We start from the raw sequence: 129,513 nt of genomic DNA, 5'->3' as shown, positions 1-129,513 counted from the left end.
TGTATGATATGTGGTCAAAGTTTGCCGATTCTGCTGACCGCGGAGAAACCCTTTTCGGCGTACTCGGCGTAGATGATTGGACCAGATACCAACTCCATGACCTGGAACGAGTTGTGTAATCCGTACTCGTACTTCTCCGGGGCACAATCGGCATAGATCCACGACCCGTTGGCCAAGTCCGAAACATTTCCGATGGCGTCATTCACCACAGTAATATCGGCCACAATTGCCGTTCCGACGGACGAAATCGACGTCAGGATGATGACCGAGATTGCGCCTGGGATCGCCTTCGAGGGGTTCTTCAGGTCACCGCTGGTGATATCACCGGCCAGAATGCCAATGGCCATCGAGAAAGAAGATGCTTCTTCTAGACATCTGAAACAAAAAAACATTAATTCTTTTAAAAAACTGTTTAAACTAAATTTAACTTACCATCTGTTACATTTTCGATAAAATTTTGCGACCACAAGTCTGGCAGCAGTTCTTCACCGAACGCCATCAATTTTCATACTAAAATAATCACGTAGAAATTTCGCCGAATGGCGCACTCGAGTGCCGTTGAAGTTACATTTCAAAATACATAAAAACTACATGGAAAACCCTAGTGGAAAAATACCATAAGGCTTTTCACGTAACATCAACGTGAAAACATTTTTTTGCCAGTACACTTTCACATTATTTTTACGTGTGTCACGTAAAACGAGCCTAGCGAGGGGAAAATCAGGATTACGTGATTTTTCAGGTAGCATCAACGTGTGGATTATTTTGAGTGTGCAACATTGTGGTGAACAGTTACGTGATTTTTAACGTAGCATCTACCCAGTCACGGCGTTCTCGCAGGATTCTTACAGAATTCTAGCAGAGCAAAACTATTCTTACTAGAACGCTGCCATCATCTTCCTAGATCTTTGCGAGAATTCTCAGAGAATTCTAGCTCAAATGCAATAACCGGTTCTAGCAGAATCCGGTGAAAGTAACCGGTTTTGTTAGAACCCTGCTAGAATGCTGCTAGAACTATTCTGACAGGCCATCCTGCTAGAATTCTGTAAGAATTTTGCCATAATGAGACGGCAAAATTTTCTGCTAGAATCCTGCTAGAATTTTGTCGGAATTTTATTGTGGAATAAATTTAAGCTATTTAAAATTTCATTTCGAACAAAATTTATTTCTTTGTTTATTACAAGTAACTTTCCACATTAATGCCGGTCACACTAACGGTCACATAACTTTTTAATACTCCATGGAGGCGGCTGTTCATTCTTCGGTAGCACACTTTGCTTTCTCTGCTGTCCGAGTAGCGAGTAGCGATGTCGTGACCAATGATGCCGAGGGAGAATCCGGACTCAGATCCGAGGTCTGGATGTCGCCAAGACTGCAGAGACATGCCTGCAAAAAGCGGAAAATGTGGTTAAGTTTCATCATGCCTAAATCTATTCGCAAAGTGTGCCGAAATTGTGGGAGTGATGTTACCTGCGATGGTGTGTCCGTGGAGATCGACCTTCTGGGATGGACATCCGGTGTTGCCACTTCTAAAGCAGCATAATATCAGTTTGATTTTTACTTTCAAACGGTATGGCAATTTGAAGAGTGCAGGGTTTTTTTATTCGCGAAAAACGTCCATCTTGTTCAAATGGGCAAAAATTAATCTTGTTGCAACATGATTTGAACCGGTAAAACACCAGCCAATCAGTGAGCAGTATTTTTCTACTAGAAAATTCTTGCAAAATTCTTACAGAATTCTGACAAGGCTGCTAGAATCATTCTAGCAGGATTCTTACAGAACCAATTCTGTAAGAAAATCTCGTATCTGGGTATATGTGTAAATTTTTTTGAGTGCAGCTTATACCCCGTTCGCACGGGCGAGTTATAACCGGTTATAAGACCAAAAGTGGTTATAACTCTTAAAACCGGCTATAACTCTGGTTTTGCCCATACAACGAGCTGTCAAATTAAAACTGGTTTTAAAAGTTATAACCAAGTTAAAACTGCTCGAAACGGGAACTCGAGTACTTGAAAACTCTTAGTAGCCTTTGGAAATACTTAAAAAAAAACATCTGTCATTGACTGGAAAAAAATAACTAATTTTTCTTCTTTCGTTTGTCGCTAAAATACGCCAGGGTATCGGAACGTCCCAGTTCCATGGAGCGGACAGACAGATCGCCGTAGCAAGGAACTTGGTATTGAAAGAATTTGGTTTGGAATCTTTTTTTTTGTTGAGATAATCAGTTTGGAAGCATTTTATTGATCCGATACGCCCTTGCAGATTCCACCTAGAATTCATCGCTATTGCCCGCGGATTCAGTGCCACCCAATGCCCAAAAACCTGAGCGGACATACACTTGGACGTTTGCAAGAAGTGTTCCAGAAGAAATCCGATTCCACACTACGCTCGGTGCTTGCTGTAGAACTGAACAGGGTTTCCAAGTAGATCTTCGTTTCGCCTATCAGAACGTCCGCAGCAACAATTTCCCCATCGATAATTTGCCAGCATTGAGTCTTGCGGGAAGGTGGCCTAGATCTCGAAGCCAAACCCCGGACTCAGCTGCTTGCTCACGCAGTTCTCCTTGTCTGAGATGCGGCATTACCGTTTAAATCCATCGGATGCAGATCGGTCACCAACGCGGTCCACTGACTCGAGGATTTGGCGCGTCCTGGCGGGAACGACTGGCTCACGTGCTTTAGCGGGGCATGCTACGGACTCGATGTTCTGCTGCTATTGCTAGGGACTCGCGGTGCTGATGCTGTTCCTCGGCGGATGGACGCCGACGCAGACTACGCTGCTGACCGATTTTCGCGATCACGTGTGCTGATTCTGGGCAGAATCTCGGGCCGCCTGGCACAAACGCTGGTGGTACTTTGTAGAGACACGTGGCACTCGAGCTTGTTATTTCCAGACGCCCGTGAGGTCCACTAGCTAGGAGATTTGATGCGTCTCCTACAAACGACTCACCTACTGACCACTGTCGGAGTGCTCGCCAGCGATGCTGGTTGGAAACGGTAGGGTCCAATGGCTCACGTGCGTTGGCGGGCACGCTACGGACTCGTGCATCGAGCTATAATTGCCGACCTCGTGTCGCGAGTCGATCGTCGGATGGGTTGGATGCTAACGAACGTCGATGGAGGTCCAGTGGCTCAAGATCGAAAACAAAGACCTCTACGGACGATACCACCTGGCAGTGAGGACGGCCAGCCGACCAGCGAGGCAGGTTTCTCGTCGATGATCCAGTCCTGTGGCTTGGAGGGGATGGTGTGGCGTCTTTGTCTTCCGCCAGTCAAAGAAACACAGCCTGAAGTGGCCCGTCTGAATCAAAGTACCAAACGGAGCGCTAGCATCACCTTTTTCGATCAGGTTCAAATAACGCCCAAATGTTCCACTTAAACGATCTCAAGACGGATCTTTGCCCATTTAAATCGGAGCAGGCGTTCTTCTACGGCTCGCAAACCTACAACGTGCGTGACCCGCTGGTTCTGCTGTTCCGGATGCGACCTTAGCTGGAGAACGTTTTTATTTGATTGTATGTTCTTTTGAAAATTCTATAATAAAAGATGATTAGGGGCTTTATAGGGGGGTGGTGTTTAGGGTGGCTCGAAAACTTCGCCTTGAGCCACACTTTGCAGGAGGGCGGTCGTCTCTGAACATTAGAGTATGTTGATCACGGCGGTGAGGTGCTGGTGAGGTGCATTATGTTCTTGCCAAGATCTCTCAAACGTCCATTCGCATCATAATCAAGGTTTCGCTCTAAAATTCTTCAACGCAGTGAGTCTTATTTTGGTTCGGCGCAGTGCTTCGATGGACACCCCGGTCGGGGCTAGAGAATATAGCGGTCTTCCGGTAATCTTAACAAATTAGAAAGGCAATTCTAATTAACTTTAAGCACATAGTTCGTTCCATTGGTTCTTGCCCATTTCCAGCAGGTAGGGTCGACGTAAAACATGTGTTCGTTGTTGTCTCACTCGCCCCACTTCTTCTACGAAGATGCTCTCAGGGATATACTGCGAAGGACTAGGAATCTGGCTCCAGCAGACCAATAATCTTGAGTAAAATCCATTATGGAACTAACACTTAAACTCCCATGCTCGCGAAAAAGTCGGAAGTCCAACTTTGACAAGCTGTATCTCGGCTCCTTAAACGGATTTTCAAAATTCAAAATGCAAAAGATGCGGACAGATGTCTAGATAATGTTCTTTTTTGAAAAGTCAAAAAAGATGCATTTACCTAAGTTATGTACGAATCAATGAAACAACTTTTTCAAAAAGTCGGAAGTCGATTTTATTCAGCTGTATCTTCGCTCCTTGAGGCCGGATTTTCAAAATTCAGAAAGCCAAAGATAGGGACAGATGTCCAGATGATGTTCCTTATATGAAAAGTCAAAATTAGAGCCATTTACTCTAAGTTATGGACGAACCAATAAAGAAACTTTTTTTCAACTCGTTTCATACGATTTGTCTTGACAGAAGATTGAAATATTATGTGATAATATTTATTAGATTCATATCACCGTGAAAGTGTAAACATATTCATGATACTCAAGACCAACCCTGGACCGATGTGGCCACTTTAAGACCGGTTCCAGGTTCCCGGTGAAACCCGGAGTACGGGAACATATGGTGTTTTTCGGGAAATATTTTTTTCCTGCCGGTTTGAGTATCCTAGAAAAAACATTTTCGAAATCAAACTCATTCATGATACTCAAGACCAATCTTGGAACGATCTGGCCACTTTGGGACCGGTTCCAGGTTCCCTGGTATAACACGGAGTACGGGAAGATAAGAGATTATTCGTGGAATATTTTTCCTGCCAGTATGAGTATCCTAGCATAATTTTCGAAATCAAACTTATTCATGATACTCAAGACCAACCCTGGACCGATGTGGCCACTTTGAGACCGGTTCCAGGTTCCCCGGTGAAATCCGGAGTATGGGAAGAATTGGTGTTGTTCGAGTAATATATTTTTCCTGCCAGTATGAGTATCCTAGTACGAAATGTTCGAAATCAAACTCATTCATGATACTCAAGACCAATCTTGGAACGATCTGGCCACTTTGGAACCGGTTCCAGGATCTCCGGAGAAATCCGGAGTAAGGAAAGAATTGATGTTGTTCGGAGATTTTTTTTTTTCCTGCAAGTATCCTAGTACAACATTTTCGAAATCAAACTCATCCATGATGCTCAAGACCACTCTTGGAACGATCTGGTCACTTTGGAACCGGTTCCAGGTTCCGGTCCCAAAGTGGCCAGATCGTTCGAAGAATGGTCGTCTTGAGTATCATGAATGAAATTTCTTTCAATCCTAGGATACTCATACTGTCAGAAAAAAAAAATAATTCCCCGAACAACACCATATGTTCGCCGGGTTTCGCCGGAGAACCTGGAACCGGTTCCAAAGTGGCCTGATCGTTCCAACCTTGGTCTTGAGTATCATGTATGAGTTTGATTTTGAAAATTCTGCACAAGGATACTCATACTGGCAGGAAAAAATATTCCCCGAATAATCTCTTATCTTCCCGTACTCCGGTTTTCACTGTGGAACCTGGAACCGGTCTCAAAGTGGCCGCATCGGTCCAGAATTGGTCTTGAGTATCATGAATAAGTTTGATTTCGAAAATTTTGTACTAGGATACTCATACTGGCAGGAAAAAAATATTCCACGAACAACACCAATTATTCCGTACTCCGGATTTCTCCGGAGAACCTGGAACCGGTTCCAAAGTGGCCAGATCGTTCCAAGAGTGGTCTTGAGCATCATGGATGAGTTTGATTTCGAAAATGTTGTACTAGAATACTCATACTTGCAGGAAAAAAAATTCCCCGAACAACACCAATTCTATCCGTACTCCGGATTTCTCCGGAGAACCTGGAACCGGTTCCAAAGTGGCCAGATCGTTCCAAGATTGGTCTTGAGTATCATGAATGATTTTGATTTCGAACATTTCGTACTATGATACTCATACTGGCAGGAAAAATATATTACTCGAACAACACCAATTCTTCCCATACTCCGGATTTCACCGGGGAACCTGGAACCAGTCTCAAAGAGGCCACATTGGTCCAGGGTTGGTCTTGAGTATCATGAATAAGTTTGATTTCGAAAATTCTGTACTAGGATACTCATACCGGCAGGAAAAAAATATTTCCCGAAAAACACCATATGTTCCCGTATTCCGGGTTTCACCGGGGAACCTGGAACCGGTCTCAAAGAGGCCACATTGGTCCAGGGTTGGTCTTGAGTATCATGAATAAGTTTTATTTCGAAAATTCTGTACTATGGTTCTCATACTGGCAGGAAAAAAATATTTCCCGAAAAACACCATATGTTCCCGTATTCCGGGTTTCACCGGGGAACCTGGAACCGGTCTCAAAGAGGCCACATTGGTCCAGGGTTGGTCTTGAGTATCATGAATAAGTTTTATTTCGAAAATTCTGTACTATGGTTCTCATACTGGCAGGAAAAAAATATTTCCCGAAAAACACCATATGTTCCCGTATTCCGGGTTTCACTGTGGAACCTGGAACCGGTCTCAAAGTGGCCGCATCGGTCTAGAATTGGTCTTGAGTATCATGAATAAGTTTTATTTCGAAAATTTTGTACTAGGATACTCATACTGGCAGGAAAAATATTCCACGAACAACACCAATTCTTTCCGTACTCCGGATTTCTCCGGAGAACCTGGAACCGGTTCCAAAGTGGCCAGATCGTTCCAAGAGTGGTCTTGAGCATCATGGATGAGTTTGATTTCGAAAGTGTTGTACTAGAATTCTCATACTTGCAGGAAAAAATTCCCCGAACAACACCAATTCTATCCGTACTCCGGATTTCTCCGGAGAACCTGGAACCGGTTCCAAAGTGGCCAGATCGTTCCAAGATTGGTCTTGAGTATCATGAATGATTTTGATTTCGAACATTTCGTACTAGGTTACTCATACTGGCAGGAAAAAATATTACTCGAACAACACCAATTCTTCCCATACTCCGGATTTCACCGGGAACCTGGAACCGGTCTCAAAGAGGCCACATCGGTCCAGGGATGGTCTTGAGTATCATGAATGAGTTTGATTTCAAAAATTCTGTACTAGGATACTCATACTGGCAGGAAAAAATATTCCCGAAAAACACCATATGTTCCCTTACTCCGGATTTCACCGGAGAACCTGGAACCGGTCTCAAAGAGGCCACATCGGTCCAGGGTTGATCTTGAGTATCATGAATAAGTTTGATTTCGAAAATTCTGTATTCGGATACTCATACTGGCAGGAAAAAAATATTCCCCGAACAACACCATATGTTCCCGTATTCCGGTTTCACCGGGGAACCTGGAATCGATCTCAAAGTGGCCACATCGGTCCAGGGTTGGTCTTGAGTATCATGAATAAGTTTGATTTCGAAAATTCTGTACTAGGATACTCATACCGACAGGAAAAAAATATTCCCCGAACAACACCATATGTTCCCGTACTCCGGTTTTCACTGTGGAACCTGGAACCGGTCTCAAAGTGGCCGCATCGGTCCAGAATTGGTCTTGAGTATCATGAATGAGTTTGATTTCGAAAATGTTGTACTAGAATACTCATACTTGCAGGAAAAAAAATTCCCCGAACAACACCAATTCTATCCGTACTCCGGATTTCTCCGGAGAACCTGGAACCGGTTCCAAAGTGGCCAGATCGTTCCAAGAGTGGTCTTGAGCATCATGGATGAGTTTGATTTCGAAAATGTTGTACTAGAATACTCATACTTGCAGGAAAAAAAATTCCCCGAACAACACCAATTCTATCCGTACTCCGGATTTCTCCGGAGAACCTGGAACCGGTTCCAAAGTGGCCAGATCGTTCCAAGATTGGTCTTGAGTATCATGAATGATTTTGATTTCGAACATTTCGTACTAGGATACTCATACTGGCAGGAAAAATATATTACTCGAACAACACCAATTCTTCCCATACTCCGAATTTCACCGGGAACCTGGAACCGGTCTCAAAGAGGCCACATCGGTCCAGGGATGGTCTTGAGTATCATGAATGAGTTTGATTTCAAAAATTCTGTACTAGGATACTCATACTGGCAGGAAAAAAATTCCCCGAAAAACACCATATGTTCCCGTATTCCGGGTTTCACCGGGAACCTGGAACCGGTCTCAAAGAGGCCACATTGGTCCAGGGTTGGTCTTGAGTATCATGAATAAGTTTTATTTCGAAAATTCTGTACTATGGTTCTCATACTGGCAGGAAAAAAATATTTCCCGAAAAACACCATATGTTCCCGTATTCCGGGTTTCACTGTGGAACCTGGAACCGGTCTCAAAGTGGCCGCATCGGTCTAGAATTGGTCTTGAGTATCATGAATAAGTTTTATTTCGAAAATTTTGTACTAGGATACTCATACTGGCAGGAAAAAAATATTCCACGAACAACACCAATTCTTTCCGTACTCCGGATTTCTCCGGAGAACCTGGAACCGGTTCCAAAGTGGCCAGATCGTTCCAAGAGTGGTCTTGAGCATCATGGATGAGTTTGATTTCGAAAGTGTTGTACTAGAATTCTCATACTTGCAGGAAAAAAAATTCCCCGAACAACACCAATTCTATCCGTACTCCGGATTTCTCCGGAGAACCTGGAACCGGTTCCAAAGTGGCCAGATCGTTCCAAGATTGGTCTTGAGTATCATGAATGATTTTGATTTCGAACATTTCGTACTAGGTTACTCATACTGGCAGGAAAAAAATATTACTCGAACAACACCAATTCTTCCCATACTCCGGATTTCACCGGGGAACCTGGAACCGGTCTCAAAGAGGCCACATCGGTCCAGGGATGGTCTTGAGTATCATGAATGAGTTTGATTTCAAAAATTCTGTACTAGGATACTCATACTGGCAGGAAAAAAAATATTCCCCGAAAAACACCATATGTTCCCTTACTCCGGATTTCACCGGAGAACCTGGAACCGGTCTCAAAGAGGCCACATCGGTCCAGGGTTGATCTTGAGTATCATGAATAAGTTTGATTTCGAAAATTCTGTATTCGGATACTCATACTGGCAGGAAAAAAATATTCCCCGAACAACACCATATGTTCCCGTATTCCGGGTTTCACCGGGAACCTGGAATCGATCTCAAAGTGGCCACATCGGTCCAGGGTTGGTCTTGAGTATCATGAATAAGTTTGATTTCGAAAATTCTGTACTAGGATACTCATACCGACAGGAAAAAAATATTCCCCGAACAACACCATATGTTCCCGTACTCCGGGTTTCACTGTGGAACCTGGAACCGGTCTCAAAGTGGCCGCATCGGTCCAGAATTGGTCTTGAGTATCATGAATAAGTTTGATTTCGAAAATTTTGTACTAGGATACTCATACTGGCAGGAAAAAAATATTCCACGAACAACACCAATTCTTCCGTACTCCGGATTTCTCCGGAGAACCTGGAACCGGTTCCAAAGTGGCCAGATCGTTCCAAGAGTGGTCTTGAGCATCATGGATGAGTTTGATTTCGAAAATGTTGTACTAGAATACTCATACTTGCAGGAAAAAAAATTCCCCGAACAACACCAATTCTATCCGTACTCCGGATTTCTCCGGAGAACCTGGAACCGGTTCCAAAGTGGCCAGATCGTTCCAAGATTGGTCTTGAGTATCATGAATGATTTTGATTTCGAACATTTCGTACTAGGATACTCATACTGGCAGGAAAAATATATTACTCGAACAACACCAATTCTTCCCATACTCCGAATTTCACCGGGGAACCTGGAACCGGTCTCAAAGAGGCCACATCGGTCCAGGGATAGTCTTGAGTATCATGAATGAGTTTGATTTCAAAAATTCTGTACTAGGATACTCATACTGGCAGGAAAAAAAATTCCCCGAAAAACACCATATGTTCCCGTATTCCGCGTTTCACCGGGGAACCTGGAATCGATCTCAAAGTGGCCACATCGGTCCAGGGTTGGTCTTGAGTATCATGAATAAGTTTGATTTCGAAAATTCTGTACTAGGATACTCATACCGACAGGAAAAAAATATTCCCCGAACAACACCATATGTTCCCGTACTCCGGATTTCACCGAGGAACCTGGAACCTGTCTCAAAGTGGCCACATCGGTCCAGGGTTGGTCTTGGGTATCATGAATAAGTTTTATTTCGAAAATTCTGTACTAGGATACTCATACCGACAGGAAAAAAATATTCCCCGAACAACACCATATGTTCCCGTACTCCGGATTTCACCGAGGAACCTGGAACCGGTCTCAAAGTGGCCACATCGGTCCAGGGTTGGTCTTGAGTATCATGAATATGTTTACACTTTCACGGTGATATGAATCTAATAAATATTATCACATAATATTTCAATCTTCTGTCAAGACAAATCGTATGAAACGAGTTGAAAAAAAAGTTTCTTTAATGGTTCGTCCATAACTTAGAGTAAATGGCTCTAATTTTGACTTTTCATATAAGGAACATCATCTGGACATCTGTCCCTATCTTTGGCTTTCTGAATTTTGAAAATCCGCCCTCAAGGAGCGAAGATACAGCTGATCAAAATCGACTTCCGACTTTTTTGAAAAAAAGTTATTTCATTGATTCGTACATAACTTAGGGTAAATGCATCTTTTTTTGACTTTTCAAAAAAGGAACATTATCTAGACATCTGTCCGCATCTTTTGCATTTTGAATTTTGAAAATCCGTCTAAGGGGAGCCGAGATACAGCTTGTCAAAGTTTGACTTCCGACTTTTTTCGCGAGCTTGGTAGTCCGCGGGATAATTTTCTTCGTGGGAGTTTAAGTGTTAAATAAATTTACCTCGTGTAAATGTATTTACATCTAATGTAAAAATGACCCATTCGTGCTATCCCACGAAAAAAATCGCACTTAGTTCAGTGCGCTCTGGATAAGCTGGTCAGCCCGGCTTTCGGAGATGCTTCCGGCGTTAGCAATCTGATCGTATTGTACGTATGGCAAATTTGCACCCCTTTCCCTTAGCTTTTTAGTATGAAGCGTACAATACCCCCATCCCCCCGGATCCCCCTTTTACTACTCTTAGACTTTATTTAACTTTTGCATGCGACCCGTATAAATTTGATCGGTTGGATTTTTCGAGTCACATCGTGATCAGGTGCTTTTCAACAACTTTCTTTAGCTCCATCGGGGTCCTGCTACAATTCAGTCCCAATTTGTATCTTCAGAAGCAAGACATTTTCCAAGTCCTCATCGTAATCCTTCCAGACGGATCATTATGCGGGCGTGTTAGTAGAACTTGACCTTTTCCAGCCTGAACACTTGAATCTTCATGCGAACTTCCAGAAAGTCATTGATTTTAAAGCAAAGCAAGTAATCAGCCTCGTTCTTCTCTTTGACCATATGCGGCTTACGGGCCACCTTCCGGATTTTGTTCAGCTTCAGACATTGTAACCTCAAGTTAGACCACAGCATCAAGGCGCGACCTTTCGAACGAACAAGGGGGCGTCAATTGGATCGTCGGTCCAGCTCCAACCGGCCGACAATCAAAAATAAATTCTGTGAATGAATTTAGTCAAAACAGATCGAACTTATAACAATTTAAAATACCTGCCATCCTGCCCAAATTCAGAAGCGAAAAAAGGCCAAAAACCCGGCCCGTGCCGGATAGAGTCCCAACAATGGTCAAGTCCCTGTTTGAAAAATGTCGCACGTCGTACGAGTTGTCGCACGGTTGTGATTTTACCGTTTTGATATCGATTGGTCGAAAGGACGACAAACGGACGACAAACACTCGACATGCTCGACATGGTTTTTTCAATCGATTTACCTTCAATTCGACGTCGATTATCGTCGACGCAAACAGTTTGACAGTTCTCTTCTGTTGATCTTGTTCGGACTTGATTGCAACCGAGTCGAACCAGTTGTTGTTGCTTTTAGGCTTTTGGAGGATTTTGGACAGTTAATAGGTAAGTTGTTTACTAGGTTCAATTACTTTTTCTGCCGGAAAGTTCCGGCCGGAGTGGGCGAGTGACCGAATCAAAGTGTCTTGTATTCCAGATTTCGGTCTTCGTGGCGGAGGAGGAGGAGGACGGGAAATCCCTGACTGAAAAGTCCGTCGGACGTCCGTCGTTTGTCGTCCGTGCAATTGTACGACGTCACACGACAATGTCGTGCGACATTCGCACGAATGTCATACGTTTTTGCACCAAAATGTCGTATTTGTCGTGCGATCGATCATCGAAATTGTTCGACATTGTCGTACGACATTCGACCGACGTCGCACGGTTTTGTTATTTAGGTTGTCGTGCCTTTGTCGTGTGCTTTTTTTCAGCTTTTTAGGTTATGTTGAAGTTAAAAAATAGATATTTGTTTATTTTTAATTTGTTTTATTTTTTATGTAATTTGCACTTTTCCCCGGAGTAAAAAATCAATTAATTCATTATACTTGTTGTGTCGCGGATCTTCACGTACATCTGTGAACCGGTGTCGTCTTCCGGTTGGTCTTTTAGTTCTCCTCGTTGCTCGGCAGGAATTCGTCAGTCATCATCTCGAGCGCCGTTGCGAGTCGCTTCTTCCGATGCAGGCGGGGCAGCAGCTGCTGCCGCAGATGCTGATCAAAGTTGGACTTGGAAACGGTCCTGGTGCTGCCCCACTGTTTTATGTCCGATGGACTGATGGCCACTGAAGTAACGGATAACGTGGGTTTGCGCACTTTGCAAGACTTTCGGCAGGATCAGATAGGAATATTTTCGAATGTCTGAAATAAGATAGGGTGATTCCGTTTAACCATTCATATTTAGAGGTTTTGCTTACAGGAAAATACAAGATTTTAAAATTACAAGGTAAAAAATACCCAATTTTATTTAAGATTAATCGAATAAAAGATTTTAGAAATAAAAATTTTTAAATCATAGAATTTTAGAATGCTGAAGATTTCAAATATTTTAATTTTATAAATTTAGAAATATGCAGTCATTTAAAAAAATAATTTGACGATTTTATAATTTAACAATTTCATAATTTATCAATTCAATAAATTAACAACTTGACAAATCAAGAATTAAATTAATCAAAAATTTCATAATTAACATTGTTACTAATATTTATTTATTTTATAATTTCTTAATTATACCAAGGGGCTGGAAACTCTAATATTACTTGGGAATACTGAGTATACTAACGTTATTCCAGTATACTTCTTAGTATACTAATCGAAAAGCAATAAACTTTTAGTATATTAAGATACTTTCAGTATATTGGAAAGTATACTGGCGATATGTAAAGGAAATAATAAGTATACTAACATATATTTTGGTAAACTGGTTAACATAATAATTATAGCTCTAAGAATTTCCAACCCCGTGAATTATACAATACAAAAATTTTATTATTTGAAAATTCAAGAATTTCATAATTTAGGAATTTCAAAGTAAACATTATTATAAATTTCAAGAATTTGATAATTTAAAATTTTTATAATTTTATGATTTTATAAATTTAAAATTTTATAATTATAAAATCATAAAATTATAAAATTCCACAATTTTAAAATTATTAAATTACAAAAATTTTAAAATTATTAAATTACAAAAATTATAAATTTTTAAATTACAAAAATTTTATATTTTAAAATTTTATAATTTTATGATTTTATAATTTTATAATTTTATAATTTTATAATTTTATAATTTTATAATTTTATAATTTTATAATTTTATAATTTTATAATTTTATAATTTTATAATTTTATAATTTTATAATTTTATAATTTTATAATTTTATAATTTTATAATTTTATAATTTTATAATTTTATAATTTTATAATTTTATAATTTTATAATTTTATAATTTTATAATTTTATAATTTTATAATTTTATAATTTTATAATTTTATAATTTTATAATTTTATAATTTAATAATTTTATAATTTTATAATTTTATAATTTTATAATTTTATAATTTTATAATTTTATAATTTTTAATTTTATAATTTTATAATTTTATAATTTTTAATTTTTTAATTTTATAATTTTATAATTTTATAATTTTATAATTTTATAATTTTATAATTTTATAATTTTATAATTTTATAATTTTATAATTTTATAATTTTATAATTTTATAATTTTATAATTTTATAATTTTATAATTTTATAATTTTATAATTTTATAATTTTATAATTTTATAATTTTATAATTTTATAATTTTATAATTTTATAATTTTATAATTTTATAATTTTATAATTTTATAATTTTATAATTTTATAATTTTATAATTTTATAATTTTATAATTTTATAATTTTATAATTTTATAATTTTATAATTTTATAATTTTATAATTTTATAATTTTATAATTTTATAATTTTATAATTTTATAATTTTATAATTTTATAATTTTATAATTTTATAATTTTATAATTTTATAATTTTATAATTTTATAATTTTATAATTTTATAATTTTATAATTTTATAATTTTATAATTTTATAATTTTATAATTTTATAATTTTATAATTTTATAATTTTATAATTTTATAATTTTATAATTTTATAATTTTATAATTTTATAATTTTATAATTTTATAATTTTATAATTTTATAATTTTATAATTTTATAATTTTATAATTTTATAATTTTATAATTTTATAATTTTATAATTTTATAATTTTATATTTTATAATTTTATAATTTTATAATTTTATAATTTTATAATTTTATAATTTTATAATTTTATAATTTTATAATTTTATAATTTTATAATTTTATAATTTTATAATTTTATAATTTTATAATTTTATAATTTTATAATTTTATAATTTTATAATTTTATAATTTTATAATTTTATAATTTTATAATTTTATAATTTTATAATTTTATAATTTTATAATTTTATAATTTTATAATTTTATAATTTTATAATTTTATAATTTTATAATTTTATAATTTTATAATTTTATAATTTTATAATTTTATAATTTTATAATTTTATAATTTTATAATTTTATAATTTTATAATTTTATAATTTTATAATTTTATAATTTTATAATTTTATAATTTTATAATTTTATAATTTTATAATTTTATAATTTTATAATTTTATAATTTTATAATTTTATAATTTTATAATTTTATAATTTTATAATTTTATAATTTTATAATTTTATAATTTAGTAATTAATAAATTTTATAATTCAGAAATTTTGAAAAAAAAAATTAAAAACAGTAGAAGTCTTAAAATTTTAAAAGTGTTAGAAATGTTATAATTTTATAATTTAGTAATTAATAAATTTTATAATTCAGAAATTTTGAAAAAAAAAATTAAAAACAGTAGAAGTCTTAAAATTTTAAAACGGGTTAGAAATGTGATTTTTTTTTTGGATTTTATATTTTTTTAAATCATAGATTTTTTAAAATTTTTATAAATTCTAGAAATTAAAAATTTTTTTTTTTAAAAACTTCAATTTGATTTATGTTCATTTTTCAGATATTTTTTTTAATTTTTGAATTTTGTTATTTTTGAATTATATTTTTTGTAGTTTTTTTTGGATTTTTTGAGCTTATGAATTTATAAATATTTTTTTTTAATTCTGAATGTCTGTTTTTTTATTATTTCAAAACTCACCATTGATAATAACTTCAGGCGAATCAGAGACGCCACCGGGAGCGTATTATTCCGTCCTCCTCCGCCTTTTCATTCACCCAGAACAGTGAACAACTCTCTGGGAATTGGAAGTTCCGTTTCCTTATTTATGTTCCCTTGACCAGAACTTGGTATTTAATCCTTTTTCTCTTTTGGGAATGCACCGCAACCTCCCGTGGAAAATAAAACATCCGCTTCCTCGACCGCAGATTGGTTCCTTCCCATCCCGTCTTCCGGCATGGCCGCCGGGTTATCTCTATTTCCCATCCTCCTTCGCCTCCACCACCACGATAACCGAAATCAGGAAACCTGGAACAAATGACACTATGATTCGGCCGCACGCCCACTCACGCTGAATCTTTCCAGCAGAAAAATAACACAACTCACCTATCAACCGGCCAAAATCCTTGCGAAGCTCAACAGCAATCATGTTCAAACAAGTCCAACTGAAGAGAACTGTCAAACTCTTGCGTCGACGAAAATCGTGACGTCAAATTGAAGGAAAATCGATAGAAAAAACAATGTCGGGCATGTCGAGTGTTTGTCGTACGTTTGTCGTCTTTTCGACCAATCGATATCGAAACGGTAAAATCAAAACCGTGCGACAACTCGTACGACGTGCGACATTTTTCAAACAGGGATATGGTTTACTCGGCGGGACATTCCGGAAGACGGGACGGGAAGGAACCAGTTTGCGATCGTGGAAGCGGTTGGTGTTTGGTGTTTTACCGTCCGCGGGATGTTGCGACGCATACCTAATGGAACTGGTGAGTCATGTTTTAGAAACGATGGAGGTGTGCTGGAAGTGCGATTGGACGATCGAAATTCAAAATAGGATGAATGGAACAAAACAAATTCTCAACTTTTCAATCCAATAATTCCAAACTGAAAAATAAAAATCAAAAATACTAAAAATTTTAAAAAACTTAAACGCTGAAATTGTAAAGTTGTAAAATTCTAGCATTTCAGAACTTAAAAATGTAAGAATTCGAAAATTTAAATATTGAATTTCTTGATATTGTGCAAATTGTTAGTATTCTTTTCTTAAATTCTAGAATTTATTAATTCTTCAAATTCTCAAAGTCTTCAAATATTTTTGAAAAAAATTGAAATTCAAAAATAAGATTTTTTTTTAATTGACAAAAACTTAAACACTAAAATTCCTTAATTCTTAAGTACTAAAATTCTTCAATTTATAAATACAAAAAATCTAACATTATAAAGTTCTTGAATTCCCAAAACGTTGGACGCACGAGTTGGAATTTTGAATTCTAATATTAAAAAAAAATATGAGTTCTAAAATTCAAAAATTGTAAATTCTGTAAATTCTAAAATTGAAATAACTTATATTTTTAAATTCTAAAATTTCAAAGATTATTATTTTTTAATTACGCATTTGAAAACTTAATATGTTTCTTAAAATTTTAAAAATAAAAAAAAACTAATTTTTTAGATCTTATTTTTTTTAAATTTTCAATAAAATACAAATTTTAAAAACTTTAACAAACTAAAATTTAAAAAAATATTACAAAATTGAAAAAAATACAAGTTTAAGTTTTGTTTTAAGTTTTAAAATTGTTTTTTTATATAGGGTATATGGCCCTATTTTGGACCTACTATGCAAAGCGTCAACATATTTCGCATAGTTCTCAGGAACGGTCTAACTAATTTGGCTCGTTTCAGGATTGTTTTGTGCCTTAATTTATGCTTAACAAAGTGTACTATTGAAAATTTAAAATAATTTAACCATTCCATTGTAATAAGCATTTCAAGTAAAACATTTTTGGATGCTTTTGGACTTATTGAATGTATTTTAGAGACATCGCTGAACCTATTTTGGACCCACACTCTGATTGGTTGAAATTTGGACAACTCGAATTGCGGCGTGCGGCGGCAACACGCACACTTACAAAAACTCGGTTTGATAAACCAAAGGGCCTATCCACGATTATAATTTGGAAAATATTTATTTCAGAAATTAAACAATTATGATGAAACAATGGATTTGAATTTGAAAACGTGTTTTAATCATATTGAATGGAAACTCACGCATCTTTAGAAGGTCTCTGTCCTATTTACAATTTGCATATTCTTACGACCTAATTGTTCAAGCATTAGAACATAAAAGACAACCCGTTATTACTCGCAATAAAAACACCTTATCTTAACATTAAATGAATGACACAGATACATAACAAGTTACAATGAAAAAAGGTTCTAAATTTTAAGCAGAGCTTATGTTCAAATATTATTAAACAATCAAGAAATTTTAAAGGAAGATTACAGCTTGTAACTTGGTGTGAAACTTTCTCATCTGTCATGTTAAACTTTACAGTTGCTTGACAAAAGATTAACTACATGTTGCACTTTAAAAACAATGTAATATTTCAAAAAATCTTTGTTTGAATACCAGGGTGCCTTTGATAGTCATAGTTTGTCTTGTTAAAAGCAGATTTGAGGTTTTCAAACATTATTTTTACTTCGAACTTACCATCACTTAGGTTGCTGATATATTTTTTAAGAAAATCATTTATGTCAATACTTAGTTAATTATTTTTATAAGCTTTTTAATATAATACATATAAATTTTAGGTAATATTGTTAAAAATTTAGAACTTTGCCTGAAATTCGTTGAAACTAGTTTTGTTTATTAAATTATGGATTTATATTACATGTATAACTGAATTTAAAGAATTAATCAAAAGTTTTCACATTTTATATGAAATTTGTTTTACTGGAAATGCCTTTAAATTATGAGATTTTTTAAATTATGTTTCAAAAACAAATAAAATTTAATAATATTTATATTACTTATTTTACCTTTTCCTGGTAGAAGATTGTCCGAAGAATCCGAAAATGCATTCCGTTTTACGATTCAAAAACAATGTTCATAAGGCTTTCTAGTCAGAAATTTACCAACACATTCAAAGTATGTTTACATGACAGCTGGACGTTTGTTTGCATCAGGTTTCCTATCTCTTTCTAGCAAAATTTTTTTGTCAGGCGACTTCTAGCTGGTTTTTTTGACTGACTGCCCGATATGTCAGCCAACATACTTCACAGGGCTGTGACAGCTACAGCTCGATCATTGTTTGCATCAGGACACTGTGACGAGGAGTTCGTCATTTTTGAGTTAAATTATATTTTTTTCACTGGGCCTAGAAAGCCTTATTGAAAAAATCATGACACGTTGAGAAGATGAAAATAATGCTATTTATCAACATTTTCTTAGTTATAGCACAGACAACAGACGTAGCGGCTAGAACAAAATATTTTGAAAATCGTGTGTAAAAACATGGCTGCCGCATCCTGCTAATCTACTAGCGCCATCTGTTAGCCTATTGCCACTCTCTAAAGCAGCCATGATGGTTTTCTGAGAAGGTGTGTTTGAAAATGCATCACCCAAAAATGTTTAAAAATATATTATTAAATTTTTCGAGAAAAGAAATAAAAAGGTAAAGATTGTGTTTTTATGCTATAGTAAATCTACTTTAATTATCAATTAACACGATTTACGAGCACATGGATTTTTTCATTTAATTATCAATATTAAAAATAGTCTAATCTGATGGTTTTTAACACAGCAACCAAGGCCGCGCTTGAGGCTGTCAAATTTTTGCTGGTTGTGTTTATAAACAAAACCAACAGAGGTGAGCGAAAATAAGGAGGAGACCCGGTGGAAATCGGGAGGATGGGCAAGCGTTTCTTGGAGGATAAAAGATCCGGAACCAGAAACGAAACAATCCGGAACTGTCGAAGAAGGAAAAACAGCAAGGTATAACACGGTAAAGTCTGGATGTCATCGGCGCCGTCAGCAAGAGCTATTATCACGGCCAACCCCGTAAACCTTTTGGCCCCAAACGACCGCATTCCGAAGATTATCTCCGGAACCGACAAACCAGCTACCACGATCATTTCAACGCTCACCTCCAAGGCATCAACATCTTCAACGCCCTCGAAACCCACCCCACCTTCAAGTGACGCCACTTCCGGCGAACCCTCGTCGCCATACCAAAGGCCTGAATCTTGAATGTTCTCCCCGGCGCGTCAGATTCCCCCACCGGATTTCTAGTGTAAGCGATCCTCAAACACCAGAACCAGAACAAACGATTACAAACGTTGAAAACCAACAAAATGAAAGTAGGCGGAAAGCGATATTTTGACAGCGGGCAATGTGTCAGGGCAAAGCGACTGCAGCGCCACAAACGGATTGCCACAACTAAAAAATCTGTAACAATGATTTACACAAGGAAGAATCGAGCCCAAACGTCTGTTGTCTGTGGTTATAGTTAACTGACTTTTTAAACTTTTCAAAATTTCATGAAAAGATCTTTATGAGGTACTTTGAGCACTTCTCTACCACGGTCAGTATGATTCCATACCATTCCGTACGTATTCAATTTTTACTCTTCATTTTGCGGAAAAATATCAAACCTATCAAAGTCACCCCGGCTATATGTCTCAAATCATAATAATGTTGACATCGCATTAACCTCTTATGCCTATTTTTTCGAAGATTTTATTTTTCTAGCTGGTTTAATTGTGTTTCTAACATGATTGACACGGTAAAACTTAAAAATGTAATTTATTATAAACCAACGCTGCCAATGGCGAAAAAAATACCTATATTTTTAAAAATTATATATCGATAAATATGCAAAAATCAGATAAAACTTACAAAAAATATATTTTCCATATGTATATTTCTCTGATTAGTTTGCAATACGTCTTAAAAGCCATCACGATCTCCGACATATATTTGATTTTTTTTCTGAACCAAACCAAATTTTGTTTGTTTTCCAGTAAAGAGCATTTAAGAGACGTGCAGATGATAATTCAAAGCATTTTTTATTTATAATTCGTAAATTGATCGAGAACAAATCGAAAAATTGATTTGTTTACAACTAGCGCTTAGGATCTTTTTAAACTAACTCAAGATTTTTTTAAATTTAATTCATACGACTTTTTCAAAACCACTCGTAAACGATGTTGACAGCTCCTGTCACGGTGACAGCTGACGATTTAATGAACTAGACCCTTTAGGTTTTTCAATCGTTTCCCCTTCAATTCCAACAGGGTAGCCAGTTTGCATTTTTTGAAGCAAAAATTAAAAATATATGCGGCTAAATTGGTGATAATGATGTTAAGACAAAAATAAATCAACATCAGTTTAAATTTTGGGATACTTTGCAATCGGTCCTAACAATCATCTAAATCTCTAGCATCAATTTGCATTTTAATCGTTTAAAAAACATATTTTCATTGTTTCTGTTAATCATTTGCTTTTTAAAGCTTAGATTTCATTCAAATAATTACAGTAAAGAAATTCAATTCAAAATATTAAGTTAAAAAAAATCAATCAATTTCAATGAAATATCGAAATAAATTGATAAACAAAACTGGCAACACCTTGTTATGCATGTGTTGGTGATAGCCTTGAACCGACGGCAAAGTAGCTCCAAAACTGATCCAACGCGGCTGATTTGAAAATATATTTTGAAATGAGTTTTTTTCGATAATAGAATAGTTATATCAATAGTTTAGTGACGGAAAACAAGAAAGAATTAAATAAGCAACAGTTACATTGCTCGGAAACCGGACGAAATTGCTTGGTGTCAGTGCAAAACAGAAAAAATCATCAAGGTGTCGCGAGCCAAATCTGATAAGCAACGAGGCCGGAATTTTGGACCTAATCGATGTGCTAGGAAAATGAAAGGAAGTTCGAATGGCGTTGGAAAAAGTGGCTGAAGAGGCGGAAATAATCAAAAATGTTAACATTTTTGGAAGGGTAAATACAAAACGATCCTGCCTACACTTTCTGTTGGTTGGATTCAGTGAATTCGTACTTTAAAAGCCTGAACTAACTCGATTAATAAAAAAGGTCCAAAATAGGTACTAGGTCCAAAATAGGGTCATATACCCTATTTTTATTTTTTAAAATTTTTAAATAGTAAAAAATCTTTTAACTTTTGAAAGTTTTCAAATTTTACAAAGTCAAAATTTTAAAAAATATCACGAAATGAAATAAATGATTTTAGTATTGAGGCACCTAAAATTCAAAATTTTATAATTCAGAAAATTTTCATTTTTAAAATTTCAATTTCGGAACTTAAAATTTTAAAATTTCAGAATTATAGAATTATAGAATTTTAGAATTTTAGAATTTTAGAATTTTAGAATTTTAAATTTTAGAATTTTAGAATTTTAGAATTTTAGATTTTAGAATTTTAGAATTTTAGAATTTTAGAATTTTAGAATTTTAGAATTTTAGAATTTTAAATTTTAAATTTTAGAATTTTAAATTTTAGAATTTTAAATTTTAAATTTTAGAATTTTAAATTTTAAATTTTAGAATTTTAAATTTTAGAATTTTAGATTTTAAATTTTAGAATTTTAGAATTTTAAATTTTAGAATTTTAAATTTTAGAATTTTAGAATTTTAAATTTTAGAATTTTAGAATTTTAAATTTTAGAATTTTAGAATTTTAGATTTTTAAATTTTAGATTTTAGAATTTTGAAATTTTTTATTTTAGATTTTAAATTTTAAATTTTAAATTTAGAATTTTAAATTTTAGAATTTTAGAATTTTAGAATTTTAGAATTTTAAATTTTAAATTTTAAATTTTAGATTTTAGAATTTTAAATTTTAGAATTTTAAATTTTAGAATTTTAAATTTTAAATTTTAAATTTTAGAATTTTAAATTTTAAATTTTAATTTTAGAATTTTAAATTTTAAATTTTAAATTTTAGAATTTTTAAATTTTAGAATTTTAGAATTTTAAATTTTAAATTTTAGAATTTTAAATTTTAGAATTTTAAATTTTAGAATTTTAGAATTTTAAATTTTAAATTTTAGAATTTTAAATTTTAAATTTTAGAATTTTAAATTTTAAATTTTAAATTTTAGAATTTTAGAATTTTAGAATTTTAGATTTTAGATTTTAGAATTTTAGAATTTTAAATTTTAGAATTTTAGAATTTTAAATTTTAAATTTTAGAATTTTAGAATTTTAGAATTTTAGAATTTTAGAATTTTAAATTTTAGAAATTTTAAATTTTAGAATTTTAGATTTTAGAATTTTAGAATTTTAAATTTTAAATTTTAAATTTTAAATTTTAGAATTTTAGAATTTTAGAATTTTAGAATTTTAAATTTTAGAATTTTAAATTTTAGAATTTTAGAATTTTAGAATTTTAGAATTTTAGAATTTTAAATTTTAGAATTTTAAATTTTAGAATTTTAAATTTTAAATTTTAAATTTTAAATTTTAGAATTTTAAATTTTAAATTTTAAATTTTAAATTTTAAATTTTAAATTTTAGAATTTTAGAATTTTAAATTTTAAATTTTAAATTTTAAATTTTAAATTTTAGAATTTTAAATTTTAGAATTTTAGAATTTTAGAATTTTAAATTTTAGAATTTTAAATTTTAGAATTTTAAATTTTAGAATTTTAGAATTTTAAATTTTAGAATTTTAAATTTTAAATTTTAAATTTTAAATTTTAGAATTTTAGAATTTTAGAATTTTAGAATTTTAAATTTTAGAATTTTAGAATTTTAAATTTTAGAATTTTAAATTTTAAATTTTAAATTTTAGAATTTTAAATTTTAAATTTTAGAATTTTAGAATTTTAAATTTTAGAATTTTAGAATTTTAGAATTTTAGAATTTTAAATTTTAAATTTTAGAATTTTAAATTTTAGAATTTTAGAATTTTAGAATTTTAGAATTTTAGAATTTTAGAAATTTTAAATTTTGAATTTTAAATTTTAAATTTTAAATTTTAGAATTTTAAATTTTAGAATTTTAAATTTTAAATTTTAGAATTTTAAATTTTAAATTTTAGAATTTTAGAATTTTAAATTTTAGAATTTTAAATTTTAAATTTTAAATTTTAGAATTTTAGAATTTTAGAATTTTAAATTTTAAATTTTAGAATTTTAAATTTTAGAATTTTAGAATTTTAGATTTTAAATTTTAGAATTTTAAATTTTAAATTTTAGAATTTTAAATTTTAAATTTTAAATTTTAAATTTTAGAATTTTAGAATTTTAGAATTTTAGAATTTTAGAATTTTAGAATTTTAGAATTTTAGAATTTTAGAATTTTAGAATTTTAGAATTTTAGAATTTTAAATTTTAGAATTTTAAATTTTAGAATTTTAGAATTTTAAATTTTAAATTTTAAATTTTAGAATTTTAGAATTTTAAATTTTAGAATTTTAAATTTTAAATTTTAGAATTTTAGAATTTTAGAATTTTAAATTTTAAATTTTAAATTTTAGAATTTTAAATTTTAGAATTTTAAATTTTAGAATTTTAAATTTTAAATTTTAGAATTTTAGAATTTTAGAATTTTAGAATTTTAGAATTTTAGAATTTTAGAATTTTAGAATTTTAGAATTTTAGAATTTTAGAATTTTAGAATTTTAGAATTTTAGAATTTGAGATTTTTTTAGCATTCTTAAATCAGGTACAATTTTCAAATAATAATATTCTCGGATTTCAAAACTAATTGCAATAATTTTAAATTTAAATCTATCATCTATCTAGGCATCTATTATTTATAATTCTTTTTTAAATGTTTAAATTTTGAAAGTTCATAAATTTAGTTTTTCTTTCATAGTTTAAAAAAACATATTTGAAATTTTATTGAATTGAAATTTTATAATTATTATTATTATTGAAATCTGAATTTAATTTATAAATTCTTGCCAATTGTTGATTGATGATATATTTTTTTCAGGCAACAAACATTTTCCAATCTGATTCTGCCGGAAACCGGAATGCGTTCCCGTGTGGTCACTCGTGGCTTCCGTAGAATCCACGGAAGCAGCCCCGTTTTTTTCGTACTCGTACTCCACAAAACCCACGTTTCCTCGTACTCCGGTAAACATCAATCCGTCGGAGATCCAAGATCGTCGCCAAGGCGTCGCATCCGGGTTTTGATCAGCTCGTCGAGGAACAAAAGTCCAACACGACCATGATGCTGCCACGGCCGCCTCAGAAGAACACCAACACCCAAGCCGGAAGCTGCGGTCAAGGCAAATCCAGAAGGAAGCCAAGTTGGGGAAGAATCGGCGATACGCAAGTGAAATTAAGTGTACAATAAATATTTTTGTGAAATTTTGACAGCTGGAATAAAAAATCAATAAAAACAAAACAACAGTTTTTTCAACTGCAACATAACCCAAAAATCCGAAATGACAGCACACGACAATAGCACGACATTCTAAATAACAAAACCGTGCGACGTCGGTCGAATGTCGTACGACAATGTCGTACAATTTCGATCATCGATCGCACGACAAATACGACATTTTGGTGCAAAAACGTATGACATTCGTGCGAAAGTCGCACGACATTGTCGAGCGACGTCGTACGATTGCACGGACGACAAACGACGGACGTCCGACGGACTTTTCAGTCAGGGGTTCTGCATCACCGTGAAAAATCGAAAATAAATGACAACACTAAATAAACACAGCCTGCTGTAATCTGTCAAAATAGTTAAAACCGTTAAAACCTCTCGGGTCCGTGCGAACGGTCTGGATATAACTAGGTTTTAACTTATAACCTTTTCGTTAAAACCGGCTATAACTCGCCCGTGCGAACGGGCTATTATTTTTGGGTAGAATATACCCTTTTCTGAGAGTTTTTGATTTTTGGTGTTTCTAGTTGGATTAGTCGCAATGCGAAATATTTGTGTTGATTTCTTTTAGTGGGCTGTCAAAAATACTTCTATTTGTGAGGAAACAAAGTTTGCGAGATAAGCAAAATAATAATTATTAATTTTTAAATACAAGTGACAGGTAAGCAGATAGAAGTTACCATTAAAAATGATTTGAGATTAGCCCATAGACATGTAAGAAACATAGATAGTTTACATGGAAGTGCAACAATCATGCCAACACTATCGTGGCGTTTTTTTTATTCAGTGATCTCACGATAAACTTGTCTTTCAAAAGAGTTGCTACTCTTTCGTCAGCGTTTTGTTTAGTGAGTGCCGCACACTCACACAGCTCACGAAAAAGTCTTGATAAAAAATGCTTCTATAGTAATAGTAATTTTATTTGGCAGCGATATCCTGTTAGTTAGACTTTTTATCAGGGCATGTGTGCAACATGGAGTTAAACTTTCTGTGCAGTTGCTGTGAAGGTTCCCAAGGCACTTCGATAAGTGCCGATAGGGTGGTCCAAATCTGGGCTTTTGGGGCTACCCCTGATATCAAAGATTGACCCATCACTAGTAGAGAGCCTGGAGCTTATTAGAGAACGGACATCTCAAACCAAAAGTACCACGACAACTGTCAAACGGAGGTACCAATCGAGCATAAGACAAAGGATTTTGCTCGATTTTTGACAGTTCTCTTGCTTCGATTGGTACTTTTGGTTTGAGATGTCCGTTCTCTAATAAGCTCCAGGCTCTAATCACTAGGTTAAATTCCAAATTTGAGCTCATTCTGACCACGGGAACCCTTCCCTCCAATCGCTTAAAGTTTGTATGGGAAAAATCGTTAAAATGTATGGAAAAAAGCAACTGTTTTACTTTTTTACCTGTGGAGGGCGCCATAGATATCCGATTCTTACTATTTCTCAAATGTAGAACCTTCATTCAATTTAGAACAACTTTCCCGAAGACACCGTATTTTTAGGTTTTTTTCCCGCGAAGTTATTAGCGCTCAAAACTGACCCTTTTGCGCGGCCAGCTGTAAGGGGCTACCTAACAACGATGTTTATTTTCTATTCGTACACGCACGTGCTCTCTCAGGTTCAAACTCTCTCACGAGCTTGCTCGGTTGTCTGCCTGCCTGTTTACTTACAAGCGGGCGCTGTTTCGTTTTTTTTCTGTTTGAGTATTAAGACACGGAATCCTGATTACAAGGACTATTGTATCGTGTTACCCATTTTTACTGTTATTAAGCATTTCCAGATCTATAACACAGTCCCTATTGAGAGGGAAAGTGCTGTTCCATCCAGATGCTGTAAACTCCATTCCTTGTGCCTTGTGCGCTATGTATCGCTAGAACCGCGGTGACAATTTTTCGTGTCATTTTTCAAGCTCTTCCCAGCAGCTATTATTTGCCGCGCGGGGTCTTGTAAAGACAATTGTCTTTTGCGGTGCTACTTTTGCGGTGTTCCCTTTGCTCTGATCTGGACAAAGCGACTGGACTGCAGTGCAATACCGATCGGCTGGGCATTATTTACATGCGAAGACACGAGGAAAGTATTTTGGGAAGAGGCGCAAAGGAATGTCCCAAGATTGATCACATGCTAGAAGAGCACGTGAAGCAACCGTTTTATACTCATACGGTTGCTGCTACCTCTGAACTTAAACCTAAGGCTGCCACCCTGAGAAGAACCCATGACTTTCCGCTTATGAGGCGAAACCCGTAACCATTCGGCCACAGGAGGTTGGCCGCTGTTTCGTTTGCTATTTAAAATTATGTGAAAACTTCAAAACAACTTGCACTGAAATATAATTTATATAATTCGATGAAAAGACAGCTTAGTCTCTTTTTAAAAAGATTACAGCAATTTACAATTTCTTCTGCAAATTTTCTTTCTATATTTACTTTTTGTGCTTTCTGAAAAAAGGAGGTAGCCCCAAAAAAGCCCAGATTTGGAATACCCTAGTGCACACCCTCTCACTTTTATTTTCTCGATAGTTTTTGATGATCAATTTTTATTATTATCAATACTTTTTTGCCTTTCTTGCAGGCCTAGGGTGCATGATACTGATGATACTCGTCGGTTGACACACCTAGGCGAGGAACATCCCGGAAGGAGCCCAACTACATCCGTAGTGCTGTTTGGACAAAACAGCATGGCTCTGGTTCCTTGCAAGTGTCCTATTTTCTTACCTCCACGTTGGCTTGGTTTAGTCATCATGATGACAAGGTGTAACCTAGTTGGTGGCCTGTGGAAACGACTCGTAAACCTTTGACCAGCGAGGGTCAGAGTCGAGACGGCTAGAAGAAAGGGGCGCGTCAATGTGGGAAAGGGAAGTAATTTGTGATTGTAGACGGTATTGTTTTGATTCGCAGTATGTTGAGTCAACTGCTGTGGATGTACCTGAACGTCGCAGAACGGGGTTTCTCTCCTTTCCATTTCCAGCTACCATCTATCTTCTGCTTATTTTGTTTCACTGATTTTCTAAAACGTACTTCTGTTTACTATCCTTCATTTGATTTCGATTTTACTTATTTGATTCTCTTATTTCTCAACGCTTTTCCACTCTATTTTACCAACTGATGCTGCTGTAACAGACTGTCTGCTTTCCCTTAATTTGGCAGCGATGTTAATTTTGTTTATCATGTGCCTTTTCTTTATTTATCTATTTGAATAATTTCTCATCTTCCCTGTAAATTGCCCTCAATACAATCTAAGCTTGTTTGTTACCTCTATTTATTAACTATTGTTAATTTCTTTATCTACTTCATAAATTACTATCTTTCTTTTACTATTGATTCTTTACATAGTATATTTCCTTCACTGTCCATTGTTTTGAAACTTCACCTTTTTCTTAAACAAGTGAGGTTTGAGCCCTTACTCAATTTATGGAATGATTAGAGGATTAACACAAATATTACTATTGTACTATTGAAAAACTTTTCTAAAATGCTTAGGACCAACATATTGAAACAGAACACCGCGACAAAAGAAATAGCAACAGATAAACACGACTCAACAACAGGAATATTTCAGGAGAAAACAATACACAGTAAATAACAATTAGTTTTGAATTCAAACTAAAAATATAACAGTTTTTGCTTTAATGAAAGTTGATAGGCACACTATAAATGATTAGGCGCTTATACTTACATCAAACCCTACGTAATGTACCACCCCGGCCGAGTTAAAATGCGTAACCGGAAAAGAAGGTGTGATTGTGTCACGTTCCCCAGAAAACCATTCCCCCGAAAACCATTCCCCAGAAAACCGTTCCCCAGAAAACCATTTCCCAGAATGTACCATTTCCCAGAAAACAATTCCCCAGAATGTACCATTTCCCAGAAAACCATTCCCCAGAAAAGTTTTTTTCTCGAAAAATATTAGGAATTGAAGCAAAGTAATTTCAAGTATTAGATTTTTTAGGAAATTCTTAGAAAATATAAAAATTGGACTTAATAATTTTATCCATGCCAAGAAATTTATTTTCTTTTTTGACAACAATTCTTGAGAAAATAACAAAAAATGTAAATTCGGCCTATGACTCGTTCTATTATTCTAAGAAATTTTCCCTTCTTTTTCAGTCATTATAACACATTTAGTTATAGAAATACCGAATAAATTGCAGTTTCTTTTTATTTTTTGTTTTTCCGGTAATGGTATTTTTATTTTGCAATGAAAACAAATGCTTTTTAAAATTAAAATTAAAGAAGATTAAAGATTAAAGAAGAAATTTAAATCAAAGAAGGGGAAACTCTCCTCCTCCCTTTTAAAGGTAAAATTCAACTTATGTCAGTCAGTAGAGTTTTCCCTTCTTTAAAGAAGGGAAAACTTTCTAGCCTTGTAATAACTGCTGACACAAGTTAACGTGGTGATTATTGCACCCGGGCGTAATATTTCAATCTTTATTTCTCGCATCACGATCGAGATTTCTCGATCTAAATATTACAATCGTAAATTGTCCCAAAAAATTTCAAAATTTGAAAAAAAAAAATCTAAAAATTTTAAATTTAAAAATCAAAATAAAAATGAAAAGAAATTATTAAAATTTTGAAATTTCAAAAAAAAATCTAAAATTTTGGAAATTTTGAAATTTTGGTAATTTTGGAAATTTGGAAAATTTTGGAAATTTTGGAAATAATAATAACCATGATAAATATTTCTGGGAACGGTACATTCTGGGGATTAGTTTTCTGGGGAATAGTACATTCTGGGGAATGGTTTTCTAGGGAACGGTTCATTCTGGGGAATGGATTTCTGGGGAATGGTATTCGGGGGAATGGTTTTCTGGGGAACGTGACACAATCGAAGGTGTGCATGCCTGGCACGAACACTCAAAGCGTGTTCTAGCGTGTTGCTCGTACTGACTCAGAGCAAGGGTGAGATGTAGGTGTAAGGGCAGTGCGTGTTCGTCGGGAACCTAGTGCATAAGATCGGTCAAGGCCCGTTCTTACACTGAAAATTGCGAATTGCGAATCAATACTTTTTGCCTTTCTTACAAAAGAAAGGTTTAAGGTTTGCTTTTGGAAAAACGCTTTTTTCAGAAATCTAAAAAAAATCGTGCACGGCGAGGATTCATCCCAGGAAAAAATCCTATTACTAAATTGAAGGTTTAGATGCGCTCTTTCGATTGAATTTTGGCCCGAAACCCGGAACTCAAAGTCTGATTTTTGAGAGCTCTTTTTCTGAAATATATGGCCGATGTCTGTATCCGCTCTTAAAAATTTGTGTCTTCCATCACTGGAAAACCGCTCGTAAAACCCACAATTTTTAAAAGCCAGATCTGTAGCCGTGGGATCGGAGACGAACATTTTATTTTTCGATTCACAATTTTCGACCAGTAAATGTGGTCAATGCCATTTTAGAGGTATTTTTGGACTATTTTACAGATAACACTATCAAATTTAAAGAATTCAGTTTCAAACAAAAAGCCATTCGAAAACATGCGCCATAAACTGTTTGGGCCCAAAATTTGAAGCTTTTCCAAAATGTATTTCCAGAGATATAGCGGTTTTAGTGTTTTTCGTCTTATTTTTACCCTATTTTTTCCTATTAAATTCTTGGATTTATACAAAATCATATACTGAACATCAAATTCAAAGACCCAGCCCATTCTCGATCGAAAGCATTTGGTATGAATTGTATTCGAGTAAATTTTGGTATTGATCAGACGGTTGGTTCAAAAGTTATAGCTGTATGATTTTTCTTTATATACAGAGTAAATTTCTCAAAAAAGGTAAGGGGTCATTCAGAATAATTCTCCCCAAGGATTTATTTGTGATTTCACTTAAATTTATCTTTCTAACTGAGTGTTCACGACTCGATCAAACTTCTCAGCAAATTTTACATCGATTGGATTCCGCACTTTTATTTGAGAGCGTTTGACTTTTTGCCTTTCTTACAAAGAAAGGTTTAAGGTTTGCTTTTGGAAAAACGCTTTTTTCAGAAATCTAAAAAATTCGTGCACGGCGAGGATTCGTCCCAGGAAAAAATCCTATTACTAAAATTGAAGGTTTAGATGCGCTCTTTCGATTGAATTTTGGCCCGAAACCTGGAACTCAAAGTCTGATTTTTGAGAGCTCTTTTCTGAAATACATGGCCGATGTCTGTATCCGCTCTTAAAAATTTGTGTCTTCCATCACTGGAAAACCGCTCGTAAAACCCACAATTTTTAAAAGCCAGATCTGTAGCCGTGGGATCGGAGACGAACATTTTATTTTTCGATTCACAATTTTCGACCAGTAAATGTGGTCAATGCCATTTTTAGAGGTATTTTTTGGACTATTTTACAGATAACACTATCAAATTTAAAGAATTCAGTTTCAAACAAAAAGCCATTCGAAAACATGCGCCATAAATTGTTTGGGCCCAAAATTTGAAGCTTTTCCAAAATGTATTTCCAGAGATATAGCGATTTTAGTGTTTTTCGTCTTATTTTTACCCTATTTTTTCCTATTAAATTTTTGGATTTATACAAAATCATATACTGAACATCAAATTCGAAGTCCCGGCTCGTTCTCGCTCGAAGTTCTCGTCAAGTCGTCAAGTCGTCAAGTCGTCAAGTCGTCAAGTCGTCAAGTCGTCAAGTCGTCAAGTCGTCAAGTCGTCAAGTCGTCAAGTCGTCAAGTCGTCAAGTCGTCAAGTCGTCAAGTCGTCAAGTCGTCAAGTCGTCAAGTCGTCAAGTCGTCAAGTCGAAGCTTCAACGCCAGCGCTTTTACGCTTGCGCGTTTTACGCTGCGCGTGAAAGTGTTCTTTCTGGCTTCTCCTAATTGATCGACAAAGTGCAATAGCGATACATATTTTATTAACTTAATCATAGACTAACATTATAGACTGAGTACCCTTTATTTTTTTTCTAATAATGTCAATCCAATATGTTTTTCTTATTTAAATTTAAATGTCTTGCGACAAATAATGTTCTTCTGAAATTAAAAAAAAGGCATTTGAGGTTTAGCCTTAAAAGATTCGAAGCTTTAGGTAAAATTCTTACTGGATGGTATCATTATGTTTTTGAAAAAATAATTACACCAATATATTTCTCGGAGTTTCATCATTTTGTAAGAAAGGCTCTATTTCACCTCTGGTGATATTAAATTGGGTTTTACACGACATTCAGTTTATCGCCTACATCGGCAGGTTCTCAACCTTTTCTAGGCTAGGTTTTTCGTTTCGTTTTCGTTTTGCTTAAGCTTATAGGAGTTTCTGTTAAATTCCAAATATTGGATTTTGTTTTTGTATAAGAAACTTTTAAAAATCTTGTTTTTTAAAGTGAAAAAATTGGGATTAAAATTTTTGATTTTCCATGCGTTCTACTCAACTAGTGGGGCAAGAGGAACAATGCATGAAACAACATGTTAATTTGCTAACAATTGAACTGCTATCTGTTGAGATGGCAACCACTGCCCCATTACCTTTGCGCGCTACTGAGCCAACAGAACTGTCAGCAGCTGTTCTCATTTACTTTATTTGCAATAAATCGTAGTCTTTAAACAACCGCTCTAAACGTAACACACGTGTTTCAATTATCCTCCTGTAAGCCATCCGAACCTCTTTTATTATCAAATAGAGACATGACCCAGACTTCGGTTGACGTCCCGGTAAGGAACATCCTGGAAGGAGCGCAACTAACTACATCCGTAGCTCTGTTAGATCATTCGAATTATCTTGATCAGAATAGTACAGCTCTGGTTCCTTGCAAGTGTTCTATTTTCTTAACTCCACGTTGGCTTGGTTTTCATGATGACCTAGCTGGTGGCCTGTGGAAACGGATCGTAAACCTTTGACCACCGCGGGTCAGAGTCGAGACGGCTGAAAGAAAGGGGCGCGACAATGTGGGAAACGGAAGTAATTTGTGATTGTAGACGGTATTGTTTTGATTCGCAGTATGTTGAGTCAACTGCTGTGGATGTACCTGAAACATCGCACAACGGGGTTTCTCTTCTCTTCATTCTCAGCTACCTCATATCTCCTATTTTTATTTTTCTCTAGTGATTCTCACTTCTTCATTGATTCTTTTACTTAATATCCATCATCTGATTTTGATTTTAATAACTATTGATTCTCTTATCTCTCAAAGCTTTTCCACTCTTTTTTACCAATTGATACGGTTTTAACAAATTTTTTTTCCCCTTAAAAATATAATTTTCCTTAATGTACTAATAATATCAAGTCTATTTATCATTTGCCTAATCTTTTTTTGATTTTATTGCGAATTTATTTCTTTGAATAATTCTTTATCTGTCATATAAATTATCATTACTATAATCTAAGCTTGTTTTTTTTATCTCTATTTATCAACTATTGTCTAATTTTACATCTAATACATCCAGCTTCTCATTTTTATTCTTTAAAATACGCTCATCATACTTCTACTATTAATTCTTGATTTATATAAAATGTATTCTCTTTTACTGTCTATTATTTTCAATCTTCACCCTTTTTTCAAACAAGTGAGGTTTGAGCCCTTACTCAATTTATGGTATGGTTAAAGGATTAACACAAATATTACTATTGTACTTTTGGTAAACTTTTAAAACATGCTTAGGACCAAAAATTATAACAAAACACCACGACACAAGAAATAGCAACATATCAACACGACTCAACACAAAGAAAGATTTCGGGAGAAAACAATACACAGTAAAACAACAATTAGTTTTTGAATTCAATCTAAAAATAAAACAGATTTTGCTTTAATGAAAGTGGATAGGCACACTATAAATGGTTAGGCGCTTATATTGCACACTTTGCACCAAATTCTCCACCCTTGCAAATAATATCTGCACACCAAATATTTGCACACTTGAAATCTACCCCTTCTCCCCCCCCCCCCCTTCCCCCCCTCTCGACTAGAGTGGTGCGTGTCTCGACTGAGCTTTGTTGCTTTCGACCACTTTAGAACCGTTTCAAACTAGGGTGTGTGTCTTGGATAGTTTTTTTCTGCTGCAGTTTGAGGTGTGCACTTTGTTGGAGAGCTTTCCACAAATTACACGATTGTCTAAAAATCTCTGAAATCCGCAATACTTACATCAAAACCTACGCTATGTACCACCCCGGCCGAGTTAAAATGCGTAACCGGAAAAGAAGGTGTGCATGCCTGGCATGAACACTCAAAGCGTGTTCTAGCGTGTTGCTCGTACTGACTCAGAGCAAGGGTGAGATGTAGGTGTAAGGGCAGTGCGTGTTCGTCGGGAACCTAGTGCATAAGATCGGTCAAGGCCCGTTCTTACACTGAAAATTGCGAATTGCGAATATTTTATAAGAAATTTGATCGTAATTACTTAGATGATAAATAGTAAATTTTCATAATACCACTATATTTTGTATGGCCTTTTTTGACAAAGAACTTTGTCCTAAGGGCTCTATTCTGGTGAGGTGTCAATCCAGAAAAACGAAAAATGTCGCGCGTTACGAAAATGTTGCATGCTTGGTACTGCGGAAGGGGTCAGCAACGAATGAAGTGTGGCAACAATGGCGCAACATTCTCGCGTGACAGTTCCAAGAAAGCAGGAGACGAGGCAAAATTTGCACCATGTTGCCACATTTCATGCGGACTATATAAGCTAACAGATAGCCTCTGAACAATTTTAGTTTTAACCGAAAAGCCATCAGAGACGGATCGACGGTGGTAATTTTATTGCTCACACACACATGCACACATTGAAAGACACAGGTTGTGCACCAACTTGGGAGGAATTCTGTTCTAACGAATATTGTTAGAACGGACACTCGAAAAAAAGAATGATTTCAGGCAATGGGGTTTGGACCAAACTGGTAGGATATTGGCCACACCCGGAGTGGCCATGGCCCTGAGGGAAGGTTCTACCGGGGGGACATTTATCGAACCATACGACTTGGGGCAATATGGGTATCAAAATTCATGGTTTTGATACTGGTGATAAAAATGGCCATTTTGACAGGATTGGCCACACCCGGAGTGGCCATGGCCCTGAGGGAAGGTTCTACTGGGGGTACATTTATCGAACCATACGACTTGGGGCAATATGGGTATCAAAATTCATGGTTTTTGATACTGGTGGTGAAAATGGCCATTTTGACAGGATTGGCCACACCCGTAGTGGCCATGGCCCTGAGGGAAGGTTCTACCGGGGGGACATTTATCGAACCATACGACTTGGGGCAATATGGGTATCAAAATTCATGGTTTTTGATACTGGTGATGAAAATGGCAATTTTGACAGGATTGGCCACACCCGGAGTGGCCATGGCCCTGAGGGAAGGTTCTACCGGGGGGACATTTATCGAACCATACGACTTGGGGCAATATGGGTATCAAAATTCATGGTTTTTGATACTGGTGATGAAAATGGCCACTTTGACAGGATTGGCCACACCCGTAGTGGCCATGGCCCTGAGGAAGGTTCTACTGGGGTACATTTATCGAACCATACGACTTGGGGCAATATGGGTATCAAAATTCATGGTTTTTGATACTGGTGATGAAAATGGCCACTTTGACAGGATTGGCCACACCCGTAGTGGCCATGGCCCTGAGGGAAGGTTCTACCGGGGGGACATTTATCGAACCATACGACTTGGGGCAATATGGGTATCAAAATTCATGGTTTTTGATACTGGTGATGAAAATGGCCACTTTGACAGGATTGGCCACACCCGGAGTGGCCATGGCCCTGAGGGAAGGTTCTACCGGGGGGACATTTATCGAACCATACGACTTGGGGCAATATGGGTATCAAAATTCATGGTTTTTGATACTGGTGGTGAAACTGGCCACTTTGACAGGATTGGCCACACCCGTAGTGGTCATGGCCCTGAGGGAAGGTTCTACCGGGGGGACATTTATCGAACCATACGACTTGGGGCAATATGGGTATCAAAATTCATGGTTTTTGATACTGGTGATGAAAATGGCCACTTTGACAGGATTGGCCACACCCGGAGTGGCCATGGCCCTGAGGGAAGGTTCTACCGGGGGGACATTTATCGAACCATACGACTTGGGGCAATATGGGTATCAAAATTCATGGTTTTTGATACTGGTGATGAAAATGGCCACTTTGACAGGATTGGCCACACCCGTAGTGGCCATGGCCCTGAGGGAAGGTTCTACCGGGGGGACATTTATCGAACCATACGACTTGGGGCAATATGGGTATCAAAATTCATGGTTTTTGATACTGGTGATGAAAATGGCCACTTTGACAGGATTGGCCACACCCGTAGTGGCCATGGCCCTGAGGGAAGGTTCTACCGGGGGGACATTTATCGAACCATACGACTTGGGGCAATATGGGTATCAAAATTCATGGTTTTTGATACTGGTGATGAAAATGGCCACTTTGACAGGATTGGCCACACCCGTAGTGGCCATGGCCCTGAGGGAAGGTTCTACCGGGGGGACATTTATCGAACCATACGACTTGGGGCAATATGGGTATCAAAATTCATGGTTTTTGATACTGGTGATGAAAATGGCCACTTTGACAGGATTGGCCACACCCGTAGTGGCCATGGCCCTGAGGGAAGGTTCTACCGGGGGGACATTTATCGAACCATACGACTTGGGGCAATATGGGTATCAAAATTCATGGTTTTTGATACTGGTGATGAAAATGGCCACTTTGACAGGATTGGCCACACCCGTAGTGGCCATGGCCCTGAGGGAAGGTTCTACTGGGGGTACATTTATCGAACCATACGACTTGGGGCAATATGGGTATCAAAATTCATGGTTTTTGATACTGGTGGTGAAAATGGCCATTTTGACAGGATTGGCCACACCCGTAGTGGCCATGGCCCTGAGGGAAGGTTCTACCGGGGGGACATTTATCGAACCATACGACTTGGGGCAATATGGGTATCAAAATTCATGGTTTTTGATAGTGGTGGTGAAAATGGCAACTTTGACAGGATTGGCCACACCCGTAGTGGCCATGGCCCTGAGGGAAGGTTCTACCGGGGGACATTCATCGAACCATACGACTTGGGGCAATATGGGTATCAAAATTCATGGTTTTTGATACTGGTGATGAAAATGGCCACTTTGACAGGATTGGCCACACCCGTAGTGGCCATGGCCCTGAGGGAAGGTTCTACTGGGGGTACATTTATCGAACCATACGACTTGGGGCAATATGGGTATCAAAATTCATGGTTTTTGATACTGGTGGTGAAAATGGCCATTTTGACAGGATTGGCCACACCCGTAGTGGCCATGGCCCTGAGGGAAGGTTCTACCGGGGGGACATTTATCGAACCATACGACTTGGGGCAATATGGGTATCAAAATTCATGGTTTTTGATACTGGTGGTGAAAATGGCCACTTTGACAGGATTGGCCACACCCGTAGTGGCCATGGCCCTGAGGGAAGGTTCTACCGGGGGGACATTTATCGAACCATACGACTTGGGGCAATATGGGTATCAAAATTCATGGTTTTTAATACTGGTGATGAAAATGGCCATTTTGACAGGATTGGCCACACCCGGAGTGGCCATTGCACAGTGTTCGGAATGGCAAAATTAAGTGGAATAAATTGATAACTCTTTTATTTGACGTCCTAGCCACATGGTGTCTTCGGAAGAGTTGTTGTACTTGATAAGGGCTATCTTTTGAAGTTATTGACATACACGGTTATGACCTTCCAGGGTGTCAACCATAATTAACTTTGTTGGATGACGTTGTAGGGCTTTGGTGTCTTGGGCAAAGTTGCAGAGGAGAAAAATTCATGAAGGTTGGTCGAAGGCGCCAAATTTGTAGCTCTTAATCTACTCGAGATATACGCCAGTTTTGCAAAAATGGTCCAAAAAGCACTTTTCTGAGATAACTTGAAATTTTAGCGTTTTAGCGGCCTACTAGGTTCTGAAGAGTTGTTTATGACATAAAATTATATATCTTTGCCGAGGACAGCAAAATGTTGTGTGCCTTTGTTGAGGAGTTATAACCATTTTTAAGTGATTTTGAGCCTAATTTCAAGTTGCAATGTTTTCAAAATGGCGCATTTTGGCGCAAAACCGAATAATGCACCTGGAAGTGTACTTTCAAATACATTTCCTGAAAATATCTCCGTGTCTATCGGTGTCGATTTAGAGATACAGTGGACTCTCTCGTTGTCGATCTTCTCGATATCAATATTACTCCAGCTGTCAATAAATTTTTCAGTCCCTTCAAATAGATTGCTTTGATTTTTGTTCTATAATTTCATAACTCCTGCTCTCGATGGTCCCTTCAATATCGACAACGAGAGAGTTCACTGTATCTCGATTTGAATTTGACGGTTTTTAATCAATTTATTTATAATTTTTAAGCGGAATCTGATTGAAACGTGGTAATAATCGGTAAATTGAAAGGGTAAATTGATCGATTTTAATATTGCTTATTGCGAGATAAAATCACGTTTCTCCTTCGCTGTGAGTGACAGGAGATTATTGCCGCCTTATTACCACAGTGTAAAAATCAGCAAGTTGAACTGAAATTCTGATTGATTTGGCTGTCAACTGGGTGTAGCGACCCTCAGTTAATCAGAATATAAATTTAGATTTTTAGTTCGACCAACAGGGAAGAATTTGTCAGAAGTACATTGGTCTTTACAATCAGACGAAGTGCAACATCTTCAGATGCACTCATTAACACATGTTGACACGAGTCAAGTGTCATATTTCTAGGAGCACGTAGGTTAAGATATAAATAAACACAGTAGGAGGATGGAAGGAAAAGCACAAAGCGAAAACAGAAGTGTCATGAACTCTGCCAGAATCCCTGCTGAGAATTTTCGAGCAGAAAGATTTCAAGATCAACGCGGTGTAGTCAAAACGCACGTGGCTGAGCTACTCCCGTAGAGATGAATATTGCGCATGCGTCTTGACTAAAAACGCTTCGGAGTATAAAAGCCTAAGTTAGATTTAGAATCAGGGTAGTTGAAATTAGGAGAGAGTTGAAATTGGTAGTTGGAATTAGGAGGTAGTTGAAATTAGGAGGGAGTTGAAATTAGGAGAGAGTTGCAGTTGGGAGTTGGAGTTGATTATTTCGGTGTAAGTGCTACGATGCACAGATTCAACCAAAATGCCACGGGGCATATCTTAGAAGCATAGTGAAAACGTTAAAATAAGATTAAGAAAAATCTTAGAATATATATTTTAGAGTGAAAATTGTGTCGTTCTGTGCTAAAGGAATAAAAATGAAAGAAATCCCACTGATATTAGAGACTAAGCTTACACATGGGTTTGTTTTGAATATTTTCCAAAAAGTCAGCTCAAAACTCAAGGCAACCTTTGACAACAGCCAAAAATTTGTGCTGCGGTTGTCTTGCGGCTGTCATGCGACCATTATCTTACGGTCGTATCATCGCGCGTGAACTCTAATTATTGACGCCCGCAGTAAAACATTGTTCATGCTTAAAATTATGATACACATTTTAAAATTATGAATAAATACATGTTTTTCCCAAAATTAATGTAAGTGAAAATTTTAAATAATTGTTCGTATTCAAAATTAAGTATTTCCTTTTATATTTGGTCACTCTGGAAAGGTTGTCGTATTTTTTCATAGACAATGTAATTTCCATAAAAATCGATCAATTTACCCTTCAATTTACCGATTTTCACTTTGTATTCATTATGTGTGTGTGTGTGTGTGTGTGTGTGTGTGTGTGTGTGTGTGTGTGTGTGTGTGTGTGCAACCAACCAAACGGGACCACGCGGTCGCTTCTTACAAATTGAGTTGTTTCCATGAATTTAGATTTTAAATCCTATACATGCAAATAACTCGCATAGCATTTGGCAGGTGTTAGCTCTGCCGAGTTTCGGTGACCCATTTCTACGCAGGCTAGCCGTGCGCGAGGTACTTCAGCTTGAATCGACAAGCCCCCCTAAAGAACGTTTGCATCAATCGGATTCAAACGTTATTTAGCACTTCCGAGTCCTTGTCAAATGGACAAAGACCCAGCTCGTATATAGTTTGTAGTAGTAGTATTCCTAATTCTACCAATCCAAAGGACGGGAGATCGAACCCCGGTTCGAGCGACTTTGATGTTTCGTTCATGTTTAGAGTTTCAAAATTCATATTTCCTGATCTTTCTCGTTTGGAGCAGATGGGAATCGAACCCAGGATCATTCGCTTACAAAGCGAACACCGTAACCAGTCAGTCACAGCCAGGGTAGGTAAACCATCACCATCGCACTATCATTGATGCATATTTCGGTGCGTTCCTCGTCTCTTAAAACTTCTCTTCTCTTTCGCAGCCGAGTGATGGTCGGCTTGCTGTCGCGAATATCGAAAGCCCATCACATCGACGAGAAATACTTCGCTGGCTCCGATGGAACTATCGTTCCAACCGGAGAGACACGCACACGAAATTGCTGTATACATACACTGGAGCTCACGCACACAAATGAACTCATTTCTACAGGGCTTACGGGCGAGAGAATTTCACGATTGCTCTTTCTCTTTTTGAGCGAGGGGACTGGCTGTGTGAGAGATTTTTCCGTCTTACGCATCGGTATGTTCGTTGCTCGCTATTTCATCGGCGTCGTTTTCGCTTCGCTCTCTTGATGCAGTTTTGGGAGAACGCCGAAAATTTGATGATTTGAGCGAGGACGATATCTAAAAGCCCTCGGCCATCGGCGAAATGAGAAAATACCATCCCTGGTCACAGCTGCTCCATATTTCCAATTGGAAGTTTCTCACCCGAAAAGCAGCATCATCCGTCAAACGCTATTTCGTCACGAATCCGGCAACTTCTCGAGCCGCCTGCATTTTTAGCCGCTCAGAAATCGAGCCGCCAATCTCAGCAAACGTTGCCTACTCCCGCCCCCTTCACTCACTTCTCAACTCCTTCAACATTTTCCTCAGCAATTTTCACAACTTTACAACAATAAAAACTTGGAAAATCCACCCAGTACACTACACTACCGAAAGAACTTCGCACGGAACTGTTCCGCCGGAAAGTTTAAAAATCGCGAACCGTAAAACGTCACGATAAAAAATTCGAAACGAGGAGAAACCAAAAAAAAACGCGGAGCGCAAATTCTTGTCAGACCCCCCCGCGACCAAGGATTGCTGCGATCCCACTTTCATTTTCACTTTGTATTCATTATGATTTCGAAAAACATTTATAAATAAATTGATTAAAAATCGGAAAATTCAAATTGAGATATCTGAAAATATACACCAATAAATACGGAGATATTTTCAGGAAATGTAGTGGAAAGTGTGTACTTTCAGGTGCATTATTCGGTTTTGCGCCAAAATGCGCCATTTTGAAAACATTGCAACTTGAAAATAGGCTCAAAATCACTTAAAAATGGTTATAACTCGCTTCGCTTCGCTTCGCTAGGAGACGGTGATTTTAGCGGATTGCAGACTGGATTTTCGCCATGTGATGTGATGATTGTCTAAGCCCAAGTTGCCTAGGAATCGATAATTGGGAATAGAACCAATTCCACCTGAACCAGATTCTCACCACCATGGCAGCCGTCCATTGCCGGCCGCTCCCATCTCCACCGCGCACCAGGGACAAGGATAGGGGATTTGGAAGACGGGACGTGTTGATGCTCCACTTTTTTCAGAGTATTAAGGGAAAATCTCCACGGTATCCTCAAGTAAGTTTCGCTTGGAGTTGGACGGTTTTTGGGAAGGTGAATGGTCTGAGGAGCCACCCTAGGCGAGTGGTAACGACCGTTGGCATTGTTGTTCGAATTCTTCGTGTGTTCTCATTTCTAATGGGAATGCTTTCAATTCTTCTCATCTCTTATTGGATGAATTCTAGCAGTCGCCCAGGCTATTTATAACGAGGTAATGTAGGTTCATTTCAAATGCGCCTGCATGCATGCAATGCAATGCATTCTTGTATGTTCTGATATTCAACTTGCATTCAACTTTATTCTCGTCCGTTTCTTGGATTCAACTATATCAGTCTAAGTCCTACTAAAGCTACTAATGCTCCACGGTAAAGTGGAAAGCATTTTGCTTGCCAATCCTAAGGACAGGGGATCGAACCCCGCCGTGAGCTGAAGTTTTTTCATTAATTCCAAATTCAATGAGTCCAGAACTTTCTCGTTGGGAGCAGATGGGTATCGAACCCAGAACCATTCGCTTATAAAGCGAACATCGTAACCATTCAGCCACGACCGCACTATGGGCCATCTCCATACAAACAGGCGGCCAAATTATTTTTGCTTTTAAATGTTTTTTGATACAAATTTAGGTAATTGTATGGTATTGAAATGATATACGTCGATTTTATGACTTTTCATGTTTTTCAATAGTTGATTGTTTATAATAAATAGTCTTTTCATACATTTGCAAGTGAAACAGAATTGCATATATATTATATTGCAAGTTTATATTATTAAATTATGGATAAGCTCCCACCCCACTTTGAGGACACAACCCCTCCCTCCTCTTTCTTTCACCCCGCCCCCCTCTCCTCCTCCCCACCAACAAATTTTTGTTAAGCGTAATAAATTCATTTTAAGTCAAATATTTATTATTTCCTGCTGTGTGTTTCTTTTGTGAGTCCCTGCCGTATAACTTGAGACCACCCCATCCCCTCCCACCCTTATGGGCATAAATTGCGAATATTTTAATTGTTAAATCAAATAACAGAAAAATTAATTTTATCCACAATATTAATTATGAAGTAAAACGATAAAATACAAACCATATTCTTAAAATTCATTTGATTATAGAGTTTGTGACAGCTACAGGATATGTTAAAGGTACTTTTTATGATGTTTTGTACTAACCAACATAGAACTTAAATGTGGATCAGTTTCATGGATTGATCGCAGAAATTCATCATGCTAAGTCAACATTTTGCTGAATACTTTTTCGGTATCAAACTGAGATTCTCCAGTTTCGCTTGAGAAACTTCGGTACGAATACCTTATTTTGACTAAGGTACTCAATTTTAAATGTAGGCAACAGAAAATTCCAATAAAGTCATTTCGAACTTCTTGAAACCAGGTATTGATTTTTGAAGCGACGATGCCCACGAAGTAGGTAGCAAAGCAAGTGAAATAAACGGGCGCATATGTAGATTGCAGCAAATTTTGATAAAACGTAAATGTTCAAAATGGCATATCTCCGAAAACGCAAAAAATCGCAGGCTGGAAATTTCAGCAATGTTAGATTATAATCCAATCTTTCAAGTGATCTTAGTTTCATGTTTAGCATCGGTTAGCAAAAAAAGTACTCGATTAACAAACACAAAAAATATGATTTGTCAAAAAAATGCTCCAATTATTCGATGAAAACTTCAGTTTTTGGTTTGGAAACAACATTTTATCTATTAATAGTTTCAAAGCTTATCTCATTACCTTTCCAACGATGTATATTTGTCCTAATAAAACATTTAAAATGGCTGAGCTATGTTAAAATTAAACAATCAGCCTTTTTTACGAAAAACGCTTGTTTTTTACTCCATTTTGAATTTCAGCTTGCGTATCTCCGTAATGAACAAACTTAGAGCTTTGAAAATTTGGATTTTTCTTAGTTAGAATGTTTACTTTCGAGAAAAAATACCAAAAAATATTTGGAGAAGGTCACTTTTTTGAAACTTGGCCACCCAATGTACCATAGTGGACCGCTCCCTCCACTTAAAAATGGTTATAACTCCTCAATAAAGGCTCACAACATTTTGCTGTCCTCGGCAAAGATATATAAATAATTTTATGTCATAAACAACTCTTCAGAACCTAGTAGGCCGCTAAAACGCTAAAATTTCAAGTTGTCTCAGAAAAGTGCTTTTTGGACCATTTTTGCAAAACTGGCGTATATCTCGAGTAGATTAAGAGCTACAAATTTGGCGCCTTCGACCAACCTTCATGAATTTTTCTCCTCTGCAACTTTGCCCAAGACACCAAAGCCCTACAACGTCATCCAACAAAGTTAATTATGGTTGACACCCTGGAAGGTCATAACCGTGTATACTTTCCGCCGGACCATGCCAATAAACAGTCGTATGAACTATTCTTTAAAACAGTAGAAATCATAACATCAAAAATGGAACCGGAAGTAAAACTTCACATTTATGGCGACTTTAATCAAAGCAAAGTCGAATTTATATCTGACCAAGAAAATGAAGCAATTCTTCTCCCAGTCATTGGGGAAAATGAAACTTTGCATTTTCTCTTTGACAATATTGCAAATTATGGACTTTTCCAAATCAATCATGTAAAAACCAAAGAAATTCATTTTTAGACCTTTTATTCACTAACTGTATTGAAGACTTTCATGTACAAGAATCTGTAACCCCCCTTTGGAAGAATGAAGTCTTCCATACAGCAATTGAATATTCTATTTATGTCCATAAAAACACTTTGCCCATTGACTGGGAATATGAAGAAGTCCTGGAATACAATAAAACAAACTTTGTAGAAGCCAAACGTAAACTACTTGCAATTGACTGGCAAAATTTATTTAATAATGAAGGAAATGTCGACGAATTAGTAGGAAAATTCTATACGGAAATGAACACTATAACATCTGAAACCGTACCTACTAAAAGAAGACGACGTAATAACACAGGCAATAAATACCCAGTGTGGTTCACTCCACAACTAAGAAATTTAAAAACAGAAAACAAAAGCCTACAAACTATACAGAAACAATACAAATGACACAAATCTTCTGAATTATCTAAATATTTCCGACCATTTTTTTTCGGCACTCAATTCTGCCAACGAAGAATATAATAGTAAAGTCGAATCTGAAGTCAAATCATGCCCGAAAAATTTCTTTAATTACGTAAAATCCAAATCCAAAAGTAGTAACTTCCCATCGCAAATGCAACTGGACGAAAATGTAGGCAGTAACTCAAAAGAAATTTGCAATCTTTTTCAAAATTTTTCAAAGAAGTATACACCTCATTTTCCGAAGAAGACCGCGACCGCGACTACTTTTCATATATACCGGAATTTGCAAATGACGTCTCAGTCAATTCTTTGTCAGAAACGGAAGTACGCCAGGCATTGAAGGACTTAGACTCATCAAAAGGACCAGGACCCGACGGAATAGCACCTGCATTCCTAAAGAACCTTGCAGAAGAATTGACATATCCACTGCATCATCTTTTCAACATGTCAATAAATACTGGAAAATTCCCACAAACATGGAAAAAGTCTTTTTTGGTGCCTATTTTCAAGTCAGGCCCAAAATCAGACATACGTAATTATCGCGGAATTGCCCTTTTGTCTTGCATTCCAAAACTTTTCGAATCTATTATAAATGAAAAAATCTTTCAGCAAGTAAAAAACCGCATCACATGTAAACAGAACGGCTTTTTTAAAGGCCGCTCTACTAGCACCAACCTTTTAGAATTTGTAAATTTTACACTGAATGCAATGCATAATCGCAATTTCGTAGAAGCAATTTACACAGACTTTAGTAAGGCATTTGACAGAATCGACATACCATTATTAATCTTCAAACTGCAGAAAATTGGAATTCAACCGAATCTTTTGGAATGGCTTAAGTCATATTTGACTAAGCGCGAACAAATTGTTCGCTTCCAAAATGTACTATCGGAATCAATTCACGTCACCTCTGGGGTTCCGCAAGGATCCCATCTAGGACCTCTTCTTTTCATCTTGTATGTAAACGACATTTCCTTCATTCTTAAAAAATTAACGTACTTGTATATGCAGACGACATGAAATTGTATATGGAAATAGGAAATGCCAATGACAGTCATGTATTCCAAAACGAAATTAATCTTTTCTACACATGGTGTAGTAAAAGCCTACTCCAATTGAATGTAAAGAAATGTAATTCCATTGCCTTCAGCAGAAAACATGAAACACCAAACATAACAGTATTATTAGGAAACCAACCAGTAGAAAAATGCAAAGTAGTACGTGATCTGGGTGTCATCCTAGACTCACAACTAACTTTTGTAGAACACTATAACACAATAATAAACAAGGCAAAAAGTACATTAGGCTTTATAAAGCGCTTTGCATTCAACTTCCAGGACCCGTATACTATTAAATTACTCTATATAACGTATGTCAGGCCACTCTTGGAATACTGTAGTATCGTCTGGAATCCATACTATGCCGTACACCAAGCACGTATTGAATCTGTCCAAAAACAATTCTTACTGTACGCACTACGTAAACTTAACTGGACTGCATTTCCTCTCCCATCGTATGAAGCACGCTGCATGCTCATAAACATACAATCATTACAAGAACGTCGTAAATTTGCCATGCTCTCTTTCATCAACGACATTATTTCTCAACGCATACAGTCAGCAGCATTATTTTCAGTAATACGCAATAGTATTCATGAACCAAGCCGTACTCTTAGACATTCACAACTTTTAGAATAACTGCATACACGACAAATTATTTAAAAAATTCGCCATTAAATCAAATGATGCGCTTTTATAATGAAAATTCACAGTACATACATTTCGACATGTCTAAACCGGAACTACGAAAAAATCTGTACAATAGAAATAATATCTAGTATGTAAGAAAATTGTAAGTAGTCTACATAAGCTTGACGAATAAACAATATCAAACAATAACTTCAAAAGATAGCCCTTATCAAGTACAACAACTCTTCCGAAGACACCATGTGGCTAGGACGTCAAATAAAAGAGTTATCAATTTATTCCACTTAATTTTGCCATTCCGAACACTGTGCAATGGCCACTCCGGGTGTGGCCAATCCTGTCAAAATGGCCATTTTCATCACCAGTATCAAAAACCATGAATTTTGATACCTATATTGCCCCAAGTCGTATGGTTCGATAAATGTCCCCCCGGTAGAACCTTCCCTCAGGGCCATGGCCACTCCGGGTGTGGCCAATATCCTACCAGTTTGGTCCCAACCCCATTGCCTGAAATCAATCTGGTTTTTGATTGTCCGTTCTAACAATATTCGTTAGAACAGAATTCCTCCCAAGTTGGTGCACAACCTGTGTCTTTCAATGTGTGCATGTGTGTGTGAGCAATAAAATTACCACCGTCGATCCGTCTCTGATGGCTTTTCGGTTAAAACTAAAATTGTTCAGAGGCTATCTGTTAGCTTATATAGTCCGCATGAAATGTGGCAACAATGGTGCAACATTCTCGCGTGACAGTTCCAAGAAAGCAGGAGACGAGGCAACATTTGCACCATGTTGCCACATTTCATGCGGACTATATAAGCTAACAGATAGCCTCTGAACAATTTTAGTTTTAACCGAAAAGCCATCAGAGACGGATCGACGGTGGTAATTTTATTGCTCACACACATGCACACATTGAAAGACACAGGTTGTGCACCAACTTGGAGGAATTCTGTTCTAACGAATATTGTTAGAACGGACAATCAAAACCAGATTGATTTCAGGCAATGGGGTTGGGACCAAACTGGTAGGATATTGGCCACACCCGGAGTGGCCATGGCCCTGAGGGAAGGTTCTACCGGGGTACATTTATCGAACCATACGACTTGGGCAATATGGGTATCAAAATTCATGGTTTTTGATACTGGTGATGAAAATGGCCATTTTGACAGGATTGGCCACACCGTAGTGGCCATGGCCCTGAGGAAGGTTCTACCAGGGGACATTTATCGAACCATTCGACCTTAGGCAATATGGGTATCAAAATTCAAGGTTTTGGATACTGTTAATGAAAATGTCCATTTTGACAGGATTGGCCACACCCGGAGTGGCCATTGCCCTGAGGGAAGGTTCTATCGGGGGGACATTTATCGAACCATACGACTTGGGACAATATGGGTATCAAAATTCATGGTTTTTGATACTGGTGATTAAAATGGCCATTTTGACAGGATTGGCCACACCCGGAGTGGCCATGGCCCTGAGGGAAGGTTCTACCGGGGGGACATTTATCGAACCATACGACTTGGGGCAATATGGGTATCAAAATTCATGGTTTTTGATACCGGTGATGAAAATGGCCATTTTGACAGGATTGGCCACACCCGGAGTGGCCATGGCCCTGAGGGAGGTTCTACCGGGGGGACATTTATCGAACCATACGACTTGGGACAATATGGGTATCAAAATTCATGGTTTTTGATACTGGTGATGAAAATGGCCATTTTGACAGGATTGGCCACACCCGGAGTGGCCATGGCCCTGAGGAAGGTTCTACCGGGGGGACATTTATCGAACCATACGACTTGGGGCAATATGGGTATCAAAATTCATGGTTTTTGATACTGGTGATGAAAATGGCCATTTTGACAGGATTGGCCACACCCGTAGTGGCCATGGTCCTGAGGGAAGGTTCTACCAGGGGACATTTATCGAACCATTCGACCTTAGGCAATATGGGTATCAAAATTCAAGGTTTTGGATACTGTTAATGAAAATGGCCATTTTGACAGGATTGGCCACACCCGGAGTGGCCATTGCCCTGAGGGAAGGTTCTATCGGGGGGACATTTATCGAACCATACGACTTGGGACAATATGGGTATCAAAATTCATGGTTTTTGATACTGGTGATTAAAATGGCCATTTTGACAGGATTGGCCACACCCGGAGTGGCCATGGCCCTGAGGGAAGGTTCTACCGGGGGGACATTTATCGAACCATACGACTTGGGACAATATGGGTATCAAAATTCATGGTTTTTGATACTGGTGATGAAAATGGCCATTTTGACAGGATTGGCCACACCCGGAGTGGCCATGGCCCTGAGGGAAGGTTCTACCGGTTCCATTGATTGAATAAATTTAATTAGAATTAATTATTCAGGATTAAATAAATAGGCAAAGAATTAAAAAATATAAATAAAAATAGCATGATTTTTAGAGTTTTGTACAAAGTTCTTTGTCATATTGGTCATGTAGAACATAACCACCTGCACCTTTTTTTAAACAATTGTTTATCAGTTTTTAAGTACGTTTATGTATTTTTTTCCCAATTAAATATGTTGTTGCAGCAATTCGTATTTTTTTCCATACTAAAATCCATAAGGTACACTTGCCCCACCTGAAGATTTTTCATAAGCTTGTCACCTCCCATTTCCAGGGAAAGTGCGAGCATGAGACAAGATGGAGGACTATTGAATAGCAGGAGTGCCATTTCCTGCACAGATGCAAAAGAACACAGCAAACAATACAAATGGGTCGAATTCCAACAGAATCCCAGATAATCAACCAGCCCTCCCAAGACAAGGATAAATTCAACCTACACAGAAATAAAAGAGGGGATTTTAGCGTACTTACATCTATATTGGCGAACTAAACCTAGTTGGCGTCCTTAAAACTAGAGTTGCGGGTGTAAACCTGTGTGTGTGTGACCCCGTGTATCCGACGATCCGGAACAACGTTGCTGCCCGGGCAGAACCCAGCTTGGTCACCGGCGAGAACGCCGGCCATCCGGTGCATTAGCCCCGCCGTCCAGTCGGCAGGAATGCACAGCAGCGCACTGCTCCACACCACGGCTCCAGCCATGATGGAATTCAGCTTGTGAAACAGGAAATGAAGGCCGATCTCAAGTTATCCAACTACTCCAGCATGGCCATGCTTTCCATGCTGATAGTAGACGCCACCTCACTCTCCACCACGACCAATTTACGGTGTCGCGGCACCTCGCACTCCAGTGCGGTTATTATTCCACGCCTTGTTCTTCCTCACTGGTGAGACGGTTTTCACCACAGAAATTCCTCGAACTAAACTTCTTCTTCAGGTCGATCGTCTGGCGGAAAATTATACGGGTTGACGATCGACGCGGTCTCCTTTATGATAAACCAGTGACTGATGACGATCCGCGGGCGACGATCGGCTATATTGCCTGACCGATCGCGCCTCGCTTTATCACTCACGGCTCTAGTTGGCGTCGGCCGATAAGAGATTGGAGAGTGAGTACCGGGGCGTCGCCAGGGTGGCTGCTCGACTTGATTTCCCCATCGGGAAATTAGTTTGGTGCTGGCATGGTTGATGTCGGTCCGGTATGTTGATGTGATGATGAGCATAAACATAATCGGTGGGTGTGCTTGTTGTGTTTTGTGCTAGGGTAATTAAACAACGATCGGCCTTCGGTTTTTAAATTGCCCAATATCTAGTGCATACGTGCCTTATGTGCGTACGGTTAGCTGGGAGATCACGCACTGGCGAGAGTCAGCGCGCAATCAGCACCGATCGGCTGCTGGGAAGCCGCGATCGATGATGATGATGGTTCTTGGCTTCTTGTTTGTGTTGTAAGTGTAGTGGTTTTATAAAAAATTCTAGAAGACAAAAGATTAAATTTTGCCCTGATTGGGATGGCTTAGGGCACTCTTCTTGTTATTCGCAGACTTCTACTGTTGCTATGGTAAACTGCAGCAGGCAGGTTACAAGCTCTCAACCAAAATAACCAAAGGTTAAATCATACTTTATAATAGGTGCAAGTCATTGGTAGGGACACTACTGATCAAGGAAAAATAGTATTTTGATAAAATTAGCCTTAAAACACGAACCCTAAGCCTTATTTTGTACTTTCCAAATATTATAAGAAAACAAAGGTTTTGAACAAAAACTTCACTAAACCTTATGCCCCGTGGCGTTTACGTCGTTTTGGCGGTTATGTGGTAGTAGAATTAACTAATTGCAGTGCTAGCAACAATTCCTCATACTGGAAATAATCAAAATTGTAAAAATTACGGCCGTACGAGCGATTGATCCTCTTGCCCACGAGGTGGTCACTCTACATATATTGCCTATATGGCATATGTTGATCCGTAGTGCATCCATATTTACGGTCATGCGTGATTCCTACATGCGATTTATTTCAGTGTGGTTCTCTCAGCTGTCATTGACATGGCGCGTATTGTTTACAAATATGAAATTTATTCGACATAATTTTTCATCGAGGTACTCCGCCGGTTCCCTTGCAATCTTTTACTGCGTAACGACAAGCGGACAAACGCCACGGTTGACCAAGCCTCGGTTGCCCTACGGATCATTACCTTCACTCTCGCGTCTTCCGAAAACCGCCAACTAGCTCGAGCAAACAACATCAATCAATTCGCCGTCACGCAACAGCTCCATCTCTAGGTCCAGCTCGCTTAATCGAACCTTCGGTGAGGACATCAACAAATCCAACTACGTGTGCTGACGTCGGAGCACATGCAGCACCAGCAAGAATCCTCAGTGTTCGTACTGCCACCACGCCAAACTCCAACTTTTTCACAGCAGCAGCAGTTCTGCCAATCCGATAGGCCGTCGATGGCCACTTTGGATACGACTCCCACCGACGCAAATGCCACCCAGCCTCTCACTTTCCGGGATGGTGGTGGAAACTTCCGTCTGCCGTTTCATCAACGCTGTCGCAGTTGAGTAGCAGTTGCGCTTCCAGCAAGCGTTCAACCAAGAACTTGCCGCCGTGCAATATGCCAACACCACGCCCAATCGGATGAAGGAGGCCGTGCGGAAGATCGAGGAGATGAGTCGCCAGCGGTGCTGGAGCGGCCTGCCATGAAGACCAACTGCTCCTGCGGGCGAGCGCTTCGTGGAAAGGCCTTCTACAGGACTGTTTTGTACTCGAGATTCTAGCAGCCTGAGGAAAAGTATGCAATATGTGGCCACCTCATCATGAAAATGGTCCTGCAGGCAAAGGGCAAACTTGAGGGCAAGTCGTACCATTCGGAATGTTTCCGGTGCAGCATGTGCAATGAGATCGTGTACGGAGACCTGTAACAGGTGGAGGTGGACAATCAGGTCTACCGCTTCAACGATTACCACAGCATATTTGCTCTTTTGCGAGCTGCGGAGAAGGAATTAATGATTGTGATAATTTTGTAGAAAAAAATGAATCATTTTGTATAATTTTTCAAAATAAAAAAAAAATTGGTGGCGGTTGACTATTTTGACTGCGTCTTCGCGCTGAGCACGAAGAACTCTTGAGGAAACGGGTTATGACCCGGAACGATGATTGGTCCAGGATGACTACTGATTGGGAACGGTTTGCGCATTGGCTTGCATCCGATCTTTCTTGGCGTGCGGCTAGACTCTTTTCCGCTTCTTGAACAACTTTGATAGGGCTTCCTCAAGAGCGCTGCAAAACTGGGCATTCAGTACCGACTTCAAACGGCACAGGTGACGCCCTAGTACTGTGGCAGATAGGACGCGCAACGAAGCGAGAACTTTTTTGTGGGTTTGTCGCGGTACGGGACGGCACAGAGCGTGTGTTCGTCGGACTCGTTCATCTCGCACGCTTGGAGGATATTGCGGACCACTTCGAGACGGGTTCTTAGTTCGAGGAGGCGTCGTGCGAAGGAGTCTGAGGTTTTGTAGTTTTTAAACTTGAAAAGAGGTTGGAGGTTGACCTGGGTGAAGTAGGCGGCCAGCTCGCAGATTCGCTTCTGTTCGCCGCTGGTGTGTAGACTGACGACGTATTCGCGACTAATGGTTAGGAGTTGTTGGGCTTCGGCAACTTTTTGGCGGGATTCGACAACGAGCAGGGCGTGCAGATAAGTATGTACTGGTGCTTTTCGTTGGATGTGTTCCTAACATTTAGTTCCTTCCAGTTTCGATGGGGATGAGCTGGCGAGTTGGGAGTGGATCGATTACATGTGGGGCGGTGGAAGTCCTCTCGGAGGTACGGCGTAGAAGCCTTTGTCACCGGCGGTGCTGGCGGAAATTTTTGCCACCTATTCCTCGGGCAGTTCCAGGTCTTCGTCTCCAACATTCCATCCGGCGACTCCACAGCCTACGGATCGTCATCGTCCTAGGCGTTTTCGAACAATTCGTCGACACGCATCCCAACCGCCTTCGTCGGCAGCTTCGACGATGGTATCCGTTGCGGCCAGCGCCTTGTGAACGGTAGCAGCCCCGCGCGGAATCATGGTTCCCTTGAAGAATCCCTTCAAATCCTTCAACAGCGGTCAGTTGCTTTCGGCCTGCTAGATCGAAACCGGTGGGTGGAGGAACTTGGCATCCACTTGAACCTGCGGAGATTGTTTCGGCCAGCGCGGTCGCGTCCTCCTCCAATCCGTACGTTACAGCCTTAACCGACTCACGTTGTTTCTGTTTTGGTTGTGACATTTGCTGCTGATGTGTAGAAACGTCACATTCCACACTGATCAAAATTTCGTTCAAAATCTCGTGCATGCCGTAAATACGTATTTACCAATATTTACGGTAGTTGCTCCGTATTCCCTACGGATCAACCATGTGCCCAACCCCGTGCTCTTGCCCCATATGGTCGTCTTGCCCCACCTTCCCCTATGTCGTCCGCGTAGTCGACGACAAGATCCGCTGTTTCGGCTTTTGGCAATCGAAAAACATTTCCAACGAGTCCAAAACGTTGAAGATCTGGCAACCCTGTCACGAGTTATGCCCAATATTCAACATTTGTCCGGATCCATCATCCGACCCACCGTTGGTTAGGTACACAGAAAAAAATCCGATGGTAAAATCGCATCAAAAAGCATGCACATCACCTTTGTGAAAAAACGCTTAAAATTACATCCATGAATGTACAGTGTACACCCAGAAATGTGTAATATTACACAAAGCCCATTTTTAGGACCAGGGATAGATATCGAATTGGTTTCTACCCAGAAATGTCATGTCAAACATAAACAAAGAAATATTTATTCTCAATCTGATTTATTGCGTATAATTTTCTCTTAATCGAGCATCAAACTCTCCATATGACGAAGATAGGTGTTTGATTAGAAAGGGTATATTTCCTAACATCGCTGTAAATAAATCGGTCAGAGAGTTTTTTTTATAAGGAAAAGCGCGTGTTTTATTCCGTCCAGAACGTGGTTTACAGTCCCGCGAAAATCTGAGAAAAATCGAGCTAGTTGCGGTAAAGCGGCCGCAACAACTTTTGAGAAAAAAAAGGTGCAGGTGGTTATGTTCTACATGACCAATATGACAAAGAACTTTGTATAAAACTCTAAAAAGTAAATCCATTTTTTAGGGGTAGGCGTGGCTGAATGGTTACGCTGTTCGCTTTGTAAGCGGAAGGTTCTGGGTTCGATTCCCATTTGCTCCTATCGAGAAATTATGGAAAGAAGGAATTCTGAACACTTGAATATGAACGAAAAAATTCATTAGCTCGCGGCGGGGTTCGATCCCCCGTCCTTTGGGTCAGCAGACAAAATGCTAACCACCAGACCATCGAGGCTTAGTTGACTAGGAGGATTAAGAATGCTATAAGAATCCAAGAAACTTGATTGGAATCGTGTACCTAAGAACAGGAAATGCAATTTTGAATGCAAGTTGAATCCAAGGACACTTACTGGTTGCATAACAGTTAGGCGAATATTGAACTTTCAACACGACCAGAATTCACCACAAAAAGCTTGGTGAACCGAATTTGGAAAGCTTTCAAAATGAATCCAAGAACATACTAAGAATTTAGGACTATAAATAGATTTAACCGGCCGCATCACTTACCACGGTGAATCCTGGCTTCACACCCATCTTACTAACACCCTCAAACCTCACGTGATACTTTGTCGAAGACGCAGCCGATTTAGCGGTCTTCATCACTCAAGTATCGGACTAAAATTCCTATCCACTTCCCCGTGTCTTACCACTGGTCGTGGCCGGCGCTGTGATTGGCTAGCATGATAGGGACATTTGAAAGTTGCGAAGTGGTGATGATTGGTTCCTACTCTTCATCTGTGGTCCACGGAGCAATTCTTGGAGGTCCTGGTCAATAACAGAGTAGCAACTACGGGTAGACACCAATGCTATGTTATGCTAACTCTAAAAGTAAATCCATTTTTATTTATATTTTTAATTCTTTGCCAATTTATATGATCATAAATAATAAATTATAATTTAATGTTTTCAGTAATTGGCACCTCTGTGGAAATAAATTACCAAAAACGAAAATATTGCCAAAACAAGTATGGTTCGGAAAACTCCTGGTGTGGCCAATCCTGTCAAAATGGCCATTTTCATTACCAGTATCAAAATCCATAAATTTTGATACCCATATTGCCCCAATTTGTATGGTTCCATAAATGTCCTCCCGGTAGAACCTTTCCCAGGGCACTGGCCACTCCGGGTGTGGCCGATCCTGCCAAAATGGCCATTTTCTTTACCATTCTCAAAAACCATGAATGTTGATACCCATCTTGCCCCAAGTCGTATGGTTCGATAAATGTCCCATATTGCCCCAATTTGTATGGTTCCATAAATGTCCTCCCGGGATAACCTTTCCCAGGGCACTGGCCACTCCGGGTGTGGCCAATCCTGCCAAAATGGCCATTTTCAATACCAGTATCAAAATCCATGAATTTTGATACCCATATTGCCCCAATTTGTATGGTTCCGTAAATGTCCTCCCGGTAGAACCTTTCCCAGGGCACTGGCCACTCCGGGTGTGGCCGCTCCTGCCAAAATGTCCATTTTCATTACCAGTATCAAAAACCACGAATTTTGATACCCATATTGCCCCAATTTGTATGGTTCCGTAAATGTCCTCCCGGAAGAACCTTCCCTCAGGGCAATGGCCACTCCGGGTGTGGCCAATCCGGTCAAAATGGCCATTTTCTTTACCAGTATCAAAAACCATGAATTTTGATACCCATATTGCCCCAATTTGTATGGTTCCATAATTGTCCTCCCGGGAAAACCTTTCCCAGGGCACTGGCCACTCCAGGTGTGGCCAATCCTGCCAAAATGGCCATTTTCATTACCAGTATCAAAAACCATGAATTTTGATACCCATATTGCCCAAATTTGCATGGTTCCGTAAATGTCCTCCCGGAAGAACCTTCCCTCAAGGCCATGGTCACTCCGGGTGTGGTCAATATCCTACCAGTTTGGTCCCAACCCCATTGCCCCAAATCATGTTGGTTTTCGGGTGACCGTCCTAACAATCTTCATTAGAACAGAATTCCTCCCAAGTTGGTGAACAACCTGTATTTTTAAATGTGTGCATGTGTGCATGTGTGTGTGTGTGTGTGTGTGTGTGTGTGTGTGTGTGTGTGTGTGTGTGTGTGTGTGTGTGTGTGTGTGTGTGTGTGTGTGTGTGTGTGTGTGTGTGTGTGTGTGTGTGTGTGTGTGTGTGAGCAATAAAATTACCACCATGGATCCGTCTTTGATGAAACCTCAGCACTGAAATTTTCTGAGGCTATCTGTTAGCTTAAATAGTTCGCATGAAATGTGGCAACAGTGGTTCAACATTCTCGCGTGACAGTTCCAAGAAAGCAGGAGACGAGGCAAAATTTGCGCCATGTTGCCGCATTTTATGCGAACTTTATAAGCTAACAGATAGCCTATGACCAATTTCAGTGCCTACCGAGGTTTCATCAAAGACGGATCCACGGTGGTAATTTTATTGAATTTACGGAACCATGCAAATTGGGGTAATATGGGTATCAAAATTCACGGTTTTTGATACTGGTAATAAAAATGGCCATTTTGGCAGGATTGGTCACACCCGGAGTGGCCATTGCCCTGGGAAAGGTTCTCCCGGGAGAACATTTATCGAACCATACGACTTGGGGCAATATGGGTATCAAAATGCATGGTTTTTGATACTGGTAATGAAAATGGCCAGAACTGGCAGAATTGGCCACACCCGGAGTGGCCAATGCCCTGAGGGAAGGTTCTACCGGGGACTTTTACCGAATCATACAAATAAGGCAATATGGGTATCAAAATTAATGGTTTTTTTATATTGGTAATGGAAATGGCCATTTTGAAAGAATTTGTCACACCTTCCTACGAACCGAGGAATAAGCATGTGTCTTTGGTGAGGTCACCGGATTAACACTTCTTCAATCGAAATGGCCAGATTCACCGCCTGCGGTAGAAGCAGTTGAAGTTCCACGTGCCGCAGTTGAAGTTCCACATTTTCCGCAGGTCAAGAATCCAACCTGAGCGGTCCCAACAAATAGAATTCAACCTCGCTTATCTACCCGACAGCGAAGAAAACAAGAAGCACTACATTGACGTTTGGCTTGGCGAGCATGTCAACGACTTGGCCAGGGCCACTGAAGACGAAGAGGAGTCCCAGGAGTACACCAATACGCCGATCAAGATTGACGATTGCGCGGTAGGGACGGTGGAGAATGAGCATCGGAAGCGGTGGCCCTGAAAAGGCAGCCCAACTTGCAGGTCGTGTCCCACTTCATGAAAACTTTCGGCAACATTGTCCAATTCGCGAACCTTATTCCCGTGGTTCCCCAGCTACGAAGTGAGCGGCCAATATTTTGGTCATTAAAGGATGACCTGTGTGAGCTGGACCATTAAGTCGGCTTTAATTTAGCCAGCGTTCAATCTCTTGTAATAAAAGGAAATGAAATAGCAACTTAACCCTCTACAACCTAACCCCGCCTTTAGACGGGCTTCGATCTAAAAAATCGCCAAAAATCAATTTTCCAACCGATTTTTGATATTTAAAAAGCATTGGAAAGAAGAACTCTTAAAATTTTAGAAAATTTCAGGGTTGAAAGCTTAACTTGTTTTATGTGACTTTGCCAATGTTTTTAAAAATGTCATTTTTTTAGGGGTCAACTTTGGCTGTGTTTTTTACTAACATTTCCTATATTTTCAGTAAAAAGAAGTATGCAGTAATTTTTGTAGTGTCCCAGACTATACCTCTACGCATTTTTTTGCAATGTAAATGATGATGGTGCGATTCTATGGCAGAAAATGTGAAAAACATGCAATAAATTGAAAAAGTGACTGTAAAAACATGAAAAAATTAGATAGGCGAAATGTAATTATATTAGATGGTAGAGTAGGCCAAATACTACCAAAAACAAACATAAACGATTGTGTCACGTTCCCCAGAAAACCATTCCCCCGAAAACCATTCCCCAGAAAACCGTTCCCCAGAAAACCATTCCCCAGAATGTACCATTTCCCAGAAAACTATTCCCCAGAATGTACCATTTCCCAGAAAACAATTCCCCAGAAAAGTTTTTTTCTCGAAAAATATTAGGAATTGATGCAAAGTAATTTCAAAGATAAGATTTTAGGAAATTCTTAGAAAATATAAAAATTGGACTTTATCCATGCAAAGAATTTTTTTTTTTGACAACAATTCTTGAGAAAATAACAGAAAATGTAAATTCGGCCTATGACTCGTTCTATTATTCTAAGATATTTTCCTTCTTTTTCAGTCATTTGTATAACACATTTAGTTATACAAATGCCGAATAAATTGCAGTTTCTTTTTATTTTTTGTTTTTCCGTTGATGGTATTTTTATTTTGCAAAGAAGAAAAATGCCATTTTAAAATTAAAATTCAAGAAGATTAAAGAAGAAATTAGAATTAAAGAAGGGAAAACTCTCCTCCTCCCTTTTAAAGGTAGAATTCAACTTATGTCAGTCAGTAGAGTTTTCCCTTCTTTAAAGAAGGGAAAACTTTCAAGCCTTGTAATAACTGCTGACACAAGTTAACGTGATGATTATTGCACCCGGGCGTAATATTTCAATCTTTATTTCTCGCATCACGATCGAGATTTCTCGATCTAAATATTACGATCGTAAATTGCCCAAAAAAAAACTTTTGGAAATTTTGGAAATTTTAGAAATTTTGGAAATTTTGGAAATATTGGAAATTTTAGAAATTTTGGAAATTTTAGTAATTTTGGAAATTTTGAAAATTTTAAAAATTTTAAACATTTTGGAAATTTTGGAAATTTTGGAAATTTTGAAAATTTTGGAAGTTTTGGAAATTTTGGAAATTTTGGAAATTTTGGAAATTTTGGAAATTTTAGAAATTTTGGAAATTTTGGAAATAATAATAACCACGATAAATATTTCTGGGGAACGGTACATTCTGGGGAATAGTACAATCTGGGGAATGGTTTTCTGGGGAACGGTTCATTCTGGGGAATGGATTTCTTGGGAATGGTATTCGGGGGAATGGTTTTCTGGGGAACGTGACACAATCAACATAAACTAAACAAGATAAATGCAAATTAAAATACTAAAAATGAAACAAGAAAAACATAAAACAAGAGAAGTAAAGTTTTCGTAGAACAAAAGTTGCTCAAAATGACCTCCTGAACACGGGAAAAATAAATATTTTCGAAAAAAAAAATTGGGCAGTAGAGGGTTAATTTAGTTTTATGTTATAATTAAAATTTTATTAATTTGATGCCATTTGCAAAATGTCATGTCCAGTATCAAAAACCATGAATTTTGATACCCATATTGCCTCAAGTCAAATGTTTCGATAAAGGAGAACCTTCCCCAGTGTACTGGCCGCTCCAGGCTGTGGTAAATATACTACCAGTTTGATCCCAACCCATTGCCCCAAATCATTTTGGTTTTCTGGTGACCGTCCTAACAATCTTCATTAGAACAGAATTCCTCCCAAGTTGGTGCAAAACCTGTGTCTTTCAATGTGTGCATGTGTGTGTTTGAGTAATAAAATTGCCACCGTCGATCCGTCTCTGACGGATTTTTGGTCAAAACTGAAATTGTTTAGAGACTATCCGTTAGCTTATATAGTTCGCATGTAATGCGGCAACTTGGCGCAAATTTTGCCTCGTCTTCTGCTTTCTTGGAACAATCACGCGAGCCACATTTCATGCGAACTATATAAGCTAACAGATAGCCTCAGAAAATTTCAGTGCCTACTTAGGTTTCATCAAAGACGGATCCACGGTGTTAATTTTATTGCTCTCACACACACACACACACACACACGCGCGCGCGCGCACGCACTAGGATATTGGCCACACCCGGAGTGGCCATGGCCCTGAGGGAAGGTTCTATCGGGAGGACATTTACGGAACCATACAAATTGGGGCAATATGGGTATCAAAATTCATGGTTTTTGATACTGGTAATGAAAATGGCCATTTTGCCAGGATTGGCCACACGCGAAGTGGTTGTCCGGTAGGAACTTCTTCAGAACCACTAGCGTGCACAGGGTGGGGAGACATGGGGCAGTTGCCTCATCATCCTTAGAAATATGTTCTAAAATTGGTCAGGGGTTGTCCATAAATGACGAAATTTTAAAAACGCTCATATTAATGTCCTCCCGGTAGAACCTTCCCCAGGGCAATGGCCACTCCGGGTGTGGCCAATCCTATTAAAATGGTCATTTTCATTACCAGCATCAAAAACCATGAATTTTGATACCCATACTGCCCCAATTTGTATCGTTCCGTAAATGTCCTCCCGGTAGAACCTTCCTTCAGGGCAATGGCCACTCCGGGTGTGGCCAATCCTGTTAAAATGGTCATTTTCATTACCAGTATCAAAAACCATGAATTTTGATACCCATATTGCCCCGAGTCATATGGTTCGATAAATGTCTCCGGTAGAACCTTCCCTCAGGGCACTGGCCAATCCGGGTGTGGCCGATATCCTACCAAATTGTTCCCAATCACTTCGGTATTCCGGTGACCGTTCTGGCAACCGTCAATAACTTCTTGGACCTTCTCTCAAGTTAGTGCACCACCTGTTTCTTTCAACGTGTGCGTGTCTGTGTAAGCAATAAAATTCCCAACGTAAGGTCCGTCTTTGATGAAAGTCTGAAGGACACTAAATCCTCCAGAGGCTAAAATAGTTAGCTTAAATAGTTGGCACGGCATCCACGCAACATAAACAGAATGCCACGCCGAGGGTATGCGACGGTAACGCTACATTTTCGAAAAAAATTGCATTGACACCGCAGATAGAGCTTTAAGACAAAGTCCTTTGTCAAAATCAAGTAGTACGAATGTGAACTTTTTGCCCTCTATAAATTAACGCATTAAAAGAGATTTTGGAAAAAAAGAAAAGTGTAAAATGATAGAGCATCAAAAGTTTACACAGGATCAGCTCGAATTTTTGCTCAAAAGTTGTTTTGAACCGTGGAGTTGAACAAAACAGAATTTGCATACATAACTTAAAAAGGCGAAAATTTCAACCGTCCCGTTTTGCTCTGTTCTAGTACTCAACACTAGGTGCCGCTTGTCTTTTGGCTCTTGATCGCCAATCATTCAAATTTTTATTCGCTTCTGCCACACCCAGTGAGCAAGTGACAATCAGGAAAAACGAAATCAATTCAAGTGTCTTTCTTCATGGCCGCCAAATGGCCGATTGGGAATTATCACGGGGATGCTTCGGCTGTCATCTGCATACAATGTCACTGAAGACTAAAAAGTACCAAAGTTTTGGTGTCTAGTGTCAAAATTATGGGGAGTAACATGAAGAAAAGTGCGCAAAATCGAAAGGACGAAAATATTTTTTTTCTTTATTTTTGTTTCGTTAGTTAAAATGAAATTAAATGTGTACCATTATCCGGGGCAAATCGAGACACATGGGGTGGATTGAGAAGTGATTTTAGCAATGTTTTTGCAAAGCAAAGCAATCCACTTTAACGACCCCCGGGTCTTTTGTGGGCTCTGTTGCAAGTTTCTACTCATTTCTAGGCGTCCGAAGGTTATGTGTGGTGAGTCACTCAAAACCTCTTTTACGCTAATGGAACGACGTTTTACTTCCCCATCCGATAGAAGGCGTGGTCAGGCAAATCTCGTCTCGAAAAATGCCACCGGGTCCGTCTGGGATTGAACCCAGGCCATACTGGGATTTAGAGGCTACCACGCTAACCACTAAACCACCGGACCCCAATGTTTTTGCACAATATTTGAATATTTTTTAATTTGTTTCAGTAGGTATAGACACAAAACAACAAAATTAGTTTCTAAATTTGAACTTTGATGTCTAAAAACAGCTGTTCTAGCTTTCTTGTCGAAAATTTACCAACACATTCAAACCACGGGGTACCATAGAAGTTGGTTTGTTTGACTCAAAAACATGCTTTTTGGTAAAGCCCCACAACGTGAGCCCCACAACGTCCTTAACAATGAGCTATGCCCTGTTCGTGGACTCGCTCTTAAGGTTTCCCAACAACATGGTTGAGCTCAACCGCCTCAAATTGTAGATTAAAATTAAAATTATGATGATCTGTAAGTTCATTGGCCAAATAAGAATTTGCGGAAGACATTTCAGAGGATTTGAAAAAGACACCAGCTGGGAAGCTTTGCCTGAGACCTGATGCTAAACATATATTTTGTTGTTGGCGGCATTTATGGTTTATTTTGATGAAAAGAATCAATATGAGCAGCTACAGGATTATTTCCCAAAAAATTAAATAAGACTTATTATATTTTGATTTGTGACCCTCTGAAATGTTATTCCCGAAACAGCGCCACCAAACATTTGGTGGCGGCTTCAGCAAGCTACGTCAGTATCACGGGCCTGGGAATTATGCCTTTCATAGCCTTAACTTCATATCGAGAATTTGGAGAATTTATAAAGAGGGATGTGAGCCGGTAACATGGAGTTAAACAGCTGTCTTAGTAAACTTCACAGCAACTGGACAGAATTTTAATTCCATGTTGCACTTTAAATATCTCGGTTGCTTTGTTAAATATCTCGATAAGAATGGCGTGCTCCTGGTTACCAAATTATGTTTTTTTAGCAGCATAAATAACGTGAACTTATTATTTTTTAGCTACATAATTTTGTATCTTTTCGAAAGAAGGAAATTGCATTTAAAGCAAAAACATAACCGACAACGAATAAGATGCAGAACGATATAATAGATCCGGGAAATTCGGGAGGTTTAAATCACCGGCAACGTAGCACAGATGTGGCGGGAACTAGTGGCAAAGAGCAAACAAAGCCCGACTATTCGTGCATACGTTGTAAAACTGCACTGGTGGCCCCCAACGAAGATCAGTACGATGCCCTCAAAAGGAGACTTCAAGAGCGTATGTCCGAGAGCCGTGGAGAAACCGTGTTCGAGATCGGAGTTGGAGAAGGTAAGACAAGTTTTGGCCTAGCCCTAGCATCGCTAACCATATTACATCAATTTATATCAAGGGGCAGGAAACTCCAAGTATAATTAGTCAATTTAAGTATACTTACGTTATTTTAATATACTTGTTAACGGTGCACATCAACCAGAGCTTTTGCACCCAGATTTTTATTACAGAAATTTAAGTATCTTCAAAACTACGGGTACTATCGATATATTTTTTATTCATCCCTAAAGTACTGTCCACAAAGTAATTTACAACAAAGTTTGACTAATTTTACAATCCCAATGTTGCAGGATTGGGTTCGTAAGTTTGACAAATTTGGAATAATAAGACAACAACTGCCTGCTGTGCACCCTTATGGTACGTTCGTTTGAACAGCCAGTGCGGCACTGAGTGCCACACTCGTCGGTGCCAGTTTTGGTTCAAACGAACATTCTTTTTCAGTGTGCATGGAACTCGCATGAAACTGAAAAAATATCGAGTGCGGCACTAGAGTTTCAGTTCCAAGATGGCGGCGAAACTCGTGCGGAACTAGCGCGAGTTTCTTCAAACAAACACTTTGACAGCTCTGAGTGCGGCACTCAGTGCGGAACTAGCCCTCAAACGAACGTACCATTAATATACTAACGAAATTCGAATCACGAGATCACCTTAACTTTACGCTTCTTGGCTTTGACAGTTCGGTTCGTTCGTTTGCATGCCTGTGTTTATGTTTACGTTGAGCACGAGGCTGATCATTAAAATTTTCTAGAGGTGGCAGTTTTTTAGTTTAATCATAGATTTAAAGCTGAAAATTGAATAAAAACGACATGGTTCACATGATAGAACCACCATTCGATCACCCAGCTGTAGCCAGACAGCATATCCCCTTTTAAATACCGAAAAGGGCAATTCCTCGGTCTTTGACAATTTTACTTATAGGTGCTAAATCGCAGCAGCTTTTTGCCTCGCGGGTTCCGGCTCAAGAGCCCAGTTTATCGAGAATTTATTCTAGAATGTTTCCCCGCAAAAAATATTGTTATGATGCAGTGATGCTTTAGTAATTTTGTGAAAATCATCGAAACTTCAAATAAGTTTTTGGCTCTAGTATCGCGTGAAACTTTCCGGAAGGCCGGAGGACTGGATTGAACCTGCTTGTTGGCCGTTCTTTGGCCAGCATCTCACCGGAATCAACCGAAGCTGAATTTGGTGAGATCGTTTCATTTTGTTTGTTTAGCAAGTATGTGACTGTGTGAGTGAGATTGGGATGAACGGGAGAAGTTTCGGCAGTGTTTGAAATTTGTGGATCATGTGGATTGTAAACGTTCCACAGAAGTGTTCCCATATGGCGCAGATGCAACTCTGCTGCAGACTTTGTAGAAATGAATAGAAATATGTGTTTTGAAGAATGCATAAGGTTGTAGTTATTTAAATTTGAACGCACGCGGTTTTTTGTACGGCGTTAAATAACATTCCAATACATTTCGAAGCACTGATTTCCATTTCTTTCGGGTTTTTGTTTTTTTGTGATCGATCGTTTTTAATTACACAGAAAAAAATATGTAAATTTACACAGCACGTAATTACTGTTTCTTATGTAAACTCACTCAATGTAATATTGAAATATGATGTAAAGAGTAAAAAGTCATGGAAGTTACTCCAATTTAAATCTAAATCTAATGTAAATCATGAATCTAATGGAAACGCTGAGCATGGAAACTCAAATCTGATGGATTTCTACCCGTGTTCGGCTTCCTGTAAATTCCTATTCAATGTAAATCATATATCCGATGTATTTCTGCCAAACGTTGACTTAAAAACTACCCGAACTAAAAATAGTTATATTTGGTTCTCTTTCTATCGCTCTCATACTTCGCTGGCCCACTGCCTGAGCCTCGACCTGAACAAGTTGATGCTTTAGCCGCTCGTTTATAAAATGCGAAGATGGCTCAGTCGGCAGCGGGTAGCAGCAGTAACACCGAACATCCTACCCGTCGTCCGTTCGATTCCAGTCCAGCGTTATTCCACTTGGCCGTCGACGAGAAAGCGTCCCCTACCTGTGAAACAACTTTTTAAAATCGGAATTTCCTTTTGCTGCCCGCTTCAATAATTTTAAAATAGAACATAGGCCACACCCTTTTCCTACTGCAATCCAAGTCGAGCTTCTCATTCCCATTGGCTTATTAGATTTAGTTGATTTGAACTAATGTAAATTCCAAAAGTAATGTAAATTCGAAAACTAATGTAAATTTTCAAAACTAATGTAAATTTCCAATGAATCTAATGTAAATTTCCGATGAACCTAATGTAAATATACATCATTTATCATGATACCTTTTGGTACATGATAAATAATGTAAATTCACAGGAATATTTTTTTCTGTGTAGTTGTATTGCGTATCATGACTCTCGATTTTTTTTCCTCCGATATCAAAAATATATAATAAATATGTGGAAAAACGGGAAAAATTAAAGCAAAACTCAAATAAATTAAATGTTGAGCCCATCTTTCTGCAGCCGACTGCCTAAGATTAACCATTTCAAATAATTTAAAACTTATAAAATTAATAAACGAAAGTGGTCTTAACAGCAGTATGTACTTGTTCGTGAAATCTACGTCGGTCGTTTGTTCGATATAACCATTCGTTTCCCGCGAGAATACCTTTTAGCATTATAGCTCGTAAAGCACGGTGACAAATATTGCTTCAACGCGATTGTTCAAGTCCTTCAGATAACTCATCAGTAATTAATTGGTCGCTAATCTTATAATAATTTAAAAGTATAAATAGTCTCAGGTCAACTCTAAGTAAATATGTTACGCTGAGTATAATATTTCACCTTTTAATTACACATAATTTTGATTCTATCTTTCCACAGCCGGCTGTCTAAGATTGACTCATTTATGCTAAACTCAACAGCAAATAAACGGGAATAGTCTCATCCGCAGCATCCGATTGTTTGCCTTGAGAATAATACACCACCCTATTAAACGAAATTTATTGATTATTGGGTCACATCATCATCTTCTATGATGAATCCTGGCCATTACCCTTTCCCACTAACAAAATCCCAAGTAGAAGTAGTTTTCCGGCACACGCGGGGGTGTGGATATCGTATAGAACCCACCCTTGGTAGCAGCCTGTGCTAACTAACATTCCCGTCCCAATCCCCCCCCGAGATCTACAAACTGACATGGCGGGCGCCGTTGGTGGCCAATGACTGTTACCTATTTGTTCCAGATCTAGTTTTGATGATCTTGATGTTTTATCTTTTCAGCGCATTCATACATGCTGTTGATAAGGGAAACACCATTAGATCGTTGAAGCGTATGATCGTTGAATTGATAGGATATTACGGTCCTGTTCAGCAACGGAGAAGGACAACCATGGGTGGTCTCTCATGCTCATGCTCATGCTCAATTTATTCTAGAATGTTTCCCAAACCCTTGAAGAAATTTGGCACAACCCGCCGGTTCTGTCGTTTCTTCTATTTGGCAGAAACTTCATCCGACTTGTCCAAATACGATCAAAAACCTGATCCCAAACCTCCCAGCTCCAAAAAACGGTCGCGTAAAGATCCTTCATCTTTTTTACAAATACTTTGTCCCAAAAGTAAGGTCCCCCACTTCAGTAACCCACGACGGATTCCTCCTTATAATGTACTCTAAGATCTCCTCTCGGCAGCACCGAACTGGCCTGCCGGTCCATTGAGTGATCAATCGCTTCCTGCATAATTCCGTGCAACTGGCGCAATCTTCTCCACCAAAATCATTCCCGCAATCATTCAAAATGTAATCGCCAGAAGCGAGGGGGCCAACGAAAGTCACCACTCCGGGAGAGCTTTGAAACCGGATGTAAGTTTGGTGCTGCCCTGAAGAATAAGAGAGGATTTTCGATTAATTTATTCCAGAACGATTCTCAAGCCCTGGAGGAACTATTTCTCAACTTGCCGGTTCCGTCGATTTGTTGGATAGGTTTGGCGGGTTTGGCAGAAACCAAAATAAACAAAAAAAAGTTGTTACATTTCTAGACGTCACACCGACGTTTTTTTCAAGATGATTCATGTTAGGGTGGAAGAGCGTAAGTATTAGGGTGGTCCAAATCCGGACTTTTTTGGGGCTACCCCCTGAAATCAAAGATTGACCCATCACTAGGCTAAATTCCAAATTTGAGCTCATTCTGACCACGGGAACCCCTCCCTCCAATCGCTTAAAGTTTGTATGGGAAAAATCGTCAAAATGTATGGAGAAAAGCAACTGTTTTACTTTTTTACCTGTAGAAGGCGCCATAATTATCCGATTCTTACCATTTCTCAAATGTAGAACCTTCATTAAATTTAGAACAACTTTTTTTCCCGAAGACACCATATTTTTAGGATTTTTTCCCGCGAAGTTATTAGCGCCCAAAACTGACCTTTTTTGCGCGGTCAGCTGTAAGGGGCTACCTAACAACGATGTTTATATCCAATTCGTACACGCACGTGCTCTCTCTCAGGTTCAAACTCTCTCACGAGCTTGCTCGCCTGCCTGCCTGCTTGTTTACCTACAAGCGCGCGCTGTTTCTTTGCTTGGACTTTTGTCGTCATCGTCGTTTTCGTTTGCTATCCGCTGCCCTGCGTTCTTGACATGTTTATTATAATTTTGAACTAAAATAGCAGGTTTGCTTTGAGATATAAAATTTAATGTAATATTTGATCAACAAAACGAAAAAAAAAAACACAACAATAGATATCATAATATAAGAGCGTGTGAGAGAGAATACAAATTTGATGAATTAGTTCATCCATGAATCTTCATCTGTTCTGATCCAAACCTAATTGCAAACGTTTTGGATTTTAATTTATCTGCTTTTGTTACAAGAAATACCATGCAGTTTTTTAGATAAAAAGGAAGGAATTTTCTTTAGATTTTTAAAACTGAATCCAAATGAGTATCTTAAAGGAAGGCCGCAACTACTAGATCTGAAGGTAGTTAACGATTGTGCAGAAAGAGATGTTTCCTGAATCTAAAAATTCACAGGTAAACTGACAAAAAATGATAAACAGTTGCAATATTTGTTGCAGGTGGTCTAGGAACACAGAAATAAATTTCCAGAAAGAATAAAAAAATAATTTTAGAGAGTATGAATGAAAATTTGCAGCAATAATTGTAAAATTGCCTTGATTTGTACTAAACTATATTTTTGTTAAAGTAAACTACCTAAAGGAACAATATGTATATTACCTGAAGATTTTTTTTTTAAATAATTGAATCATTATCATGTTTCTTTAGCATATACGAAAAACTGCATGTAATGCTTGGAAAAACAAACAAACCCTGTTCTCATGGCATTTGCTGTATTTTTTAATCGAGCCTAAGCTGTCTTTTCTTTAAACTATTTTTTTTCAGCGCAGTTTTTTTTTTTTTATTTTTGTCATAATTTAAGAATCTATATGGGTCATTCCACCCGAAGCGGAACAGCACTTGAAAATTACCATCTCCGATTCTGCTCAAATTTGGCAGAGCTGTTGAGACTATCAAAACATGCAAAAATCCCGAATTTCATCCAAATCGGACCACCCCCTCCATTTTTGTACCCTCCCAAAAAATCGACTTTTTGGCGATTTTTGAGCAAAACCCCTATCTTCAAACGACGATAACTCAGGAACCGCAAATCATAGAGGGTCGGTCTTAGACTCAATTTTGAAGGAAATTGGACGTAGAATCCATTTCCGTGATCAAAATTTAGATTAAAATATGTTTTCTACCTGTATTGCGCAATTGAAAACTTTAAATGGCCGTATCTCAAAACAGCCCTATTTATTTTTAAATTTGACCTCACCATCGTATTCCCGGCCAATTTTACATAAGAATCACTTATCGACAGAAAGGAATATGTTTCGTTCCAGAGAAATCGAATTTTAAAGTTTTGAGTATTTGAGATTACCTAAATTAGCTACACTCGCCGCATCTGCTAGAAGCACTTGGGCGCGTTGATCAATAATTACTACCTGTCGTTCTGTATGATGAATTATTTTTATTTTTTTATACGATTTTGAGATAATTAATCCCTTGAACAATCTTTTTTTTGTTTAAGAATTAATTATTGGGTTATTTTAAATGCATTGTTTTACCTGATCTCAGTGTCTTTGAACCATATTAAGTAAATTTTGAACTTTTAATATTTATTTGCAAATGCTACAGCGTTTTTACAATATAATTTTATCATTTTCATATCATTAGGAAAAATATGAAAATAATATAATTTCTTTTTTTTCTAATTCCTAATTTCTTCTTTTATTTAAAGCAAGAATAAATGTAGAGCTGGCTGTAGTAGATGAATATGGGCTCATGGGTTGCCATGTGCGGTAGCGAAATAGTGCCATTCAGCAAAAACTTCAAAATCTACCATACGGTTTGAAAGATTGATCATATAAAACCGATTTTTTATATTGTGAGCCAGTTTCATCTGAATAATTGATATTTTTTTCAATTCTGATACATTTAATTTCAAAAACAAAAACATATTTTTCTGATACATGTGGACACAGCTGCATCGTCTTCCAAGATTTCGAAATGATTGACAAACAAAAAAAAATCAAAAACAAGAAACCAACACAACTGAATTTGATCTTAATCAGATCATAAATCAAATTAATCTTTGTGATTTTCTCACATTTTTCAGTTTTATACTTTGGCGTCATCCATAAAGTATGTCACGCTCTAGGGGAGGGGGTCTGAGCAAGTGTGACATTGAGTGTTGTAAGTATAGGAAAAGTGTGACAAAGGGGGAGGGGGTAAATTTTGGCTGATTTTAGCGTGACGTACTTTATGGATGAAGCCTTTCTTTTTTTTCCAGAAATCCTCCTCCTTAATTCTGCTTCACGAGAGTTTAATTCATGTTAATTCATAATTTTTAACACGATAATGTATCGTACACTTTTTCTTAAGAAGTGTTACTTACAAGATCAATTGCAATTTCCTGCTAGCTCTGTGTGAATTCCATTCTGCCCTGTATTGCGTGTCATTCTTGCTCTGTCCTGTGGGCTAGCACATAAATGCACCGTATACTTTTTTTTAATTTAAAATTATACAGCAGTTTCCTACTAATTAATTAATGATTATTTGGGATGAAATCTTATTTCAATAAATAACCAGGTAGCAGTTATTGATCAACGCGCCCGAGTGCTTCTAGCATATGCGGCGAGTGTAGCTAATTTAGGTAATCACAAATACTCAAAACTTTAAAATTCGATATCTCTGGAACGAAACATATTCCTTTCTGTCGATAAGTGATTCTTATGTAAAATTGGCCGGGGGAATACGATGGTGAGGTCAAATTTAAAAAATAAATAGGGCTGTTTTGAGATACGATTATTTAAAGTTTTCAATTGCGCAATACAGGTAGAAAACATATTTTAATCTAAATTTTGATCACGGAAATGGATTCTACGTCCAATTTCCTTCAAAATTGAGTCTAAGACCGACCCTCTATGATTTGCGGTTCCTGAGTTATCGTCGTTTGAAGATAGGGGTTTTGCTCAAAAATCGCCAAAAAGTCGATTTTTTGGGAGGGTACAAAAATGGAGGGGGGGGGGTCCGATTTGGATGAAATTCGGGATTTTTGCATGTTTTGATAGTCTCAACAGCTCTGCCAAATTTGAGCAGAATCGGAGATGGTAATTTTCAAATTTGCATTTTTTCTTGCACACTTCAGGTGGAATGACCCATATGCAAAATATATTTCAAAACAATCCTGCTATTTTAGTTGAAAATTATAATAAACATGTCAAGAACGCAGCAAACGCAAACGAAGACGACGACGACGACAAAAGTCCAAGCAAAAAAACAGCGCGCGCTTGTAGGTAAACAGGCAGGCAGGCAGGCGAGCAAGCTCGTGAGAGAGTTTGAACCTGAGAGAGAGCACGTGCGTGTACGAATTGGAAATAAACATCGTTGTTAGGTAGCCCCTTACAGCTGGCCGCGCAAAAAGGGTCAGTTTTGTGCGCTAATAACATCGCGGGAAAAATCCTAAAAATATGGTGTCTTCGGGAAAAAAAGTTGTTCTAAATTTAATGAAGGTTCTACATTTGAGAAATGGTAAGAATCGGATAATTATGGTGCCTTCCACAGGTAAAAAAGTAAAACAGTTGCTTTTCTCCATACATTTTGACGATATTTCCCATACAAACTTTAAGCGATTGGAGGGAGGGGTTCCCGTTGTCAGAATGAGCTCAAATTTGGAATTTAGCCTAGTGATGGATCAATCTTTGATTTCAGGGGTAGCCCCAAAAAAGTCCGGATTTGGACCACCCTAGTAAGTATACTAACATTATTTAATTATACTTATTAATATACTTAGGTAAAGTTCTAAGAGTTTCCAGCCCCTTGATTTATATGCATTTTCGATGATATGTTTTAACAATAGTTGCAACTTTTTACAGACGGCGGTGAGAGCGGCTTGGATCCTGAAGAATATGCTGCGTCACTGGCAACTCTGCAAACTCTGGTCAAAATACTAAATGCCGACTGTGTTGAACTGCGAACCCGAAAGGAGAAAATGGAATGACCGGACAATATCTGGTGCGCTCCAAGGTCGATGATAACGATTTCACCGAGATCCGCGTAGCTGTAGTGGGAAATGTGGATGCTGGAAAATCCACTCTCCTAGGTGTGTTGACACATGGTGAACTGGACAACGGCCGCGGTTTCGCTCGACAACGTTTATTTCGGCACAAACACGAAATCGAAAGTGGACGGACAAGTTCTGTTGGAAATGACATTCTTGGATTCGATAGCGTGGGTAACGTGGTAAATAAACCCGATCACGGAACTCTGGATTGGGTGAAAATTTGCGAAAAATCTGCCAAAGTTATCACATTTATTGATCTCGCTGGACACGAACGATATTTGAAGACAACGGTTTTCGGAATGACGGGTCACGCTCCAGACTTCGGGATGTTGATGGTAAAATATGCTTGATTTCCTTTAAGTCCAAATCGGGATACCCCCGTTGCCTTTCTTCCTGGTATCAAGAGTTGAACCATTACTAGGCTAAATTTGAAATTTGATTTTAGAAAAAAAATACATAAAAAAAAATCATATTTCCGGAACGACCTGCAACGTATAACAAATCAACTTTGGACTATCAAATATCAAATAGGGACCATCCATAAACCACGTGGACACTTTTTTGGGAATCTCAACTCTCCCCCCCCCTTCGTGGACAATTCTCCATACAAAAAAAAATCTTTTTTGTATGGAGCGTGGACAATCGCTTAGCCCCCCCCCCCCCTATTATTTTGGCCAAGGAACCCCCAGAAAAATTTTGAGCCCGATCGGAGAACTTTTTTCGGTTTAGGCTCTTTTGAAATGGAACTGCTGTATATATATATATATATATATATATATATATATATATATATATATATATATATATATATATATATATATATATATATATATATATATATATATATATATATATATATACAGCAATTCCATTTGAAAAACCTAAACCGAAAAAAAAGTTCTCCGATCGGGCTCAAAATTTTTCTGGGGGTTCCTTGGCCAAAATAATTAGACCCGTATTTTTTTGTTTGGCCATTCGGGTGACTTACATCGTGCTAGGGTGGTTCGAAAAATGGCAATTTTCGTCATTTTTCACAAATACCTCTTTTTTGAAAAAATCATATCTCCGCGCCATTTCATCCGATTTAAGCTGTCTTAGACGCAAAAGAAAGATGATGAGTTTGGCTATTTGGGAAAAATAGTAAAAAGTTTCAGAAATCTAGCCTAACATTTGAAAAAGTCGCATGAAAACTTAAAATGGCGTTTTGACCGTGTCTGGACCAAAGAGCCTATGTCTGAAAATATTTTTATCGGATTCCTCGGAAAATTTCACATAACATATCAAAAAATTGGCGATGTCGAACCGTACGTTTCGGATATATGATTTTTTGAAAATAAAAACTGAGTTTTTCGACGCGCCACGCGCAAAAACGAGAAAATGACGAAATCGGCAAAAAATCAACTTTTTCCACTAAAACTGCGATAACTTTAAAATTTCAGCGATGACCTATAGATGTTTGGGTATCAAAATTTTCGTAATTGACGCAACTTTTGGTACCATAACATCTATATATATATATATATATATATATATATATATATATATATATATATATATATATATATATATATATATATATGCTGTTGCATATATATGTATGCTGTTGCATATATATGTATGCTGTTGCATATATATGTATGCTGTTTTGGGAATTGCTGTATATATATATATATATATATATATATATATATATATATATATATATATATATATATATATATATATATATATATATATATATATATATATATATATATATATATATATATATATATATATATATATATATATATATATATATATATATATATATATATATATATATATATATATATATATATATATATATATATATATATATATATATATATATATATATATATATATATATATATATATATATATATATATATATATATATATATATATATATATATATATATATATATATATATATATATATATATATATATATATATATATATATATATATATATATATATATATATATATATATATATATATATATATATATATATATATATATATATATATATATATATATATATATATATATATATATATATATATATATATATATATATATATATATATATATATATATATATTATTACGAAAACAGCATGGAAAAACAAAGTCCTCGGATCGGGCTTTTTTCTGGTTCTTCGTAGAATTTTTGTTTGGCCATTAGGGTGATGTGTTAGGTGGTCTGAAATGGCCATTTTCGTCGATTTTCAAAAACCACTTTTTCGAAAAATCATAACTCTTAACCGATTTCAATTGTCTAATACACAAATGAAAGGTGATAAGTTGGCCTTTCAGAAAAATAGTAAGAAGTTTCAAAAATCTAGCCTAACATATGATAAGGGGGTATGAACGGTGTCTGGACCCTATGTCTGGAAATATTTTTATCGGATTCCCCGACATTTTACATAACATACTAAAAATGGGAGGAGTTCATTAACAGGATTCAGAGATATGATTTTTTGAAAATAAAATCCGTGTTTTTTGACGCGCCGCGCGCAAAAACCGGAGAATGACGAAATTGGCAAAAAATCCACTTTTTTCACTAAAACTGCAATAACTTTTAAATTTCAGCAATGACCTATCGATGTTATGGTACCAAAAGTTGTGTCTTTTAATTACGAAAATTTTGGTACCCAGACATGTATAGGTCATTGCTGAAATTTTAAAGTTATTGTAGTTTTAGTGAAAAAAGTTGATTTTTTGCCAATTTCGTCATTCTCCGGTTTTTGCGCGCGGCGCGTAAAAAAACACGGATTTTATTTTCAAAAAATCATATCTCGGAATCCTGTTAATGAACTCCTCCCATTTTTTAATATGTTATGTAAAAATGTCCGGGAAATCCGATAAAAATATTTCCAGACATAGGCTCTTGGTCCAGACACCGTCAAACGGCATTTTAAAGTTTCATACGCCCTTTCACATGTTACGCTAGATTTTTGAAACTTACTATTTTTCTTTGAAAGGCCAACTTATCACCTTTCATTTGCGTATAAGACAATTGAAATCGGTTAAATGGCGAGGAGTTATGATTTTTCGAAAAAGTGGTTTTTGCGAAAATCGACGAAAATGGCCATTTTTCAGACCACCCTAACACGGCGAAGGTCACCCTAATGGCCAAACAAAAAAATACGGGTCTAATTATTTCGGCCAGGGAACCCCCAGAAAAATTTTGAGCTCGATCCGAGCACTTTTGTTTTTTCCCATGCTGTTTTCGTGGGGAACTGCTGTATGATATATATATATATATATATATATATATATATATATATATATATATATATATATATATATATATATATATATATATATATATATATATATATATATATATATATATATATATATATATATATATATATATATATATATATATATATATATATATATATATATATATATATATATATATATATATATATATATATATATATATCCGCTATGTTTTGAAATTTCTTACAGTTTTTTTATCAAAACTAGTGTTGGGCAAAACCACTCATTTCTGTGAGCCGCTCATTTTCGTTTGCTCATTTAAATTATTTATATTTAAATTACTCATTTCTGCTGTTTTTCCTATTAAGTCCAATCAAATATTGTTTCTCCATTGGATCTAGATTTTTATGTTTTTTTAGCTTTGTGGCTGTTCTGAATGTTTTTTTTTTTCAATCAAAAATTCGGTTTTCTTGTAGTAATGCATAGAAAACATCAAAACATCCAACATCTGTTGAAAATCCAATGGCTGCGTGCTTGTCTTAGCTGGATTTGCAATAAGAAATTCCGCGGGATTTTTCCAAAAACACTTATAAATGTAACCAGCAAACTGGTAACGTTAACTGAAAAAACTTGTGAATTCAATAAAGAATTAATTGAAGTTACCAATAAATTGGTAAAGCGAGCCTGATTCTAAAACTGACTGCCTGTTTTTTTGACCAGAACATTAGTAAACTCTACCTTTTTTGTTGGTAAAAATCACATTTTTTTCGGCCTGACTTGAGCTGTCAATCTTAACATTTTTTTTTGAATTTCCAACTAAAAAAATACCAGGTCATCAAATGAACAATTTTTTTGAAAATTTTAACCAGTTTTTAGTAAGTTTTGCGAGAAACCTCCTCTCCGTGTGTGTAGCAATGAGTCAAACTTTTATTTCAGGGGGTAGCGTCGAGGGTACCCGGATTTCAACCGCCTTTTATGTCAATTAATGCTTTAAATGTTACAGATTGGAGCCAACTCAGGAATTGTGGGCATGACCAAAGAGCATCTTGGTTTGGCTCTAGCTCTCTCTGTCCCGGTGTTTGTGTGTGTCACCAAAATTGACATGTGTCCGCAACAAGTTCTAAAAGACAATCTAAAGCTACTCTATAAAATCCTTAAGTCCCAAGGATGCCGCAAAGTCCCAGTCATGGTGAAGACGAAAGATGATGTTGTGCTCAGTGCAACCAATTTTGTTTCGGAACGTCTTTGTCCAATATTTCAAGTCTCTAACGTTTCCGGCGAAAATTTGGATCTGCTGAAGATGTTTCTTAACTTACTTGTTGTTCGATCAACAGGGAACGATAACCTACCAACGGAATTCCAGATTGACGACACTTATGCAGTCCCGGTAAGTGAGCTCACGTTAAAAGGTCCCCAGTCAACTAAATAGGAATTCTGAAACGGAATTCAATTCGAATCGTTTACGAATTCCGTTTCAAACGCGACAACCATCAACCGGTACACGGAATCGGATGTTGCGTTTGAAACGAAATACGTAAACAATTCGAATTGAATTCCGTTTCAGCATTCCGATTAAGTTGACTGGAAAGGGACATACACATAAAAAAATATATGCAATTTGAATTTTGTTAAGGCTTGCCTTAGATCACAACCAAATTTCCTACGAGCCTAAGCCATCGCACAGTGGGAAAAAAGGACCCAAAAAATTACCGCAACAAGATTTCGCGCAAACCATCGATTGCTATACACCAAAAGCTTCGTTTTTGCACCAGGAACAATAATCCGATGAAAAATCGCACTGCACGGACCAGTGGCCGGAGTACAGGCAACCGGAAGATCCGGATTTTTGGAAAAAGTGTCAGATTATTCCAATTGTGAACTGATAAGCTTTCTTCTACCATGAATAGTCACGCAAAACAATACTAGAATAATATTAAATACCATAAGACCCATCGGAACCGGTTCCACCGATCTCCGGTGGCCACATCCGGAACCGCATTAGGAAACAGCGTAAACTAGTCATGCGACGTATCAAACTTCTTGATTTTGGATGGAGAGTATCCTTAAAATGTATTTTTACCTCCGGTGACCGGTTCCCAGGTTCTTCGGTGGCCACATCCGAAGATCATATTCGACAAATTCTTGAAACCACTCTTGCGACATATCAAACTTCATGTTTTTAAGAGAGGAGTGTATAACTCATGTCCCCATCCAAAATCAAGAAGTTTGATACGTCGCATGACTGGTAAACACTGTTTTCGAATGCGATTCCGGATGTGGCCACCGGAGATCGGTGGAACCTGTTCCGATGGGTGCTATGGTATTTAATATTATTATAGGATTGTTTTGCATGACTATTCATGGTAGAAGAAAGTTTATCAGTTCACAATTGTAATAATCTGACATTTTTTCCAAAAATCCGGATCTTCCGGTGGCCTGTACTCCGGCCACCGGTCCGTGCAGTGCGATTTTTCATCGGATTATTGTTCCTGGTGTAAAAACGAAGCTTTTGGTGTATAGCAATCGATGGTTTGCGCGAAACCATGTTGCGGTAATTTTTTGGGTCCTTTTTTCCCACTGTGCATCGGCTGGTCACACCACAACATTTAAAGCCTCGTCGGCTCAGGCTCACCAAGAGCCGTGAGTCATTGCTCACCAAGAGCCGTGAGCCAGGTGAGGCTAGCCGAAATGAACCATTGGCTTGAACTTGATCAAAAGACGGCGAGCTCCGTAAATCTTCTACTACATAATATTTGTTACACCGTTACATTGTGACACCGTAACATCAATACACCGTAACATTGTTGCACCGCAATATAGTTACGGTGTAACAAATAAACCGTCTTTCGCTGACCTTCGTAGGCGGTTCGACTCTTCGGCTTCGTGCCGGTTCCGGGTTGATGGACGACCAGCGGGCGTTGCTAGCTCCAACGGGCTGGCGTCTTCCCTCTTTGACTTATCGGCAAGCCCCGGAGTCCACCGATTTGGGCTCGCCGAGAGTGGTCCCTCCTTTGCGTTGAAGGCCAGTGGCCTGAGGGTGGTCGGCCTTGGTGGTTATGGCGCGGGGGAGGCGTAAGACGACGGGTTGGGGTCCTGTTACGTTTAGACGTAAGCAGATGCGCAACGCGACTTACTAAGCCTAGGCCGACCAATCCAAGACACGGCACTTTTCACACACAGAAAAAAATTGTGTAAATTTGGAAGGTGTAATTTTGGAAGGTTAAATATTACCTCTTTTATGATGGAATTTTACCTCAATTTAGACTGAAAAAGTGACATTACAACAGAATAGTGGTAAAATTACACATTTTTAGAGGTAAAATTACACATTTTTTCTGACATAAAAGATGTACCCCTTCCCAGATGTAATTTTACCATGATTTTTTTTTCTGTGCAGTTGATACATTTTTCTTGGGTCGCTTTACACTCCATCACGCAATGATTTTCGCTGCAAATCGGGCATATCTCACTTTCCACATTGCAATCAGCACCTTTATGATTGAATCCACAGCACTTGAAACAACGCAGAACGTCCACACCGTCGAAAACACGGCAACGGTCCCATCCAACGTTGAGTTTTTCCAGCTCCATCACCTTAAAGAATGTCGCAGCGTCCAGTTCCACACAGAAAAAAAAATCGTGGTAATATTTCATCTGGGAAGGGGTACATCTTTAATGTCAAAAAAAATGTTTAATATTACCTCTAAATATGTGTAAATTTGTATCATATATGATATAATTTCACCTCATATAATGAGTAAATTTGCAACAGAAAATGCTCAAAATTGCAAACGAATGTCGAAATTTGTCTCTAAAAATGTGTAATTTTGTGCATTTTATTTGGAGTTAAGCGGATAGGTATAGAACTGTCTTCAGTTGAAAGGAGTATAAACAAACCTTGCTTTATGAAAAAATACTTTATTATTTCAGTCAATTTTGAATATTTAGGGCCACATCACTACCGTGATTCCAGTCCTAGCCTGGTCAAATGAACGGCGCTGTAGGTGGTAGACTGGTACGTTAGGGTGTAATATCAAAATCGATTTTCCAGCACAGCATTATTTTAGTTCCTTTTGGGGTCCTAAACAACTCCCCAAAGTTTGGGAACGATTGGTTTAGTCCTCACTTTGCGCAAAGCGATTCAATTTTCCATACAAATTTGTATGGGAAAAATCATTTTTTTGAATTTTGATATTTAAAAAATCCAAGTTTCACGCTATACTAAAACCGGATTCATATTCGGATGCTCCGGAATGTGCTCTACAACTTTCCCGAAGAGAGTATGGTGCTAACTTGCTTCTATAAAAAGATATAGCGTGTTCAAAACTCGTCTAAAACGTGTTTTTTGATCGAAAATCACGTTTTAGACGAGTTTTGAACACGCTATATCTTTTTATAGGAGCAAGTTAGCACCATACTCTCTTCGGGAAAGTTGTAGAGCACATTCCAGAGCATCCGAATATGAATCCGGTTTTGATATAGCGTGAAACGCGGATTTTATAAATTTCAAAATTTAAAAAAATGATTTTTCCCATACAAATTTGTATGGAAAATTGAATTGCTTTGCGCAAAGTGAGGACTAAACCAATCGTTCCCAAACTTTGGGGAGTTGTTAAGGACCCTATAAGGAACCAAAAAGTTGCTGTGCTAGCCAAATTTGGACAACTTTATTTTTTTCCATACAACCATATTACACCCTACTGGTACGTCCTTTGGCGATTGGCCCTGCGTCGGTTACGAGACCAGTACCAGCTGCTTGTCAACTCGCGATCCGGTTCCGGATCAGTCGAAGAATTTGCCCGCTTTACCAATCTTCGCCGTTGTTGTTTTTCCTGAGAAAGGAACCGAAATGTAACGTTTTGCTTTTAGAATTCTATAGATTAATTTACCCGATTGGCTGTGTCCATCGACTTGAGCCGTGTCTGCAGCACCGACGTCCGGCGGCAGTTGCGGCGGATTTTGCAGTGCTCTACAGTGCATAAAAGATTCGTTCTCGCCGTACGGACACTACGCGATCCCTTTGCACCAGATGGACTCGTTAACGCGAGTCTGGAAACTGAAACGGATACTTCTCGGCGGCGGTTAGGGCTGTGGAAAGAGCGTTGATGGTTAGTAAAGAACTTGTCGAGATTTTGCACTGAAGTCCACTTACCAAGTGATTGCCGCTGAAAACTTCGATCACGAGTCGATCGACAGGGGACACGCCGTATCGGAGACTCCTCGCTGTTTGTGATGACGATGCGGACTTACGTTGGGAACCGGATAGGTGTAACGGCGAAACGGCGGGACTGTTCTTGCGTAGTGTGTGCAGTAGTGCGCGTTTGTTGTGCGTCGATACGACTCCGCGAAAGTATCCGCAAAACCATGGTTATTCGGTTTTATCGCGACCCGAAGTGATATTAATCAACGCGGGAGTGTGCCGGGAATCAGTGCAGTGTATTAGATTCCCCCTGCGGCCGGTGGATTAGAAGAAAAAGTGAAGATCATTCTGCTGCACAGCAGCGGCATCGTGGGAAGAAACAAAGGAAGCAAAACAAGTGATCGTTCGTGGCCTCTGCTAGTGTTTCGCTACGGGTGACGACACGCACACCATTAAGGGTCGATCGCGGTGTGTCGAAAGTGCAAAATTTTCAGGAAAAAAAGTCGCAAAAGTTTTTGAAATTGTTGAAAATTTAAAAAGTGGTTTCGGTAGCGCAAAAGCACACAACTCCAAAGCAGCAAATTTATGTTTTGCTGCTACGTTCGCTTCCGGGTATGAAGACCGTTAGGCTTCGAGACAAAAGCCCCCGTTACGGTAGCGAGAGAAAACCGGAGCTAAGTTTCGGTAGCTCTTAGGCGAACTCGTCGCCCCGAGACTAGGTAGCGCGGCCCTGATAAGGCTGCCTACCGAAGAAGGAGGATCGCGAATGGCAAGAAGATTGGAGATCCGGAACAAACGGCAGAAGCCCATTAAAAAGCAGAACACCGATTGGCGACTCGGTTCTTGGAACTGCAGGTCTCTAAACTTTCTGGGTTTCGAATTCGCTTTGGCGAAAGAGTTGCATCGGTCGGCAGACCGATTCCCTTTTTCTGAGCGGCGGCAAGGACAAGCTGGGTACCGGCTTTATTGTGCGGGGCAAGATGCAGGATCGCGTGTTCGGCTTCACGGCGATCAGCGAGCGGATGTGCAAGTTGCGGAAAAGAGGTCGTTTCTTCAACTATAGCATCATCAACGTGCACTGTCCCCACGAGGAAAAGTCCGATGATGAAAAGGAAGCATTTTACGCGACGCTGGAGGAGGTGTACGACGGCTGTCCGCGGCAGGATGTGAAAGTCATCATTGGGGACATGAACGCTCGGTTCGAAGGGAGGAAATGTTTCGGCCGACTATATGCCCAGAAAGCCTGCACTCGGTCACGAATGACAACGGCCAACGCTGCATCGACTTTGCAGCCTCCCGGGGAATGGTGGTCAGGAGCACCTACTTTCCTCGCAAGGACATCCACAAAGCCACCTGGACATCACCTGACCAACGGAACTTAACGATCGACGGCCGATTCTTCTCGGACGTAACGCACGTGCGCACCTTTCGCGGTGCGAACATTGACTCGGACCACTACCTAGTTGGAGTTGATATGCGCTCAAAGCTGTCGACGGTGTTCAACCAACGCCGAAGCCGGCGGGCCCCTCCGTTCAACACCGCATGTCTGCAGAGCGGAAATGTGGCCCACAGTTACGCGCAGCAGCTGGAAGCAAATCTGCCAGGTGAGGAGGAACTTGGCGCAGCCTCGCTCGAAGATGGTTGGAGTCGCATACGCTCAGCCATCGGCAGTGCAGCGGAAGCCACACTGGGTAGTGCGATCCGAGTCAGCCGAAACGATTGATACGACGACGAGTGCCAACGGATTACCGCCGAGAAGAAGACAGCCTACGACAGGAAGCTGCACAAGGCGACGAGAGGGAACGTGGAACGATACAGGCAGGCACGGAATCGGCAGGTCGCGGTCTTCAAGCTCAAAAAGCGCCAGCAGGAAGACCGGGATTGCGCAGAAATGGAGCAGCTAATCCGAGCTAACGAGTCGCGGAAGTTTTACGAGAAGGTGAACCGGTCCCGCAAAGGCTTCGTGCCGCGAGCCGATGTATGCAGGGACAACGTGGGAAACTTGATCGTGAACAAAAGCGAGGTGTTGGACAGGTGGAAGCAGTACTTCAACGAGCACCTCAACGGCGATGAAGCGAACGGAGACGGCGATGGAATCAACCTTGGAGCACCCGCAGCTGATGAACAGTTCCCAGCACCTGATCTGGAGACGGTGAAGAGGGAGATCAGGAAGCTGAAGAACAACAGAGCTGCCGGCAAGGATCGGTTACCCGGTGAGCTCTTCAAATATGGAGGAGAGAAACTGGCGAGGGCGCTTCACTGTGTGATCTCCAAGATCTGGGAGGAGGAGAAGCTACCGGAGGAATGGATGGATGGTGTCGTGTGCCCCATCTACAAAAAGGGCGATAAGCTGGACTGCGGCAACTACCGCGGCATTACGCTTATCAACGCGGCCTACAAAATCCTCTCCCAGATCCTCTGTCGTCAGCTGTCACCCCATGCAAGGAGGTTCGTGGGGCCCTACCAAGCGGGCTTCACTGGCGCGCGCGCCACCACGGACCAAATATATTGTCTCCGACAGATCCTCGAGAAATGTCGTGAGTACAACGTGCCCACACATAACATCTTCATCGATTTCAAGGCGGCCTATGATACAGTCGACCGCGAGGAGCTATGGCAGATTATGCACGAGAACGGGTTTCCGGATAAACTGACTCGACTGATCAAGGCTACCTTGGATGGTGTGATGTGTCACGTGCGTGTTTCGGGGGATTTAGCGGAACCCTTCGGATCACGCCGAGGGCTGCGGCAAGGTGATGGCTTATCCTGTGCGCTTTTTAACATCGTTCTTGAGGGCATCATTCGAAGGGCGGGCATCGAAACGAGTGGCACGATCATGAACAAGTCCTATCAGCTGCTTGCTTTTGCCGATGACATCGACATTGTGGCAAGAAACCTGGAGACGGTGAAAGATGTCTACACCCGACTGAAGGTACAAGCAAGACGTGTAGGACTTGGCATGAATACGACGAAAACAAAGTACATGAGAGGAAGGGGCTCGAGGGACGTCGGCCCCCAAGTCTCACCCTCTAGCTGTGGATGATGATGAGTTGGAGGAGGTGAGCGAGTTCGTGTACTTGGGATCGCTGGTAACCGCCGACAACGACACCAGCAAAGAGATCCGGACTCGTATTTTTGCTGGGAATCGTACGTACTTCGGATTACGGAAGGCCCTCACTTCGGATCGGGTGCAACGCCGCACGAAGCTGACGATGTACAAAACACTGATTAGACCGGTAGTCCTCTATGGCCACGAGACCTGGACGATGCGGCAGGAGGACTAACGTGCCCTTGGAGTTTTCGAACGGAAGGTGCTACGAACGATCTACGGTGGAGTGCAGGTGTCTGACGGAGTGTGGCGACGACGCATGAACCACGAACTGCACGCGCTTCTTGAAGAACCGACCATCGCCACCCAGGCGAAGATCGGGAGGCTCAGATGGACCGGCCATGTCGCCCGAATGGACGAAAGCCAGACTGCTTTTTGACCGCGCTGAACCAGCTGGCGGTACAGGCAGAAGAGCAGGGAAACCGCGCGCACGGTGGGGAGATCAAGTGAATGGGGACATCCGGAAGATCTGTAACCTGGGAAATTGGAGAGTAGCAGCACAAGACCGAGAAAGATGGAAGCGTCTTCTTGCTACAGCACGCGTACCTGGTGCGCTATGCTGATTGGTATGGTATGGTATATGTTCTTGCGTAGTAGGAGACCTCGCCGCCCAACGTAGAGGTACTTCTCGTGCAAGGGTCTGAACAGCCAGGGTCGGTTACGGCTCTACATTTAGAAATTCAGGGTCATTAAGGAGAATTAGGAACATCTCAGGGTAAAACTCACCTCCTCAGCGGCAGCTTGACGTTCTTCCGGCGCACTTCCTTGCGGATGATTGGCGCCTTGATGAACTCGAAGGTCGATTCAAAGTCGGGCGAGTCCGGATCGTCCAGCGCGGCCATTCTCTCGGCGGAGAAGTGATTCCCCACCTCGCGTTCGATCGAGTTGAACACGTACGGGAGGAAGACCAGATTGATCGAGTTGCAGATGTAACCCCGCGGAAACACTGTCGATTTGGGCCACGGCCGTTCGAAGATCTCGATTTTGGCTCTGGGATCAAAGAAGAAGAACTACCATCCCGTGTCGGGATCACGCGCCTGTCGCATGTTACCGGTCATTACGCTCTCCGCAAAAGCTGAATTTTCCCAAAACTTCCTAGACACCTTCTCTTCACACCAGTATTCCAGCGCGTAAGAGGAAAACGCGCAAACAAGCACACACATGAACCGTACTCTGCTGTACATTTTGGACAACCCGGACGCGCAGAATCACTTTTTCGTCACGATTTTCCTTTGCCACAACAAACTTGCACCCGAGCAGCAGCAAACACAAAACAATCAATCTGCGGCGGCCTTTGAAAAACAACAAGTTTTGACAGTTGTCAAATTAGGTATCGAAAAAAAGGTCGAAAACCTGTTATATGCAATATTGCATCGAAATCGTCACAAAATTACACCTTCCATCGAAATATTTAACCTTTTAAGAGTAAAATCTGTTAGGCTGAATTTTTAGTGACAATTCGTCTAAAACAGATGTAATATTGAACCTTCCTGTTTTCAACATTCCATTTTACACCTTCCATTTTTACACAATTTTTTGCTGTGCACAATCGCAGAGTACTGTGCATATTCTCGCCTTGGGTTGCTCAGGAACTTCCACAGTTTGAAGTACTTGAGACCTTGAAAGACGTCATTCTGGCTGACCAAGCTTTTCCTGTAGTTCCTTTTCCTCGTACTCCTCATTCATTCCAACTATTTTGATTGTAGGTTTAATGCTTTCTCGTACAGACACGTCAAATTTATCTCCCATTGCCTTCTTGACACTCTCCTTCAACTGTTTCGACGATCCTTCATCCTTCAAAACTACCATTACCGCTCCATCTTTGCCTTGAATCACGCGACTGACGTTCAAATTTTTCGGGTTCACTTTCTTTTTCAGCTCTTCCCTTGGATCTGGGTGAATATCACTCAGTTTTCGTGGAATTCCCCTTTACTCATTTCTGATTAGGTTCGGTTTTGATGAAAACTGAGTGATTTGAAACTTGCGTGTAGTCATTTACAGTGGTGCCAGGGTGCTGATAAATTAGTTTTTATTTTCTGCCATATTGTTGGCGGCTTGGCATTCTACACTCAAAATAATCCACACGTTGATGCTACCTGAAAAAACGGAAAAAACACGTAACTCCGATTTTCCCCTCGCTAGGCTTGTTTTACGTGACACACGTAAAAATAATGTGAAAGTGTACTGGCAAAAAAAAGTTTTCACGTTGATGTTGAAAAGCCTTATGGTATTTTTCCACTAGGATTTTTCATGTAGTTTTTATGTGTTTCAAAATGTAACTTCAACGGAACGCGAGTGCGCCATTCGGCGAAATTTCTACGTGATTATTTTAGTATGAAAATTGATGGCGCTCGGTGAAGAACTGCTGCCGGACTTGTGCTTGCAAAATTTCATCAAAAATAGAACAGACGGTATGTTTAATTAAGTTTGAATGAATTTATTCATAATTAATTGTATTTTTGTTTTTGCAGCTGCCGAACTCTGGAAGCAGCATATTTTTCCGGTGGCCACTTGAATTCTGGCCTGTTTCAACATTAGCGATTGGTCGTGGTGATCGACCCCACCAAAAATGTCACGGACATTGCAAACGGCTCGTGGACCTTTGCCGAGTTTGCTCCGGAGGAGAGCGAGGATGCTTTGCTACCATCCTCTCGTCGGCCTTGATCAGTGTGGTGCAGAAAGCTGTATCCGGCAAGATCAACAAACCGATGCGCGGAATTCGAGAGCTGAACGTGGTTGCCCATCTCTCAGACTTCTTCCTTGCCACGCACTACGTAATCCCAAAACGTTCCGACCATCCGAGCACCCAACTTGCTTTGCCTAGTTGTTCACTAATAACCTCTCCCCGGTGATGTGCGGCCACGTCAACGTGGCATAAAAGGCTTTCGTCAACGACGACGAATTCGGAACGGGTTCCCGTGCGGCCACGAAGGGCAGCGGAATCGAAAAGCTGCGCGCGAAGGTCTTCCCGCTCGGTTACATGAGGGACTGGGCCATTTTTTTAAATGTTTGAAATGGAAAATTCAATAAAACATTGATCTGAATTGTAATTAAATCTGCATCTTTATTTTTTTCTTTTGACAAAAAATCCGAAATTAGATCACATTAGTACTAGAAGGTCACTATAATGTTTACTGCAACAAACATGTAGAAATCATCAATTGATTCATTTAGCTTTTACGTGTGAAGCACGTAGAAACGACGTGAAATGATCTCGCCAAGCAAATTCCGTTTCTACTAGGGCCGCCTCGTAGAAGTTACGTGAAAACTTTAGTGGAAAAATACCACATAGCTTTTCACGTAACTTCAACGTGAATATTTTTTTGAGTGATACTTATCGAGAAATTAAAAAGAGATCACAGCAGCTTGACACAAAGTTTAACTCCATGTTGCACTTTAAATTTCTCGATAGATTTTGTACCGATTGTCCCACCCAAAAGTATGGGCACTCATATAAGCGCTTTCTTTCGACAGGGTGTTGGAACAGTTGTTTCTGGAATTACTCTTCAAGGCGTGGTTACTCTCAACGATGTACTGTTACTTGGACCTAACCCTCTTGGAGATTTCACACCCATTACGATCAAGAGCATACATCGCAAACGCATGGTGGTAAGTGAGGTTCGTAGTGGCCAGACAGCAAGCTTTGCGATGAAGAAAAAGGTGAAACGATCGCAGATCAGGAAGGGCATGGTATTAGTTAGCCCAGAGGTCAATCCGCAGGTAAATTTGAGATGCTAGATTAAATTTCAATTGTTCTATGCAGTGAAATCGAAGAAAACCTGTCAAGTGGCTATGGCACATCATACACGCGAAAACAAACATAATGGATTTTCCTCGATTTCAAATGGTCAAATTTGGCTAAACAATTTAAAACTACTAAATAGGGTTTGTACACAAACTGTGCATCCCGCTCATGCTTAAAGTAACCATCCTATAACTTAAGCAGAATGCAATGTTTATTTAAAAACCATTTTCAAGTATTTTTACATTGTTTTGCTTTATATAATTTTTATATTGTATTGCGTAAGATAAATAAACTTTTATATTTTTGTGCAGGCTTGCTGGGAATTCGATTGTGAGATTTTGGTTCTTCATCACCCCACCACGATCTCCAGTAAATATGGCCGCTGGTCAGCGATGGTACACTGTGGAAGCATTCGGCAAACGGCTCAAATTCTCCAGATGTCCAAGGAATGCCTTCGGACAGGAGATAAAGCAGTTGTCCGCTTCCGGTTTATTAAGAATCCAGAATACATGAAGCCTGGGCAGCGGATGGTAATGTTAATGTTGGAGCAGATTTTCTACATGCTAATTTATGTGTATGTTTATTTGAAGGTCTTTCGGGAAGGTCGTACAAAAGCGGTGGGAAATGTTATAACACCGTTATATACGGCAGGATCTGTACAGCAACGCTCCAAACCGAACAAGATGCAAGGACGAATGGGATCCGCCATGAATCAGCAGCAAATGGCGTCGAAACCACTATCGAAAAGTACGAACGATGCAGCACTGGAGGAACAACCATTGGGGAATTCGGAGGTGTTAGATATTGGTGTGGACAAACGAAACAGAGCAGTAACCACACACAAAAAGCATCGTGCGGCAACTGAGAGCGCTAAAGAGTCTTTGACGAATTCCCCACAACAAACGCCGCATTACAATGATGCAATTTCTGTAACAATTAACTAAATCCTTTGTGTTGAACTGCAGATTCAGTAAGCAGAACGTTGTTTTTTAACCGATTGATTGAAAGTTTGCGATACATGCTGTTTATGTATTTGACAAACTTAAACTTAATAAAATACAGATTTATTTGAAAACAAAAATTTACTTTGTGCATTAGAGTGTAACAAAAATGACTTTTTGGTCGGCATCCAGGGGTTTGTTCCGGTGGGCGTAATGAACCCAAACCCCAAATATGAGCTTGCACCCTTTGAGCACCCTGGAGCTCGGTACAGACCTTCAAAGTTTGGCATTTTTTCGAAAAATCAGCCCCGGCAAAAAAGATATGCGTCGCACTTTGCGACGCCCGAGACGCAATTTTTGTTACATCCTATTGTGCATGTATCCAGTTTATTATAAGAAACTTTAAGGGCATCTCCACCGCAGAGATCTAATTGCGTGGCAAACCTATCGGTTGGATCCCCAGTTTTAGCTTTGCTCCGTAGCTAATACACGTTTCCGCACCGCTGGGAGCTAATTTGGCTACTGAATCAAGCCCACCGCGGGGATCTAATTTATTCATTTTCCAATTTTAGCCGTTTTGTTGACCAAAATGAATGAAACTATGTTCTAGTATGATAGAACATGCTTCCAATTGCATTATATGTCCTAATTGTTTGCTTACATCTATAAAATATCATTTTCAAAATTTTAAAAGAGTTTATCCGATTTGCTCCCGACATGTTTGAACCCCAACATTCGCACCGCGGGTAGCAAAGCTAAAGCTAAATTAGCCTTCGAGTTCATTCAGGGCATCTCCACCGCAGAGATCTAATTGCGTGGCAAACCTATCGGTTGGATCCCCAGTTTTAGCTTTGCTCCGTAGCTAATACACGTTATCGCACCGCAGGGAGCTAATTTGACTACCGAATCAAGCCCACCGCGGGGATCTAATTTATTCATTTTCAAATTCTAGCCGTTTTGTTGATCGAAATCAATAAAAATACATTCTATCATGATAGAACATGCTTCCAATTGCATTATATGTCCAAATTGTTTGCTTACATCAATAAAATATCATTTTCAAAATTTTGAAAGAGTTCATCCGATTTGCTCCCGACATGTTTGCACCTCAACTTTCGCACCGCGGGTAGCAAAGCTAAAGCTGAATTAGCCTTCGAGTTCATTCAGCGAAGAAAAAGTTCTTCGGAGATCCGTCGAGTAGCCAAGATAGGTGCTCGAGAAGTCCCGGAGCTGCGGGTAGCTGATTTTTTCAGCGATTTTTAGAATGATTTGTATTTGTTTTGGTTGAAGATGCATTTATTTTGATTATCAAATTTGAATGAATATTGAAGAAATCAGTAATTTGGTTCAAAGCAGGGTTGCGAATGAGCGAGCGCTCACGGAAAGCGTGCTCGCTCCAGCTGGAGCGTGAGTTTTTATCAGGTAGCTCGTGCTCGCTCACGCTCACCGGAGCGTTTTGCGCTCACGTGAGCTGGTGAGCCAAAGTAGGTAGTTGTTTTTCCCTGTTGAAGCATCTGCCTGTTTGAAACGAACTTTCTAGAACTATCTCAGCACAGGCAGCAAAAACAAACAAGAAAGTGGTCAAACAAATAAAAGTAAGCAATAAAATGGATTTAGTCGGCGAACCGAAATATACCTTCTATTTAAATTCAGAATTAGCCAAGGGGCAGAATGATTCACTCTTGAGTGTGCTAACAAAGAGCTAACTCATTCTTTATGTAAAAAATCATTGACGTGTTATAATCATCCCTCATATTCGGAACATTTTAGAGAATGTCCATATTCAAAAAATCATTTATTGAATGTGTAATTGAACATTTTCAGAGGCTTGGTAGCAGAAGTGTTAGATATAATTTACTTGACGGAAGAGGAGCCACCTTTTATGTGCTAAACCATAACATTGACAATTTATATTATTTCATTCAAATGAGATATTTCAAACTCTAGCAATTTGGAGGCTTTTTTGTAAAAAGAGAACTGTTTCAAAAATTTTACCCTATTTTCTAGAATGAGAAAGAGAAAGATTAACTTTATAAAAATGATCAGTCGTTTCCAAGCACTGAACGATTTATTGAATGGAATGACTTTTGTTTAATGGTTGCTCATTCTGATCCGCACGCTGGAATGGTATAAAGCCAACAAACTGTTTAGGTACATAAAACAGTTTAATTTTATATTTTAATCAACCAAGCATATAACATTGAATCGAACTTACCCCAGCATAAATCTTCTTGAATTATTTCATTGTTTTGTAAGTTTTTCTAAAGTTTACAGTCCTTTTTTGTTCACGCGCTCATACCCTTTCCTTGTTTCCACTGACATGCTGCGCCTTAAGAACAAAATCTAACTAGGATTGAAAAAAAAAACTATCTCAAAAAGTTAAACGATTCGCGATACTTCCAAAGTGAGCGCTCCGTGAGCGAAAAATGAGCGCGAGCGCGAGCGTGGGCAAACGCGAGCTGAAAAAATCGGAGCAAACGTGAGCGCGGGCAAACGTGAGCTAGCTCGCGCAGCGCTCCTCCTCACGAATGAGCGAAAAGTGAGCGCTCACGAGCGCGTGGGGAACGCAACACTGGTTCAAAACGACTTAATTAAATTAAAAAGTTATGGAATAGATCATTTTTCAGTATTTTTGAAATAAATAATAATCAACCACTTATATTTTAATTTAATGTAATTTGAACATACATGTTCAAAATTTAAAAATAACTTAATTGAATTGAACATTTTTAAATTATGTATTAAAATTCAAATATAGTAACATTTTTAAACTTACAGGTTTTATCATGGTTCTGAAAACCCTCATACGGCCTAAAAAGGCTTTTATGGCCTACTTAAAACCTAAAATGGAGCCTAACATTTCATTAGGGCACATAACTTTTGTAAACAATAGTGTATCCCTTTCACTCAAATGACAGTTTACATGAGGTGTGAAAGGGACACACTCTTGTTTATAAAAGTTATGTGCCCTAATGAAATGGCAAGCACGAAATGTTACTAGGGATATCAAGCGAAACAATGTAACTGGGCCAATGTGAGTTTGTAAACAATGGGTATATCTTGATCACGAGTCTTGGCCGGGTGCTTTGGAGTCGTGGTCCATCAACGGTCCATCAACGACGGACGGAGCGAGGGGCCAGGAAAGCAGAATGCGTGTGTGAGTGTGTGAACGCATCGCTTTTGGCTGAGTCAAAGCAGTCGAAGCAGGCTTTGCCTGAAGTGTGAGTGTATTGGTAGTGGTTGATGAACCACAAGAGATGGATTCTGCAGTTAATGTTTGACAGCTAAGGAAGAGTGGAATTTTTCGTAAGGGCGAAATCGGGTTATACAGATTTTAGAAGAAATCTGCAGACATAACTACAGTGAAGTGAGAAGGAATTAGAAATATCAGTCCGAAAATCTTAGCTAAAAAATATGAATGCTAAATGTATGTCGCCGTAAATTGGGTGGTGCCATACCGGGGGAGCAGGGTTAAACAGCAGCTACCTGTAATCTTCGATCGCTTTGAACGACCAACCAACCAGGCGCTGTGGAGGCGCTTATCAACTACTGTATGCCAAGGTGGATGCTGAATCTGGGTGAGAGCGTTCTTATTATATAAATGCATTTGTTTATATATTTTTTTACCGCGTAAAATCTACAAAATCGGTCGCTAAATCCAAATCATATCTTATTGGAAATAATCGTTATAGGGTTATTATTAAATAATTTAGTATACGCGTTCTTGATCATTTTGCTGTCGTTTCGTTAGTTTGTCAACTGTACCAGTAGATTGATACAATCCAAATAATGTGTTAAATTTTTATGATGAAAACACTGTTTTCTTTTCGTTTATATTCGTTGATTGTAATAATTTATTCCATCAGGCAGTTTTAATATTAACTCGTCAAACTATCGATTTTATGAAGAGTAAAGCGTCTTTCATTTACTATTTTTGAAATTTGCTCGCGTTATCTAAATTGTACAAACAGTAAAAATATACTTATAAGTCCAGCCCATAGCACTACTGCTCGGTTGGCACACGTTCGATTAAAAAACATTTTAAAATAATCAATTATTTATCTTTCCGCAGCCGGCTGCCTAAGATTTAAAATTTTCAACCGATAAACAAAATGCTCATGGTCATATCACTGCCACTCGTGAATCCTGACCTCATACCCATCTACTAACCCCCTCAAAACTCATGTGATACTTTGTCGGAGAAGCAGTCGATTGGGCGGTCTCTATCACTCAAGTATCGGACTAACATTCCCATCCACTTCCCCGTGACCCTACCACTGGTCGTGGCCGGCGCCGGTATTGATCAGCATGATAGGGGCCTTTGAGAAGTTGCGAAGCGAGGAAAGATAGTACCAACTGCGGAGTAGCAACTGCGGGTGGGCACCTATGCTTATGCTTATGCTTAATGGGTATATCTTGATCACGTCAGTGGGGAGTAAGGAAAAATTGCGAATATGTGTTTGTTGATTTTTTATTTATTTATTTTCTTTTCATTTAAAAATTGTTTGAATAGTTGTACCGTAAAGGCTGATACGTAGATCGGAAGGAACGATAAACTCCATTAAAAAAACGCACAAGAAAAGGTCAGGGAAAGGGCCACGAAAATATTTTTCTTAACCCTTTCGAGCCTGATGGGTCATATATGACCCAAATTTCAAAATTTCCAAAACCAGCCTATCATTTTCGTATGGTCATAAGAATCATTTTCCCATCACTGAATAAAAAATATTTTTTTGAAAATTCAGGCCGGAAAGGGTTAAGCGATACGCAACTGAAAAGTAACAGAAACGGAAAGTGGGTTTGACGTTTCTTCGCGCGGTGCTTGTTTGCAATATGTTTTGATGAAAAAATCAAAGAATTGGGTACTAAAGCCCTATGTCAATTTTTATGTACAACGGTAAAAACACGATTATAAACCATTTCTGATCACTTTTTTTCATTTGAATGCACAAAAAAATATTGACAAGACAACATTTTTTCGATGGATCAACTATGGTCCCCTTGGAACGAGCTGTCAAGTAGGAACTTTTCTGTCAAGAAGGACCGCGAGGATAATTTTTCAAAATTGATTTAAAAATCCATTTTAAACTCTTTGTGGTCGTACAAAGGGTCATTGTACTCAGAAAAATAAGTTTTATCGCTGTAAACAATAATTTCAGCAATCTAAGCTTCATTTTAGGACCCAATTGGAGCTTTCCTTTTTGAAAACGACTGAAAATCACAAACGTTTTAATAATAATGTATTCGATATAATAATATTGAAAATCATCGCCAAATCTCAAAATGAAGAATTTTGAAATTAAAGGGACAGATATAGTTTTTTGGTCGAAATTAAGTAAAAAAAAGAAGTTGTCTTTATAGCTGTTAGCCCACATGTCGGCCTTTATTACTAGTACCAACCAGCAACCTCTGGATTGTGAGTCCAGTGCGCTGTCCAACTGATCTCAAATGAATTCCTAATTATGAATTTAAGAATTCAAGAATTTAAGAATTTAAGAAATAAGAATTTAAGAATTTAAGAATTTAAGAATTTAAGAATTTAGGAATTTAAGAATTTAAGAATTTAAGAATTTAAGAATTTAAGAATTTAAGAATTTATGTATTTAAGAATTTAAGAATTTAAGAATTTAAGAATTTAAGAATTTAAGAATTTAAGAATTTAAGAATTTAAGAATTTAAGAATTTAAGAATTTAAGAATTTAAGAATTTAAGAATTTAAGAATTTAAGAATTTAAGAATTTAAGAATTTAAGAATTTAAGAATTTAAGAATTTAAGAATTTAAGAATTTAAGAATTTAAGAATTTAAGAATTTAAGAATTTGAGAATTTGAGAATTTAAGAATTTAAGAATTTAAGAATTTAAGAATTTAAGAATTTAAGAATTTAAGAATTTAAGAATTTAAGAATTTAAGAATTTAAGAATTTAAGAATTTAAGAATTTAAGAATTTAAGAATTTAAGAATTTAAGGGTGCACAGCAACCGAAGAAGTTGTTGTCTTCTTATTCCAAATTTGTCAAACTTACGGACCCAATCCTGAAAGAATCTGAATGTCAAAATGGTTAAACTTTATTGTAAATAACTTTGAAGACTGTAATTTAGGGGATGAATAAAAAATCATATTGATAGTTCCCGTATTTTTGAAGATACTAAAATGTCTGTAACAGAAATCTGGGTGCAAAAGCGATGGTTGATGTGTACCGTTAAGAATTTAAGAATTTAAGAATTTAAGAATTTAAGAATTTAAGAATTTATTTGTTCAATTCAATTAGTGTTTGTTAGAATTTAACAGTTCTGCTCCAGGATGTTACATTTGCAATTCAGAGATTTGGAGAACCTTTCAACTGAGATCAATTCAAAAGCCTTTACAGGGAGGGTACATGTTTCTAAGTTTAGATTTTGCTAGCTGCGTGCTCTTTTAGGGAAAATAAATTTTGAGAAAAAACCCTAGATCTATGTTTGGCTTAAGACTAATATCAAAGTTGTTGACGGAGGAGTGCTTCGATGAGCGGATTCGTTGACATCCCACAGGAAGTCCTGAAGGTTCTCGTTGCCTTTTCGATGCTTGCGTCGATGGTGTCGACGCCGGCCAGCTCGTGTAGATCGTCGGTGTGGTACCACGGGTCCAGGTTGTGCACCATCTTGAGCAGCTTGTTCTGCTTCACCTGGAGTCGCTTACGGTGCGATTTGGCGCAGTTGCCCCAGACCGCAGCAGCGTAGGTCAGCATTGGACGGATGATGCACTTGACCACGAGCGACTTGTTCTTGATGCTCAGCTTCGACCGCCGATTGAGCAGGGAGTAGAGCGCCTTGGTGGAACGATCCACCTTCTCGATGATGTTGTTCACGTGCTTGTCGTACTTCAGCTTTTTGTCATGCACCACACCCAGGTACCTGACGTCGTCGTCCCACGTCGCTGGCTGGCCGTTGACGCTGATCGATCTGCGGGGAAGGTGCCGTGCAGCACGCCTCCTGGTGAAGAAGATGGACTGGGTGTTCCCAGCGTTCAGCTTGATGCGCCACTTCCGCTGAAACTCCTCGAGGTTGTTCTGCGCCGCTTGTAGGTGGGTGACGACGATCTTCGGGTCCTTATCCGATGCCAAGTATGCAGTGTCATCCGCAAAGAATGCGTACGACACTCCATCGATCATCGGCACGTCGGAGGTGAGGATGTTGTAGAGAGTCGGGCTCAGCACTGATCCTTAAGGCACGCCGAAGGGGATGTTGTGGACGGAGGAACGCTCGCCATTCACCGTCACCGTAAACGACCGATTCGTCAGGAACGACTCGACGATCTTGACCAGGAACGGCTGGAGGTTCGAGCGGAAGAGCTTGTAGACCACGGCGTCCTGCCACACGGAGTCGTAGGCCTTTTCGACGTCAAGAAGGATCATGCCAGTCGACTTCCCCGCCAGGAAGCCGCGCTTCACCATCTCCGAGATACGGGCGAGTTGGTGCACCGTTGAGTGCCCCGGCTTGAAGCCGAACTGCTCGTGTGGGATGAGTTGCTCCGTCTCCAGGTGACGGTTTATCCGGGCGAGGATCACCCGTTCCAGGAGCTCAGGCTGCTCAAAAGGCTGATCGGGCGATAATTACCTGGGTTGGTTAAGTCCTTGTTCGCCTTTGGGATGGCGATCACGTTTGCGTGCTTCCAGCAGGCCGGAAAGTAGCCCAAGGCCAGGCAAGCGTTGTAGATTTTGGTCAGGACGACCAACCCTTTTCTTGGCAGCTGCTTGAGGCACGTATTCCGGATTCCGTCTTGCCCTGGAGACTTCCGGTTTTTGAGCGTGCGGATGATCGCCTTGACCTCTTTCGGCTTAACAAGGGCGGCCGGAGGCACGGGAGGAGTTGTCGCTCGGATGTGGCCAAGCGCGTTCTCCACAACGGCCGATGTTTCGGGATCACCTGGTTGCTCGTTGTTGTGGGCAGCGGCGAATGCATTCGCGAGCGCTTCGGCTTTCGCTGAAGGGCTCGCTACGAGGTCTCCGTTGACGTTCAGCGGGGGACTGTACTTGACCGTGTTCCAGAGGTTGCGGGTTAGCTTCCAGAACTTGTTGTTGCCGTTGTCCAGGTTCCTCAGCATTGAGCCGAAGTTTTTGTAGCGGTGTTCGGCGCTTTTGGTGCTGATGACGTTGTTCAGGTGGGTCACCACCGCTCCGATGAGCGGGTCCCGTCTTCGGATGAACTGTCTACGCCGCACGTTCCTCAGCCGGATTAGCAGCTTCAGCTCGTCGGGAATGTCCTTCTTCTGAGGTAGGATCCTACGCGAAGGGACAGCGGCTTCCTCAGCAGCTTTGAGGATGGCGGTGAACTTGTCGATGGCGTCGTCGATTTTCTCCGAGCGATCTAGAGTGTTGATCCAGCTAGCGTTAAGGTCGACCTCCCGCTCGATCGAGCGAGCAAAAGTGCTCCAGTTGGCTCTGTCGAGGCATCGGACGAGTCTTCCAGCCGGGGCGACTGGAACATCAACGTCGATCGTAAAGGTGACCGGCAGATGGTCCGACGACAGTTCAACGTGCGTTATCGGCTTCGACATCTGCACCTGGTTGTTTGAGATGACCAGGTCCAACGTGGAAGGCCTCCCTCGTCCAGCGGGGCAGCGGGTGGGAGTATCCGGAGCGAGTATGTAGATGTCCTTGGACTCGTACTCTTGGTGCAGGATTTGCCCTGCTTTGTTGGCCCTGGCACAGTTCCACATCCTATGTCGCGCGTTCAGGTCACCCACCAGGAAGAATGGCCCATTGATACTGCTGAGCTGGCGGATATCGCGTCGAAGCTGGCTGAGCTTTGCCCTGCGAGGAGAACCGGGGTTGTAGACGGTAAAAATGTTGACTGGTGCCGGGTCCGTCTTGAATGTGATCCCAACAGACTCGATTGCACGGGTAGAGGTTTCCAGCTTGGAGAAGTCGATGCCGTTTCGCACCAGAAGCGCCACTCCCCCCGGGTGGCCTCCGTCGATTCGCGATCCGCACGCACGATAGTGTAGTGCTCATGATACATCGAGTTGTTGAGCTGCAGCCAGGTCTCTGTGATTGCAGCGATATCAATCTGGTGCGTTTCAAGGAAGTGGATAAATTCCACAACCTTGTTGCGGATGGAACGGCAGTTCCAATTCATCGCCTTCAGCGAGCTAAGGTTGGCCATTATAAACAAATTTGATGATGAGCTCGCTGAGGGCGAGGAATTGCATGGCCTTCGATTGGCAATTCGAAAGCCTAGTGAAGAGTTCACTGGCTAGGCACATGAACTCCTCGACGGTGAACAAGGTTGGCGACTCGGGCTGGCCTTGCACGGCTTGCGAGTACGAGAGCCCAGGATTCGCGATGCTGCCGAGCAGCTGGCTCAAGTCACCACCCGGTGGCCTGGGAATAGGCGCAGGAACTGCAGACACCTTAGGAGCGTTGCTTCTGCCGGCGGGACTCGTCTTCTTCTTGGCCTTCAAGTCCTGCAGGTACTTGAGGCGGGCGGGGCAACCCTTGTAGTTCGCTGTGTGGTTTTGGCTGCAGTTAGCACAACGGATTTGCGAGCGGTCGTCGTTGACCACAACGTCGGCACGCGCGGTGAGTGCGCATGCGGTCGTCTGGTGGCGCTCACCACACTTGACGCACTTGGCCTCCAGATGGCAGTTTCTCATCCCGTGGCCGTATTGCTGGCACCGGAAACACTGGACGACGTCCGACTTCTTCTTGGAGTAGTGCCTCCAACGGACGATCACGTTGAACAGCGCCTTGATTTGTTGCAGCTCCTGAAGTTTCACGGTTCCCTTCTCAAACTGCAGCAGGTACAGCGCGTAATCGCCGTGCTTCGATTTTCCCATCTGGCGCACACTTGTGGGACGAAGAAACACATCTTCGAGTTCCCGCCTGACGTCTTCTACCGGAAACACTGGTAATCCGGAAAGGACGATTTTCACCGGGGTTTCGTCACTGGTTCCATGGGTGTTGAACTGGACATTTGCCTGCTTCAAAGTACTCACCACAGAAGTTAAGTGAGATTTAGTCGACACCCTGATCTGGATGTATCCTTTGTTTACCCGCAGGTGGTAATCGTCGGCGCCCAGCTGGGTCGTTGACATCAGCCGGTTGAGCGCTGGAACACTGGACCGTGGACGAAGATCGGCGGACAGCGTATTTTTGCGGGAGCAGGAGGCGGATTTTTCACATTACTACCAGCAGCATCACCACCAGCAGCACCATCACCAGCGGCAAAAGTTCCACCACCGCCGCCATTGTTTACGTTTTCTGCCTCATCGCCGGAGATGTCGAAGTCGAGCATCTCGAACTGATTCGCCGTCGGGAATCCCCCGGAAGACCTCCCGACTTGGGTCAGTGGCCGATGTTCGTTCAGCTGGTCCGAAATCGATGAGATACCGCCGGTCGAATTTCTTCGGTGGCGTCTCGAAGATGGCGGCGTCATCACCTTTCCTTCTGCTGTTTGCGGGCCTTCTTGTAGTCTACCCGCTGCAGGATTTGCGATGCACTGTCCCGACCGGAATCGCCTTCGCCGGGCAGCGGCGGCGGCTTGGGCTGCTTTCGTTTCCCCAGGGCGCTGGATAACCACCGGTAGCACTAATAAATTAATTTTCGTGAGAGCTACAATTCGACGACGATGTTTACGCGCCGACGGTGACAGCTCGAATGAATTTAAGAATTTAAGAATTTAAGAACTTAAGAAATTAAGAATTTAAGAATTTAGGAATTTAAGATCATGATTGCTTGTTTTCAAATCCACATTGGCTTATTTAAATATTTTGCTTGACTGTTTGCCTTTACTCAATACAAATGACTTGTCTCTTGCATGTCCGGAAGTAGATCGACAATGCGATGAGCAAAATTAATCAAACACAGCCCCAATCTGATCTAAAAAACTAAACTGCATCACCCCAGATTGCCAAAAGTAATTTTTCATTTGTAAACTTGCAGCACAGGAGGAAAATATTTCTAGAATTGAAATCGAAAAATCAAGCTTCACTGCTAACGTAAACATCTACTGACGTGAGCAGGATAAACTCTTTGTTTACACACTCACATTGGCCCAATTACATTGTTTTGCTTGAAAAAACCATCCGTCAGATGATTTGCTCCCGTTAGATCCCGGGGCAAACCTGAGTTTTGTTTAGATTCGGATGAACACGGATGAACTCGAAGCTAAATTAGCTCTCGCACAAGTACTGCGGTGGGCTTGACGCGGGTGCCAAATTAGCTTTGCAACGCAATTAGGTCCCTGTGGTGGAGATGCCCTCAGAGAGCAAAGCTGGCCGAGCTGGGCCCAAACCGTCACTTCACACACTCCTGATTAGCACCACAACTGAACAATCACCAACACCAATCTAAACAGCCGAAATCTTCTTTCACAACCCGACGGTTCTCGCAACACATTGCACTAACACATGCATCAATTCAGCCCGGAGAAAATTTTAATTTTCACCACTTCTTTGCATTCTCCATGTATTGGTGTGACATCTCTCGCTACGGCTTTTTGATGAGAAACCACAGCACAATGGCTTCCATAGATCCGCGAAAAAAAACGAAACTAGAAACACAAAGTTAACCCAAAAGAACACGAGATTTTAGAAAACTTTCACTATTTTCCTCTTCATCAGAGCTTCGCGGATCTTGTCAAGCTATTTTTGAATAAAAAGAACGCAAAAATCACTCTTAAAATCGATCGGAAACAAGCGCGACAACAAAACCAAGCCGCACCGCTAAACCAGTATAACAATTTCAGAAACCTTACAACAAAGTTCTTTGTAAAAAAAATCAAGTGATTAGCTTTTCCTCAGTGAGGAAAAGTTCGTTCTTTTAAGGAGCGGTCGTGGCTGAATGGTTACGATGTTCACTTTATAAGCGAATGGTTCTGGGTTCGATACCCATCTGCTTCCAACGAGAAAGTTCTGGACTCATTGAATTTGGAATTAATGAAAAACATGAAGCTCACGGCGGGGTTCGATCCCCTGTCCTTAGGATTGGCAAGCAAAATGCTTTCCACTTAACTGTGGAGCTTTGGTAGTTTGAGGAGGAATTAGACTGGTATAGTTGAATCCAAGAATCGGACAAAGAATCAAATTGAATTGCAAGTTGAACATCGGAACTCAAACAAGATTGCATGCAAGATTGCAAGCGCAGTTGAAATTGAATCTAAAAATACCTCGCTATAAATAGCCTGGGCGACTGATAGAATTCATCCAATAAGAGATAAGAAGAATTGAAAGCTTTCCCATTAGAAATGAGAACACACAAAGATTTCGAACAACAATGCAAAAACGGTCGTTACCACTGAGGGTGGCTCCTCAGACCATTCACTTTCCCAAAAACCGTCCAACTCCAAGCGAAACTTACTTGGGGACACCTTGGTGATTTGCCCTTGACCCCTTAAACAAGTGGGTCTCGTGGCGCAGGGGTAGCGGCTTCGGCTGCCGATCCCGATGATGCTATGAGACGCGGGTTTGATTTCCGCCTTATCCACTGAGCTTCTATCGGATGGTGAAGTAAAACGTCGGTCCCGGTTTCTCCTGTCTCGTCAGAGGCGCTGGAGCAGAAATCCCACGTTAGAGGAAGGCCATGCCCCGAGGGGCGTAGTGCCAATAGTTTCGTTTTTTTTTTTCCCTTAAACAAGTGGAGCATCAACACTTCCCGTCTTCCAAATCCCTTTCCTTGTCCCTGGTGCGCGGTGTAGATGGGAGCGGCCGGCAATGGACGGCTGCCATGGTGGTGAGAATCTGGTTCAGGTGGAATTGGTTCTATTCCCAATTATCGATTCCTAGGCAACTTGGGCTTAGACAATCATCACATCACATGGCGAAAATCCAGTCTGCAATCCGCTAAAATCACCGTCTCCTAGCGAAGCGAAGTGAGGAAAAGTTCGTTCATTTACCGTAAATATAAATGTGCAGTGTATTTAAATTTAAAAGTAAACATAAACAGTAGAATTTGAACTTTCGTTTATGAATTATTGTGGTGGATGTTGTGCGTGGTGGTGCTGACTTGAAGCCGGGCCTGGATACGTGTAATAGGCAGCATTCGGGACTTGAGGAAAGCTTTGGTATGTGTCTGAAAGGATATTGCATTAGTTATGGAAAAATAAACAATTTCTATCACAAATCATACTTGGATATGGAAGTGTAGCATACGGATTAAATCCTTGCGGCATCGGAAGCGGTGCATAAGTTGCATAAGGCATATTTGCTCCATATCCCGGCATCGGCATTATTTGGGACTGAAGAGGGTAAGGTGTTGAGTGTGCAGGTGGTGTAGGAGCAGTTGCTTGTTCTAGATGAAAATAATTATCAGTATTGATTACAAATATAGAACTTATTTGGATATCATTAAACTAACCGGATATTAATGAAGTAGATGCCATGTGTACAGGGACTGTTGGGATAGTAGACTGAGCCTGTCGGCTGGCTTGCTGCGTTAGATCTTTCATCAACTCTTCTTTTTCCGTCTTTCGTGCAAAACAGTAGTCGGAGATTTTGTTTTGGAATATAATCAACAATTGGGTCAAATCGTTGTAAAACTTAACACCATCCTGTAGATTTTTTTGCAGTTCCGAGAAAACATCATATGCTGAAGCAAGTTGTGAGAAAAGTTGCTCATTGGATTCGCCCGATGCTCCTGTCTCCGACACAAATTTTTGATGGGTGTCCTTGATATCCTGAATGAGAGCCTCTTGGCGCGACAGACTATCTTGCACTTGATTCTGAAGGGGAGTCAAAACTCTACGGATTTCCGACAAAGAAATAGCTGGTTCATTGATAGCGCCGTCTGCAGCCAATGCTGCTAAGAACTGGTCCTTCAGGTTGATCGTCGCCGAGCGCAGCTCAGATTCAACGACATCTCTTTCGGCCTTAATTGTATTCACCGATTCCATCAATGCTTTCAAATGTTGTGCAGCAGAAGAATTGCGCATGTCACTTTTTGTAGCGCTTGAAGGAATTTCGAGTGCCATTTCATTCTCCGTCATGGACAGAATCTCAATACCTCTGCGGTTTTGTTCAAACTTTTCCCGCACAGTTTTGTCAGCATTAATGGCGTTATCTATTATTTTTCTGTATGTAGCACAATTTTCACGGAATGTTTGGGTGAGCTTACTCGACGGCGTTCGAGTCCATTGTTCTGCAAATTTCGCCCGTAGCTGCTCGTCAGCCGAGCTTTCCTCATTAAGCATCCGTTCCGCCTAAGAAACCGAATACATTTTTGAATTATTTTTTATTTAGTTATCGGGGCAAGCTTACCTCATCCAAAATCTCCCGATTGCGGTTTAACAGCTCCGGCAGTTCATTGACCATCTTTTGCAAACCATCAATGCCGCCCTTTTCACGAACATCGTTGGCTTTCTCCAAAAAGAGATGGTGGCAAGGCGGATCCGCTGGCAGTTGTTTCAACCGCAGCAGGCAAATTGTAGCTTGAAAGCAGTGTATTTAAGGATTGTGTTCCTTCGCGCAGTTTCATTACTTCTCCGTTAACAATTTCAGTTTTTCGTGTTTCGCTTGCAGTCATCGCTTGGTACATCACAACGGGTGTAAGGTCAGCAAAAACATCCTTAAAGTTTGCGCTCATTACAGAAGAAAGTGGCAAGTTTTTCGCCAGCTGTGCCTTTCCAGGACCGGGAAGAGAATTAATGTCCGGAATCATTTCATTATAAATGAAATCATTGTCCTTTTTTGCCTCTGCTAGATTCTTGTTCGCCTTTGACAAATATTCATCAAGGAAGTTGGACTTTCCCATTCGAGATTGAGCTATTTTAAACAGTTCAACAGATTTCTGTAGTTGCGAGATTTCTTCACCCACTTTTTTGTTTGCCTTCGCCACCATACTGCTAAAAAACATGGTGAGTGCATGGAGACCCGCCTGTTTTCCTGCAACTATCGTTATCCATTCTTTCTCCCACAGAGATCGGATAGAATCTTTCTGTAGCATCTTCAAGGCCTCAGAATACATTTCTTCGCATTGGCAACATAACTTAGCAATAATTAAATCCTTCATGTTATCTTTAATTGCTTTGAATACAAAAATCTCTTGTGCCTGAGCCAACATTAAACTATTCAATGCACATAGAACGTCTGATGAAAGATCAACGGTCGGTTCCTGAGCAATGGCGGCTGGCGCAGCACTCTTCAGATGGAAGAAAATTCCGGCACTTTGCTGAAACAATTTGGCAGCCATTTTCAGTCCGGCATCATCGTTAAGATTCTGTGTGACCGCCAAAGAACTCTGCAAAGCTGCGATGTTAAACAATACACAAATTTTCTCAAAAACCATAGATGACAGAGCTGAAAAATAAAACAATCGTATGAACAAAGTGCTGCAGCTAAAACATTAAACACACGGTGTATTTTTTAGAACAAACTAATGATAAAAAATTCGGTATGTCTGATATTTGGCACCGTGAAAGAAGGGCTCTTTCCCGTCACTTTGCGGTATATACCGAAATATTTCGTCGGGGGGTCTAGTGCAACTTTTTTTTTTGAAGATTTTTTTTCGATTTTATGGGATATTTGTTCAAAAAAGTCACAGAAAATCGGTGCATTCATGTTGATATCATTCAAACTTCTTATGAATATGCCTTGGGAATTCTAACCAACTATATTTGACCAATATTTGACCTCCAATAAAAAAAATCGAACCAAATTTACCAGATTTCTAGCTTTCTTTGAAATAACCCCAACATCCAAGCTGGAAACCCCGATACGACCGAAAGTAAATCTTTTCTTTGTACAATTTGTCATGAAATAACAGTAACACATTTCCCGGATAGAGATTTGAGCATTAAACAATGCAAAACATATATTATTTATTTAATAAGCTGTTTATTACCCAATAGGTTCCGAAAATTATTTTTTCAATCCTCTGCCACATAACACCATTACATTTTAAAACATTTTAGAATCAATCACATTGTAGAAAACAATTTTCTGAACAAGTTCCATAAAAAGGTATCACTTTTGGTTCAATATAAGCAGAGATATGCCCATTTTCCTGAAATAAATAGTGCCTTTCTCTAAAATTTTCTTAATTTAATTGCCTTTCACATGATGAGCACTGCCTACTAAGATATTTTTTATGATGATTATATGTTATTAAAACGTAAAAATTATAATAAGTTTTGACGAAATTAATGAAATTATTCTATAGCATTCATTACAAAACTCAGTAGGCAGTGCCCATCGTGTGAAAGGTAATTAAATTAAGAAATTTTGGAGAAAGGCACTATTTATTTCAGGAAATTGGGCATATCTCTGCTTATATTGAACCAAAAGTGATACTTTTATGGAACTTGTTCAGAAAACTGTTTTCTACAATGTGATTGATTCTGAAGTGTTTTAAAATGTAATGGTGTTATGTGGCAGAGGATTGAGAAAATAATTTTCGGAACCTATTGGGTAATAAACAGCTTATTAAATAAATAATATATGTTTTGCATTGTTTAATGCTCAAATCTCTATCCGGGAAATGTGTTACTGTTATTTCATGACAAATTGTACAAAGAAAAGATTTATTTTCGGTCGTATCGGGTTTCCAGCTTGATGTTGGGGTTATTTCAAAGAAAGCTAGAAATCTGGTAAATTTGGTTCGAATTTTTTATTGATGGTCAAATATTGGTCAAATATAGTTGGTTAGAATCCCCAAGGCATATTCATAAGAAGTTTGAATGATATCAACATGAATGCACCGATTTTCTGTGACTTTTTGAACAAATATCCCATAAAATCGAAAAAAAATCTTCAAAAAAAAAAGTTGCACTAGACCCCCCGACGAAATATTTCGGTATATACCGCAAAATGACGGGGAAGAGCCCTTCTTTCACGGTGCCAAATATCAGACATACCGAATTTTTTATCATTGAGGTCTCGAAAAAATACACCGTGAACAACCTTCTCGACATAGCACAGTGACAGATGCGATGAATTTAACAAAAAAATGCAAACAATACTCACTCAAACTCATACGACCACCGAATATCGATCCTTTGTCAAACGCATCTTTCCATTTGAATGGAACTTGAAAGTCTTGAACCATAATTTTTGTTTCTAATGCACACAGCTGATCATAATACCTGTAATAAAAAAATAAGACTGTTGCCTTATGAAGGGAGTGAATAATTCGCCGTCAACATTTCCAAAAGCATCATGTACAAACAATGCGGTTTGAGAAATACGCATTTGAATGTTGAGCATATTTTTTAAATTCCCATCTCAACATAAAAGCAAAAGAATACGTTCCTAACTGTTGCACACCCTGGACTAACGAAGCAACCCTACTGAAACGTGGCTGACAGCTGACACTCTATCCAGTCAGCTTTTCGGCCCCGAATACGAAGTGTTCCGTTCCGATCGCACCTCTGTCAATAGCGATAAAATGTCAGGGGGTGGTGTTCTACTTGCTATTCGATCCGCTCTGAAGCCACGCCAGCTGTTTCCACCAAATTGTTCAATTCCCGAACAGGTCTGGGTCAATGTTCCACTTGCTACATCAACGCTGTTCATTTGTGTAGTTTATATCCCCCCGAAACGTGACAATGATCGGCCTCTGATCGAACAACACAGAGATTCCCTGGCCTGGGTGGGGGTCGGGTCAATCGGCAGAAAACCGAACGGCAGAATGCCGAATGGCAGAATGCCAAATGGCAGAAATTTCAATCGGCAGAAAAATAAATGGCCGAATGATAAATGGCAGAAAAGGTCAAATGGCAGAATATAATATGGCAGAAAAGGTCAATCGGCAGAAAGGGTCAATGAGCAGAAAATTAAGAAGCCGAAAAATCAAATGGCAGAAAAATCAAAAGGCAGAAAAATTAAAAAGCAGAAAAGTTTAATGGCAGAACGTTAATAGGCAGACAAATTAATTGGCAGAAAATTAATTAGCAGAAAATTAAATGGCAGAAAGTTGATCAGCAGAAAAAATAAATAGCAGAAAATTAAATGGCAGAACATTAAACGGCAGAATAGTTAAATGGCAGAACAGCCATATGGCAGAATAATCAAATGGCGGAATAATTAATTAGCAGAAGAGTTGAATGGCAGAATAGTTAAATGGCAGAATAAATAATTCACAGGAGAGTTGAATGGCAGAATAGTCCAAAGGCAGAACAGTCAAATGGCAGAATAGTCAAACGGCAGAATAGTCCAATGGCAGAACAGTCAAATGGCAGAATAGTCAAACGGCAGAATTCACTTGATTTAATATTAATAGTACGTTCATTTGAAGTGCCGGTACGGCACTGAGTGCCGCACTCGTCGGTGCCAGTTTTGATTCAATCGAACGTCATTTGTCAGTGTGCGTGGAACTCGCATGAAACTGAAAAAATATCGAGTGCTGCACTAGAGTTTCAGTTCCAAGATGGCAGCGAAACTCGTGCGGAACTAGCGCGAGTTTTTCCAAAGAAACACTTTGCTTATATTGTAACTTCAGTGTTTATTCAACATAAACAGTTTATCAAACAGTTTATGCAATAAAAGTAATAATTTTTAATAAATTGTACTTTTTAACATTTAGAGTCTTTTGAATAGGTCCTTTAAACCAGGGCTGTGGAGTCGGAGTCGGTGGAGTCGGGTCTTTTTGGGGACCTGGAGTCGGAGTCGGAGTCGTCAAAACTCGAACAACTGGAGTCGGAGTCGGCTAAATTTTAAGAGCTGGAGTCGGAGTCGGAGCCGAAGATTTCTGAAAACCTGGAGTCGGAGTCGGAGTTATCTTAAATTCAACAAAAATATCTTTTTTTCTATTGTTCAGTATTTATTATATAACAGCTTAATTTACAAAACTTCTTATGTTTTTTTTTAGAGATTTATCAGATGCCTTTATGTTTTTGAAGCTTTTTATTGTGATTGGAAAGCTCTAATTGTGTTATTTCACTATAATCACTAAATGATAACATCTTACCCAAGTATGTAGTATCATAATTTAAAAAAAATATAAAAAATATTGGTTATGTAGTCAGACATATCTAACTGATTCTTGACTGCTTCCCTTTGCCTATATTTATGTGCACATTCAATTCAAATTTGAGTAAATTTCATCCAGTTCTTTCTGAAAAAAGAACACACACAGTCATCTTTTACCCCGATAGCGAATGTCTTGGAGGTTTTAAGTTAAATCATTTTATAGGAAAAAAATTACGAGGTACATGGAAAGATTAAAAATAATAATTACTGTTTTTGGAAATCGAAAAAGAGTCACTGACAGTTTAACTTTTGTAATAAATAATCAACGATAATAACAATCTCTTACTTGGAACTCACCATGTGCATTTTGTTTATAACTGAGTACAAGAAAATCAAAGGGTTCAAAATAATTGAAACTAACAAAAAATATCAAAAGAAGTTGCAACTAATTTTGAAATAATCATTGAATGTTGATGTTCATTTTAGGTAAACTATTTTGATATCGTTGCAAATTATCGTTGAACAAATCTCAAGACTTCAGTACAAAAATGAACTAATGAAAAAATGTATAGAACAAAGTATTGGTTTTGAATTTATTTTTCAAATATTATAAAAAAAAAACAAATCTAAATATTATTAACCGGTAAGAATTTTGTCATACTGTATGTCCCACGCCAATATGACGGAAGGTGATTATCATTGCAAATCAATGTACCTTAAAAAATGAAATACTTGTGACCTAGAAAATATTTTACTTGTGGATATTTGTTTTTTTATTATATTTTATTTATTTTTTCATATATTTTGATGGAGGCGCAAGATCATTCATAAAGCTTCGTTTTAGGTGAAGATTCACGAAGTATCGTGTATCGTTATTTTTGAAAATTAGAATAAATTAAAAAAAATCAAGAGTAAAATATTTTCCATGTCACAGATATTTGAAAAGGACCTCTTAAGCGTCCTTTCCACGAAGAAATTGTTCAGATACATTGATTTGCAATAATAATCTCCTTCAGCCATGGCGTGATGTCCATGTACGTCTTAAAAAAAACATAAAAAATGTTTCGTTTAAAATTTTTATTTAAAAACAAGGTGCCTGTCACTGTGCTTCTTATAAATGACAGCTTGACAAATAGAAAATTGAATTTTAATTTTCAATAGATCATTAAGGCCAGGTTTCTTTTAATTATTCATTCAAAAATAACAATTTAATATTTAAATTTAAGGCTTTGACTAAATTATTTGCAAATTTGAGGTTAAGCAAATGAATCCAAATTTACTCACAAAACTGTTCTTCTCAAAATGCCTCTAAAACTGAAGATATTTTTTGATTTCTGTTTCCATAACGTATAAAACTTTTAACCTAGATTTTTTTTCCGTTTTGTGATTCGAACTTATTTATCTTGAGAAAAACATGACGCTTAGAGAGTATTTAAATAATCCTATTTATCAATGTTTTAAAAATAATTAACTTATAATAGTTGACTAACTTTTGAAACATTTAAAAATATGTGGAGTCGGAGTCGGAGTCGAAGCCAACCATTTGTTGAAAGTTGGAGTCGGAGTCGGTTAGAGTTGGCAGGCTGGAGTCGGAGTCGGAGTCAACCATTTGTTGAAAGCCGGAGCCGGAGTCGGAGTCGGAGTCGGCTAATCTGAGAAAGCCGGACTCCGACCGCTTGAAATATGACCCGACTCCGCAGCCCTGCTTTAAACATATGAAACACAATAGCTTATAGGACCTTTTTTTTTTAAAAAAAAAAAACTATGAACCGATGGAGGTTATGTTACACATGACCAGTCTGCCCAAGAACTATGCAAGAAGCATGTTGAAATGGTGGCAAATTTTCGATTCGGACAGTGCATGTGTTTAAATGGGGAGAAAGACCGCAATGTAGTACCGCCCCTTCCAAATGTTGTTCCAGCCAGCCCAGTCACGAAATATTCTAGCAGAGCTGGTTCTGCTAAAACCCTGCTAGAACGGTGGAGCATTTCTGCTAGAATGCTGTAAGAATTTCCAGCTTTGTTAGAACTGTGCTAGATCGTCGTAACTGGGAGATTTCTACCACTTGAAGCAGTGTATGCACTTGGTAAGAAACCAGTCAAGGAAAATTTCAAATGGGCAACAACAGCAGCGAAAGCAAGCCAGAGATGGTGTAGAAAACCCCCAAAAAATCGCTTCGTTGTTCTGCTGTTCGTAAAAATGTTTTTTGACTCCTTTCCTTTTCGAGCTGCGTACTGGCCCTGTGTCCTAAATAGTTCCTTAGTAACTTTTTAAAATGGCGTAACCATTAATGTAAACAAACAGTCTATCCCACTTGCTCTGGTGACAGTTATCGTTGTGTAAGAGTGAGATAGAGTTATCTACGTGCGCATGTATTGCGTGTTTGAACACGAAGGCCAGCAAAAACAAAGTGTGCGTGAGATCGGGCTTAGATAGCTTAGATTTTGTTTATACTATTTTCGAGTAGATCAATCGCCTGTAAAAACCAGCTGTTTACCACGTGCACCACCACAGCTGATTTTGACAGACGAATCATTCTACTCGATTTGCCTAAGGGCATCTCCAGCGCTGGGGTGCAAATCAAATTTGCACCCGGCTCATGAACACCGAGATCAAATTTGCCACCTTGAAAAAACTCCGTCATCCCCACCGCTAGGGTAGCAAATTTGCCACCGAAACAAGCCCACCGCGGGGGGCAAATATGGGTTTTTATCATTTTTTGCTCTCGTTTACCTTCAAAATCAATAATTATGTGTTGATTCATGCCTAGAAATGCTAAAAGTTTATTAAACTTTTTAATCCTATTAAATATTTCAAAGAATTTCATTTTTCGAAAATGTCGAAATTTCAGCCATTTGCTACCCGATTTGATTCCCACCAAATTTGCTCTCGAGTTTGCCCCCGAGGTTCCCACCGCGCGTAGCAAAGCAGGTATCAAATTTGATCTCAAGTTCATCTGTAGAAGAAAAATATGTGTCGGTACCTGTCGGGTACTCATTTTCTGATACCCGACAAGTACGGGGGCAAAGTTTTGAATGCGTGTTTCGGAGATTTTTGTATGTCTGCTCTTGTGGGTGATTAAAAAATTCAAAAATTCAAAAATTTAAAAATTCAAAAATTCAAAAATTAAAAAATTCAAAAATTCAAAAATTCAAAAATTTAAAAATTCAAAAATTCAAAAATTCAAAAATTCAAAAATTTAAAAATTCAAAAGTTCAAAATTCAAAATCCAAAAATTCAAAATTCAAAATTTAAAATTTAAAATTTAAAAATTCAAAATTCAAAATTCAAAATTTAAAATTCAAAATTCAAAAATTCAAAAATTCAAAAAAAAATTCAAAATTCAAAAATTCAAAAATTCAAAATTCAAAATTCAAAAATTTAAAAATTCAAAAGTTCAAAATTCAAAAATCAAAATTAATTTTTTTTGAAATTTTTGAAATTCTTAAAATTTTTAAAAATTTTGAAATTTTTGAAATTTTTTAAATTTTTGAAATTTTTTAAATTTTTTAAATTTTTGAAATTTTTGAAATTTTTGAAATTTTTGAAATTTTTGAAATTTTTGAAATTTTTGAAATTTTTGAAATTTTTGAAATTTTTGAAAATTTTGATTCCTGAAAATTTTTAAAAATTTTGGAAAATTTTGAAATTTTTGAATTTTTTTTCCGTGCTTGATTCGATTTTTCCGTGCATAATTCCATTTGATGCGGTAGCAAACAGGCTGACTACCGGGTAGCAAAGTGAAATCTCGAAGAACTGAGAGCAAATTTGCTACCGCGACAGGTACCGCGATGGGGTTGACGTCGGGTGCAAATTAGCTTTGCTTCGATGTTTGCACCCAGCGCTGGAGATGCACTAAGTATGCGTGTCAATTTTGTTACGAACTAACACACTCTCGCGCGTGGATATCTCTCGCTGTCAAATCTTAACATGGAGTTAAACTTTCTGTGCAGTTGCTGTGAAGCTTACCAAGGCTTTTCAAAAGTTTAACTCCATGTTGCACGCACACTCTCACAAAAGCAAAATGAAACGGTACCCTAATGTGCGAACGCGTAATAAAGAGTTATCTACGTGCGCATGTATTGCGTGTACGTACACGAAAAATTTTGTTGTACCAGCCAGCAAAACAAATGGTGCGCTAGTGTGTGTGAGATCGGGCTTAGAAAGCTCTATAGAGATCTCCACGGTTTCTCTCACGCACACCATGATTTTGTGTTAGTATTCGTATTCAAAGTATTGTTTTGGTTTTGATCGATTGTGATTGGTTGAATTCCAAACAGCTGATTTTGTTCATACTATTTTTACACATACATAGGCAAATCGAGTAGATCAATCGCCTGTAAAAACCAGCTGTTTACCACGTGCTCGTGGTATAACAAAGGACACAGCTGGTTTTGACAGACGAATCATAGAGATATCCACGCGCGAGAGTGTATTGCTTATTGCGAGATAAAATCACGTTTCTCCATCGCTGTGATTGACAGGAGATTATTGCCGCCTAACTACCGCAGTGTTAAAATCAGCAAGTTGAACTGAAATTCTGCGTTGATTTGGCTGTCAACTTGTGCGAAGGCGAGTTATACTAACAGAAGGAAAACTAACTGGAAGTAAACTAAATGGTGGGATCAATTGCACGGGATTCAAGCTACAGATCAATCCGAGATGGACGGATGCTCAGCGTTTCGCTGTTGGAAAAGGCGATTGGTCGTCCTTCGCTACCCTGGAGCTTGTCAGATCTACCAATGCCATTGAATGAATGTAATCTTTTCTAATAAAGTAATTTAAAAAACGAAATCTTCCCGCTTTTAGTATTTAGTCTGAGGCATAAAACCTTGTAGGAACTTAATAACTAGCTCTTGCTTGTTGGTTGCGGTAAATGCCCAAATAAAGCTATGAAACAATCAGGATGCTACCATAAAACCTCAATAATACTAGGTGGTAGTTAGTTGGTTTCAAAATGTTACTTGGGTAGGGTAATTAAGACATGCTTATAATTGAAAATGAGAAATTCTCATTGAGAGAGCATGAGCATGAGCATGAGAGATCACCCATGGTTGCCCCTCCGTTGCTGAACAGAACCGTAATATCCTTTCAGCACTACTGATTATAGGCTTCGACGATCTAGTGGTGTTTCTCTTATCAACAGCATGTATGAATGCGCTGAAAAGATAAAACACTATGATTGCTAAAGCTAGATCAGTTGCGAATAGGTAACAGTCATTGGCCACCAACGGCGCCCGCCATGTCAGTTTGTAGACCTCGGTTTTAAGGGACGGGAATGTTAGTTAGCGCAGGTTGCTACTAGGGCAGCTGATTTACTCTGTGCTTACACCCCACGAGCGCCAGGAACCTGAAAACTTGTTAGTAGGATAGGGTGTTTGGTCAGGATTCATCATAGAAGATGATGATGCTACCCAAAATCATAGAGTTTGTTGAAAGGTTTTATATATTATTCTCAAGGCAAACAATCGGATGCTGCGGATGAGACATTTCCCGTTTAACTGTTGTTAAATTTTAAATGAAATGGTTTCATCTTAGACAGCCGGCTGTGGAAAGATAAAATCAAATAATGTTTATTTAAAGAATGAGGTGTTAAACGCAATGCTGCAATGATAGCGTAGTCTGATTCTTAATTATATAACCATTTAATTCATAAATTTGTTACGGAAACGACGCTACGAACTCAACCATCAAATGCCTTCCGATCTTCTTTCTGTTAACTAGATGAGGTATTGATTATCGTTGCCTCTCGAGCTACGATGCTATGGAGAGGGCTTAACACATAAACAACCGACGTCGTGCCCTCCGAGCTACGGAGCTATGGGAAGGTCTTTTTAACACAAAAAAGACTCGCGCACCACACGACGTTCTTGATGAATCAAAATAATTTTGTTACGCGGTAAAACTAACGAACTCAACCGTCAAATTGCCTTCCAACCAGCGATGATGAAGAAAGGGCACTTTGCACACAAACACAACCATCCGCTTGCACTGACGGAACATCACGCACAAACAGCCACACAAGAGAGACGAAATTATCGCGAAAAAAATAGGACTGCGCGTCCCCAGGAGCACTGAACTTATGACGGCATTATTCAATTATACTGACCAATCACCCCATGCACACAAACAGCCACACAAAAGAAACGAAAATTATCGCGAAAAAACAGGACTGCGCGTCCCCAGAAGCACTGAACTTATGACGGCATTATTCAATTATACTGACCAATCACCCCATGCACACAAACAGCCACACAAAAGAGACGAAATTATCGCGAAAAAAAACAGGACTGCGCGTCCCAAAGCACTGAACTTATGATGGCATTATTCAATTATACTGACCAATCACCCCATGCACACAAACAGCCACCTGAAAATGAGAAATTCTCATTGAGAATGTATTTACTGTAAAATTTACAGATTTCTTCCTTCCCCAAAGCATAGGTTTTAGTCAGAACATTGTTCAATTTACATACTCGGCCGTCTAGATAATGGTACCGTTTACAGACTCAGCGGACACAGCTCGAGGTGACCGATAGAATTGTTCCCTCGAGCTCATTAGAAAAAACCGTCAAAAAAACTCCAAAGTTCCGACTACGAGAATCGAGCCATGAACCTTTAACAGACCATCTCAATGACTTAACTGTCTCGGCCACACAGCTTGGTGACTAGATTGTGATCAAAAGTCGATGCATTACACTTGTTTTGTTTTGATGGTGTGATGGAAAATCAGTTTGCCAACTGTGCACTCAAAAAAATATTCATGTTGAAGTTACGTGAAAAGCTATGTGGTATTTTTCCACTAATGTCACGTAACTTCTACGAGGTGACGCTAGTAGAAATGAAATATGTTTTGCCAGATCATTTCACGTTGATTCTCCGTGTTCCACACGTAAAAACTAAATGAATCAACCAATGATTTATACATGTTTGTTGTAGTAAACCTAATATGATTTTTTTTAGTTTAAGGAGGTTATTTCATTCTTTTTTGGAATAAAAATAAGAAAAAAATGTTTTTTTTTAAATTTATTTAAATTTATTTTATTTATCAATTAATAATTTACTGCTGAACGATCTCACGGATGCATGCGTTGCAACGATCGCGATGCAACGCATAACACTTCTTATCCAACAAAAATACCACGACGATGATTAACTGCAGTCATGTGTTCTTCTCACCGTCGATCTACGATTCGTCGAGTTATTGGCTGCTCCTAGTATTTAGCGCCACACGCGTGGGTTGATGCCTTGAACTTGTTCTGGCCGGCATGAGAGTGACCGCAAAGCACCCGGTGTAGATGATCGGATCAAAGACGGACAACAGCTCCATTAGCACTTCTCTAGGACACACTCGGAGATGCCCACGTCCTTTTCCGGAAGTTGGTGTCACCACGGTAGCACCAACCTTGATAGCCATTTCGACTGAAGAAACTTGGATTGCCTTTTAGGGGTCCGTCAGGTCGCTAATGTTAGCTCCGGTCAGAATTTCCACAGGGATAGTAAATTCTTGTTCCAGAGACCGGTTTCTGTAACGAAACATGAATTAAGCAAAATGAAACATTCTAAACTTAATATTACTTACCAACTTTTACATTTTTAAAGAAATTTCACGAGCACAGTCCGGCAACAGGTCTTCACCGTTCGCCGTAAATTTTCATACTAAAATAATCACGTAGAAATTTGGCGCACTCGAGAAAAAAAGATTCGTTGAAGTTACATTTCAAAACACATAACAGCTACATGAAAAATCCTAGTGGAAAAATACTATATGGTTTATCACGTAACTTCAACGTGAAAACATTTTTTTTGCCAGTACACTTTCACATTATTTTTACGTGTGTCACGTAAAACGGGCCTAGCGAGGGGAAAATCGGGGTTACGTGATTTTTCACGTAGCATTAACGTGTGGATTATTTTGAGTGTGATGAAAATTATTAGGTTTTACGCCGTCGCGGCTAACCTCAATCGTGTATTTCTGTTTGACAGCTCGCGTGCACTGTTTACATAGACTTGTCATGTTCGAACGAAAAGTGCTGGGTATTTTTTTTTAATTCAAAATCGGCCGGAATTACAAAAGTCAAGTGGTAAGTAAATTGTTAGTGAATTTATTGCAAGATTTTAAGTTTTTTTATTAAATTCATTGCAGGAAACCGAAGGCGAAGTGGGCGGCAAACTTGTCTACATGCTCGCTGAACCCGAACGAAAACGCAATGCCTTGTTCCGACGCTCTGCCTGGAATGACCTACAGGGAACCGATCACCAAGGACATGCAAGTCCCAGAAAACTACCGCACCGTCTTCCGACCGCTTATGCTCCAGCTCCAGCTCCCGAGGACATGGTCAAGTTCAATCTCGAGCGCTGCATCCTCGCCCTCCTCCACCAGAAAAACACCGGCAGACTCTTCATCGTCCTGTTTGAGAAGAAAAAGAAGCTGCTTTCGGAGGTTTTCCGTCGCCGAAGGCCTGCGAAGCGGAACCACTCCAAAAGAAGCTAAAACGCTACCACCGCAACCCGCTCAGGCCTAGGAGGGTCTCCAGATTGTTAACGGATGTATCGGCGCAGAATGGAGTACGCGTATCGTGAGGAACGACATGACCAAGCTGCTGTTTTAAAACAATCCGGAGAAGCCGCCGGAAATTAAAAAGCTGGGCGAGGAAGGAGTTGGAACCGTGCAGATGTGTGTCGGAGTATCGGCGGATCCGTTTGCGGTGCGGAACTATTATCCTCCTCGTGGGCGATTCTTGACGTGGGCCTGACGGAAAAGGACAGTTTGTCCTTGGTTAAAATTAGTACGAATTGGTGGTTCGGTTCAACAAACAACTGGTCTCCGGCACCTGGCAGCGAGGGTGCTTCAATCTACAGCCATTCTTCGCCATACATTACAGGCTGTCGAAAATAATAATATTTCTTAAAAAAAATCGTCATTTCATATGGAATGAGTTGGGCTATAATGTCCTTTTATAAGATTTTACCAAATTTTAGAAGATTCTATGACAATTTCCGGAATTCCATTTCCCGGAATGGACGTTTTCCGAAATGGACATTATCCGGAATGGACGTTTTCCGGAATGAACGTTATCCGGAATGGACAGTATCCGGAATGGACGTTATCCGGAATGAAATTTCCCGGAATGGACGTTTCCCGGAATGGACATTTCCCGGATTTTTTTTTATATTACCTGATATGAGAATGAATGGAATCTTGCCTACTCACTTACTTGTGGTTAAGAATTATTTAGTTTGTACTTCGTTGGTTTTGACAACAATATGAATATAAATACATGAATGATAAAAAGAAAGTGAAATGTTCGGACATGAACAATAGAAGCAAGTGTTGACTATTGAAACAATACTTTATCAACCACCACGAGAAGTAACAATGTAGATCGATAGATATTAGATGTTTTTTACATTCTTTCAATGTGTTGTTATGTAAGAATTTTCCCTTCTTTTGTTAATCATTTGACTTATGTGACTAAATTCTACCATATTTTACTATAAAGCAGAATGATTATTTTCAAAGAAGGGAAAACCTCAAGTAAATAAAAAGCTTTTCAGAAAATCAATGTGTAATGTGTCCTGTCAAGAAAATAAATAGCTTGAGTGTATTTTTAAAGAATGAAAAACCTCAAGGAAAAATACGTTATACATTGATTTTCTGAAAAGCTTTTATTTATCTTGAGATTTTCCCTTCTTTAAAAATACACGTTCATTCATCAAAGTAATGGGATTTTATGTAAGAATTATCCCTTCTTTTGTTAATTCTACTAAATTTCAACTAGTTTTTGTTAAGGAACTCTGCACTATAAAGAAGAATGTGTTTTTTTTAAAGAAGGGAAATCCTCTAGAAAAAAAAGCTTTCAGAAAATCAATGCATAATGTATATTTTCTTGAGGTTTACCCTTCTTTAAAAATACACGATCTTTAATCGATGTGATGGAATTTCGTGTAAGGGATTCCCCTTTTTGTGTTAATCAGTTGACTTTTGTGACTAAATTCTACCAAATTTTATTATAAAGCAGAATGTTTATTTTCAAAGAAGGGAAAACCTCTTGTAAATAAACAGCTTTTCAGAAAATCAATTTATAATGTGTACTTCCTTGAGGTATTTCATTCTTTAAAAATATAATACACTCAAGTTATAAATTTTCTTGGGGTTTTCCCTTCTTTGAAAATAATCACCCTGCTTTATAGTAAAATTTGGTAGAATTTGGTCACAATAGTGACCTGATTTACACAAGAAGGGAAATCTCTTACACGAAATTCCATCACATCGATTAAAGATCGTGTATTTTTAAAGAAGGGAAAACCTCAAGAAAATATACATTATACATTGATTTTCTGAAAAGCTTTTATTTACTTGAGGTTTTCCTTTTTGAAAATAATCATTCTGCTTTATAGTAAAATATGGTTGAATTTAGTCACATAAGTCAAATGATTAACAAAAGAAGGGAAAATTCTTACATAACAACACATTGAAAGAATGTAAAAAACATCTAATATCTATCGATCTACATTGTTACATCTCGTGGTGGTTGATAAAGTATTGTTTCAATAGTCAACACTTGCTTCTATTGTTCATGTCCGAACATTTCACTTTTTTTATCATTCATGTATTTATATTCATATTGTTGTCAAAACCAACGAAGTACAAACTAAATAATTCTTAACCACAAGTAATTGAGTGGGCAAGATTCCATTCATTCTCATATCAGGTAATATAAAAAAAAATCCGGGAAATGTCCATTCCGGGAAACGTCCATTCCGGGAAATTTCATTCCGGATAACGTCCATTCCGGAAAACGTCCATTCCGGATAATGTCCATTCCGGAAAACGTCCATTCCGGGAAATGGAATTCCGGAAATTGTCATAGAATCTTTTAGAATATACCCAGAACCTAGGGCTTTTTCAATGTTCCCTCTCTTCTCAGCCAATGAGACACTTTGTTTCAATTAAATATAATAATAAAATATATTATACTAATTACATTTGATTTACATAATAAGTGGATCACCTTTAGCTTTAGTTTGCATTTTGTATATGATTTATCATTTCTGTAACACTAGGTACAATGTGGAAAAAAAATGTTAAGAAAACATAACTCAACCTAAAACTAACTTAAACTTACCCTCTAACGCCCAGAGCTGTTTGCTTATCGTAAAAATAGTAAATGGCTAAATTTTGGTACAATATTGCAGGAAATACTTTACTTTGACCCATAAACATCGAATTGGTGCAAAAAAGTGGAATTTGAAGTGGTGCACCAGAGCACCATCAGGAAGATGAGCAACTTAATTTTAAATCACAAAATCTCGTTTTCTTCAAATCTATTGGTTCAGTTGTTTGAAAATGCTTCGAAATGTGTTAAAACTACTTATTCTTTGCTGTAAGACTAGGGGAAATCTACCCTTTCCAATCAAACACCTATCTTCGTCATATGGAGAGTTTGATGCTCGATTAAAGCTCCAAAAATACTATTTGGGCTATAAACTTACCAGCAACAGCACCGCCTCGAGTAAGCACGCAAATGTATGCCACTTACTGGCCAAAAAGATCACATTTAATGCACTTTTGATCATAATTTGTATTTTGCGAGACCACTTCTCATCATTTTGTTGGCACACACAGTGACACACACGAAAATCCCTCAAACGCTTAATGAATATCGCCAAAATTAACTTTTGTTTTATGTTTTATATGAGGGAAAAGCCCGTTTGAGTGGAACGCCTACCGATGGGTCCTTCTCAAATAGGCACAAAACCTCTTACTTTTTTTATTATCAACAGATTTTACAATCCAAATGACATAGAGGATATATACAATCAAACTTAAGCTATCAAACTAAACTAGCACAATGTAAAAAATAAATAAATAAATAAATAAATAAATAAAACTAACTAAAAATAAACCGGTCTAAACCTTTGTCAAAACACATATGCTTCCCTGAGAAAATTCAAAATATCGTGCTTCAGACGGGGACGAGACAAATGGAAATCGAAAAAGGGGTAACAACGTTCAAAAACCCTGCACATACTAGAAACAGGTTCATTGAAGGCATAATTTGTACGGGCTCCAGGTATAACGAGAAAAGAGTGTGAGCGAAGCACCCGGCGTCTAATGTTGACGTTCAGTTCACTCGTAAGAAAAGGGCAGTTGATGTTTGATCGGAAAAGGTCAGCAACAAAAAAAAGGCTTTAGCAGCTTCTCTACGAACACTCAAAGGATCAAGGTGGAGCATAGAGCAACGAGTTTCGTAATTTGGACACTCACCAAGATGTCTTAGAGCAAATCTTGTAAATTTACGTTGAATCGCTTCGATTCGTCCAATGTCATTATGATAATATGGAGCCCACACAACTGAACCGTACTCTAGGGTGGAGCGAACTAAGGAAAGATAGAGAATTTTTTAGGCAATTGACGTCGCGAAAATATTTGGTCATTCTAAAAATCATTCCTAGCTGTTTAGAAGCCTTCGAGCACAAATATGAAATGTGATTTTTAAAAGAAAGCTTCGAATCCAACAACACGCCTAAATCCTTTACAAAAGAGTCACGAGTAAGTGGGTTACCAAGAATTTTGTAACTGAAAAACGTTGGGCAGCGTTTACGGGTGAATGTAATTGTCGAACATTTAGAAGGATTGAGAACCATCTGATTCAAGCGGCACCAGTCAGCAAATAAATCAACCTGAGCTTGCAAATCTTCCATATCAGTAGGCCTCTTAATTATAGCATACAATTTAAAATCGTCAGCGTAGCATAGTTTAGGACAGCGAAGCAGGAAATTGACATCATTGATATACAACAGGAAAAGAAACGGCCCTAAATGGCTTGCCTGTGGAACACCCGAGGTAACAGAAAATGGTAAAGACAAGTTATCGGAGATTTTAACCAACATAGTTCTTCCGGTCAGGTAGGAGTTAACCCACGTAAGCAAAGAACCGTGTAGGCCAACACGGCGAAGTTTCGCAATTGCTATACGGTGGTTAATTTTGTCAAATGCCGCAGAAAGGTCAGTATAGATGGCGTCGACTTGATAGCCATCGCTAATCGCACGTTGGATCTTGGAAATGTAAGTGACAAGATTCGTATTGGTGGAACGTTTAGGGAAAAACCCGTGTTGGTCATCGGAGACGACGTGCGATAAGTTGTGGCGAAGAAACTCCAAAACAATCACTTCAAACAACTTGGAGACTGCACAGAGGGCGGCAATACCGCGATAGTTTTTAACGTCTTGCTTGCAACCCTTTTTAAACACTGGGAACACATATGACTCCTTCCAGTATTTGGGGAAAACTCCAAGAGAAAGTGATAAATTAAAGATTCGAAGGAGTGGCTCCGAGAGGCTATTTGCACACTTTTTGATAACGATTGCGGGAACTCCGTCAGGTCCGGGGACGTGGAACTTTTCAATTTCGAACACGCTGCATTAAAGTCCTCCCGAGAGACTTGAAGGTCGGAGCAGACAAGACCGGAATCAGGAACCGAGTCAGCTGCCGCAGCAACATCAGGGTCGCTTAGGTTGTTGTCAGCAAAAACGCTCGAAAATTGGACACGGAAGGCATCACAAATCTCAGATGAGGTTGAGACTTCCACCCCGTCACGGATCATAGTTGACGGAAGACCAGACTCCTTTCGTTGCTCATTTACGAACTTCCAGAAGCCTTTAGGATTTTGTTTGAGGCGGTTCTGAACACGAGATTGGTGAGCGAGGAACAGTGACTTATTCAACCGCCTGTAGTCGTTGCTGATCTGATTCAAATTTAGGCGATTGACACTGATAGGGCACTTGGAAAACTTTTTCAAGGCAGCTCTCTTGGAGGATTTCAGCTTTTTGAGGGCTTTTCACTTTCGCTTACTTTTTCACGGCGCTTAAGATATGAAATTGCTTCCAACTACCGGCAACATGTTCTTTTGATCATTAGTAAGGCACTCACTTGAAGAATAATCCCGAAAAATGTAATAAATTAGCAAGCGCCATCAAAAACAAACGCGCCAAGTCGTTTGACGTTTCAATTTTCACTTTGCATTCTAATCGAAGGCTGAAGAAAACCGAGCGAGAGACGAAGGCAAAAAAGAACAAAGGCTGGCCGTCAACACCACCAGCAGCACAGCAAGCGATGCCAGGAAACTTTCCCTATAAATGCCACTTTTCGTGAGTGTTCGTTTGAACTGTCAGCGCAAATGGCAACACTCGACAGAGTGTTGGAAGAAAAAGAACTAAGCCGATATTAGAAAAATGGGCGTGGCCCAATGCATTCGCCTCGATTAGAATACCCTTGGGAATTTTTTTGTTAAATGCTTGGCAAAGAAATAGAATAACTTTTAGTGAAAGTGAAAATAAACAGAAATGTTCACAAAAACTTGCTCTACTCGTTGGTGTACTTGGTTTTAGTAAAATTCAAGGGAGACTCTAGATTATCCAGCATCATTCAAACACGACCGCTTATTAGGATTAAAATGGGTAGATTTCCCCTATATTTCTGAAGTATGAATTACAAATTCAAAAATCTCAGCATTTTTAGATTTCTTTGATTGGCTTATTCAAAACTCACAAACAACAATTTTCATGAAAAATAAGGAAAATAATAAAACCATCGGTCTAATAACAATGTTTTGTCTTGTTTATGAATAGTCAAAATGTTTATAAACTTTTGTTTTGGTAAAAATAAACTTTTTCTGTAATTTAGAAAAAAAAGTGCTCCTAAATATTTAGTTGCTCATATGCCTAGGTGGTGCACCAAATGAAAAAGGTTGAAAAACACTCAAAATTGGTCCAAACTCACAATGTTATTCACAGGGGTTCTTGTCCAAGGTTCAAATGATAGCAAAACATTTTTTGTTTCATAAAATTTTGTGTTTGGTAATTTTTACGGGCTTTTGAAAACAGGTCTTATTGATTTCCCTAAAATTTGCCCATTTTTGTTTACATTTCGTACTGTAACTTTGCTTGTGTTCGACCAAATTTGATAAAATTTGGGAGATGTTAGTATACATTCTACATTAACACCTGCAACTTAAAGCTCAATGAAAAATTGTGTCAGTTACGAGATATTTGAGTTCAAACTTTTGGTGCTCTGGAGTAACCATGGGCGGGAGAGGGTTAAGATAGAGGAAATGATAATGAGGAAAAAAAAAATACTTACGCGTAAATTATCTCCAACGCGTTTTCAGATTTCTCAAAGCCTTTCCAAACAGCGGCATTTCGTTGATAATTGAACTTGCTGACGGCCTGTTCAATGCCCGACAACTTGGATGGTCCCAAATTAGTATAGGAACTTTTGATTAAATTATTCAACGGGCGAACTAAATCGACATCTGTGGGCTTTTTCAAAGGGACACTAAGCAATTCAGACATACTCGATTTATTTATTTATTTTTTGTATGATGGTCGTCGATGGCACTGAAATTAAATAAATAATTATAATTTTTGAAATTAATTCTGAACAAAATTCTTACATATTCCTGTGCTTGACTGCTAGTTGGAAAAGATGATGACTAAATAATTTTAATGTGACTCACAAACAACACGGAGAATCGGCATTACACTTTTCCGAGTTCGATTACACGAAATTCAGTTCAAGTATGAGTACATACACTCAAAAAACTGTTCACTACAATGTTGCATGAAAATTCCAGTCGCAGCCACCCAGACAAAAAGTCCGTCGGACGTCCGTCGTTTCCCTGACTGAAAAGTCCGTCAGACGTCCGTCGTTTGTCGTCCGTGCAATCGTACGACATCGCACGACAATGTCGTGCGACTTTTACGCGAATGTCATACGTTTTTGCACCAAAATGTCGTATTTGTCGTGCGATCGATGATCGAAATTCTACGACATTGTCGTACGACATTCGACCAACGTCACACGGTTTTGTTATTTAGAATGTCGTGCTATTGTCGTGTGCTGTCATTTCGGATTTTTAGTTTATGTTGCAGTTGAAAAAACTGTTGTTTTGCTTTTATTGTTTTTTATTCAAACTCAAAATTTCACAAACATATTCACTTGTTCACTCAATTTCACTAGCGGATCGCCGAATCTTCTCCAACTTGGCTTCCTTCGGGATTTGCCTTGACCGTAGATTCCAGTTTGGATGTTGGTATTCTTCTGAGGCGGCCGTGGAAGCATCTTGGTCGTATTGGACTTCTGCTCCTCGACGAGCTGATCAAAACCCGGATGCGACACCTTGGCGACGATCTTGGACCTCCAACGGATTGATGTTTACCGGAGTATGAGACAACGTGGGTTTGTGGAGTATGAGTACGAGAAAACGTGGCTGCTTCCGTGGGTTCTACGGAAGCCACGTGGGACCACACAGGGACGCATGGTTTCCGGCAGGATCAGATTGGAATATCCCCATAGAAATTTGAGCCGACGTTTGTTTCACCGACTATTATGGGAGCGACTAATCGGCCGACTAAATCGGCCGACTGCATGAGCATGAGCATGAGCATGAGAGATCACCCATGGTTGCCCCTCCGTTGCTGAACAGAACCGTAATATCCTTTCAGCACTACTGATTATAGGCTTCGACGATCTAGTGGTGTTTCCCTTATCAACAGCATGTATGAATGCGCTGAAAAGATAAAACACCATGATTGCTAAAGCTAGATCAGTTGCGAATAGGTAACAGTCATTGGCCACCAACGGCGCCCGCCATGTCAGTTTGTAGACCTAGATTTTAAGGGACGGGAATGTTAGTTAGCGCAGGTTGCTACTAGGGCAGCTGATTTACTCTGTGCTTACACCCCACGAGCGCCAGGAACCTGAAAACTTGTTAGTAGGATAGGGTGTTTGGTCAGGATTCATCATAGAAGATGATGATGCGACCCAAAATCATAGTGTTTGTTAAAAGATGTTATATATTATTCTCAAGGCAAACAATCGGATGCTGCGGATGAGACATTTCCCGTTTATCGGTTGTTAAATTTTAAATGAAATGGTCTAGTCTTAGACAGCCGGCTGTGGAAAGATAGAACAAAAATCATTTGTAATTAAAGAATGAAGGATTAAACAATGTAACTTTTAACTTGAGATGATTTTACGAGTTTTAAATGATTGATGTTCAGTGAGGTACTGATTAACGGTGCGAACGACGAGTTTCGATGTGTATCGAGCTGAAATGGTATGATAGGGTGTTGATAGGGTCAAATCAAACTGGCTAGCTGTCATCGGGACAGCCAAAGCCAGCCGCACCTTCACACGCACGCGAGAAAAACGAAAAACACACCGACGGCGGACGCGAAAATTCTACGACCCTACGGAAAGGAATCGCAAATCTGACTGGCTCAACTGTCATCGAGACAGCCAAAGCCAGCCGCACCTTCACACGCACACACGCACGCCAAAAAACGGAAAAACACACCGACGGCGGACGCGAAAATTTTACGACCCTACGAAAAGGAATCGCAAATCTGACTGGCTCAACTGTCATCGGGACAGCCAAAGCCAGCCGCACCTTCACACGCACACACGCACGCGAGAAAAACGAAAAACACACCGACGGCGGACGCGAAAATTCTTACGACCCTACGGAAAGGAATCGCAAATCTGACTGGCTCAACTGTCATCGGGACAGCCAAAGCCAGCCGCACCTTCACACGCACACACGCACGCGAGAAAAACGAAAAACACACCGACGGCGGACGCGAAAATTTTACGACCCTACGGAAAGGAATCGCAAATCTGACTGGCTCAACTGTCATCGGGACAGCCAAAGCCAGCCGCACCTTCACACGCACACACGCACGCCAAAAAACGAAAAACACACCGACGGCGGACGCGAAAATTCTACGACCCTACGGAAAGGAATCGCAAATCTGACTGGCTCAACTGTCATCGAGACAGCCAAAGCCAGCCGCACCTTCACACGCACACACGCACGCCAAAAAACGGAAAAACACACCGACGGCGGACGCGAAAATTTTACGACCCTACGAAAAGGAATCGCAAATCTGACTGGCTCAACTGTCATCGGGACAGCCAAAGCCAGCCGCACCTTCACACGCACACACGCACGCGAGAAAACGAAAACACACCGACGGCGGACGCGAAAATTCTACGACCCTACGGAAAGGAATCGCAAATCTGACTGGCTCAACTGTCATCGAGACAGCCAAAGCCAGCCGCACCTTCACACGCACACACGCACGCCAAAAAACGGAAAAACACACCGACGGCGGACGCGAAAATTTTACGACCCTACGAAAAGGAATCGCAAATCTGACTGGCTCAACTGTCATCGGGACAGCCAAAGCCAGCCGCACCTTCACACGCACACACGCACGCGAGAAAAACGAAAAACACACCGACGGCGGACGCGAAAATTCTTACGACCCTACGGAAAGGAATCGCAAATCTGACTGGCTCAACTGTCATCGGGACAGCCAAAGCCAGCCGCACCTTCACACGCACGCCAAAAAACGAAAAACACACCGACGGCGGACGCGAAAATTCTACGACCCTACGGAAAGGAATCGCAAATCTGACTGGCTCAACTGTCATCGAGACAGCCAAAGCCAGCCGCACCTTCACACGCACACACGCACGCGAGAAAAACGAAAAACACACCGACGGCGGACGCGAAAATTCTTACGACCCTACGGAAAGGAATCGCAAATCTGACTGGCTCAACTGTCATCGGGACAGCCAAAGCCAGCCGCACCTTCACACGCACGCCAAAAAACGAAAAACACACCGACGGCGGACGCGAAAATTCTACGACCCTACGGAAAGGAATCGCAAATCTGACTGGCTCAACTGTCATCGAGACAGCCAAAGCCAGCCGCACCTTCACACGCACACACGCACGCGAGAAAACGAAAAACACGAAAAACACACCGACGGCGGACGCGAAAATTCTTACGACCCTACGGAAAGGAATCGCAAATCTGACTGGCTCAACTGTCATCGGGACAGCCAAAGCCAGCCGCACCTTCACACGCACACACGCACGCCAAAAAACGAAAAACACACCGACGGCGGACGCGAAAATTCTACGACCCTACGGAAAGGAATCGCAAATCTGACTGGCTCAACTGTCATCGAGACAGCCAAAGCCAGCCGCACCTTCACACGCACACACGCACGCCAAAAAACGGAAAAACACACCGACGGCGGACGCGAAAATTTTACGACCCTACGAAAAGGAATCGCAAATCTGACTGGCTCAACTGTCATCGGGACAGCCAAAGCCAGCCGCACCTTCACACGCACACACGCACGCGAGAAAACGAAAAACACACCGACGGCGGACGCGAAAATTCTACGACCCTACGGAAAGGAATCGCAAATCTGACTGGCTCAACTGTCATCGAGACAGCCAAAGCCAGCCGCACCTTCACACGCACACACGCACGCCAAAAAACGGAAAAACACACCGACGGCGGACGCGAAAATTTTACGACCCTACGAAAAGGAATCGCAAATCTGACTGGCTCAACTGTCATCGGGACAGCCAAAGCCAGCCGCACCTTCACACGCACACACGCACGCGAGAAAAACGAAAAACACACCGACGGCGGACGCGAAAATTCTTACGACCCTACGGAAAGGAATCGCAAATCTGACTGGCTCAACTGTCATCGGGACAGCCAAAGCCAGCCGCACCTTCACACGCACACACGCACGCGAGAAAAACGAAAAACACACCGACGGCGGACGCGAAAATTCTTACGACCCTACGGAAAGGAATCGCAAATCTGACTGGCTCAACTGTCATCGGGACAGCCAAAGCCAGCCGCACCTTCACACGCACACGCACGCCAAAAAACGAAAAACACACCGACGGCGGACGCGAAAATTCTACGACCCTACGGAAAGGAATCGCAAATCTGACTGGCTCAACTGTCATCGAGACAGCCAAAGCCAGCCGCACCTTCACACGCACACACGCACGCCAAAAAACGGAAAAACACACCGACGGCGGACGCGAAAATTTTACGACCCTACGAAAAGGAATCGCAAATCTGACTGGCTCAACTGTCATCGGGACAGCCAAAGCCAGCCGCACCTTCACGCACACACGCACGCGAGAAAAACGAAAAACACACCGACGGCGGACGCGAAAATTCTTACGACCCTACGGAAAGGAATCGCAAATCTGACTGGCTCAACTGTCATCGGGACAGCCAAAGCCAGCCGCACCTTCACACGCACGCCAAAAAAACGAAAAACACACCGACGGCGGACGCGAAAATTCTACGACCCTACGGAAAGGAATCGCAAATCTGACTGGCTCAACTGTCATCGAGACAGCCAAAGCCAGCCGCACCTTCACACGCACACACGCACGCGAGAAAAACGAAAAACACACCGACGGCGGACGCGAAAATTCTTACGACCCTACGGAAAGGAATCGCAAATCTGACTGGCTCAACTGTCATCGGGACAGCCAAAGCCAGCCGCACCTTCACACGCACGCCAAAAAAACGAAAAACACACCGACGGCGGACGCGAAAATTCTACGACCCTACGGAAAGGAATCGCAAATCTGACTGGCTCAACTGTCATCGAGACAGCCAAAGCCAGCCGCACCTTCACACGCACACACGCACGCGAGAAAAACGAAAAACACGAAAAACACACCGACGGCGGACGCGAAAATTCTTACGACCCTACGGAAAGGAATCGCAAATCTGACTGGCTCAACTGTCATCGGGACAGCCAAAGCCAGCCGCACCTTCACACGCACACACGCACGCCAAAAAAACGAAAAACACACCGACGGCGGACGCGAAAATTCTACGACCCTACGGAAAGGAATCGCAAATCTGACTGGCTCAACTGTCATCGAGACAGCCAAAGCCAGCCGCACCTTCACACGCACACACGCACGCCAAAAACGGAAAAACACACCGACGGCGGACGCGAAAATTTTACGACCCTACGAAAAGGAATCGCAAATCTGACTGGCTCAACTGTCATCGGGACAGCCAAAGCCAGCCGCACCTTCACACGCACACACGCACGCCAAAAAACGGAAAAACACACCGACGGCGGACGCGAAAATTCTACGACCCTACGGAAAGGAATCGCAAATCTGACTGGCTCAACTGTCATCGAGACAGCCAAAGCCAGCCGCACCTTCACACGCACACACGCACGCCAAAAAACGGAAAAACACACCGACGGCGGACGCGAAAATTTTACGACCCTACGAAAAGGAATCGCAAATCTGACTGGCTCAACTGTCATCGGGACAGCCAAAGCCAGCCGCACCTTCACACGCACACACGCACGCGAGAAAACGAAACACACCGACGGCGGACGCGAAAATTCTTACGACCCTACGGAAAGGAATCGCAAATCTGACTGGCTCAACTGTCATCAGGACAGCCAAAGCCAGCCGCACCTTCACACGCACACACGCACGCGAGAAAAACGAAAAACACACCGACGGCGGACGCGAAAATTCTTACGACCCTACGGAAAGGAATCGCAAATCTGACTGGCTCAACTGTCATCGGGACAGCCAAAGCCAGCCGCACCTTCACACGCACGCCAAAAAAACGAAAAACACACCGACGGCGGACGCGAAAATTCTACGACCCTACGGAAAGGAATCGCAAATCTGACTGGCTCAACTGTCATCGAGACAGCCAAAGCCAGCCGCACCTTCACACGCACACACGCACGCCAAAAAACGGAAAAACACACCGACGGCGGACGCGAAAATTTTACGACCCTACGAAAAGGAATCGCAAATCTGACTGGCTCAACTGTCATCGGGACAGCCAAAGCCAGCCGCACCTTCACACGCACACACGCAAAAAAACGAAAAACACACCGACGGCGGACGCGAAAATTCTTACGACCCTACGGAAAGGAATCGCAAATCTGACTGGCTCAACTGTCATCGAGACAGCCAAAGCCAGCCGCACCTTCACACGCACACACGCACGCCAAAAAACGGAAAAACACACCGACGGCGGACGCGAAAATTTACGACCCTACGGAAAGGAATCGCAAATCTGACTGGCTCAACTGTCATCGAGACAGCCACTAAATCGGCCGACTGCAACCGACGAAATCGCTTGATTAATCGATGCATTAAAACGGCGTTCTGGGTGAATCCGGCCGGCCGGATCAACCGGAATGAGCTTACTGCCAAGTTCACATGCCCAGGCTCTTCCAATACATTTTTACACCCTGTAAAATCTTAAAATTCTAAATATCTAAAATTCTAAAATTCTAAAATTTAAAATTTAAAATTCTAAAATTCTAAAATTCTAAAATTTAAAATTCTAAAATTCTAAAATTCTAAAATTCTAAAATTTAAAATTTAAAATTTAAAATTCTAAAATTTAAAATTTAAAATTTAAAATTTAAAATTCAAAATTTAAAATTCTAAAATTCTAAAATTCTAAAATTCTAAAATTCTAAAATTCTAAAATTCTAAAATTCTAAAATTTAAAATTCTAAAATTTAAAATCTAAAAATTTAAAATTTCAAAATTTAAAATCTAAAATTCTAAAATTTAAAATTTAAAATTTAAAATTCTAAAATTCTAAAATTTAAAATTTAAAATTTAAAATTTAAATTCTAAAACTTTAAAACTAAAATTTAAAATTCTAAAATTTAAAATTTAAAATTCTAAAATTTAAAAATTTAAAATTCTAAAATTCTAAAATCTAAAATTTAAAATTTAAAATTCTAAAATTTAAAATTCTAAAATTTAAAATTTAAAATTCTAAAATTTAAAATTCTAAAATTTAAAATTTAAAATTCTAAAATTTAAAATTTAAAATTCTAAAATCTAAAATTCTAAAATCTAAAATTCTAAAATTCTAAAATTTAAAATTTAAAATTCTAAAATTTAAAATTCTAAAATTTAAAATTCTAAAATTTAAAATTTAAAATTCTAAAATTCTAAAATCTAAAATTTAAAATTTAAAATTCTAAAATTTTAAAATTTAAATTCTAAAATTTAAAATTCTAAAATTTAAAATTTAAAATTCTAAAATTCTAAAATTCTAAAATTCTAAAATCTAAACCTAAAATTTAAAATTTAAAATCTCTAAAATTCTAAAATTCTAAAATTTAAAATTTAAAATTTAAAATTCTAAAATTTAAAAATTTAAAATTTAAAATTCTAAAATTCTAAAATTCTAAAATTTAAAATTTAAAATTTAAAATTTAAAATTTAAAATTTAAAATTTCTAAAATTTAAAATTCTAAAATTTAAAATTTAAAATTCTAAAATTTAAAATTTAAAATTCTAAAATTCTAAAATTTAAAATTCTAAAATTCTAAAATTCTAAAATTCTAAAATTCTAAAATTTAAAATTCTAAAATTTAAAATTTAAAATTCTAAAATTCTAAAATCTCTAAAATTTAAAATTCTAAAATTCTAAAATTTAAAATTTAAAATTTAAAATTCTAAAATTTAAAATTCTAAAA

At 39.2% G+C, this 129,513-nt stretch overlaps 4 protein-coding genes and 1 long non-coding RNA gene across 7 annotated transcripts; 1 reads left to right on the top strand and 4 right to left on the bottom strand.

Annotated features, from left to right (window-relative positions):
- Nucleotides 1-7: 7 nt before the first annotated feature.
- On the bottom strand, nt 8-1,047 carry LOC119769862 (solute carrier family 12 member 1-like). The gene is made up of 2 exons (XM_038263595.1): nt 433-1,047; nt 8-375 (listed from the first exon to the last, which is right to left on the bottom strand). The coding sequence occupies exon 2, from the start codon at nt 345-347 to the stop codon at nt 15-17; it is 333 nt and encodes a 110-aa protein (XP_038119523.1). The 5' UTR covers nt 348-375; nt 433-1,047; the 3' UTR covers nt 8-14.
- A 24,265-nt stretch (nt 1,048-25,312) lies between these two features.
- On the top strand, nt 25,313-87,256 carry LOC6054049 (GTP-binding protein 1). Its single transcript, XM_038263588.1, is given in 8 exon segments — nt 25,313-25,421; nt 62,146-62,455; nt 70,856-70,957; nt 70,960-71,378; nt 75,305-75,688; nt 86,025-86,270; nt 86,607-86,825; nt 86,886-87,256. Coding segments are annotated over 7 exon segments (1,962 nt in total). The 5' UTR covers nt 25,313-25,421; nt 62,146-62,217; the 3' UTR covers nt 87,240-87,256.
- On the bottom strand, nt 78,887-84,698 carry LOC6054154. 3 transcript variants are annotated; one of them, XR_005278542.1, is made up of 5 exons: nt 83,277-84,698; nt 83,133-83,216; nt 79,454-79,591; nt 79,191-79,389; nt 78,887-79,133 (listed from the first exon to the last, which is right to left on the bottom strand). XR_005278542.1 is itself a non-coding variant. In XM_038263596.1 (3 exons), exons 1-3 carry the CDS (start codon nt 83,390-83,392, stop codon nt 79,480-79,482), a joined length of 312 nt encoding a protein of 103 aa, XP_038119524.1. In that variant the 5' UTR covers nt 83,393-84,698; the 3' UTR covers nt 78,887-79,479. The 3 variants fall into 3 exon arrangements, 1 of the variants encoding a protein (XP_038119524.1); XR_005278541.1 differs by having other exon boundaries at nt 79,191-79,591; XM_038263596.1 differs by having other exon boundaries at nt 78,887-79,591.
- A 12,846-nt stretch (nt 87,257-100,102) lies between the features above and the next one.
- On the bottom strand, nt 100,103-121,707 carry LOC6052216 (programmed cell death 6-interacting protein). Its single transcript, XM_038261608.1, is given in 8 exon segments — nt 100,103-100,283; nt 100,341-100,502; nt 100,569-101,409; nt 101,468-101,575; nt 101,577-102,505; nt 104,171-104,289; nt 121,261-121,517; nt 121,574-121,707. Coding segments are annotated over 7 exon segments (2,472 nt in total). The 5' UTR covers nt 121,473-121,517; nt 121,574-121,707; the 3' UTR covers nt 100,103-100,182.
- Nucleotides 113,129-113,870, bottom strand: LOC119769404. The gene is made up of 2 exons (XR_005278326.1): nt 113,698-113,870; nt 113,129-113,641 (listed from the first exon to the last, which is right to left on the bottom strand). It is a non-coding gene; the product is annotated as an uncharacterized LOC119769404 (long non-coding RNA).
- Nucleotides 121,708-129,513: the final 7,806 nt, after the last annotated feature.

This window comes from Culex quinquefasciatus, chromosome 3 (genome assembly GCF_015732765.1).
Source record: "Culex quinquefasciatus strain JHB chromosome 3, VPISU_Cqui_1.0_pri_paternal, whole genome shotgun sequence".
Lineage (NCBI taxonomy): Eukaryota > Metazoa > Arthropoda > Insecta > Diptera > Culicidae > Culex > Culex quinquefasciatus.
Note: the sequence above shows the minus strand (reverse complement) of the source record. Positions and strands in the feature narration are given on the sequence as shown.

Coding starts and splice junctions, on each gene's coding strand:
- LOC119769862 (XM_038263595.1), bottom strand. CDS start 347: ATGGCCATTGGCATTCTGGCCGGTGATATCACCAGCGGTGACCTGAAG.
- LOC6054154 (XM_038263596.1), bottom strand. CDS start 83,392: ATGGCCGCGCTGGACGATCCGGACTCGCCCGACTTTGAATCGACCTTC. Junction 83,217..83,276: donor GTCAAGCTGCCGCTGAGGAG/GTGAGTTTTACC, acceptor TTCTAAATGTAG/AGCCGTAACCGACCCTGGCT. Junction 79,592..83,132: donor GTCTCCTACTACGCAAGAAC/ATATACCATACC, acceptor CTACGCAAGAAC/AGTCCCGCCGTTTCGCCGTT.